The following is a 122145-nucleotide window of genomic DNA, read 5'->3' as shown; positions in this document are numbered from 1 at the left end:
TAATTTCCTTCAGATTTCACCTATAAAAACACACAATTGTATTTTACAGAGAAGCATTCGATGACCCATGCGGTATGTGAAAGAAAGAAGTTGCAGCTCACGTGGCTAGCTGGGCCCAGCTGGTTCCGGCAGGGTGGGGTCCTTCCAGGGAAGCTGAACTGCACTCCACCGTGCTCCATTTCGCTGGGCCAACTGTGGAAGCTAAGAGTTGTAAGTTCAGCATTTTTAAAAATTTTGCTGACCTGTAAGTTCAGCATTTTAAGAAGAAGGGATGCAATGGAAAGGTCACCATACTTTGGGATTCTAGAGCTTGACTAACAAGCTCCACGTGTAGAAAAATTCAGAATGAAATCTCAGGCATCTAGCAATGTTGGGTCTTCCCTGGAGCACTAGTATGATTCTGCTTTGCCTAAATTTTTTTGTCCTTTTTAAGTACAAGAGCTAATTAAAGGCAGAATGGTTGCATTTGTAAGGGAATCTCTGGAATTAATGAGCTGAAGAGATGCTGGTTAATGACCTCAACCATACACTGAACCTTTATAAATGAACCTTTATTAAAGACACTTCAATGCCATTTGTTAGACACTTCAATATTTTACATGGTTTTCAATGTACATTGTACCAAAATTTCTATAAATAAATAACTTTGTACATAAAAGTAATACTTCCTCTTTCACATTGCCTCTTAGAAGCAGCAAATTCACATATTTTGTGGAAGTAACAACCAGTTAACGGTTGAGAACACAATTCTAAATGTGTTTACCTTTTGGAGCAGTGATGACATCTGACAGTAAAATTTAACATAGATAACCATTTTGTCAATACCTCCCCCTTCAGCTTTTTGGCCAAAGGAATTTGCATTCTGAGATTTTTAAGGACCTTGTTTGTTTCAATGTAATTTTTACTACATCACACATTGGCACTCACAAGATGGTTAGCTATAGGTCTCAAAAGTGCAAATATACCTAGAACCCAGCTACAGGCTAAATTTTGTACAGTCCAAGCCCAGTTCCTTCTGTGTGAGGGACTGGCCTGTACAGACCTACACTGGATTCTCAGTAGAAATAAACTAGCCCTGGAAAGTAAGAACTTTTATCTTTTTTATCCCCCAAGGCCAATGTAATATTAATCACATTGGCAGAACTAAAACATCACTATTGAAAAAAATCCACAGGTACCAACACCAGCAGCCTTTACCTTAATAAAAAGCCTCAAACACAAATCAAAGGATACTGACAAGACCACATTTGCTAGTATTATAAAATGAGCTTCAAAGGAGGAAGAAAGGCAGTGCTTAATTGTTCTGACCAGTTGCTTGTGGTGGATTAATAACCCTCATTCTGCTCAAAGAACTTACACATAAAAGAAAAAGTCACTCCCTGCAAGGTTGAGTGGCGTCTGCACCTCTGGGCTCTGGGGAGGCTGCTGCACGAGTGTCCACGCACAGCAGTGCTGACGTGAAGTTGCTTCCAACACGTACTAAGTCTCAGGCTGCAGAGCAGCCTATGGGTCATCCTACGAAGTGGAACACCAACCCAGGGACTTCCCATCCTTCCCAATCCACCAACTCTGGGGAACAAATGTGGTTTTAGCCTCTATAAATTCCAGCCATGCATTAAGGCACCAGAACTATTCCCCACCCCCCTCCAAAATTAAACAGCAACCTGATATGAAAAATAATATTGTCAAAATTGTATAATTTTTGTCTGTTAACCATGCACTAAAGATTAAAATAGCCTCTGTAAAAGATATATAATATATATGAAATCTCTGAAAACTCTTATGTACAATGGTATCAAATACTTTTTCTGCCTTTTGTACACAAATAGCCTCTTGTATTTCTGTGCTTCAGATGCAAGTCCTCTGAACGACTGATACTCCACATGGAAGTGAAAACTATATACAGATCACTGACGCTTGAACCCAAGCTTCCTCACAGCCTCTCCTACCCCTCTCTCCCCTGTAGAGATTGGTATAACAAGAGCTGAGGTAGACAAAGCCTAGCTTTTTGATGCCAATAGTAACGGCACCTTCCGTTTCCCAGGGAGCTGTCCTGTTAATGTAGTGGACTCGGGATCAGAGTCAAATGCCTTGGGCAGGCGGCCATTGGAAACAAGCAAGTGCTGGGCTTCACTGGGGATGGCGGGAGAGCCCGAGGGGGCTTCCGTGAGCTCCGGGTTGCCTGAAGGTAACGAAGATGTAGGTTGTAGGTCTGTGGAGTCTGGTTCATACAACCTTGCCAAAGTCCAAGAAGGATCCCCTATGAGAAAAGAAAGGGTGTGTTAGACCCCCAAGCCTGGCCATTTAATGTAGCTCCCAAAGTCATGTGCTGATGATTCCTCAGAGGACAGGCGAATGTTACCTCTTCCATCTGGAGATGCCACTGGCTTTTTCTTCAAGGCTGTCTGCATTCTGTCATGGTTACTGGGGTACAGGGACCCTCTGTAGTCGGTGTAAGACCCATCACCAGTCTCACTGCTCTGATGATAGGGAGAATGTTCTTGGTCATTCTGACTGGACTCCTGGACACCGAGTGTACTTGGCTGTGTAGTGTCTCTGGACACAGGCTGGGCATAGAGGGCTTGTCCCTTGGAGTAACCATCCACATCCACGTTGCAGTCACCACACACAATTGGGCCGCTGGATTCTGAAGGACAGAGCCAAAGCCAGATGAGACGGGCACTGCCCCCACACCCTGCCCCACAGCAGGGTGAGATCCCTGTGTGCGTCAGCCAGAGAAATACCCCAAAGTACACTCATGGAGAAAGGCCTAGGCACACATCTAGCTCGATGGAAAACAGGGTCCCTTGTGTTTAAATGTTCCAGATTTACTTAGTTTCATACTCAGAATAGTCACACTACTTTGATCATAGGGAAAAAAATCTCACTTGAGTTTGGTATAATGCAGTGTTCAGAGTCTCCTGAACAGTTAGAAATTTAGCCTCAAAATAGCTTTGGTGAAAAGATTCTGACTAAAACTCTCCATTTGGTTTACAAGTCTAGGAAAACCATGGTCAGGCTCACCACACCACAGATTTACTTAGGGAGGCACTGTTCGGCAATTAACAGAGAACCAGGCCAGAGCTCCCTGTGTTGGGTCAACACTAAACTCGGAGGTAGCTGTAGACCAATAACGCTTCCCTCTGGAAGCAAGCATCTCATACCCGTCTTATGTGGAGCAGGTGTCCCGTCTGCCTTCTCTGTCACCTTCCATGGCTCTTTACTGTATCCAGCACAGAGCTTTGGCTGCCTGCATGGAATCCCAGGACCGTCGGCCTCTGGAAAGAGGCCTACATCTCTCGGACAGACACCTGTGGTGGATATTCTCACACGTTTAGAAACCCTGGTCTTAGCGTTTCACAGTAAGCCTTAACAGTGCAGTGGGGAACGGGTAAGGCTACTAGAACTCAGTCATTTTTTAAAAATATTCTTTAGAGTGATGGAGGTCCCAGAGGTCCTGCAAGCATGTTTCCTCCTGCTGCCTTCCCAGCAGGCAGGCCTCTCAGCAGTGGAGGCCACGTAAAGTAAGTTCTGGAGAGGAGAAAACTCTATGGCTCTAAGCAAGGGCTCAGAATCCCCCACTGCTGGCAAGGAGTGAAACCTGGCAAGAACGTTCTAATACGAGGCTGGAACACAGAGCCGACCCAGGCACTTACCCTGGAGCTGCTATTCCAGACAATCCTACCTTATCCAGACTGGGAGACACTAAGCCCAAGTCACTGACTTCTTGGGGATTGCAATTCTAAAACCCTGCAGAACTTATAGAAAACAATAGAAGCCCCTAGTCAAAAGCCTTTTACTTCACCCATCCCAACCCATCTAAGGCCAGGCACCTGCCCTAGGAAAAAGGTGGAGGCTACCTTCAGCACCTGGGGACACTTCTTTTATTTTTTTTTTTTTTGTAGAGACAGAGTCTCACTTTATGGCCCTCGGTAGAGTGCCGTGGCATCACACAGTTCACAGCAACACCTGGGGACACTTCTAACAGATGTCTGCTATGCTGTCACCAAAGCCTTACCATTGCTCTCAATGTGCCCATTGGCCTGATGGCCACCCTCAGTCCTGACCACAGTTTCCTGTCGGTCAGATAGGGTCCCCTGAGAAGAAAGGTAGCTTGGGACATCTGATGGCACAATAGTTTCATCTGTAAGGAAACAGGACGATAAAACAGAGTCATAGTGAAAAGAAATTGTCAGGCCCAGAAACAGATTTCCCTGGCAATGATCATCAAGGCTGTGCAGAGACCCGCCTTCCCTGGACCTGCTTAGCCTGACTGTCCGCCCAGGTGTGAAAGCATGGCAGTCAGACATGGACGTCCCCACAAGACTGAGGACAGGGTGCGGAGGGAGACGGGACTCATGGAAGCAAAGTACTGTGAGGTAACTTCCCACCACTCAGCAGCGAGGCGCACGCTTAGCATGCCTCTGTATTATCAAGGAGCAAGAGAACAGCAGAGGCTGCCATGCACTGGTGTTGGAGGCCATTCCTATTTAATAGGACCCCAGCTATCTAGAACAACTCCATATTCCCAAAGGTGCTTGAGTTCTAAATATACTGAAACTCTTGAAAAAGCCACTGAAGTCCAGTCCTGTTTCCAAACATGGCGCTTGCCCCCTCCTGAGGACACGGCTCTGCTGGGGGCGCCCACCTGTATTGGTGACGCTGTACTCCTCGCTCTTCCTGCGGGTCTGGTAGATGATGCACACCCACACCAGAGAGGTCAGGACGATACTGCACACCACGGCGATGGTGAAGATCCCCACGGTGGTCCCGTCCTTCCTGCAGCCGGGGGTGGGCAAGATGCTCAGCTGGCTGTGCGCGCGCTCGGTGCCCAAGGTGTTGGACATCTCGCAGGTGTACCGGCCCGCGTCCTCCGCCACCACATTCTGAACGACAAGCAGCTGGTTGCCAGGGGTGAAGTGGTGCCGCTCTGTGAGGCTCAGCGGATGGTCCCCCTTGAACCAGGTGATGCGGGGCAGGGGGCTGCCGGTCGCTTTGCACTGAAGGGCCACTGTTTCCCCCACAGATACCACACGGTCTTCCAAGGGCACTGCCAAGGACGGGGTCTCTGCAAGAAGTCAGTGGAGAGCTTAGTCACTCTCTGTGCCTCAGCCGCTAAGGCTCTGCCTTGTCTTCCAGACAAAGGGCCATCTGACACACCAATGAAATGCTGCCTGGGATCTTCTATCAGAGCAAGGTTTTCAGAAAACCGGACATAAGACTAAATACTCGTCACTCCTTGGGTGACTCCAACAAGGAAAATGAACTAATCTCTGGTCACAAAATCTCCTACTGTCCCCTAACTGTCCTGTGACAGGCCTGTGTCCCTAATTCTTGACCAGCGCCACACTCATCCTGCCCAAGTTCAGAGGGCAGTTGCCAAGAGTGTTTCATATCTAAGCCCTGTGAAGACTGTCTTAATTCAGTGGCTATCATTTTTTTTAAAGAGATACAGCTACTTGTTCAAGAAGAATTTTAGAGGGTGGCACTTGTGGCTCAAAGGAGTAGGGCACCAGCCCCATATACCAGAGGTGGTAGGTTCAAACCTGGCCCTGGCCAAAAACTGCCAAAAAAAAAAAAAAAGGTTTTGGAAAGTAGCCCAAATTTCAAATGATGTAGAAAGGGGCCTACTACACTTACCTGCCCTAGGCTCTGCAGAGCAGTTGAGAACTGTGCTGCTAAATATGGTATTTCAGAGTGCGTCCCCCCGGCCCCCACACAGTCTATCAGTGTGCGTACCTAACACAGTCAGGGTGGCATTGGCTGAAATGGAGCCAGCTGAGTTCTGGGCAGTACAGCTATAAACCCCCATGTCATCTATCTTCACATCAGTGATGAAAAACACATCATCGTCTGGCATGACATGCATGCGTCGCTCACGGGCAGCGGGGAAATCTGTGCCTCCATCCTTCTGCCAGGCAATCTGTGGGTTAGGGTGGCCGCTGGCAGCACATTCAAGGCGGGCCATCGTGCCAGTCCGGATGGCAATGTCATGGGGCATTTTGGTGAATGACGGCAACACTGGAAAACACATACAGGGCGGGTTACGGGACAGCCAGGTACAAAGCCAGGTAATCCTCTGGTAAACACTCCTCCCTGCCCCCTATGACTCAGTAGCCACCCACCCTTTCCCCTCCGTAGTGGAACATTTTCTAACTCTGGACCAGGTATGGTGCCTTGTGCCTGTAATCCTAGTACTTTGGGAGCCCAAAGTGGGTAGACTGCTTGAGCTCAGGAGTTTGAGACCAGCCTGAACAAAAACAAGACCCTGTCTCTACTAAAAATAGAAAAACCAGCTGAGTATGGTGGTAGATGCCTATAGTCCCAGCTATTTGGGAGGCTGAGGCAATAAGATCACTTGAGCCCAAGAGTTCGCGGTTGCTATGAACTGTGATGCCACCATGGCACTCTACCCAGGGCCACAGAGTAAGACTCTGTTTAAAAAAATGAAAAATAACTTTTTCTGACCCCAACCTTCTTCTTATATACCCTAGCCTGGCTATAAGCCTCTCGGAGGAAAGGCTTTTTTTTTTTTTTTTTTTTATTGTTGGGGATTCATTGAGGGTACAATAAGCCAGTTACCCTGATTGCAATTGTTAGGTAAAGTCCCTCTTGCAATCATGTCTTGAGGGAGGGGGGTGGGGCCTTAGTGTGAGGAAAGGCTTTTTATACACCATTTCCTTGTTGTACTTCATATGATAATCAGTCTATATAGGGGTCCCCTATGGGTGTTAGGTCTGAGCTTGCCTGCCTTAATTACCTACCAGGAGATAACTGCTCTATCAAGATGGAGTTACAGAAGGAAGGCAGGCACGCCTCCACCCTGGGGGAAGAAATGCATTTGGACAGGCAGTGTGGGGGCTGTGCTGCCACACACAGGCAGAGAGCACCCTGCTGGCCGGTTTCCTGTGCCTGGAAGCCATGTCCTGAGCGGGGAACATAACAGCCGTGTGTCAGGCCATTGCTTCCATTCCCATCCAGGTTACTCTGACAGTTCCCAAGTCTTTCCAGGACAACGAAAGGTACCGGCAGGATAAGCGAAAGTGTGGTGAAGAAGTGCCTCACTGCAGATCCAGCACTTTGGATGACCACCAGTCAACTCTTTTTAAGGCTTAATAATTGGGAAAATCTCATTAGGTTACTGGGGATGGAGCAGTTAACTACCCAGGCCATCTACCCAAACACCCTACAACAAACAGCCGAACTAAAGAGCACCAACCTGACAATCTCTGAGACTGAAAAAAGAACCCGTTAAAACCCCCAATGCCTTCTGCCCCAAACACAGCTGGCCTCTGGCTCCAGGTGTGCCATCTACTCAGAGAGCAGCAGCTTCTCCAAGGACATGGGACGCCTGAAATCTGAATACCAGGCATCTGGTTTATGGAGGATAATCAATGGGTAAAAATACAAGACTCAGCTCTACAACTTCATTGAACATAATTGGATTTTAAAAGTCACCAAAATAAAAAAATCCATTGAGAATAACCTTAAAATCTGAAAAATTTGCTCTGGACAAACCCACATAATGGCATAATTTAATAGAGTCCCATAGCAACATGCGTCACCTTTCACATGGAAAACTCAAAGAACAATCAGGAGTGTGGCTCAGCAGGGTCCTGCACTAGAACACAGTGGCACTTCCTTACCATTCACAGTGAGCCTGGCCTTATGTGAGTAGGTGGAGCCAAAGTGGTTGGTGATCACACACTGGTAGCGGCCCTCATGTCCAAAGGTGACCTGACGAAGGTGCAGGATGGTGGTATATTCCATCACCTCCCCATCCTGCGCACGCACGTGGGCAAAGTTCTCCATGTCAGCGTTGGTCAGGACTTCATTGTCCTTCTTCCAAGCGAAGGTCATGGGGGAACTGCTGCTACTGGCTGCCGAGCATGTGAACCGGATGTCCTTGCCCACCACAGCCACGGTGGTCTCTGGCTGGGTGATGATCTGTGGCTTTGGGAAGTCATCTGGAGAGAGAAGGGCCAACTGTAAAGGCATCTGGAGTCCTGGTATTCACAAGGACCAGCGCTGTTCGAACTAACAAGAAGTGGTCAGACACTGAGCAGGAAGCAAAGCTTTCCCAGTCCCTGTGCATCCTGAGACCCAGCAGATGCCTGGCTTCCTCCACTTGTCAGTCCATGAGTAGTAATCATGTCCGTAATCACACTGTGTGATTAGAAATAAACCTACCAGGCCTGCTTGCCCTGGCAACAGAAGCCTGTTCACTGTCTACAGTGAACGTATCTTGCTCTGTAACCCTGTATTTTAAATACAGGGTTTTAAATACAGAGTATACCTACCTTTCTCTTTTTCAATAAACTTTGTTTCATGCTTGCCTTAAAACAAAAAAGAAATTAACCCACCCTTACTCAATTATCAAACCAATCAGCCAACGGTTTCCTGGAGCAGACAACACTTGGCCCTATCTCCTTGCTTTTACATGAAAAAGTCACAACTGCACAGACCTTCCAAACTTTACTCCAAAAATCTGCCCCTCTGTTAAAACCATGAAAACACTGACAAATAGTCAAAATGTACTTTTTCAGAATTCTGGAAAACCAAAGGATTACAACAATCCATGCAGAGAACAATTGTATCTCAGCAATAAAAGCGAGCTCTGTGGTATTTTATCCTAATTTTCATTCCTCTCTCCCTGGCTCCATAGTAGGCTTGAAACTACCAGCCTAGCAACCACTGAGGGAGGCAGAATATGTTTGGAGTGCCCCCACAGCCCCATCCTTGGAGAACTCACTGTGCAACCTGTCTGGTAGCAATCTGCAACCTGGAAAACACCATTCACAATATTTGCATCTGTTTGCCCTGATGCAGTTTGCTCAGTAAGAGAACCTATCTCTCTTCTCCAGGGCACGTGACCAAAACAAAGCAGCCATTGTTGAGAAGCATAGCTGTCTGAGGGGACAGGACCAGGTGGGACAAGAGGTTGGCCAAAAAACTAAACAGAAAAAGCAGGTGAATGCAATATTGAGAGTGGGCACTGCAAAGTCCCCACACATTCCTGGGAATCTAGAAAGACAAACAGAGCTATATGAAAAACCAGGAAAGCCTTGGGGAAGGGAGTCCTCATTTCTCACCTGTGGCTGAGCATAAAAACCTATACACAGGCCCTGGGTAAAGGGTGGAAGAAAGGAGGAAAAATGAACAGAATCAACAGAGACCTGTGGGATACCATCAAACGTAACAGGAATAGTGGGGGGGTCCACGGAAAAGGAGGAAAAGAAACAGAGACTATTGAAAAAATAAAAGCCCTAAATTTGATGCATCCCCACATCTAGGAAGCATAATGAACTCCAAGATCCAGACCCAGACACATCATACCCAAGCTGTCAAATGCCAAAGAGAGAATCTTGAAAACAGCAGAAAGGAGCTACCATCACACAGGGGATCCTTGATAACATTAACAGCTGATTTCCCACCAGACACCAAGGAAATCAGAAGGCAGGAGGAAGACATATTTTAAGTACTGAAGAAAAGAATGTCCACGAAGAATTCTATGTTGAGCAAAAGTATCCCTCAAAGATGAAGGAGAAATTAAAACATTCCCAGATTAAAAGAAAAAAAATAGAATTCATCACTACCAAACCTATCCTACTAGAAATACAAAAGAGTATTTAGTATGACTAAATTGAAAGGACATTAGACAGTAATTCAAATCCATACAAAGAAATAAAACACCATTAAAAGTAACTACATAGGGTGGGGCCACATCTACAGTGCATCTTAGAATGGGTAAAGGCGATTGCACTAATGTACACAGCTATGATTTAACAATAAAAAAAAAAAAGGAAAAAAAAGTAACTACATAGGTAAGTACAAAAGACACTAATCCTTTTCTACTGATTTAAAAACCAACTATATAAAGGAATAATTATAAAAATATCTATGGGCTTATTATACTGTATTAAGACATAATATGTATGATAACACAAATGAGAATGGATCTTAATAGGAGCAAATTTTTTCCATACTGTTGCAGTCATTATTAATTGGAATTAGATCATTTTAAGATGCTGATTTTAATCCCCATAGCAAACACTATAAGAAAATAAACAAACATATGTAAAGTAAAAGAAACAACAGGGGAATTAAAACAGCATACCAGAACATCTATTCAATACAGAATGGTCAGCAATGAAGAAATAAATAAAAAGATAAAACACACAGAACAAATAGTAGAAGCAAACTCTACTTACCATATTAGTGACTACATTAAAAGTAAGTGGATTAAATACCTCTATTAAAGGCTTGGCTCCTATAGCTCAGCAGCTAGGGCGCCAGCTACATACACTGGAGCTGGCAGGTTCAAACCCAGCCTGGGCCTGCCAAACAACAATGACAACTACAACCAAAACATAGCCGGGCATTGTGGTGGATGCCTGTGGCCCCAGCTACTTGGGAGACTGAGGTAAGAGAATCATTTAAGCCCAAGAGTTTGAGGTTGCTGTGAGCTGTGCTGCCACAGCACTCAACCAAGAGCAACATAGTGAGGCTCTGTCTCAAAAAAAAACAACAAAAAAAGGATTACTATAATGGGAAAAAATCATGACCCAGATAAATGCTATCTAGACGAGACATAGTTTAGATGCAAATACTCACTAAAGGGAGGCCAGGCACAGTGGTTCATGCCTGTAATCCTAGCACTCTGAGAGGCTGAAATGGGAGGATTGCTTCAGCTCAGGAGTTTGAGAATAGCCTGAGCAAGAATGAGACCCTAACTCTATTAAAAATAGAAAAAATTAGCCAAGTGTTATGGCATATGCCTATAGTCCCAGCTACTCTGGAGGCTGGGATAGGTGGACTGCTTGAGCCCAGAAGTTTGAGGTTGCAGTGAGCTATAATGATGCCACTGTACTTTAGACAGGCCAACAGAGTGAGTCTCTATCTCAAAAAAAAAAAAATTATGCTAAGTGCAAAAGGCCAGTTTACACAAGAGCACATATTGTATAGTTCCATTTATATCAAATGTCCACAATAGGCAAAGCATTAGAGACGCAATGTAGACCAGTGCCTGCAGGGTCCTAGGCATAGGAGAGGTGTGGGATTTTTCAGGGGTGATGGAAATGTTCTAAAGTTAGATAGTAGTGATGCTTGATTACGTAAGTTTTGAATATTCTAAAAACCACTGAAATGAACATTCTAGGAGTGAATTTTTTATGCCATGCAAATTTTACCTTTTAAAAACAGCTTTGAGATATAGTTCATTTACAGCTCACCCTTATGAAATGTACAGTTCAATAACTTTTAGTTTATTCACAAATATATGCAAATTTTAAAACATTTTCATCACCTCAAAAAGAACCGTGAACTTTTTAGCTGTTACCACTTTACCCTCCATTCCTCCCCTGCCCAAGGCGATTACTGATCTACTTTCTACTTCTGCAGATGTCCCTATTCTGGACATTAAAGATGAATGGAACCACAGGATATGTGATCTTCTGTGACCAAGGTCTTCCACTTGGTATAAGATTCTCAAAGTTCACCCATGCTGTAGGATTTTTCATTCCTTTCATGGCCTCATGATATTCCACTATTCCTCAGCTGATGGGTATTTGGGTTGTTCCTCTTTTTGGCTATTCTGAATAACATTGCTGTGAATGTTCGTGTAGAAGTTTTTATGTAGACATGTACTGTCCTACATACCTAGAAATGGTATTGCTGGGTCATGTCGTAGCTCTGTGTTTAACTGAGAACTGCCAAGACCATTTTCCAAATATCTGTACCATTTTGTACTCCCTTGAGCAGTATGGGAGGGTTCAGACTTCTCCCTAACCTCACCAACACTTGTTACTGCCTGACTTTTGGACTCTAGCTATCCTACTTGGTGTGAAATGATGTTTCACTTCTTTAAAAAGGAGTGGGAGACTCCCACAGAGCTTCCACAGAGGAGTGGGAGAAGTGAAACAAACAACTGTTCAATCCAGAACATGCCACGGCCACCTGGCTCATCTAAAGGGAAAGACCACCCTATGGCAGGGAGGAGGGAGGAATGGGCAGGAAGCTTAATTTTAGGGAGCTCTGTAGATAATTTAATGGTCGAGGACTTGATGAACAATGGACTGCAGCCGTTTTGTGCCCAGAGTGGTGCGCTGTAGCCTTAGATTCCACTCAGAAGGCCTCATGAGACAGGTCAGTAAGAAAAGCTCACTTTGGAGGGCTGCTGCATGTTCACAGTACGTTCACGACTCCTCCTGGTCTAGGTCCAGTGGAGGAGGGAGGCTGACTATTACTGTGGCCAAAAAGTAGGATGGAGAAGTAACCCACAGGGATCCCCATACTGCTAGGTGAGCCCTGGTGAGGAGCATCACAGCAGAGATCCCAAGGCTCAGGGGAGAAAGGAGGGGCCCACACTGGCCCAGCTGCTCCAGTCAGGCCTGGAACTCCCACCCTCCCTCCTGTTAGAGCAAAACCAGGATCAATTCAAAACACAGCTCATTCTTTGACCACGAGTTAGCACAGGCATGTGTGTGTGTGTGTATTTGGCTGTTCAGCATTTTCTAAGTTCTTCCTGTGCAACTAAACTTGGATCCTGACCACCCCTGCTCAAAACGATGGCAAGAGCTATGTTCCAATAATCAGAACGAAGAAAGAATTTGACGTGGCAAGTGCAGATTTCAGTGGTCGGGAGAAACAGCAGGAGTGCACGAGAACATCAAGGGATTATTTTTTCTATAGCAACTGTTCTCCTGAGACTTGCTCTTCCTGCATTTAACCTTTCATTCTTGGGGTTGGAAAGAAACACACATTAAAACCCCAGCTTCACACACTGAGTTAAGTTCACAGCTAAACCCAGGCACCACAGCCCTTTTGAAACAGAACTGTCTTCCTGCAACTGATTTTTCTGATTTGTAACTGAACCAACTCATATTCCCTTCTGATTAAATGCATGTTCTGCAAGAACCACATAATGAGGCAACTGTACGGTGAGTATCATGTGTGGTTTCGGTGGGAAATAAATTACATCCAGCAGCTGATTTGTAACTATGGGCTGGGGTTTACTCTGATCACAGGGATTACTCTCATAATGAAGAGTTCCTCCTGGTCCGTGTGAGGAAAAGGAAAAGTCACAAAGTCGGTCTTACCACACACAAAACTCTCTGGCAACACTGAGAAGATGCTCTGGCCCTTCAGTGACTCTGGGTGGGCACAGGTGGCTGTCACGAAGGCTCGCAGCATCCTGCTTGATAACCACAGGGGCAGCCACTTCAGCTGGCAATCACACAGGAAGCTGTCACTGCTGATATGGCTGAAAGAAAAACAAAAACAGATGTTTTGGGCTGCAAAGGAGGGATATGCTCCCTAAATACCCTGAAGATTCAGTCACCTCCAGTCAGATTCTCATGTTAACAACAGTAAGCAGGGGCGGGCATGGAGGGTCATGCCTGGAATCCTAGCACTCTGGGAGACTGAGGCAGGTGGATTGCTTGTGTTCAGGAGTTTGAGACCAGCCTGAGCAAGAGCGAGACCCTGGGCTGAGGCAAGAGGATCGCTCAAGCCCAAGAGTTTGAGCTTGCTGTTAGCTATGATGCCAGGCACTCTACTCAGGGCAACATGGTAAGACTCTGTCTCAAAAGAAAAAATAAAGCAAGCTAGAAGATGGCAGCGTGGGGGGGGGGGGGCGGAAGGGGGCAGGGCGATGATCTTTTTCACAGTTTTTCAATGACCTGGTTATATGCACCCAGACCAATGCATATAACCATATAACCCACCTGGAGATTTTGATAAAATGCAGTTTCTCACTGAGTTCAGAACCCAAGATTTTTCATGTCTAACAAGCTGCCAGGTGGTGCTAGCACTCCAAGGACCGCATCTCGAGTAGCAGAAACCTGGAGTTTCCCCATGTTCTAAGACAGACACTTGTTCCTTCATGACTCGGAACCTTTAACCTTTCCTGGCCTCTGACACATCCAGCAGTGGTAAGCGGCCACTGTCCCATCCCTTCTCTGGTTTTTCCCACTTTCCCAATAAGCTACTTAGAGCTTCCAAACTCAGCTTGTATTTAACTTCTGTAACAAGTTCTGAAAAGGGCTCTTTTCCTATATAGCTGTTATATTTCAATTGGCAAAGCTGTATGTTTTCTTACTTCCAAATGTAAGCCTCACCAACAGGCTGCCCTCTTGCCTGTTGTGTTTATCTCGGCACCAGCCTTGTTCAGGAGGCCAGTAGAAGTCAGCTCTGCTCCCTAAATAGCGCTTGTTAGTTAATTGATACTGCCCAGGGAGCATGAGAATGTACAACTTTGGTTTTGTGAGGCTCCAACCAAAACAGACAATATTTTCTTTTTCATTTCTCAGCAACTGAGGATAAGCTTTTAAACAGAAATCCAAATCACCATCTCAGTGGACATTCCTTCCTGAGGAGTCACTTGAAGATAAGTCAACCAGAGTCTAGCTGCCCTGTTCCTGGAAGACCTCTAGGCTCTGAGCTGAAGAGTTATGGCCAGCACATGGTGAGGGAAGACCCCAAGACGACTAGGCTTCCCTGTAACAAAGTGTCTCTGATATGCAGCGACACAAAGAGGGTGCAGGTAAGCTTAGAAATGTGACAAACCATCACACATGGCGAGAGCCACCTCCTGCACTCACCACTGTCTTCAGACATCAACAAAGCCGTCCAATGGACTGACTTCTTGTTTTCTTCTATTTCACTCTGGCCTTTTAATGAGCAGAGAAGCTGTCAAACTAGTGAACAGCAAAGAAGAATGAAATTTAAGCCAGATAACCATGGCTGACTACATTAGGTAAAATCTCTTCCCTCCTGTTCCTCCTCTCCCTATTTCCAGATGATTCGAGCATCTTATTGAAATAATTTTGGAAAATGATTTTCCAAAGACTGAACTAACTTACTTCAAAACAGTTCTAACTGGAATGCTGACCTGTAATAGACCTTACAATGAGTATGAGATTTGTGTATTTTTATTTAATGGGCAGGTAGTGTTCTGCTGAGAGATATCTGGGGGGCTATCCTGTTGAGTTACCGCAGGTGGCAGAAGGGCCCTCATGGCTAATCAGGAGAAAAAAGCCAATTCCAATGCAACACACAGGGAGGGGAGCTTCCCAGGAAGGAGGTCTGTGAGGTGTCTGGGTAGGATGTCTCAGGCACCAGGGACTCATCAGCCTCCCACTGTCAGAGCATCTCCAGCTCCCTATCAAGAAGGTATTTCTGGCGTGGATGCGGAGAGAAGGGAACACTTCTACACTTTGGAAAGAAGGTTGGAGAATACTCAAGTAGACTTACCATTTGTTCCTGCAATTCCTCTACTAGATATATACCCAGATGATCAAAAATCATTTTACAACAAAGACATTTGCACCAGAATGTTTATGCAGCCCAATTCATATTTGCCGAGACATGGAAACAGCCCAAGTGCCCATCGACCCAGAAATGGATCAACAAATTGTGATATATGTACACCATGGAATACTATGCAACCATAAAAAAGATGGAGAGGTCACATCTTTTATGTTTACCTGGGTGGAGCTAGAACATACACTTCTTAGTAAAGTATCTCAAAAATGGAAAAAAAGTATCCAATATACTCAATACTATTATGAAATCAATATATAACCACCTACACATTCATATGAATGATAAAACATAACTAATAGTCCAGAAAGTAGAAGGGAAGAGGAAAGAGAAAGGGGGAGGTGGGAGGAGGGAGGGTATTTGGGGGCACCTCACCTAATGTACATGATGCAACAGTACATTTCCAAACTATTAAGAAAAGAGTATAACTGTCGTACCACAACAATTAAGTGAGATGATGGATGTGTTAATCAGTTCAATGTAAGCATTTCACATTGTATATCAAATCAGTACGCTGTACCCGATAAACGTATCAATGTATGCAGTTATGATTTAATAAAAAAATAAAATAAATTTAAAAAGTAAAAAAAAAAAAAAAAAGAGGATGGTTCCATGTTGTCAAACAAGACAAACTGGGGATTGTATGCAAACACTCAGACGAAGCTGCTGGCCACCACTGTGAGACTTCATGCACTTAACGTAGACCAGGCACATAATTTAAGCCACAGGAACAAACTGGAGAAAACCAATTTGACATTTATCCTTGATCAGATGTGTGTGGAAAGGGGTAAGCCTCATAGAGCACATTCAGTGGATTTGTTGGGCCTCACACCTTTGAGGATTTCTTGCCCCCTCCATGATGAAACCCACCTTACAGAGGTTACCAGACCTCAGAAAGATGGTGGGTACTTGGAGTGGAGAGAAAAGGACAGACAGGAGGGACTGGGGCCAGACAGCAGTGAAGGCACTGAGCTCTGACCATCCCCAGGGCACACACGTCATTACTACAGAGACAAAAGCCAGGTGGGCAGACTGGACAGCGGGGCTGTGGGCAGCCCCGGCCCTGCACACACTCCTGCTACTCTCCCGTCAATGCAAAAAGCACGGCCTTGTCAACAGCCGACAGGCGCTGCCCTCCATGGCTCGTGTCTCCAGCCATCCCAATCTTCGCTGGCTCACATGGTTATGTTTTCACAAGTCCAACTCAAAGTGTGTTTCTAATCATTGCCTGTGGAAAGTTACCCAGAGGATGACTAAGTGCACAGCACAACCTGCCTTGATCCGATGACGAGAAGAAAATGACCAAGTGGAATTAACCATTTCTCCCACCAGAGGACTGGGCCCAGGGCCAGCCCCAGCTGGGTACGCGCCAAGCCTGATGGGAAACCCAGGCAGGGAACTGAGGCTGAGCCTCCAGAACCATGCAGAGGCACACTGGGGGACGCCCAAGCTTCTGGACGTCCAGTTCTTCCTGAGTAGAAACAGTCTCATAAGAGGCCATAAGGAAAATCTTTCTCTCCCTCCATCCCTCAAAACACCCTCTTTCCCATTGAATCGGATAGTTTTTACTCCCAACATTGTATTTGAAAGTTTCAAAGTCAGAAAAGTTAAAAGAACTCTATGGGAACACCCACAAACCCACCACTTGTCTTTTGCAATTTATGTTTTACTCTATTTTATCATATATCAATCCCCTTATCTAGCCTTCTCAAGTGGTCTACCATTGTTTCCTCTCTTTCCTGAAAGGGCAGCAGTGGAATCCCTTCTTGTTAGTACATCTTACCCAGATAGACGAAAGCAGAACTGCTGGGCTAAAAGAGCTACAGGGACCGCACCCCATTTCCCCATTCCTACCCTCCCCGCCGAGGGTCGACCAGCACTGGCCTCAGCATGGGGATGAGGTCAGCAAGCAAAGACCATCCTCTGGCATCTGCCATTTTGTCAGCACCTCTAAAAACCTAGCTATACTGTCAGGAAACTGATAAAAGCTAAAACTTACTGGCTACAGAATCAGATTCTTGTCCAGGAAAAAGAAAGGAAACATGGGTGTTGCAACCTGTGCACCTCGACTAGCTCCTCTGCCAGGGACCAGCGGATTGGTAGGCTCTTCCAACCTTGTCACCCAAGAGCCCATGGTTAACGTCCAGGGTGATGCCATTACCTGTGACCCTTTCCAGGGGCCTTGCAGAGGTGTGGGCTGGGCACCCTCATGCCAATGAGCACCTGTTGATGTCTCTACCCTACTCACAGCCTGCCAGCTCTTCACCAATGGAGGGCCTTCACTTTAGGCAAAAACTTGTCCTTGACATAATTAAATGGGTGATTATCTACCTAGAACAGTAGTTGGCAAACTACCTGCTTTTGTCAATATCAACTATGGGCATGCAGCCCCACTCACTTGTTTATTATTTATGGTTGCTTCCTGCTACAGCAACACAGCTGAGTAGTCAAGACAGAGACCCTGGGCCCTACAAAGTCCAAAATGTTTACCGTGTGGGCCTTTAAGAAGATGTTTGCTAACTCCTGAACCAGAATAAGTCCCACTTATTGTAAGGACACTTTTGTAAGGACAACACTTATTGGTACTATAAATGATCACAGGCCTTACATAAAATGAGAATAAAGCAATTACAAGTGTTTCTTACTTAAAGTCTCCACTCATGTTAGAGCCACAGAAGCCAGGTACTTACAGCTCCTTAAGATTCTTCATCTTCACAAAGGCATCAAACTGGATAGACCTGATTGCATTCTCTCCAAGGTTCCTGAAACAGAGCATGTTACTCACACAATGAAAACCACAGGTCCAACCCTGGATGGCACTGCTTTCACAGATGACCCATGCTCCCTAGCCAGCCGTGGGTCCTAACTCCACTGCAGATGGCTGTTATTCATTCATACACAAGCCCAGGGACACCTCTGGAACCAAGCCAGCCTTAAAGGCAGCATCAAAGCAGGTTGAGGCCCACTCTGCACATCAACACACAAAACCTTCACAATAGAATTAAGGTCAAACTTGATCCAAAGAGGAAATAAAATTAGGAATCACGTACTAGAGGCATTTGCCCCAAAGGGCAACAGCATGTATGTCTCGGGGTGGCTTTGTCCCCTTCGTCCCAAGGTCTTAGGAACAACCACCCCAGAAGGAAAGCTCGTGCGGAGTCCACGTGTGTGTCATACTGTCTAGCTGCTTTTGTGAGGGTATTAGGCTTGGGCAGGATGAAGTGCCCCATAGAAGTGGCCAAGGCCCAGGGCCCCAGGAGGGAGCCAGTGCAGTGAGGAGGCTGCACGGTGGGAGGGTGGAAGGTATTTATACACATACCAGTTGTACTAATTGGGAACACACCAAGTGGCCATATGTTCTATAACTGTTCCTGGCATAGGCAAAATAAAGGCCAAAGTTGAAGCTGACTTATAATGAGAAGGAAGCAGCTGGCCTTTCCAAATAGCCTGTTTCTTGGTTTGCAAAGATGCGATTAAATTGCTAGCAGACTTCCCCGGCAGTCGCACTTGGCAGCCTGCATGTTAGGCAGGGTCTGGCAAGATACTCACAGGTGCTCCAGGCCTTCCAGCCCCGAGAATGCTCGCTTAGCCACGGACTTGATCTTATTTCCAAACAGATTCCTGCAGTATCCAAACATCCAGAAATTGGGGTTTGCAGGGGGGGAGGGGGAGGAGAGAGACAGACGAGGGAGGGTTGGGAGAAAGAGAGCACACAATTAGGGTACTGCTACCTGAGAAGGCTGTGCAGTGAGGGGCAGGTGGGAAGCTGATCTAGGCAGAGATTATAGATCTGAGATATGAGCCCTCCCCCTTTCTGAAATGAAACGCTTTTATCTTTACTAGAATTAATAGTGATGACAAGCTGGAATTGCATGTACCATTCGGCCTAAAAAAGGGACCTGCAGTGTGAAGTAGGAAGTCATCTTGTCCAGCCTGGGCTACCTCTCTTTAAGGACCACCCAAGGGGGTGTGGGGGTAAAGTTTTGTGATGGCCTCACAGGAGACAGGGGACTAGTTACTGATTCAGTGAGAGGAAGCTGAGTCAAAGAAGGTACTATGGAAAACTGCAAACTTAAAACTGCCACCTACTTCTGAAACCTACATTTTGGGGATAAAAGTTTCCCAAAGAGGTAAGAAGAAGACAGGAAAATGGGTACTCATCAAGATGGCTGTGTAGCAGTTGGGCAGCCAGCATGCAGGTACAATGAGCTGTGTCTCTGTCTGACCCGGCCTGGAGAAGGCCCCAGGGCTTTGGCCCCTTGAGCCAGATCCAGATTTTACATGATGTTAATGGGGCTGAGGCTCATCAAATACCACACAGACTGGTCCTCAAAAGACAACCTCCCTGGACTGCCTACCCATGAGGAGAGGCTCCTGCTTCCAGGCAGTTCCAATCCCAACTTTAGCAGTAACTATTAGAGTTTTCTCAGAAACTTAAGTCTGTCCCTTGTAATACACATGGAAGAACTGAGTACTTCTGTGGGGCTGTGTAATGTAGAGAGTTTTGTCCCTACATGGGGAGGCCCTAGAGTGTGCTGGCTGCTGGGAAGAAAGGGAATCAAGTTTTTCTCCTTGTGTTCGGTTCTCTGAGAACTCAAAGGCACTTCCTCTGGACTGGCTGGCACAGGAAGCTGCCTGCCAGGGAAGCACTCTCAGTGCTGCTGCTCAGTAGCTACAGGGACTCACCAACTTTAAGGTCTGTCAGGATTACCTAAAGGGCTCACCAACTTTAAGGTCTGTCAGGATTACCTCAAGGGCTAAGACACTGACTGCTAGGAGCCAACCCCTGGGATTCTCAGAGTCAACAGGTCTAGCACAGGACCTACTGGGCAGCAGGGTGCAGGTGGGCAGGGGAGAGGCTTCTGCAGAGAACCAGTCTGGGAATGCCTTGTCCAGGAGCCCATTGACAATCAGCCAGCTCTATCAACCTCATTAAGACTGGGACCCACAAAGGGAGACAAAAAGCACCAGCCCCTCCCTGAAAGGAAGAAAAGAAATGAAATGAAATATGAGCCCTGAAGAAAACCGAACATGGCAGGGCAGCCTGGGCCTCGCCCACCACACGCCTGAGCTTCATCCTAATTGCAGTGGGCTCAGGGGAGCTCCTGGGCAGGTGCAGGAGGCTGCCTCCCCAGACACATGTCGGCCCAGAGCCACGGAAGGAGACACCGGCTCGATCTGCTCCCAAGGGCCTGCCAGCCGTGTAGTACCCTGGGGGGCCACCTCACTGCTGGGGCTTCCTGACTCTGTTTCATCAGAAACAGACTCCTTCCTGGGGGCCTTCATTTAAGCGTACCCCCTCTGAGTTCAGCCTTTAGACAAAACCAGCTCTGTTTCCTGTCTCTGGAGGCTGAAGGGGCAAACAGGCCAAAGACCCTTCAGCCTTTTCTCTCTCTCAGAGGCAGCCTGCATGGATGTGCAAACAATTTCAGTCTGAAACGATTTTCTGCAACCTCTTTCCTACTGAAAACTTATTTTAAGACAAACAAACCAAACACACAGACAACCCAGTGGCCATGTGAACTTAGGCTCCTCAACCATAGAACTAGCCAGCAGATCACAGCTCATGGGGCACTAACCTCCGAGCGCTCCAGAGACCGCTGCCAACTTCTACACTTAATCAGATCCCCCAGGCCGAGGCACTACAGGCTCCAGGTCCCAATAAAAACGTATTGAACTGTTCAGTGAAATCTCCCATAAACTAGATCCAGGAAAAAGCTGTGCTTTATTTCATCCATTAAATATTAGTCACACTGACCTCTTTTACAACGAGGGCATGCTGTTATTTCTAATGGTGACAATAGCAATAAAACAAATTCTCAAATTCTCAATTACGCAGGGGCTAATCACCCTGTTGGTGGATTAAATTGGTCCTTACCCTCCCCAAACAGACATCTGGGGCTGGGGGAGGAGCTCAGGCCAGCAGTCGGGATGGCTCTAGTAAAGGCCTGCTGGGAAGAGAAAGGATAGCTGTGACTGTGGGCTGAGAGGGCACTCTTTCTGTCCCACAGCCGGGCTCCCTGGGAAGGGACAGCTGTCCTAGTCTCCTCAGCACCAACTTAGAGCAGGCAGCAAGCCAGGAGAGTCACCTGTCAGACCCTCCCATCCACCTCCCCAGCCCAGCCAAGGGCTCCCCAGGCTGCTCAGCGTGTGATGTGGTGATGGCAGGCACTGGGGCAGTGCTAAGGTGGGCACATGCAACCCCCCACAACAAATCCCACTCTGCAAATCCAGCTCCACCCAGGCTTTGCCTTCTCATCCAGTTCTGCACACTTCCCCCAACACAAACATGTCCCTCACACTGCCCTATGTGGGACTCCACCCCTCCCCAGGAAAGCCACCAGCGAGCGGTGGCAGCAGGGACAGCCAGGCAGACACCTACACACACACAAGTCACTTGCTGCTCCTCCTTTGCCTGTAATTTGAGCTCCAGAAATCCTCCCTTCCCCGTCACATACTGACTCTGTGCACCACGCAGGCCCCCAATGGAGAAACCCTATAACTATTTTGAAATGGGCCCCAGGGCAGAGAGGTATTAATATAAGAATCCTAGACAAACTAGAAGAAAGGCAGGAGCTGGAGACTAGGACATTCTCGCCCTGCTCAGAGGGTGCAGCCTACAGAACTCGCCCCCGTCAGTGTGTTCAGCAGGTAGAGCAGGCAGGTGGCACCTGCCCAGGCCTCTTGGAGCAGCCTCTACGTCTTCCTTCTCCCCTTCCCGGGATGCTGCAACTTAGGTCTGGCTTCTTACCTGGTGGAAAGGACCCCAAATCCTTGACTAAGTCAGTGAAGGCAAGAATCTCTCCCTTCTCAAGAGGCAGACCTCTGAGCACCGGCCCCTCAAGCTCGCCACAGAGAGGACACTGGCTGCCACCTCTGCAGGATGGATCAGGGCATCTGACATGGCAGCTCAGGGGCCAGCCCTTCTCATTGCTGACACATGCCCCACTTCTCAGTGGATCCCACAGACTTGACACTGGGCCACTGACGTGGGATAATACAGTGTTGTGGCTGCTTTTCCAGCCACGGCCGTGGCCCAGAGCTTTCCCAGCAATGTCCTGAGGAGACTGGGTGGGGAGAGGACCGAAGCAGCACTGGGTCCTCCCTTCCTCCTTCTCTCCCACACACCTAGGATATGCCAAACACAGTGGTTTATAACTAGGCCTATACATCCAGATCATGTGGAAGACATTTACTTTTTCTGTTCCCTTTTAATGCAGAAATTTTCACACAACATTGTAGAGAGACGGAAGAGTCTTATGAACCCCGTGTGCCCATCTCGCCAACTGTGCCAAACTTGTTCATCTCTGCCGCTACACACGGTTGTTCCCTAACACAGGTGGATTAGCTGAAAGCCAAACCATAGTCATCACATTATCTACTTTTGTATTCCAGAAGAAAAGGATTTTTTTCTTTTGCAATGTAACTGTGATGCCATCACACTTAAATAACTGACAGCACATATTTAATCAAATTAAGGAACTCTTGTTATTGTCCCAGTTTCTCCTGTGTGTCTCTCTCTTTTTAAAACACAAACAGAGTCTCCAGCCCTAAGGTTCTGATTCAGCTGGATGGGATGAGGCTTGAGACCCTGTATTTTAACAAGTTTCCAGGAATCTCTGGACCGGGTCAGGGTGGAGACACTACTTTAATGGAGGCCACGTCAACCAACATGTGAGGAAAATGGGTTTGGGCTAACTTCTTGGGGTTCAGACGGACTCACTGAACCTAGACCAGTAGATGGAAGTGGGCACAAACACCTGGGAGCAGAGAGCAGGCCCTCCTTCCTCTGGCAAGGAAGTCTCCTAAAAGCACAATACCTGAAAACAGCTCAGGCTCCACTGGGATGATATGCCCCACGAAGAACCTGGCTCTGCCCACCTTCACCCAGCAGTCACTCATGGCCAAGGTCAGGGGAGGCCTATGCCAAGGTGCTTCCACCCAGCAGCCACATCCCGAGCCTGAAGCTCAGCTTGCTAACAACTGTTTGCACCCCAGCTCTTGGCTGCTCCTAGCTCTTCCAAGCTTGCTGTGTCTGGGTTAAATGGGCCAGGAGGTTGAGGGAAGAGGTGCATTATTTTAGGGATGAGAAAGAGGAGAAATGCTGATAACCATTTCTGATGTGCCATCAGAGGACAGGCAGCTCAAGATGAAATGCAATCCTTAGACAGACAAAATAGGTTTTTCCTGATCAGTACACTCCTGGTATAAAAAGCGTGAAAAGCCACATTTCTGAAAAAACACATCAAAAGCATTTACTATACAAAAAGGCTCTCCCCACTGAGGGCTTTCCTAAATCACCCAGTTCTACTAGGACTCACAAAATATTACTTTGTATTTGCACTCCGCAGGACCCTGGCTGCCACCTCTGCAGGATGGATCAGGGCATCTGACATATCAGCGGGCATGGGCTGGGGAACTGAATGGTGGCAGACAGCTGTGTCCATCCTGTACTCCACCAATCAATGCCTCCAAAACAGTGATTACTCCAAACCCTCCCCCACCATACAGACATCTGTATGTTTCCTAGGTGGCATCTGCAAAAAGTGCTGGTGAGATGCAGAGAAAACAGGGCAGGCCAAGGGACAAAGAACATGGGCTCCAGAGCCAGACAGACAAATCTTGACCCTGTCCGCTTGCTAGCTAGGTAGTCTCAGTAAAAGTAAAAGTAAAAGCCTTATCATAAGTTCAGTAATTCTAGTTAATCTACCAAGAGAATGAAATTTGGTTTTATAAGGAATACAACAGCAATCTCCTATTTTGATGTCAATTTTTCAATAAAGTTTTGAAAAAAAAATAAAAGTAAAAATGCCTTTACTTTTCTTTCCTCAATGATAAAAAAAAAAAAAAAGGCTACACACAATCCCTGGAGATCATAAGATGTAATACACATGACATGCGCCCATAGGAATAAATGGCAAGTTCTAGGAGCTGGGGTCAAAAAGGCCCTAAACCTTAAATTCAGAATAGCTGTTACTATTACACTTTGTAGTGACTATTTCCATCTGAGATCATAATTGACAACAAAAACAGTGACAGGGCCTCAATACCATCAAGCCACTCAGCTTTACATAAGTCGTACAACTTCTAGAAATTGAGTAAGAGGGCAAGACTCCTTTGTACAAAGGACAACAACAAGTTTAACTGTTTTGACATCATTTGCAAACTGAGCCCAAGAGAAGCTCTACAAGGCCACTGAATGCCTGGTCTTCAGCCCCAAACGCCCCAACGCCCAGGGCAGCAAGCAAGGAGGCTCCTGGCAGCAAAGAGCTGGGATGTTCCCCGCTCTTGTCTTTAGCCTCTTCTTCCCAAACAAAACATCTACACGGTAGCAGTGGGGTAGGGGGGCAGGTAATGATTCACACAGAGCCAGCTCTGCTCTGTCTGGGCCTGGAACAGCGACGTGTGAGGGGCACTGTAGGAGCGTCCTCACACACCATGGAGCTACACACTGGGGATACTCACAGCTTACTGAGGCTGTCAAGCCCTGTGAAGGCACCATTCGTGTCCTCTATTGTGCCTGAAATCTCATTATGGTCCAGATCCCTGGGAAGAGAACAGAAAGCAAGCTCACTGTCCAGTGTGAGCATGAAAGGGGCACCAGGCACCCACCCAGCCTGCCCCGTAGAAGCTACAGTCAGCTAGAGGCAGCCTGGAGGCCCAACTGTAAACACAAGGGAGAGAAGTATGGCCCTGGAGGAAAGTCCTGTTCTGCACATGGTTCCAGGGTGGCCAGACTTGCTCCACTTTTCAACAAAGCTGACACATCCTCAAACATAAAGCTTCCAGCTTGGCGCCTGTAGCTCAGTGGTTAGGGCACCAGCCTCATACACCAGGGCTGGAGGGTTTGAACCCAGCCTGAGCCTGCTAAACAACGACGACAACAACAACAAAAAATAGTCGAGCGTTGTGGCGGGTGCCTATAGTCCCAGCTACTTGGGAGGCTGAGGCAAGTGCTAAGCTCAGGAGTTGAGGTTGCTGTAAGCTGTGATGCCACGGCACTCTACCAAGGATGACAAGTTAGACTCCATCTCAAAAAAAAAACAAACACAAAGCTTCCCCGGGCTCCATCTGCTGCTTCCTATCTGAGAAGTCCACGTTCTGGGGAAGGGAGGTAGCAGAGATAGGCTGGTTTGTATTCTGCCACCTGGGAGCATTCATCTGGTCCCTGGCACTGAGCGCCAGTCTGAAAAGTTCCTTAAGGTTCTCGACTGCTCTCATGCCAACCAGAATCCCTTCCCTGGACTTGAACAAGAAACTGTGGAAAGTGTATGGCGGAAAAAAGGAAAGAATGGTAAAGAACAAGGCCCCAGCACAGACCCTCTTGGGGCCCCTCTGCACTGGCCAGCAGTCTGGAGCCCAGAGTTCATCTCCTCCCCAGACCTGAAGAGCGCTGACTCGGAGCCAGTGAGGACATCTGGGTGCTGAGTCAGACTTGTGACCCACTCTCCAGGATTGGGGAGATGAGGCCAACTCCTCAGCCCAGGCCCCTGCAATAATGCAAATCCCAAGGCCAGTGAATCAGCAGCCTCCCTAGCTTCCAAGGGCGGGTCACTGTGCCCAGGCGAGACATCACACCTGGCGACCAGGGCCCCCATTCTAGCTGGTCCAAATTTCCACAAGGTTCTCGGTTCCTAAACTTTCCTGTCTCAAGCTCCTACAGACGGGGGGGCAGGAACAGAAAGAGATGCTGCTCTTAGCCCCTGTGAGAACCTTCAGAAAGACTCCATGCTGCCCGTGGGAAGGGAGGGGAGCTCTGACTGAAGAGGGAAATAAATGCTTGCTTTGACCTTTACTTTATAGCAGGAAGCCCAGAGCTAAGATTTTGCTTCTGGAAGGGAATTCTTTCAGTGGGTTCCTCCCTATTATCTTTCTACTGAAAAAACCAGGGACCCAGGGACCCAGGCCTGAGGCTTTGTGTGCCTGTCTCCCTGCTCCTAGTCCTGGCGGCCAAAGTTTTTCTCTTCTTTCTGGCCACTCAGTCTGAATGTTCCCAGCCTTGTTATTCAGGTCCTGAGAGGGTTCACAGGCTGACCCTGCTTGAATAGCTTGGCTTCCCACTCTCTCACGCTCCAAACAATGGCTCTGCATTAAAGCCGACTGCCAGGTGCAAGTGCAGAAGCCTTTCTCTCTGCCATATGCCTGGGAAGGTAGCCTCTGAGCCCACTGCCACTGTCTCTACTACCTCTTGGGGGGCTTTATGCTAATAGCTCCCTGGAAGTTCCCAGAGGCCAACAATGGAAGAGATTTATAGAAGTCCCAGAAAAGCATCCTGCAGCAACTTCTGTCACCCCCACCTCAGTAGAAATTTACAGGGAAATGGCATTATCACCTTGGCTTTGTTAAACAACCCCTAATGGGGGGTGTGAAGACTCTGATTCCCTAAGTACCCTCTTCTGGAACAAGGATGCAGGGCATGCTGAAGATCAAGTGCTGGGACCAAAAGAGGAACTGAAATGTTCACTCAGCTTGGAGAAAAAATATTTGAGACTTAAAAATGGAAGTCGCAACTGGAAGACTCCAGATTGGAAAAAATGACCCCACAGCTGCTGTCCCATGCTTCAGATACTCAGGGCAGGGAAGCTTTTCCTGACAACAGGGGTAGCATGGCGACCTGCTCGGCACAGTGTGGGAGTTAGCACTTGATAATAATTTATCTGGTACCACTCTGGGGGATAGAAGAGATTTTTCTGTTTAACCAGTTATTTTTCTCTTGATTATAAAGTTTGAGACTGCATATATAACAAGTCAGCTTTGGATCCAATTCTGACTCATAGCCAATGAGAATGGACTTCACCAAAGCAGCTGGTTTTCCCCACTGTGTTCTCCCTACCAGGGACCCTTTGTTCTGTCAAGAGTGAAAGACATACAAGACTCGCAGGTTCCTGAGTCCCTTGAAGGCGCCTTCTGCAATGTGGCTGATGGCATTGTGGCTGAGGCGCAGTACACTCAGGCTGTTCAGCTCCGCCAGGCTCTCCTCATCCAGCCGTGTCAGGTTGTTGAAGGACAATACCCTAGAGGGGGTGGGGAGGAGGTCGAAGAGGCAACGTCACCACCCGGCCACATCTGCCTGCTCTCCCCTCCTGAACGCTGAGCCATAGCCAGCCAGGTCTCAGTGGGAAAGGGATGTCCACACAAGCACAAACACATACATGCACGCACACTCCCACAGAAATGCCAAAGGAGTCAGTGGTCACATAGCTAGAAACTCATCAGGGCCCAACATCTATCTAGTCTGACTCCAGAGTGGTCATGGAGGTCACAGACACAAGGGTGTCCATTCATCTGTGAGGATTCCACATGCTTGTGTTCACGGCTGGTCTTGATCAACCCACAAAGACCTCCCATGGCAAAAGCCTGAGATTCTGGACTGTGGGTTCTGACAGCGAGCCAGGGAGCCCCCATTACTCTGGGCATTAGCCAGCAGAAGGCACCACTGGCCCCTGCCTGGGAAGCCACACTAACACCTCCCACTTTAGCTAGGACTGCAGGCTCCCCGGCCCAGGTGCCCTGTACCCCAGGTCACCTCTGAGCATGACCCTGCTGGAAACAGAAAAAATGACACATGTTGCCTGAGTGTCAGAATCCAACCTCCCTCCCAGTATTGCCACATTTGGGATAGCCCTGGGTTGGTCACTTGACATACTGGTCACCTATTATTGAAAACTGGGGAATCTGGGCTGGGGCAGGAAGAAGGAAAATAAATTCAGAGAAGATTAACTGAGTTTTTAAAGGTGATGAGGACCAACATTGTTTGTCTCCTAGACAAATACGTCATGGTGTCTGTCAGTCCCAAAGTCCTGGCAAGAGTACAAAATTACATCCTCACCGCAATTAAAGCATTTAGCTTACAGGAGGGGCAGGAAACACACACTGGAAGGCAATCCTAAATCTGGCTCCAAGGTCACCCGGATATGGGGCAACCGCTGAGACTGGCCAAGGCACCCTTCCATGACCTTTTCTACCCCCTCTAAAGGGCGCAGAAGACAATTTCGTGTTCCCCACCAGCCAGAGTGGGGAGCTCAAAGACCTGCTGCCTGGACACCAAGGTCTCACACACCCTCTGGCGGCCATAGCAAGCGGCTGCTCCTCACTGTGAGAAGTGGACTGGCTCAGGCTTGGGGGACTTAGAAGACCTCTCCTTCTTCCCCACAGCTCCCAGCCCTGGCCACACCAGGGGTCCTTGGAACTCACTGGTGGGTTCCCAGCCTGAGGACACAGCTTCTCTGAAGCCACCCAACACCACGTGAAATGCACAGCTGCAGTGCCCTGCAGATGACCCCAAAAGGTTAACCCCAACACACACAAAACCCAAGGGCAGTGAGCCCAGGGACAGAGTCAGAGCTACTGTTGTTTTGCACCAGATAATGATGGATTCATGGACTATAACCTCTAGGCCCGTGTGGGCTCCATATGTGTATATGTGAGAAAGAAAGAGGAGGAGGAGGGAAGGAGGGGGGGGGGACACAGAAAACCAATAAACACACTGTAAGGCTTCACATTCAGCTCAAACGCTCCCTTGAGTTTGCCTGGTGAGGCCATGAGAGGACAGACTGAGGTGAAGCTTGGTACCCCCCCCCTCACTTTAGCACGTGAATTTTTTCCTACAGCCAAGCCTAGGAAAAAAAAAAAAAGAGAGAGAGAGAGAGCAAAAACCCACCCCAAATTATCTTGAAAAATAAAAACACCTTACTGGACTAAATTAGAATATATCAAACTAAAAGAACCGGTGAAAATCTTTTTTTTTTTCCTTCCCAAAAAAACCTGGTCTTTAGAACATGGGACAGAATCAGAGGACTGTGTGTTCACTGTGCCCCTGGAATGCTGTGATAACCCTGCCGTGGCCAGAGGGATGGCCAAGGCCACGCACTCCCTCCCTCCCTCAAGAGTCTCTCACCAGGATCTCAGGACCCTGGGTACTGCCAGCCCAGGAGTTCTCTGGCCCAACCTGGATGCCCCCTTTGGAAACGTCTAAAAGGAGCAAAGGGGTCACGCTTTCTGAGGGAAGTATGAGCATCACCCAGAACCGCTGGGGAGCCTCCACGGCCAGGCTACTGAGTGCAAACTGAGGGCTGGGCAGGTGGTGCCAAGGGCCTGGGCAGCTTTTCTCCAGGAAGGAAGTGGAAACTCTGAGGACACATAATTTGCCACTGTCACTGTGTGATCCTCTCTCTATTTCAAACCCACCAAATAACTCCTTTCTCTAAAGAAGGGCATGCTATTTGGTGTGGCCATTAGCACAGTCACTCTCAAAAATAGCTACAGTGTGGACACTTCTTTTAGCCATCCTTCCCCAAGACAGCCCTCTACCTCAGTCACTTTCTCCAAACCCAAGAAGGCCTGGCCGGAGGGGCAGAGGTCCCCTGCAGGGGCCTGGGTGCTGCTCCTGTAACCCCTACTAATCCGAAAGCAAAGGGAGCAGAGAGGAGATGAGGAAGGGGCTCACGGCTCAAATTGCTGAGGGTCCTGCTCTGGGCATAATTTGGGGATCCATGCTCTGTCCAGCATAGGGCTACTGGCATGCTTTCCTCTGAGCTCTCTTCCCACCCAAACCCACCCCCCTGCCACTGCTGTGGAATGAGCAGGACTAGAGCTTTCTGGGCTTGGGAGAATTCTGACCTACAGGCAGCGACTCGAAACCAGTCCAGGAACTTACAACTCATGCAGCTTCTGGCAGAAGCTCCAGCCATCACGGTGAATACGGGAGATGGAGTTGTTGCTGAGGTGAAGCTGGTGTAGGGCTGTGAGGCCATAGAGCGAGCCACTGTTCACTTCCAGCAGGCTATTGTACTCCAGGTGCCTGCAAGGACAGCCACACGCAGGATGAAGAGGGGACTTTCACTCACTCATGGAATAGACAGCAAATAAGTAGACACTCTCTATCAGATACTGCAGAGACCGTGATCAGCACCGAGGCTGTAAGAGTGCTGGAGAGTGTGTGTGTGCACACGCAGAAGTGAGAGAAGGCAGGCAAATCACAACAGATGACGGGAAGTGCCGAGGCAGACTAACAAGGCTCAGAGTGCAAGGGAAGCATCCTAGAAGCAACAGAGAACCAGGCAAACAAGCAGGCAGAAGCATTACAAGTAAGAGCAAAGCCTATTAAAGGGGCAGAAAGAAGAGAGCACAGGAGGCAACTCTGACTAGCACCTACATCCTAGAAAGATGGAACCAACAGCTGAGAGCAGCTGGATGAATGCTGTCTGAGACTCCACAGCTTTGCAAGTATAATACAGTAAAGATGCCAGAACAAATTCAAACCCAGCCCTGGCTAACAAGGCTGGACTCTGGACTGTTGTCCCAAAAGACCTGGCTTTGCCTCAGGGATCAGACAACTTGCATTAAATCCCTAGTTATGCCACTTTGCTGGCTAAATAAACCTGAACATCTGTAAAATGGAGATAACCAAGAATATTGACTTCATAGGGCCCCTGTGAGAAGGAAGCAATAAAGTGCATGTCAGGATTTTAGCACAGGGCTGAGGACTTAGTTCTCAGTTAAGTTTATGCAGTATGGTGTTACCCCACATCACTGCATAGCACATGCTCACCCACGAGAGCTCTATCCTAGATGATTATACTCTTTCATAAAGGTTACTAATTCAGATTGTGCTCCATGTTCAATATTATAAGGACTTTGAATAACTAATCTTTGGGTTTTTTTTTTTTTTTCTTTCTGCTATTGCTCAAAAACTAAGCACTTAATTTACAAATAATCTCTAGGGCAGTGGTTCTCAACCTTCCTAATGCCGCAACCCTTTAATACAGTTCCTCATGTTGTGGTGACCCCCAACCACAAAATTATTTTTGTTGCTACTTCATAACTGTAATTTTGCTACTGTTATAAATCATAACGTAAATATCTGATATGCAGGATGGTCTTAGGCAACCCCTGTGAAAGGGTTGTTCGACCCCCACAGGGGTCACGATCCACGGGTTGAGAACTGCTGCTCTAAGGCAACTCATCACTCCCAATTTGTACAGATTTCTTCAATATAAAAACCAAATGGATGCCAGGCACACTGGCTCACACTTATAATCCCAGCACTTTGGGAGGCTGGGGGATCACTTGAGGCCAGGAGTTAGAGGCTAGTCTTGGCAACACAGCAAGATACCATCTCTACCCAAAAAAAGAAAAATTAGCCAGGTATAGTGGCACACACCTGTAGTCCCAGCTACTTGGGAAGCTGAGATGGGAAGATTTCTTGAGCCCAGGAGTTCAAGGTTACAGTGAACTATGATGGTGCCCCTGTACTCTAGCCTGGGTGACAAAGTGAGACCCTTTCTCTTTTAAAAACAAAATCAAAAAACTAATGGCAGGTGCTAACTCCATTTTCTTCTGAGAATTCTCATCACATCCAGCACATGACCACCTGGATTTCAAAGTCCAAAATGATAGTTTTAAGGACGTCAAGTTAAACGTGTTTTGAATACATTAACAGCAGAGGTCCAGCCAAGGGCAGAGGAGGAGGACGGCAGGAAGCCCAGCAGCAGCAGGCTCACATCCTTGCTGTACAGTATGCCCGGGAAGGGTGGTCACCTAGAGACGCCTGACAGTGAGCACAGCACAACACCTAGGACTTACGAGATTCTCATTACAAAGATAATCAATAAAGGATATAATTTGCACAGGCTGGAGGGGACATGGGGGTGCTGTCCTGCTCAAGTTAAATCACTGACTCTAAAACAGGAAATCCTAAGTTGACAAGTAAAGATAGTGGTATAAGCATATGGACTTGGAAGTAACAACCAGTGAGATTAAAAACAGAAAAACCATTAAGGTTAGGGGGGTGGGGGGGAAGAGAAAAACAGAGAGAGGGAAGGAGGGAGAGGGTTGGGGCCTTGGTGTGTGCCACACCTTCTGGGAGCAAGACATGATTGCAAGAGGGACTTTACCTAACAAATGCAATCAGTGTAACCTGGCTTATTGTACCGTCAATGAATCCCCAACAATAAAAAAAAAAACAAAACAGAAAAACCAAAAAGGAAAATGCTCAGAAGTGAATGCCTCTTGGGAGAGCTGGGGTTAAGGGGGAATAGGGAGTAGGGACAAGCAGTGACGGCTTTTCTTTACTTTCTGATTTTATTTAACTACAAGGATGCATTACTTCTGATTAGAAATAAACAAATTTTAATGTTTAGAAAGAGAAGATTAGTAATTGCCTTTTTAGTATGCTTCTTTGTTATTGTTTTATGTTACACAGGCAGACAAGCACGTTCTGCTATTGTACACATCTGGTTTGAAGAGAATGCTCCCTTGATAAAAGTTGAACATCTGTACCCATAGTCCTGATTAGCTCACAAGACAGAAATAAATCTTCTAGGGTGAACTATACATTTTTGGCCCACCTGCACATCAAGAAAGACTGACAAACCCAAAATGGGGAAAGAAAGAACTTCCTGTGGTATGTAGGAGTGGAGAGGATGTGGGGAGGGGTCTGTTCTGCAGTTCACATTCACAGAGGAAAAGGGGAGGTGGTAGCCGTGGTAGGATCAGGGGGTAGGCCCAGCACAAGGGCTCCCTGCTCCACCTCCACCAACCAACTTACCTGACTTCATCCACTGAAACTTCCCCTAAGAGACTTCCTAATCTGCCAGCAAAGCATCTAAGATTTGACTCAGTCCCCAAGGACACCTAGGGGCCAGCTGAAGTCCCAAAGGATCCTTCAGAGCAGGGGCTGGGTGTCCTAACTCTCCACCCAGAGCTTAGCTGAATGAAAACACACACACATGGTGCACAGAAAAATCATGCCTGGGTCCTCCACTCCAGAGCAAAGCCAGGGCCTGGCCCCACACTTACAGCACATGCATCTTGGACAGCCCCCAGAAGGCCCCATCTGTCAGCTTGCTGATGTTGTTCCGCTGAAGCTTCAGGACCTCTAAACTATCGAGCCCCTGGAATGTGAGGCCCTCGATCAGTCGAATCCGATTCCGATTGAGATCCCTAAGGGGATGAAGTCATTGGGTTTAGAGCATTCCAGGCATACACCCCACCTACAACCATTCCCAGACAGTCCGGCTAGGTTTCCAAGCCAGATAGGAAATCCCAGTGAAGAGGTCCCTGGGGAGCCAGAATACACAAGGGGCACCCACTGTAAATCTGCCTGCCACTGAGGCACTGATGCTGCCAACCCACAACTAATGTGTGAAAGAGGGGCACGAGGACCCTCGCAGCCAGCTCAGAGGCCAGGCCTGCAGATCCCAGCACAGAACTTGTATGTGCTTTTGTTCCTCCCTGGTAGCACTATGCCATCCATGACTGTGCAGTGAGGACGTGGGTCTGACTCAGGAGATGGACATCTTAGGTGAGGTGTCTCTTAGCTCAGCAACAGAAATCCACACCAGATGTCTGGACCCAGGAAAAGCCTAACCACTGTGTATCAAATGGCAATAACATGTCCTACTTGGGGCCTTTCACACCATCTCTATGTATGGGGAGAAATTACTGCGTGTAGGGGTGGGGGAGAGACACCCAGAAAGCATACACATTCGGCTTCTAGCCCTGGCATGACAAAGCCTCAGTTAACCAGGAGATGTCATAAAACAGGGTGGGATGGGTCCTTAGCAACCCTGGGGAGGGCAGGGAGAACATAGGGCTAACCAGAAAGCCCCTGATTTTCCCCAAATATTTGGGCACTGTCTCATCCTGTTGTCAATGAGCCCATCTCCTCGGTCTAGAAAGAGCAGAGCCCAGGAGTCACCATCAGGAGGAGAAGACAGGCGGGAAAGGGCCGAGGTGCACCCCGTCTTGTTGCCATCCTCCATGATTGTTTTGCTCTGTTTTGATCAAATTTCCAATATTGGCTTATTTTCCTGAAATATGCTCTTCTGATAAAAAGAGGACACACACAATAAAACCCAAAAAAAAAAAACAGAAGAGGTAAAAAAAGAAAGACCTTCATCAAGTTCTGGTTAATAGAGCTTTTCTTGAATCCAAAGCTGTGTATGTCTAGGAGGGCACTCAGTCTTGATCATGAAAAAATTAAACAAATAAATCCTTTTTGAAAAAAATATATATCTTGGGAATGGCAGGATATAAGGCGGCCTAAGCACTAGCCACCATCAGCTGGTCAGCAGAAATCCTCATCTTATTTTGGAAAATGTCAAGGAAGACAAGCATATATAAAGTCGGTGCATCTTTTTCTGGGCAGCAATCTAAGTTAGCCCACGAACAGCCCAGAACAGCTTCTAATTTGCTTTTATTAGATGTTGCCATAGGGCTGTTAATGATAGTTTATACCGAGCTATACCAAGGCAGGGTGGGGGTGGGGGAGGTGGGGGGGAGGGGCGAGGAAGGGGTTGAGTTTGGTACAAGGTCCTTGGGGAAATCCGGCCTCCATAAAGTTTGGCTGGCCTTAATTAAGGTGCAGATTTCTGTACTCACAGTTGTGTCAGCCTGGGTAACTTGAATGCTTTTACAGGTAGCTGGGTGATCCTGTTTTTGCTCAGGCGAAGAGTTAGCAGAGACCGTGACAGACCATCAAATGCTCCTGACTCCAGGGTGCCAATCCGGTTGCTCGCCAGGTTGCTGGAATGGTTCAGGAAAGAAAATGTAGTGGTCCGTAGGAGGCCTTCCTAATTTCCTTACAGACACCAGACCCGGCTGGCTCTCGGTGGGACAACAAGGGAAGACACACCCAGAGGGAAGGCTTCCACAGGGGAAGCCGGAGCAGCGCAGGAGTCAGGACTGTGCAGTTCAGGCTGGGATGCCAGCTCCCTTCAGTATATTACACCTGCGGCTGCTGGGCCACCCCAACAGGCTGGGAGAGAACGCCAAACACCTCCCCCTAATCACCCCCACCCCAGCCCTGCCTCAGGAGCCACCTGCAGGAGTCCTTCCTCACCACTCTGCCAAAGGTTGATGAGGAGGGTCCTAGAAAGCAGGAAATCAATCGAGAGGCCAGGACAGAGTCTACCTAATAATTTGGGGAAACAGACTTTAATTTTGAAGTGGGTCTCACTGTATGAATTACATAATACATATGTATAACCAATCCATTTAAAATTTAATTAAGTTGGTGATGCCCGTAGCTCGGTGGGTAAGGCACTGGCCACATACACCGAGGCTGGCGGGTTTGAACCCACCCAGGGCCAGCTAAACAATGACAACTGCAATAAAAATATAGCTGGGCATTGTGGTGGGCGCCTAATAGTCCGAGCTACTTGGGAGGCTGAGATAAGAGAATCGCTTAAGCCCAAGAGTTTGACGTTCTGTGAGCCATGGCGGCACTCTACTGAGGGTGACAGAGTAAGACTCTGTCTCAAAAAATAAAAAATAAAAATGGAATGGAATGAAATGAAATGAAATGAAGTGAAAAATTTAATTAATTTATTTATTTTGAGACAGAGTCTCACTCTGTCACCCCAGGTAGAGTGCTGTGTCATCATCATAGCTCACAGCAACCTCCAACTCTTGGGCTCAAGTAATCCTGCCTCAGCCTCCCAAGTAGCTGGGACTACAGGCATCTGCCACAGCTGGTTTTTCTATTTTAGCAGAAATGAGGGTCTTACTCTTGCTCAGGCTGGTCTCAAACTCCTGAACTCAAGCAATCCATCTGTCCTGGCCTCCCAGGTGTGAGGCTCACACATTACAGGTGTGAGCCACCATGCCTGGCCCATTTAAAACATTTTAAATGCCTCAAAGACACACTCTAGTTAGAGACCTGTGGAGAATCCCTTTAGAAAACAAGCAACACTTCGTGTGCTTCCACTTATGGGGTGACAAATGTCAGGGCATCTGCTGCCACAGCACAGAAAGGCAGACCCTGTTCCTCAGAACACAGTGACGTGTACAGCTCAGATCTGTGCTTCTCTTTGCATGCAAATTATTACCAAGTAATAAAAACAAAAGGAACAATATGGTATTCCTAGGTGAAGTTACTTCTCCCCACAACACTTCTCCTTCTGCCTCACCCTTTTTGGGGGACGGGGCGGAGACTAAAAGGAAAGGAGAAAGACCAGGGACATTTTCTCCTACCGAGAGTAGAAAGGAACAAGGTACTTTTCGTCTCTACATTAGGCAATGACCCAGGACAGGGCACATGAGGATTCTTTGCACATCGGGCTGGACTGTTTGTTCTTAACACTCTGGATTAAAGAACAGCCTGAGTGATGAAGATATACCAGCCCATAGCTGCCAAAATAGAAAGTCCCTCCTGCTTTCATGCAGGGACAGAAGGTCCGTGCAATTCAGTTTAGCAGTTGTGGTTTCTCATCCTAAGCAGGCAGGTGGCAGCTGGGGACACCTTTCAAAAGACCCATTGGAGCTTCATTACAGCCAGGGCCTCCTATTCCCATTCTGGCATCACGATGCAGCCTAAGAAAGAAATCACTCCTCTCCTTGGGGTCCTTACTTGGAAATTCTGTATGCCAAGCTGATCTTTTCAGGGACCCCTGAATGAGCCTTGCAAATAATTTCCAAAATTGCTCTGTAGCAGTAGTAATGCAGGGACTGGAAAATGCCTCTTTAGCTTGAATTTTCAGTTCCTTTCCCAGTAGCAGTATTTTCGTACTAACAAGAAGTAGATTAAATAGGTTTTAACTTTTTTTCCTTCCTACCACCCATAGGAGGTATGTGAGATGTGGCATTAACACTGGGTAAAAGAGAAACAGACAAAAAATTCTAAAAGGTGCTAAAAGTCTACAGAATAGAGTAACTATCATCCCCCAAGAAACCCAATGACTTGTCTTAATAGTGCAAGACCAGAACTGACAAGGTAAGCCTTGTTAGAGTAGTCTCCCTCTAGGGTAGGGTCTTCTGTCTACCCCCTAATCTTCTCTGGAAGCTTTCCTGGGAGGCAGTCTAGGGAACAGGAAAGAAAACAGGCTTTGTGGGCAGGATAGATCTGTATTTAAGTCCTAGACCCTCTTCTTCTAGCAGTGAGTCCCCTGGACAGGCTAATTAACCTCCCCCGCCTCATCTTCCTCATCAGTCTGTAATCAGAATAATGCTGCAGGATCTATAAATGCTCCATAAATAGCACACAGAAGAAAATGGGCCGTGCGGCCCTGCCCTTTGCACTGCTGAGGGAAGCAGGTCTGCACCACACTGGCCCGGCCAAGTCACAGGTAAGAAGAGAAGGAAACATCTACTCTGCATCCAGACAGCAAGCCGGCAGAACAGTGGTACTTACAGCTCCTTTAGCAGCAGTCCATGTGGAAAGCAGGAACTCCGGACTTCTGTGATGTTGTTTGAACTCAGATCCAACACTTCCAAGGAAAGGTAAGCTTTCAGCTGACTCCCCTCCACACTGCGAATCTTATTGTGTTGTCTGAAAGATACCGAGAGAGGTAACTCTGAGCATTTATTTTTGCAAAGAAACCACAAGAAACATCAGTTCTTTTAGACACTTTTCTCCTAGTTGTTTTGCACTTTCATAAAACTGCAAGTATAGTGATACTTTTAAAATGCTATCTCCTATTCATCTGCCTATCAAGTTGTTACTGGCTGGCTGGGTGCTAGATAGAATAATGGTTTTTCTTGAGTGGAACAGGTTTGTCTGTCAAAGTTCTATGCCTAGGCTGCTCTTCTCAATGGCAAGAACATAGTGGTGATATGCAAGACCAGCATGATGTGACCAGAACCCAATGAAGTATGTGCCATAAGGGACATGCCCAGCACAGTCGGACAGCTCCAAACCCATGCTCATCTAGAAACTTCTGCCTCAAGCCACCCCATAACTTGAAAGAGTGTAGGCATCTAAGCCCAAATTAATCCAACTTAACACCTCATTTCACACATTTTATCGGCACCTACCATGTACCAGGCACAGAGACACAAAGGATAAAAAAAAAAAAAAAAAAAAGATGCTAAAATCCTAACAATTTTAAAAGGCAAAGAGCTTACTGCTGGGTTTAATTGGAATTGAATTTGCTGAACCTTCTAACTCTTTGCGCTGAAAAGCTTCATGCGCCTTGGTTTCCTCATCTGGGAAATGGGGGCCACAACCCTCAATTTCAGGGGCCTGGACAGTCCAACCTGAAACTGCACTGAAGCATCTGGCAATTGTTAAGGTAAGTGGAGTGTTTACCATCCCCCAAGAAAGGTGTATGCTACCACAATTTATTTGCTTAATCCTTGTTCTGTCAAACCCATAACCCACCAACCGATAGTTATGAACCAGGAGAAAGACAACAAATGCCGGCCAAGGCTGGAAGCACCCAACCACCCTGTCGTGGGTTTTGCTCTGCCTGGCAGATTCAAACCACCGCAGCCCTGACTCCATTCTTAGACAGCTAAGAATCTGCTGGGTGGTGGCGCTAGTCCTCTGGGTCTCAGGCACTCATACTCTGACCAGTTCTGCGCCAACAGTGTCAGCATCTCCGGCCAATCAAAGCATTCTTGAATGCAACACAAGTAAGCCAGGCGTCGCTTACCAAGTGGCATCTCCTTTAAACAAACACTTGACCAAATCAGTTCCAACAGGCATAAACAAGGACCTCTTTCCCAGAAGCTCTGGGGCTTCTCCTCGACTCTTTTGTTTTTGTTTTTTTCACAAGTCTCCCAGGCCCTGAACTCAAAAATCCATTTACAAGGGCACAGCTCTGCACAGAGAGAAATCCCTAGAATGAAAGGACCCTGTTCCCTTCACCTCTTCTTCCCACCCCCAAAGCCACTTCCTTTAAGTTCTTTATTAAGTTCTTTACTGAAGATAGTCTCTTCAAGTTTTCTGACTCCAAAAGAAAAAGAAAGGAAAAAAGAAAAGAAAACCTTTATTATGTAAAGCATGGGAAGAAAAAGGACAAAAAACAAAGGAGACAGAGCTGAGCCTTATCCGGGAACTCTGAATACAGTACCAGGGAGCCAGGAAAAGAGGGTCTGCAGACAGAAGAAATGGGGCGCCGCTGGCCCAAGCAGCACAAAGAGGGCTCTGCAGTGGCAAGGCCTTCCCTATGAGCCACGGGACAGCTGTGAGCCCCACACTTCTCCCACCGCCAGTCTCCCTCCTCTCCCCCACCTCCCTCCTGTCTCCTTGGTCTCTTTTCTCTTTGTTCTTATTTATACCTTTTGCTTCTTTCTTGTCAGTCTATTTATTCACTGAATCAAACACATTCTAGGCCCCCAGCTCTGGATACAGGACACTGCGGAAGACAAGTCTCTCTTACAGGCTGAAAAAAGTTCCCACTTGGCCCAAGTGGCAGCCATGGAGATAGGAAACAAGGGTGCATAGGAGTGAGAGCCCCAGGGGCCAGGCCAGAGAGGAGCACAGGGGCATTCAATCTGGCCTGGGAAATGCTAGGGCAAGTGTCTGAATGAAGGTGGGATGCTGAGGCTGGGAGGAGAGAGGTGGGGACAGGCCAGGAGCTTGGATCAGACTACAGAGCTGGTGGGGCAGGCAGGACCACATCAGGAAATGCCTTCCCAGGAAGTGGGAAGGAACATCACAGTGGGCTGGGTAAGAGAGGGTGGCAATACGGACACAGGCACAAGAGAATAGTAAGGGGACGATAGCCCACAAGAGCTGGAGAGGACAGCTGGGGGGCATCAGTAATGATCTAAGATTTTCTAGTTTAGAAAGGGGAGATAACCAGGTTAGTGGGCTACTGGCTACACCTTCCACCTTTTCCCACTTGCTGTCTATTCCTAACCTGAGCCAGAGACATCCTGCTGAAAAGAGGCCAGCTCAAGGCTCCCACTGAATCATGTATGTGATAAAGGGCTAACATCTTGAATGCGTGAAGAACCCCTACAACTCAACAACAGAAAACAAAATCCAATTTAGAAAATGAGCCAAGAATTTGAACAGACATTTCTCTAAGAAAAACATACAAATGGCCAAGCACATGAAAAGATGCACAGCATCACTGCTCGGGAAATGCAAAGCCAAACACGAGGAGATGTCACCTCACACATCAGGATGGCTACTGTGAAAGAGAAAAAAGACGACGAAGGAACAAATGTCGGTGAGATGCAGACTGCTAGTGGGAATGTAAAAAGGTGTAGCTACTAAAGAAGACAGTATGATGATTCCTCAAAAAATTAAACACAGAATCCCCACATGAGCCAACAAATCCATTTGTGGGGTACATTGACAGTACAGCTTGAGTCTTCATCTGTATAATCATATTCCTAGATACATTATTCACAATAGTCAAAAGGTAAAGCAACCCTTTTCATCAACAGCTGAATAACCAAAATGTAGTATATACACATACAATGGAATATTATTCAGCCCTAAAACAGAAAAGAGACTTTGACACTTGTTGCTGCATGGATGAGCTTTGAAGACACACATATTATGCTAAGTGACATACACCAGTCACAAAAGATAATTACTGTATGATTCCACCGAAAACAGGTATCTAGAGTACTCAGATCCACAGAGACAGTATGAACAGAATTGTAATTGCCAGGGACCAGGGGAAGGGTAAAATGAAGCTTTGTTGTTTAGTGGGTACGGACTTTTAGTTTTGGGAGACAAAAAAAGTTCCAGAGATCAGATGTGCACAATGTGAACATGCTGAACACTGTTGAACTCTACACTTTAAAATATGATTAAGATAGCAAATTTTAAGTTATGTGTGTTTTACAATTATGTTTTACAATTTTCTGTTATGTGTATTTTACAATTTAAAAATAAAACACATGTCAGTTCAGACTCTTGTGCCTGCATCCCAGATGACGACTCTGACATCTCAGCCAGGTGGCCCAGCTTTCACACCAACGTCCCAGAGTGAGTGCTACGTGAGCAGCAAATACGCATGGGGCTTTGTGTGACCAATGCTCAGCAGAGAAGGCAGATGAAACTAAAGTTCTTACTCTGGAGGTTCTGGATGGGAAGAACAGTTTCTTTGAGATTGTCACAGACCAGCATTAGAGCGGAGAATGAGTGTCTTTATTCTTAGGGAAGGTAAAGCTGCAAAGGGATCCATTTAAGTTTATCAAAATGGGTGAGGGTGGTACACAGTAAGAGGAGAGTTCTGCTAGGAATAGTTCTTATTGGCCTCATAAAAGGAACAGTCCAGCTTCTCTCTGCAAGGGAACAAAACTAGTGATTCTACAGTTACAGGGACTGGGGAAGTGTATGGTGGCCAGGGCACATGGCATTCGTTCGTGTCAGTTTACCCCTTGGGCTGCCCTCTGGAGCGAGGAGAACTTAATACAGCAAAAGTCTATTAAACCAGCACCTGTTAAAGGCTTCAAAAATAAAATCACTCTTCAAAGGCAGACAGCATTCGGCAAGATAAGCTCTCCCCACTTGGCTACATTTTCAGAACCAATGTTAAATGAGACAGTAAAGCAGATGGAGGCATCTGAAACCAACATTTAAAACTTTTTATCATAAGTGATCGTTCCACTACAGTTCTGTGAAAGCCTGGTTTACATGGTATTCTCGTTAGTGCTGGAAAAGATCTCATGTCACAGATAAGAGCCAGGAAAAGGGGGCAAGGAGATCAAAGGCACAGGGCCAAGGTGGGTCAAGTGGGTAATTTCTGGTGCTGAAATTAGGCACCTTTCGTCTATACCAGGGTCAGCAAACTTATTCTGTAACAGGCTGGATGGTAAATATTTTAGATTTTGTGGGTCATACAATCTCTGTCATTACCATTCCACCCTATTGTTGTAGGGTAAAAGCAGCCACAGACAATATGTAAATGAACAAGTGTGTCTTTGTTCCAATGAGCTTTACTCATAAACGTAAGTAGTGGGCCCAGATTTGGCCCCCTGGCTGTAGTTTGCTGACCCTGTCAACACTATGGCAGATTTCCGGGGCAAGGGATCCAGATTCTAATTCCAGCTCTGATTCAACTTTGGAACTGTCTGTAAATCACTCTTTCTCTAATCTGGTTTAGCCACCTACAGAATGAGACTGACTACCTCTCATTCTCCTCCAGGGCCCATGCCACACACATCACTAATCATAATCTTTCCTGCCAATGTCTTTCTTATTTTTTCTGAAAATGAAATGGAACGTGAGTCTACTCCATTATCGTGTTGCTAAAAAGATGAACCAGGTTCCTTGCTGGAGTCAGTGAAAACAGGGTCACTTACAGAAAGCACAGATCCACAACACAGATCCTTCCTCCCTCCATTTCTTCCAGTTACTCTGGAGCACACTGGAGCTGGCTCACTCACCACTCTTAAGTCTAAGCAAGTGTGTGCCCTTGGCTCTTCCAGACTCCTACGGGGACTCAAGAAGTGCACACTGTCAACTCCTTGAGGTGGGACACCCACCAGAAATAGCAAATCTTCCATAATTTTACTTTAAGATTAAACTTTTAATGTACCTTACTTACCAAATCAGCAAAATTCAATTATAGCCCTTTGCTTTCCCTGAACCTCAGGCTCAAAGACAGTTTCAAGGTCAGGTATGGTGGCTCACGCCTATAATCCTAGCACTCTGGGAGGCTGAGGCAGGTGGATTGCCTGAGCTCAGGAGTTTGAGACCAGCCTGAGCAAGAGTGAGACCTCATTTCTACTAAAAGCAGAAAAACTAGGCATTGTGATGGGTGCCTGTAGTCCCAGCTACTTGGGAGGCTGAGGCAACAGGATCACTCAAGCCCAAGAGTTTGAGGTTGTTGTGAGCTGTGACACCTTGGCATTCTACTGAGGGTGGCAAAGTGAGATTCTGTCTCAAAAAAAATAGTTTCATACAATCAAACCCTGGAATCAAAAGAATCTGTAACACGGGACTCCCAACTCCACACCCTATGGCCTCTGAGCACTCACAGCACTTTGCCCACCACGGTGCCACTCTGGAATTGCTATGACAGCTCTGCACTGTACACCCAGTTGTTCTGCCCACACAGCAGGCACTGACAAGGTCTGATCGTGACGAACAAAGATAAGCACACATCTCTGTGCACCGTCTGAGACTGTGGTGTAACTTAACATGCCACACGTGGAATCCATACAACACGAGATGGCATGCACCCCTCCTGTTATTGATTAGGAAACTCAGTGCGGGGCAGAGCAGCACTGCAGGAGGTATTCCTGTATTACTGCATAAGCAAAAAAATGCTGACCACTTCAAAAACACCTAATGAAGATGATGATTTGATGCTTTCTCCTTTGTCAAAAAAACACAGCCCTATCAGAAACATCATATAGCCAAGTACTGGCAGTTGTTTCGTTTGTAAACATTTTTATTGAAATGTAACAGTTATACTGAGAAGTGCATAAATTGTGAGTGTTGAACTCAATACATTTTTACAAAACATATGCACCCATGTAACCACCTCTCAGATCAAAATAACAGAACATTTTCAGCACCCCAGAAGCCCCTGATCGCCTATTGTTTTCTTAGCTGCTATTCTCCCCAAAGGAGACCAGTAATTTTTGCCCCTCAGAGTTTTGTCTATTTTTACTCTATAAATATTCCTCCATAACTGGCTACTTTCATTCAACATTATGTTTATAAATTGCACCCAGGTTGTTCCATTAGTAATGGTCAATTCTTTTATTTTTTCTTTTAAGCTCTATTGGACTTGAAGTAGTTAATTCTTTGCTATCACTGTATAATATGCATCTATTGAAGGAATTCAGCAATTTATTTTTCATTTTATTATTGATGGGCATTGAGTTATTTCCAGTCCAGCCTATTGCAGAAATCACAGCTCTGGACAGGGACATGCCCCCTGCATGTGCCTTCCAGGTATCTGCATGCATTTCTGGCAGCTGCACAACGTCCAGGCATGAGATTGCCACACAGGTCATCAAGTACATGTATGGCCAGCCTTAGCAGATACCGGTAGCTTTCTTTTAAACAAAATCCCCAGGGCTGAAATTAATCTGAAAACCGACTGATCCAAGTGGACCATGTTCTCAGATGCTACTGCCCTTGCAGGTCCCTCTTCCTGGACCCCTCCCCATAAAATGCAGTAGGTATACAGCCTGGGGGCCAAGGCTCAACCTGATCTTGTTCTGAAATCAAACAGAATTATTATTTTTTTTAATAAGTGAGGATCTAACAAGCACCAAAAGACAAACAAAAAGAATAATTCTAAGTCCCTAATTGGCAAGAAGTAACAAGAACACACGGGATGCCAGGACCAATGCCCACGTGCAACTTGAAAACAAGGATGAGATTTTCAAGGAACAAGGAGTGTAGAAGAGCTTTCCTAGGCCAACTTGAAGAAAAATCTCTCTTCTCAGAAGGAGTCCAAAGTATTGCCCTCTCACCAGCTTGCTTACATCTATCTTCTTAAAGAGCAAAACCAAAATCATCTGTTCTATTGCATAAATTGATCATTAGCTTGAAGAAATTGCTATCTTATAAGAAATGACCCAGCCTGGGTTGTTTGCTGGACAGGAAATGAGAATCAGAATAAGCAGGTCTCTTTCTCTCTCGCTCACTCCCTCTCTTTCCCCTGCTGTTGGTGAATCACCAGTTCCCTGGGGAATTTTGGCAGATTCTCAGCCTGGCTGCAGATGACGTTCCGGATCTGTTTATTCAGGTGGAGATGGGATAAAAAACAAGAGCAGCCCAGTGGCGGGATAAACAGCCTCAGCCGGGCAGGGTCAACCCCTCTGAAGGCAGGACTAGGCTGTGTCAACCAACCTCCCAACCCGTTCACTTCCTTTAGGGTCACTCTTCCCTTGAGGTTGTCAATGAACCATTTTCATTAACTCCTTTCAAAGAAGACCTAATGTCCTGTCCCCACAACACTACACTGCACGGCCCCAGAGACCTTGCTGAAGACCATCCCTCTTGGTCCTCTTACCCGTCAGCTGTGCCCGCTGAGCTGGAAGCTCCCGGTCTAAAATGAAGAGATCTAGGGACCATCAAGAGCCAGTCACCACTACTCTGTGGAGTGAACCAACCCATCCCTGACTGTTAAAAAAAACAGTAACAATGAAAAACCTCCTAGGGAAATACACATTGTTGAGTGAAAGGCAGCCATCCAAAGAGACAACCTACTGTATGATTCCAAATGTACGACAGATCTATGAAGCCAACAGAAAGATCAGTGGCTGCCAGGGGGAAGAAGGGAGGGAAGGGTGAGCAGGTGGAGCATGGTGAAATTTTACGGCAGTAACACTACTGTCTGTACAATACTGTAATGGTGAGTGTATGTCACCAGACATTTGTCAAAACCCACGGAATACACAACACCAAAAGTGAATGCTGATGTAAACTATGGATCTCAGTGAGTAATAATGTGTCAATACTGACTCATCAATTGTAACAAATGTACCCCACTGAAGACAATATATTATAATAATAATAGGAGACGGGGGGTGGGGTGGGGGGTAGCGGGTGGAGAGGATATTGGGAACTCTCTGTACTTTCCACTTAACTTTTCTGTAAACTCAAAATTGCTTCAAAAGTCTACTAATTAAAAACAAAACAAAACCTCCTAAAATATTAAGTGGTCCTGAAGTCTTGACATGGGTAGAATGGAGGCTGCACACGGGCTAGAATTTTTTATCTGTCTTATTTACTGTTATGTCCTTAGCACCAATCATGCTTAGAACATTAAAGGTACTCAAATTAACATCTGTTGAATAAACAAATGAACTAGGACTTTAGTTCAATCTTCTACATTCACCACAACAAAGTTAAAGCAGGAATGTTATTCAGTAAAAAAAAAAAAATCTGAGATAAGATCAACCACCCAATTAAAAATTTTTGAAAGGAAAAAATTAAAGGTATAATGTATAGTTAAGTTTATTTTTCTAGGCAGAAAAGCTGACAGACTTATTTTAAATGTCAAGCAGAATGGACTTTCAAACAAAGGATTTTGGAGTGACTTATGCATTTCCCATGTTCAATGTAACCCCATTCACTGGCATTCACTAACTCAGGTTGGCAATGGCGAGACAACAGTCCTTATCCTAAGCTGGCTAACGACCTCTCCCTTGCCCCACCCCGGCTGCAGCTCTGCCAGAGAGCAGGACGAGGAGCAGCCTGAGGCCCTGGTCTGCACACACCCTCCACACGCTTCCCCTGAGAGCTCCAACCAGACACCGCTGACCCGACAAAGCCACATCTGGACTGCCATCCCCAGAGAGAAAGGCTGTGCCATCCTAACACCGGTAGCGACCTCCAAGGACTTGAAAAGTCAGTTCCATGTCTATAAGGAGATAATCTGTCCTGGCAACAGGCAGAGCAAGTGGCACCAAGCTGGGCCAGGAGAGGAAAAGCCAGGGACAAAGAGCCACTTCCCCCAGAGTTCCTACCCACTTATGGGTCCTCTGGGTCATAAAACCCAACACAGCCACCTGATTGATTACCTCTCTTGGCTTTATTTTCCCCTAAATGTATCAGCACAACCCTTTCTTTTTCCCCCTTTGGTTCCCCTTTCCCTGCCATCCCCTGGGGGTGTTCTCTCCATAGCTCTCAGCCTTCATAGAGGATGGGCCCAGGCCTGGAAGTTAACAGAGCACAGGCTCCAAGCTGTGTCATGTGGAGCCACCAACCCACCCAGGGTGCTGCCCAGCTGCACTGGACTCCTCTGATTTCTCCTGAGAACAGGCTAGGTGTATTCTCATTCCAAGTGACAAGGTGGGTATGTCCCTGCCTGTTCAGCTCTGCCCCTTGAGGGGAGGAGGAAAGAAAGCCAGGGTGCAGAACAATGAGTGAGTAGCACAGATTCGCCCAGACCTGAGGGGCTGAGCTACTGTTTCTGGCCAAGAAAACTGGAAAAGGTGGAGAAATGGCAATAATCTTAGGGATGAGAGTAACCCTTAAGGCTACAGGTGAACCCCAGAAATTTTTCTTTTCTTTTTGAGACAGAGTCTCATTCTGTCCCCTGGGTAGAAGGCTGTGGTGTTGTTGCTCACAGCAACCTCAAATTCTTGGGCTCAAGCTTCCAAGTAGTTGGGACTACAGGTGCCCACCACAATGCCTGGCTAGTTTTTCTATTTTTAGTAGAGATGGGGTCTTGCTCTTGCTCAGGGTGGTTTCCATCTGAGCTCAAACAATCCACCTGACTCAGCCTCCGAAAATGCTAGTATTACAGGTCTGAGCCACACCATGCCCAGCAAACTCCAGAAATTTTTAACAAGAGTGTCCATAGACTTCTCTTGGAGGGTGTGAAGAAGCTGCCATGAGTGGTTTTCCTCCAAAGAAGGTACCATACCAGACAGGGTTGGGTGGGAAGGCCCCAGACCAGATAGGGTTAAGTGGGAAGGCCCCATACAAGATATGGTTAGGTAGGAAGGCCCCATACCAGATACGGTTAGGTATGAAGGCCCCATACCAGATAGGGTTAGGTAGGAAGGCCCCACCCCCAGGAGTGTGAAATTATAGTGCTACTGTGTGTCACTGAGCAAGGCCTTCTCCACACCAGATTCCCTACTTCCCTTTAGCAGCTGGGGCAGGGTCACCCAGGAGTCCAGGACCAATGGGCTCCGTCACTAGCTCTTGTAGTCTCTGTTTCTCTGACTTCACCAAGCAGGACCTGAATAAACAAAACCACCGAGAAGACACAAGAGGGTGACCTCACTCAAAATTCTCCAAGGGAACATTATTTCTCTTTGGTGGATGCCTTTCCATTTCAGCCTTAGGTGTGAAGCAGTCTGCAATATTCTTACACCCAGAAGATTGTCCACACGAGCTAAACAAAAAAGCAGGGTACACAGCTCATTACTTCACCTGACTGCCATCTCTAAACACAAAGGTAGAAAAAAAGGGAAGAAATACTGTATGTTGCTTTCAGACCTAGTGTGATGAAAATGGAATATCCCCCTTCCTCTATTTTGTGTATTATTTTAAGCTGCTTGCTAATACCGTGAATATTTTATATTTGCAAAGCAGTTAATGCAAACTTAAGAGGCTGAACTTTGGAACCTAATCTTTAAGTGTAGAAAGACCTCAGTTGCATGGTGGAGAGCTTTCTGGGGGGGGGGGGACAGCTCAGGGGCAGCCAAGGCAATTCCATCACCCCTTCGCCACACACAAATGAGGCGAACAATCTTCTCGGCAGAGTCTTTGCTTGAATCCCCCTATACCCCAACACTCTCTCAGGACACAACCCTGCTCCAGGTGGTGAAAACTTTAGGGTCTTTGTAGCTGGAGCCTGGAATGGAGCCCTGGGGCTTCTGCACCTCCAGAAAATGGTTGCAGTGCTGGCTGTCAGCTATGCCAGGGCAGTGGGTCTTCCAGGGAGCTTCCCCTTGCGGCTCAGCCACGGAGGAGGCTCACGACACGTGCGTTTTCTTCCTCAGCAAAAAGGCAGCAGGAAGAGCAGCGACTATGATAGCAAGGATAGCGGTAACATCACATTCTGCCAGGGCTCCCCAACCACCAGGCTCTGGCTTAACTCTTCCCTCATTATTCCTCGTGACAACCCCAGTGGTGGCCAGTGTTACCATCCCCACTCCACATAAGGGGATGTCAGGCCAACTCACTTGCTGCAGGGTGCAGCAGGAAGCAGGCTATGACTGGAGCCCAGAACGTGAACCCACACCCCCACTCCCACTTGGGATGTGGAGCTGCCTCGTGACAAAAGCAGGCAGAGCAGCCCTAGAGAGGAGAGCTTCTCTGGACAGGACCCTCACCTGCCCCCACGTCTTCTCTGCATCTCCTGGGGAAGTGTCTCGGGTGCTTGGCCCTCTGTGATTAGAGCAGAGGCAAGAACTGACTCTGCACATGGAGAGGGACAGATCCTGACACAACCCACTGCACGTGCCCCTGCCACACTCACACGTGGGCCTCCCAAGCCCTCACAGCCCACACCCAGACTGCCTCTATTATATTTACGATGACCAGAGCAGTCCGCTTCCCCATCCCTACATAAGGGGTTGACAGTGGCTCTTGACTCCTCACGCAGTAAGTATAACAGGGCAGAACTGGGCGCTCTCTGAGGCTGGGAGAAACCTGTCCACCCTTGCTGTCTCCCACCCCAGAGAAGGCACCTCCTAACCCAGATTCACAGGGAATAAGATCCTGGTCTAAAGTCACCCAGCTAACTAGAATGGGACCCCAGGTATCCTGACTCCAGGCTGTGCAGCTCTCTGTGGCCTAGATGAGAGAGAGAACTGTGGGTGCTAGGACGCTGAAGTTCCCTCGGCGGCCACAGACGGGCCGCTCACCTCTGCCAGCCACTGGCACATTCCCTGAGATTCACATGCCAGCTTCCTCACAGCTCTGCATTTCTAAGCAAAGAAGGAAGCAGTTTCAGCACTTGGCTGTAGCCTCCAAGACAAAATCCTCCCCTCTCTGGGGATTGATACCACTGATGTGCCTTTAAAAATAAAACCAGGCCTGCTTCCTGCCCCATCCGAAAGACTTTGATCTCTCAATCATATGATTTAAGATATCTCTTACCACGCAATTTCCCAAGCCTTCAGCATATGATCTGACTGCACTTTGGGAGGGGTAAGGATGTGGATGGGTGGGATTAAGAAGTCGGCCTCTGCTGCAGCCTTTCTTATCCACCCCAAAGATGATAAGGCCTACTGCAACATCAAAGTGGCACCATCTCCAGCACCAGTGCTCTGGGCCCCACCACCACCCCTCCCCTCATCTTGTCTGTTCTAGGTTCCTAAACAGCCAATACTTGTCTCTTTCTTCTTTATTTCAGGCTTTTAAAAACATGTCCTCACAGACTTACACACAAAATGGAAAATTACAGAACTTCTAGGAAAAAAAATAAAGGAGAAAATGTTTGAGATGTAGGTCTAGGCAAAGTTTGTAGACCTTACATTAAAAGCAAAATCCATAAAAGGAAAGAGTCAGCACATTGGACTTTGTTAAAATTAAAAATGTTTGTCCTATGAAACTCCCGGCGAAGATGAAAACACAAGCTACAGACTGGGAGAAAATACTTTCAAACCACACGCCCAGCAAAGAACTAGTACTTAGAATGTACGAAGAACTCGCAAAATTCAAGAGGCGAAACAAAACACATCAAAAATACAATTGGAAAAAAGGCAAAAGGAATGAACAGATATTTTAACCAAGACATTGAAAGATGGCAAAAAGTACATGAAAAGATGCTCAACATCGCTGACCTGCAGGGAAAGGCAAATTAAAAGCATGAGGTATCACGACACATCAGAATGGCTACAATTTTAAGATACAATGTCAAACGCTGGTCAGAAAGGGAGAAACTGGATCACCTATACATTGCTGGAGGCATGTAAAATGCCATGGCCATCCTGGGAGAGTCTGGCAGCATTTTAAAAAACTGAACATGTAGCTACCGTACAACCTGTTAATCGCACTCCTGGATATTTATCCAAGACAAAGAAATGAAAATTTATGTTCACGTGAAAACCCACACATGAATGTTCATTTATAAGCTTCATTTATAACAGTCCCAAACAGGAAACACCCAGATGTCCTTTGTTGGGTGAGTGACATAAGCCGCAGCCTCCTAGATGAATCTCCAGAGAATTACGCTGAGGTTTTTTTTCCACACAAAAGGTGATACCATACTGTAGATTCCATTTATGTAATACTCCCTAACGGGAAAACACTGTAAACATGGAGAGATTAGAGGGAGTGAAGACTGGAAGGAAATGGGTGTGGTCGGTCATAAAAGGGCAACATGAGAGCTCTTCGTGGTGACACAAACGTTCTGTATCCTGATGGCATCGACATCAATCCTGGTTAGGACAAGTTCTGCAAAATGTCACTACTGCAGGAAACCGAGTTAAGGGTCTATGGGGGACTTCTCTGTATTAGTTTTTATTAACTACATACGAATCAACAATTATGCCAAAGTAAAATGCTTAACAGAAATGTCGTGACATTCACGGTGGAATCAGACCTGCCTGGCGGAGCTTAGGTACAATTGGCCTTCCTGCTACTCTGCTCAGTCTCCAGCCTTTCTTCAAACCAGCAGAAACTTGCACAGTGAGACTTGGTTCTCAGAGTCCACTACCACGGCCTGCTGAGCTCTGGCATTTCAGAAATCTAGGGATGTGTGGGAACTATTTAGGAAGGGGACAGAAGTGTTGCTGGAGACAAAAGTGTTGCTGATAAAGCTTAGCACAGCTAATGTTGCCTTGCCTGGCACCAGGGGTTGTCATCCAGCCCTGTGTCCTCTCCAGGAAGACCTGGCCAAGGAGGAGGGCTGGCTGGATGTCCACATCCAGGAAGTGGCAGACATAGACTGCCAGACACCAGATTCCCCAAGTGTCATCCTCAAATACCAGACTTGGGAGACGTAAAATGCAAAAGGGTTCCAGCCTCAACTAAGTTTGGAAACAGGTACAAATATCTCCCCACCATCTCTTGCAGACCCCTAGTCAGTCAGCAAGGAAAGGTGCTGAGAGCACACCAATAAAGATAACTTTCCTTCTGCTTGACTTAGCATTTTATTAAACTTACATGCTAAAAAAAATTCTTCTTTCATTAAACAACTGTTAATATCCCATAGAGTAAGTGCTCCAGATGACTTATGATGATATCACTTTCACCTCCTCATAAGAGGTCAAAAAACACACAACACAATGCCCAGGAGTCTGGTGCCAGCCTGCAGACAAAGCTGCATGGTGACAGATCTGCAAAGGAAGAACTGAGGGGAAGATGAAGAAATGCTTGACATGGTAAGAAAGTGTAAGATTCGCCCAGGAGCATTTAGGGAGGGAAGCAGTGCTCTTCCCCGCCAGGGCCGCGAGGAATACAGTTCATCCTTCTCTAGGTAAGCATCTCACACTCCCGAAATCTCCTCGCTGCCTCCGAAAGAAAATGAGGAACTGCGCTATGATAGAATGATCTCAGGAGAGCCGCCCTGCTTCTCCCCGGAGACTCAGAATGACTGCTAGGGCATGAAGGGCCCTGACACATCCTGTAGCCAAGAAAGGGGCTCGCCTTCATCTCTGGGTTTTCTGAGCTTCCTGACTTTTCCTCTCAATGCATCCACAGACATCTGCAGACCCCGAGTGAAATCTTTCACGCAGGCTGCTGCACTTCCCTGGTTTTCCTGTCTCTACGGGGCACTGCAGGACAAAGCGTGGTGTCTCCCAGCATAGACTGGGTGCCTGCAGGGATCCATCTTCACTTTGGAGACGGCCTTCCCCCAGACAACCTGCTGGCTCCTCAAACAAGTGAGCAGAGACTGGGAGAGCCATTTTCTAACACACCCTTATCGAGGTTAGAGCAATTTCTTACCTAAGCAAACTGAGGCTTGGAAAGCTGCAGAATTAGGACTCAAACCCAGACAAGACTCTAGGGCCTGCACAGTTTCCCTCTCCACCACACAGTCTCAAATGTGGCAGTTCCACTATTCTTTCCCTGAAACTACCTTATTGAAGAGCCTACCGGGAAAAAGGAAAGCATGTCCTACCTTCTGGCTGAAGAGTCATGCCCTGTGGGACCCCCAGCAGATTACTTCTGTTATCATCTACCCTGAGTTTGTCCCTTCTCCTTAAATAAATGTCTACATCCATCCAATATCTACCCCTTGTCCATGATAGCTTGCTCTTGAGACCACCCATTCACTTAGCCCCCACTGACTCACTCAGCCCACCCATGTATGTTATGTACAGCTGCTGCAAGGAAATGATGGGTGTGCCCTCCGCACCGTCAGCCCCTCACCCTACTCCACCTCCAGAGGAGATGGGAGAAAGAGATACAATGAGAGGACTGGCAGAGGGGAACAGGACAGAGTGAGAAGAGGCAGTCAGGTTACCAAGGTAACAAGATGAACAAGACACAGGAACCAAGATGTGGCCAGTATGGGCTTTATTACATACAGTTCTGCAGTGAGAGAATAGGAAGAAATGCTGAGGTCAGCTCTGAAAGAGCAAGGACTTTATCTGGTAGAGGAGGGGAAGCCCTGGAGCCCTTCATTTATGTCTCACTAAATACGGACTAAGGAGCAGCCTTAAGCCAGGCATTTCCCTGGGCAAAGTGGGGAGGGATGAGGCCCTCTAGGATGGGGGACTGAGAAGAGGGAGAGAAGGGCCAGATCTGGACACTGGAGACTGAGGTCTCGGGTTACCCCTTTAGAGATGGCTCCAACTGGTCACTGGACAAGAAGGGCTGGCTAGAACACTAACCCCTGCATCGTTCCAAGCAGACTTCTCAACACCAGAGAGCTGGACTCAGCTGTCCTTCTCCATGGAATTCACAAGCAAGTGAGCCTCTGCCAAAAACCTGGGGTCCCACTACTAGTAGGTCACCCACAACAGGAGTTCTCAACTAGAAATATGAGCTTGTTCCAAAGAACATATACCCCAGGCCTGAGAAGCAGCCTTGTGTATTCTTAATTCTAGTGGAGTGTGGCCAATATGCAACCAGTCACTTTTCTTACAGGTGAGGGAACAGCAGCCCAAAAAGAAGCATTTTGTGAAAGATACTATAATGGGGTCGCTGGCACAGTAAGGACGAGAAGCCAAGTGGTCAGACACTCATTCCTCTCTGACCACTACTGGTGCTGCTGGGGGACGAGGCTGTATGCTCTCCAGGAAGGGATGTATTCCCCCCACTGCAGAATGACCCACATACAAGACAGGAAACAGAGAGAGGGGCTCCTCCAACTGCCATCAGGAGACCGCATTCCAACACTCAGCTGGAGGTGAGCAAAGAACAGATCAGCATTCTCTACTAAATGGCCACAGAGGGGCAGGCCACAGAGCCTTTTGGCTTTCTCTTCCCAGATATGACCTATGAAGCCACCAAGGCAAGGAATTCACATCTAAATCCATTTCCTTTGATGATGTATTGAATCCCTCAGGAGCTAGAGCTCTTTCTCAGAGAATGGGAGAAAGTGAAGACAGGCGCTGGCCTGTTACTTGGAACCAAGTAATTGATACAGAAATCACCAAATCAGGGCTCTTGTTAACACACACTAGAGAAGACAGAGAGGGAGAGAGAGGCCAGCCTGGCCCACGAGGAAAGCCAGGTGGTGAAAGGGTTTCTCATGGCTGTCGGCAAGGCCATGGGAAAGACAGATCCCCTGGTCAGGCCATGCCAGGACCTCCCGCATCCCACAAAGTCCACGCTGGCTTTCTCAACTGGCCAGCCCTCACTCTGGCTGAAAAGAACCAAACCATAATTACCAGGCAGAAAAATTTTGCTATGCATACTGATAACCTGTGTTTTTCCACTTGTTAAAAAATATACTTGATTTGGAGAAAAAGTCACATTCTGAAACATCCAAGGGGAATTTTTTTCTCATTTCTAAAATTCTACTCTTTGCAACTTATCTAAGCATCTGACTCCAAACACAACCCTTACAAAATCCCATCACATAATTATCCATCTCAATCTTAGCACTAGAATTTTGTTGTACTACAAAGTACAGTTTTAGGGTGAGATCCCCTACTTTCTATATCATTTATTTACATATTCTTTTTTAAAAAACATAAGAGCCGAGTCTTACTTTTAGAATTATAAAGAAAATTGTGTTTAAAGAGCTTGGAATAATTAAGTTTTGCCTCTTGTCTTACTACAAACAAGGTCCTCCCCCCCCCCATTACAATTGGGAGTGTCTGACTTACAGGTACAATGAATGGACTGGCTATCAGGGTTAAGAAATGATTAGGGGGTTGGGCGGCACCTGTGGCTCAAGGAGTAGGGCGCCGGTCCCATATGCTGGAGGTGGCGGGTTCAAACCCAGCCCCGGCAAAAAAAAAAAAAAAAAAAGAAATGATTAGGGGGGAAATTAGGGGGAAAATTCACAACTTCTGTGACCCCTTAATGAGGTGACTGAGTTTAGTCCGACCACAGACCCTCCCCAAGTATGGTATACCACAAAAGCGATTCTCTATAGTTATTCTAAGTGGCTAACTGTACATCATCTTCAAATTAAATCAATGTTCAAAGAAGCAACTAAAACCTCTAATAGAGATCCCCAGAACCGTAAGTGCTAAATTGAAGGCCAGACTTAGTGTTTATGTCCCCTCTACCTCATAAGAAAAGGAGCGGGGGGATGCAGAGAGCAGGGAGAGCCTGGGTATTTCAAATGACAGGTATGAGAGGAGAGGAGAGACCAGGAGGAACAATAACTTTCACCTGCAATTACCCAGCTTATGACTTATACTTTTGGCTTCACATTGACATGATCTGCAGAGATTTAAAAAAAGAAGAAGAAGAAGAAAACCCACCACAATACCTGGGCCCAACATCCCACAGCCAACAACCCCCTAACTTAAGGTTTTGATTTAATAGCCCTGAGATGTAGACATCTAATTTTTTTTTAAAGTTCCCTAGCTCATTCTACTGCATGGCCAAGGATGAGAACCAATGCTCAAACACCAGCTTAGGGTTTTGTTGCTTGTTACACCTACCCCAAGTAGAGAAACGGGTGATGAGAAAGGAGGGAGAGTCAACTCTATTGCTGTCCTCAACAGCTCCCATAAGAGAATGGATATACTGAGAAAGCTAAGGACTTAGGCGCGCACACACACACACACACACACACACACGGGGATTTTCTACATACTTCAACTTGGTTCATGGGAGAGTCAGCTATAAAAGATATCAGCAAGTAAGATCCATTTTTAGGGGCTGTGAACAGACTCTATTTGAGTCTCCAGTGCCATGCCTCCTGGGTTCTATATAGAAAACACCAAAACCGTCAGAGCACTGCAGCCAAAGCAGGCCTGCCTCGCCCACAACCCCAAAAGTATTCAAAGTAGTCAGGGACCTCAGGAGCATCTAACACTTGGTGCACATTCAATGTGCCGGGCATTGTCCTGATGACACATACCGTTTAGTCAACCATAACCAGCACCATATTGGCAAATACTATTTTACAATGAGAAAACTGAGGCCTGAGAGTGCCAGGGTACCCAGCAAGAGTGAGAAAGACAGGACTCAGACGCAGACCCAGCCTACCAAAGCCTTCTCCCCAGCCCACCAAGACTGCCCCTCTTTAATAAAGCCACATGATGCTTGAACCAGCCTTAAGGCAAAGAGAACCATTTAGTACCTGCCTTTGTCTGACAGCTACTTGGAGAAGGACCCTGGTATTTACAAGCTGATTTCACACGGCTATCCCCAAGGATAAAGTGTTTCTGAGTCTCCTAAAAAGACTCCCCAACAGGACAGGTGAACAGAAGCTGGTGGCCCCTAGGGAGGACACCCACGAGTGCCATCGGTGGGGAACCTCTTCACAGCATGTGTTCCCTTCTCCTAGTTGAGAAGTTAGCAGGAAAAAACACAAATTGGCACCTTTATTTCAGCTGTTTGGGTTTGAAATGCATCCAGGAAGTGAGGAAACTGCAGAGGAATTCGCCTTGAAGTGATGTCTCCAAGGGCAGATAGCCACTATCCAAGAATCTGCTGGCACAATGGAACAACAAGTTTGGGCTCTGCCGAGACCTGACGACAATACTATTTTCCTTCCTTGGGCTTTTAACAGATGGCTGATCATAACCAGGTTGGAAGAACTGACTGGTGTGTGATTGGGGCAGACAGAGGGGACCGGTCAGCCTAATCTTCAGGGCATGAGAAGGACTTCTTGTTACTTTCTGTCAGTTAATGAAAATCATACCAAGGGCTGCTCAAAGTAAGTTCACCTGAAGCCATAAAGAGGCTTTTTAAAAAAGGGTGTTACAGAGGCCTATAGCACGACTCTGGGAGATGCCTGAGGCCTTCACCAGGGTAGGAGCCTCTCACTTCAGGCTCCAAAGGCTTCCCAGGCCTGACACAATTTGTGATGACAAGACTCTCCCAGGCTCTTGGACCACATACTTCCAGGTAGACAGTGAGGATAAGCCCAGAGATGTAGAGAAATGATACCAGGACCCACTTCCGATGCTTCCTAGCTCTGTGACTTCTCTCTCTGTGTGCCTCCCTCAGGTGCCCTACCTCTAAACTGTGCTTTTCATCAGACTCTGTGTGGACTGCAGAGGCTGACAGGACAGACGAGGCCTGGGAAGGCACACGGGGTGATGCCTGCCAACATCAGTGTACCACATACGCAGACTGTCTATTTTTCCATCTCAAAAGGCTGAATAAGATTGCCAGCATTTGATCATTATTGAACTACAAAAACTGCGATTTTGTAAAACTCAATAAGCTGAGTAAGCTATTCTATCTTTTTTTTTTTCCAGGAGAGATGACTCAGTTTATTATTCTCAACTTGACCCCACCTTTCCCACTTCAGGCTCCAACACTGTAGAGTTGGTACACCTATCCCCATAACATTTGTGACCCTGGAAGGTGACAGTGGTAAACTACAAAGTCAGAAACTAAGAAAAACCAAGGAAACAAACTACAAGAAGAGATCAGTGACTGTCAAAGTATGAAGTGGGCAATGTTCCCTTGACAGGGGCCAAATGCATAAGTCCCTGGCTTCTCTGGCTCAATCATCATCCAAGGTTAGTATGAAGGAACGATGCTCTGAGCAGGCTTTAATTTCTACAGGGGTGTGGGGCATCAACCACTATACGAAGCTCCTGCAGGGTGGCGTTGTGCAATGCTCATCCAGATGAGGGTCCTGATGCCCTTGCCAGAGCTCGGGCTCGGGCGGCTTTGGCCTCATCTTCTAGCTCATCTAGGAAATGCTCCTGGGACACCGAGTAGAAGGTATAACCATAAATAGCTAATACCAGGGCCCCGATGCCTAGGGTCACGATGTTCCGGGTTCGGCGCTGTGGCAGCATCTTCTGCCACTGGGCCATTTGCACCTGCCGCATGAATTGCAGTTGCGCTGGAGTCAGTTTCTCTCGAGTCGGGTCAACGCGCTGAGCGAATGGGGCCTTTCCACTCTTAGCATCGTCCACAGGGTCACCAGCTCCCGGCGCCGCCATGTTGCCGCTCCCAAGCTATTCTATCTTTAAAAACCCTTGCCTTTGAACAAGCAGGGTGAATCAAATATCCCCAACAATTACAGGCTGTATGAAAAACACAAGCACATTTCTTCCACTTGGGCTATAAAAGCTGAAAATGGTTCCCAGGTGTGAGCAGACACAATAGGCCCTGCCTTCTCTGCAAGGTCACCACACAGGTCAAAGTCAAGCCAGCCATTTTCGGATTAGGTGCACATGTACATGAGGCTTCCCCAGTGGTAACTGGATTACAGAAGCCACCTGCAGGAAGTGAGGGGGGAGGGGGCGGAGGAGGAAATGGTCCCACTTGGAATGAGACTGTTGATATGAGCCGGAGCCAGCCCCTTTCACTGGGGAGATTGTGCAATGACAGAGTACCCTCATTCCCCAGCTCCATTTCAGCACCCACTGCTGCATACTTCCCCACCACTACCAGGAACCGCTTCTCCGACATCAGGAGCAGACTGTGTCCCCACAGGACCTTGGGCTATATTTCAAGCTTATGCAGTCAGTCATCAGGAAAAGAGAGAAAGTCAAACACCAATCAAAAGTCAACTCTCAACAACAGAATTTAAGCTACTGAGTTTCAAAAAAAGCAGTAGGATCTCCAAGACTAAGTTTCTATTCCACCAGGCCTCCCTAGCCCCACGGCTGGTGTTCCCTTCACTTTCTCAGCAAATGACTAGCAGATGTACCTCTCATCTGGCTGGCTTACCACCCCCACCTCAAAGAAAGGGGTGGGGAGAGGAAAAGAAAAGGAAAATGACAAGTCATGACTGTGTAGAATTTGGCAGCCTTGCTGCAGAGGCCACAGAGGCTCCTTTCCCAGCGAAAGGCTCACTTAGACTGGGGGCAAGAGGCAGTCTGCACTACAGAATCCCTGGGAAGTTTCTGGGACAGAGAGCTGCTTTCTTTGGGAACTGGGTATTTAATTTTCTATTTTGAAGCTTATTGGTGGTGTTCAGCATCGGATAAGGCTGCAGTTCTATATACCAGGAATTTTACTCTGCCTTCCAACAGAAGCTTCCTGGCTTTTCATTAACAGCCTGCCTTTTGACAAAGAAAATGAGACGGGGGTGGGGTATACAAACTGACCTAAAAAAATGGAATCAGCCATGTCCACTTAGTATTCCTCTGAATACTCCTCCAAGTACCCAACATGTTGGCTGAACATTTAGGGTGTTCCATCTAACTGTAACTTAAACTCATTTCTGGGGGTGGAGGTGAAGGGGGGCCACCAACCGGAGAGCCTCAGCTAAAATGCTGCTTCATCTGGGAGCCTTCTCTGCCACGCACCTCCTCAGTGAGCAGCAGTGGATTCCCCTTGGACAGTCCTGAGCCCCTGTATGACAACATCTGCTCACGGAGGCTAAGAGCTCCCAAGCCTAGGGGACCCGGCCTGTTTGTTCATACTGGGCTTCAGGTGGGGCACATGCTGGCATACCGCACAGCAGCCTTGCAGATGAACCCACAGCTCCATGACGAAGCAGTGTGGGCTTCCGCGGCTTTCCTTTCATCTCTTTCACCCACTGAAAACTGGCAGCACAGCCTCCCACAGGGAGAAGACTGGGAAAATGGAAGTAACCCCATCATAAACAATGCAAGGCTGAGAAGCTGCAGTGAGGCAGGTGTGGACCCCACTAGGGCAGGGGAGAATTGCTTTCAGACACTCCTGTTACTGTCCACCTGGAACGAAGATGTACTGCTCTCAGCTGTAAGTCTTAGGCAAGGATATAGATTTGTCAGATCCCAGGGAATGACAACCACAGGAAGGTAAGTATGTTGGAGATGCATGGCGTGTGCAGAGCCACCAACCCGCACACTGAAACGGTAACAGGTCTCCTGCCAAGTAAGCTGCCCACTAAGTGCTGTCTCCACTTCTGTAGTGGCTGGTGAAGGTCTCTTGGGCAGACTAGAGTGGTCACCAACAAATAGTAAATTAAGCAGAAACAAATCTGTAATGGCAGGGGGCCTCAAACCCCAAACCTCAGCCAGCTCTGTTCTGGGCATGTCCTGGTGCTCACGCAGTGCCCACACCCCCTAGGGCCTTTCTCAGAAGTGATTACCAGGGCTGCTGAGCCCCACTTTCCCAAACGACGCCTGTCACCACACTGGTGACAGTAGGAATTGGTCTAAATAATTTATTGTTCACCAAAGCCTCAGCAGCTTGGGGCTCCCTACCAACCCTATACAAACCTAGGAAGTAGTTCTCAAAGACAATTTCCCAGGCCATCTGCAGCAGCAGGGAACTCACGAGCAGGGCAAATTCTCTTGTCTCACCCCAGACCTATGAAGTCACAGAAGAGGACTGGGACTCAATCATCTGTGTCTCAGCAAGCCCTATAGGTGGTTGGCCTTGAGGAAGGAGCCTCCATCTCTCAAGGGCACAGGTATGAGGTTTTACCCAGAAGAATGAATCAGTGCACACCAACAAAAATCTGAGCAAACAGGGCAGACAGTGAGACCATCTTTGAAGACTCAGAAGAGGAACTGCATTCGTGTATGCATATATCATATATACATGTATTTCCCCAGTGTCCTGTTTTTTTGACCAAGCCTTTATCTTCCCTTTGTCATCTGTGAACTGAAACAGCTTCGGACTCCTCAAGAAACAAATGACATTCACTTAAACTTGAGCTGGGCCTTTTTAAACACAACTTTGTCTGCAGTTTCTTCTTAATGTGGCTGGAACCACCCACCACTGACTCCACACTCTTAATGAGAGTGTATTTTATTGCCAGAGAGAATAAAACAGCCATAGCTCAGGTAATGTTTGCTTTCACACTGATGCCCACACGGCCTGGCCTTCATTTCAAGGTAAGGCTACATGGGGTGTGTACGTGGGGGAAGCCACTCCAAAGTAAAATGGGGCCACATCTACCTGTTCCCTTATTTTGTCACACACTCGATTAGGTCCACTCTTCATCTGATGATGGGTGGATGGTCCAGCAGATATCTCCTCCACAGGGAGGTCAGGGTGATTCCTAGGGAAAATGGCTGCATCCACCTCAAACATACATACACCTATGAAGCCACAGGTTCAGCTAGGCATAAGCACACCAAGAGCTCCACCATCTGAGATTACCGCTCAACTCTTGAAGACAAACTATTACTTTGCCTCCAGGGATAAACATCATGTGCAAAAGAAGATTTTCACATGAATTCTTTATCATGTTTACAAAGAATGACCTTGTTTCAGGTGATAGAGAAAGTTTCAAAGGCAAGTAGTAAAGAGAAAGGAAAGCGGGCTCCTCAGGCAGAGAACAAATTCCCCTCCCTCTCCCCAGTGCACACACAGAGTTTCGGGAAGGCAAGCCCACGGTTTGTTACTCAGTACCATATCACTTGTGCTTCAAGCTGCATTATTAACAGCCTTGCCTCAGGTCCTGAGTCCGAACCTCATTTTCTGAAGTTAAAGTCCAGGTCCCTTCCTCCCTTACTTCCAGCTCAGGCCCTCTGAGGGCCTCTTACTAATCTCTCCAACCCCAAGTGGCAGCATATCATGGCTGCCTCCCCTCTAAGGCTCACTCTTTAATTATGCTTTTATGTGAATGGATCTTTCCATTAATGAGCCTGTAAAGAAGATTGATTTCACCCCTCTTTTTTTGTAAAGGCTGTGCTAGGTACTCAGAGAGTTAAGTATTCCTATTGATTTTACTCCACCAGCAACTCCCGCCAGGGAGAGGGCTCAGGCCTCCACATCCTCTGGTCCCTCAAAGGTACCCAGGGCTTCTTCCACTCTGCCCTCACTCCGAGTGGGGTCACAGACCGGACACCGTGTTTTTCTCCTTCCAGGTTTTATTCTCTGGAACTTATGATAGAGAGAGATTTATTCACTTTTGCTTTAGGTAATCAGTTGCAGCAAAATACAGTAGTTAAAACCACCTTAGACATTTTCATTTAAAGTCATTCATGTTCTAAGTTTTCCAGGTACATTTGTTAACATGAGAGAAAAATACTTTCTTGGAAAAAAAAAAATTAGTTTTTAGGTAAGTGGTTGCCAGCGGCTGGTATGAGGGTATTATGAGAAAGGGACTGCTTAAAAGGTATGGTGTTTCTTTGGGGGATGATGGAAACGTTCTGGAATTATACAGCGGGGGTGGCTGTCTAACATTTATGTGTTAAAAGCAGCTGAACTGAACAATTTTAAATGGTGATGATTTTGCTTTATAGTATGTTAATTTTATCTTAAAAAAAACAGCTTCTAATTTCAAGATTACAAATAAATGTATTTTGATGTGTTTTTTTTGTGGGGGGGAGGGAGCAAACAACAAGGCATGGTGAAGGAGTGAGGTCTAAAGTAAAACATCTCACCAACTGGAAAAGAAATTAGGAGGACCAAGCCCAGGGCCTTGTGGGAGACAAGCTGCAGCCCATGTACAGGAGACAGACAGCTAAAGCCAATTCTATAGCCAGTGCTGTTACTTCTAGGGACTGAAAAATTCAACTGTCTCCACTGTAACCAATCTTCTCAATGACACAAGTGCAGTAATGCCACAGGAAAAGCGGAAATTTTTCTTCAACAGAAATGTCGCGTATGCATCAGACAAAATTACTGTTGCCGTGGGAATCGTAACTTGAGTTTCCTGGACTTCAAATTAAAGGAAGAAAATCTCTATGTAAAAATCTACTGGCAGGTTCTGCCTCTATTTAACAGAAGTCTGTTTCTTTTTCTGAGAACTATTTTATGAAATTAGTTCCCTCACTGCAACCCAATCTTATTAAAACCTAGATTTCCCCAAGTTTTAAGCTTTCTGTTATTAAGGACAAATGGCTTTGGCATTACCCTCAGAATGTGATGCAAATAAGTCTGTTCTTTGACAAGTACTTTAATTGAATTTGATTCCTTTAATCAGAAAGAATTAACCAGCTGAAATGTTGCTGCATGACTCCAGTTCCCAAAACTGTGGAACTCTTTTTTGAAGTCCTGATATGAAAGCCAGGCACAAAACAAAGCATCTTCCCACGATGCCCTCCTGACTGTGATGCCCAGTTAAGGAGGGCTCTGGAAGTCAGAGCACTCCTATGTAAGCAAAAGAAACAGAGATGAAGAGCCAGCTTCCAGAGGCCAAGTCCATAATCTCAGGGGTCTGAGCTGAACAGCACAAACCAGGTACTCCTGGTAACAGATATAAAGCAGCAGATATAAAGTGGTTACTGGGCAGAAGGGTAACTATGTCTTCCGGGACATTACTAGCATTGCTCTGGATTTCTGGGTTACAGAAGGAATATGAAAGATGCGAGGGTACTTTTACCATCTGTTTCAACAAACGAGGAAAAAACAACCAGGTCACAACTGCACCCAAAACAGAACACACACCTGGGCCCACTTTTCCAATGCACCTGCCTATAAATTTGTCTCAAGAAAGTTGTCCTGGTTCCTCTAAATCACATGGCCTCAGCAGATATCTTGCTCTATTATATTCCCTTTGCACATTTTTATCATTTTCCTGATTTTCGACCTGCCCTCAAAAGGGAAATAAGAATTTGGAGATTAAGGATTATAAGCATCTATTAACTACCACATTTTCAAAACAATGTGTTGGGCCTTCCACATGAAGGGGCACAGAAGGACTACTAAATACTTATGGAACACAAGACACCTTTTAGTCCAGTAGTTCTGGTAAAGGACAACCTCAGCAAAGCCTGGACAAGTGGAAGCCTGGCAATGATGGAGATGCTAAGTCCCCTGCTGTCCTCAGTCAGGATGGGAAATATGGCCCTTTGGCTGTAAAGTGACGCTCATCTGCTGCCTGCTCCATTATTTTCTCCCCTGTCCTTTGCACAATCCACTTGGGAAATACAGAAAGGGTGGCGTGAAGGATGACAGCAAAATTACTGCTAATCCTGCTATCTAGACATCACACTGATAACTTAACTTTTACTGGCACTAAATCCAGGCATCCCAGTTTAAGAAGAGAGTATAATATGGCCGCCTCAGAACAAAACAAGATAAAGACCCTTCAGTTTCTGTAGTTTCAGAGAAATCATTGACCGAGTCAGATGGAGACCAACTTCAGGCCCAAGAGGTGGCTGCCAAGGCTAACCTGCATTTTCCAACCTGAATCAAAACAGGGAAGGAGATTTTTTCTCTTGCCTTCCAGATTTCAACTCCATCTAATGGAATAGCAGGAACAAAGCCAAACAGCCCCACTTCTTTTGACACGTGGGCCAAGGAACAAAAATGTATTTTTAGTCAGCAGAGCAAGGCGAGATTTAAATTGCCACAGGCCCACGGGACAAGCTGGGGGCCCTGCCTGCCTCTGGCACAGCCTTGCTCAGTCACCTGCTGTGCTCCTGCTTGAGCGTGTGAGGTCGATAAAGGAGCCATGCATGGGCATTTGTGTCCAGTCTCGGTTTCTCCCTCTCACTTCTGCAACTTAGAAGACTTGGCGGGAACCTAGAGTTTCTTCTCTAGCAACATTAAGGTATTTTCTGTGGCTTTGGTTACCTCAGAAGGTGGGGAACAAGAGGAGTTAAATCAGCACTTCTCATACTTTAATACATGAACAAAAAGGCCAGGAACTTTGTTAAATGAATCTTCTGATCCAGTGGGGCAGGGGGAGGCCTGAGATTCTGCATTTCTAACTGGCTCAAAGCTGACATGACACCGCTAGTCCATGCAAGGAGTTACAGGCATCTTCAAGTGCTTTGCTCTATGAACATAAAAGGCGTTACCACATCCCTGACTAACCTCACATAGGCTGATTCATGCAACTTAGCCAACAATTAAACACATTCCAGATGCTGGGCACACGGGCCAAGTGGGTACCAAAAACAGTCAGACCTCTGCCCATCCATCAAAAGAAACAAAGGGCCAAACCTTTATTCTAGCACTTGATGGAAACAAGAACTGACTCATAAATCCTAGGGCCCCTAATGGTAAGTAAGGTCTTGCTAAGGCCCAAGGAGCTGTGTGACAACTAGTTACCAGCCAGAAGCAGCAGCTGCCATTCATCAAAAAATGTAGTAGGTGCCCCACATGACGCTAGGAACTTCATATACATTATGCTCCTCTCTGACCTTGGCCTTGCACTCGCTGTATAACAGGTCAAGAATGTATTTTGCATACACGGGAAATAAGGTTCAGAAAGATTGAGTCATCTGTGCAGGTCACAAACATAAGCCATATGTTTAACCCTTTAGGTTCCCCTGCAACCCTACAATACTGTGAAAAGGGTTAAACTTTACCATGTTCCACAGGGACATGGTAACCACAACCAGCAAAAATCTCAGATCTGTAAGCTACACCAGCCACATGATTGATAACCCTTCCTGTCAAGTCCCTCTGCTCAGCCTGCTGTGCCTTGGTGTTGAGAAAATACATATACGGGTGAGCAAATGAATTAGAAAACTCTCCAAAACAAAATAAGATTAAAATATGCAAGGCTGGAATGGAGACAGGAAATTCACCACAAATATCAGGGAAGATGCCAATAAAATCTGCTAAAGAAAATTACTAGACTCACAGCTGGTTTATCTGGAAAGACCTCTGAATGAGTTTAAAACAAGCATATACCTCCACCTGACTGCTGAAGAATCGGGGGGGAGGCCAGTGCTTGGTTCTCCAGCAAAGGCTTTTAACAGCCCCTATGGTTTCTGTCCTTTCCTTTATATCCTTTCTCATATAGTTGTGTGTTGTCTATTGATAGTAAACAGGCTGCAGTTTGTCTAACACTTGGACCAATTAATTCTTTACTTTCATGTTGATTTCAGAGAACTGGGGGCACTTTCTTTTTTTAAAACCATAAAAGTAAAACTAAGTCACATTATCAAACACAGTGGCACAAAGATGAGCTTGCTGCCTTATCATTCACACAGCTTCCTCTATCCCCGGTTATTCACCAATATTGTAGCTTAACCACTGGAAGCAAGGAATCTAGTCACATGTATCTCCAGGCATTAAAAAAGAGCTATTTCCTCCCAAATTAGGGATGAGGCAAAACGTCTAGCTTTTAATCCTGCAAACCCCTAAACAGCAAGCAAGGCATTTGTCATGATCACTAGGGCATAAGAAGAAAAGCCATTCTTCACCAGCGATCATGGGAACTCAAGTTCTGCCATCACCATGTGTCAGCAAGATACCAACCACAGCCTCCCCACACAGCCCAGAGTCACCCCAACATCATCACTTACAGAAAGAGAGAGACGACACGTGATGAGGCAGCACCCAGGGATGGGATGGCTGTCAATTCGTTATTACTGAGGTACCTGTAACAACAACAAGAGGAAATTAATCATTTAAGACACTTAAATTATTAGTCTGAAATTAGGCAGAGATAAGGAAAACCAAAAAACAGTGATTTAGTCATAATAAGACTATATTCCAAATCTGGATAAAAGATTAAGAAATTAGGAGTTTTTAAAGGGAGCTCAGTCAGGTCACAAAAAATAACCATTTATTACATTCAAAGTTACAAATAAACACTAAAGAGAAAAGTCTCCTGTCTTCCAGCAGCTCTCAGAAATCAACACTAACAGGTAGGGCGTGGTGGCTCATACCTGTAATCCTAGCACTCTGGGAGGCTAAGGCGGGTAGACTGCCTGAGCTCAGGAGTTTATGACCAGCCTGAACAAAGTGAGACCTTGTCTCTACTAAAAATAGAAAACACTAGCTGGGCATTGTGGCAGGTGCCTGTAGTCCCAGCTACCTGGAAGGCTGAGGTAACAGTATTGCTTGAGCCTAAGAGTTCTTGAGCCTAAGAGTTTGACATGAGCTACGATGACGCCACAGCACTCTACCCAGGGCAACAGAGTGAGACTCTGTCTCCAAAAAAAAAAAAAAAAGGAAGAAAGAAAGATGGCCAAGATACAGGTTCAAGACAAAAGTACCCCCAAGACCATGATAAGAACATTCCTGGTAGGCTGAAACCTGTCCCTGCCAGAGTGCAAAGTGCCTGGAAGGAGGACCAGAAACTCACTTCCTGGCTTGCATGGAGTTCTGAGGGGCTTGTGACACATGAGGTCAGTTATTTCAATGCCTGATCTTTGAAAAAACAAGAGAGCTAAACTCAGAGACTGTCATCCATTTGAGGTTACAGCTTCTTTGGGCTCTGATGAAGTCTCCGGTCTTGTCTTCTAACAAAATGAACACATATAAACTTTTGCATACAGACATTCTGAAAATCCTCTGCAGGTAAGATTTGCTCTCCAAGCTCCCTTCTTGCTCAAATATTCTAAATCTGTATTTCCATAGTTAATATCTCATAATGGAAGGCAAAGCCCATGAACCAAAACACCGCTTGCCGGGTATGTCCCCAGAGGATGTGCAATCTCCTCACATGGACATGCATTTCTAAATCTGGAAAAAGAATCCAAAATCAGACTTGCAAAGTGAGCCCAAAAATCTTTAAGAAAGCCAACACACGCTGTTCAAGCTTTCTGCCAGGTGATGGGCTAGAAAGTAAGTGTATCTGAAATGCAAAGTCAAAGGTATAAAACTGGGTTATCTTACTCTCAATTCTTTAAGGGAGGTATGTCTTAACACAGAGCATCTTGTTACTGTTTGAAGACAAGGCCACTGAAATGACAGCTGTATTCATATAAGCATATAGCTAGCATTTGCTTGAATAGAATAATCGGCTTGTCTGCCATCTTTTATAGAAATGAATAAGAGAAGGGGGCTGGTAAGGAAAGGTCTTGAATTATCCCATTTGCTTTCTTCAGTGCCAAAGCCAGTTAGGGAGGAAGCTTGGCAATTAGTGGGCTGTGGGACCCAGAATGCCTGTTTCAATAGCTTCATGACTGAAGCATCTGGCAGAGAGAAAGCAGATCCGTATCATGTGGCAAATCCTTTCTCCACTTAAAGGGCCCTTGTTTGTGTGTTGAAATAGACAATTAATTACGCTAACAGTCTCTTATCTGACTGCCCCCTAAATCAGATTGTTTCTGCTTCACCTTTTATCTCCTCCAACCCTGCTGTGATCCATTTCCCATCATGGTGCAGGGATACTGAAAACTCCCTATCAGCCTTAATCTCCACTAATAAATTTTCTTAGCACCCATCAATGTGCTTATGATTACAAGAGACTCAGGTTTTAACAGAGCAAGAACACTATGGTCAGGAGTCTGCTGCCAACAAGACAGCTTGCCTAAGAACCTTTTATTTCCTAGAGATTTAGATTTTTATTTCTTAGAGATTTAGATTTCTTCTAAAGTACAAGAAGGCAGTGGTAATAGTAAAAGCTGCAGGTAACTTAGTGAAGGCTTACTATGTGCCCGACATGGCTCTAAGAGCTTTTTAGCACATTAACTCATCTTTAGACCCTTGGGAATTAGGCCCCAGGAACATTTCCACTGCACTAATGAGGACATTGAAACACTGAGATGTTAAGCAATTTGACCAAGGTCACCAGCAGTAAGTGGCAGTGGCCCAGGGGTGTGTAGCCCCGGAAGTCTATGTTCTTCACCATTACCCTCTACCTCTTTATAATCCCCAAGAAAAACACTATATGCCTTATGTCATTTCACTACCACCACAGCTTTGAGTTAGGTACCAGGTTCCCTACATTACAGGCACGTTCTCTAAGCCAGTGTTAAGTAATTAGCCCAGGGTCACACTAGAGAGGACATGGCCAAGAGCCGAACAAAGAATGATGGCCAATCGGAGGACAGCAACAAGCTAAAAGACCAGTACGCTGAGGGCAAGCTGGAAAGCTGGTAATCCCTTAGGTAACATTGTAGTTGTTTTTCAGCCTGCTTACCATCTGACTTGATCTGAAAACCAAAACAAAGAATATCATGGACTTCTCTGGAGGAGAACTTTGGCTGACAAGCTTGGTTTCAGACCAGCCAATGACAAATTGTTCCACCCAATTTCACAGAAATAAATGAACAGGGAATAGGGACATAATACTATTTCAAGTCTCGACAGAACTGCTGGAAGTCGAGTATACAGGGGCAGTGGGCCAGTGAAGATTAACAGGGCATTATAAATCTAGATGAGCAGCCCCAAGTCAACAGGTTCAGTCAGAAATAGCAGGCTCTAATCTCACCTGGGCTGCCTGATTTATGAAGAGGACAGTTGGAGCCCAAAGGAGAGACGCTACCCAGTGAGCTTACTTCTAGATCATTCCTACTTAAAAAGAACCACTGGTTAAATGTAAGACTGTTCACTCCAACACCACTGGCTGCTTCTGTGTTCCCTCTCTCCCCTATTGAAAAGAGAATGCTGTCCTCTCTAGGCAGTGAGGCCCAACTCACTGGGAGATGGAGTGAACTTCTTGCCAGACTGCAAGAGAGACTGGCCAAAAATAGCACAGTGAGAGCTCTGAGGGAAAAGGCACTTGGGCGCGGTGGCTCACGCCTGTAATCCCAGCACTGTGGGAGGCTGAGGCGGGAGGATTGCTTGAGCTCAGGAGTTCGAGGCTTGTCTGAGCGAGAGTGAGACCCCAACTCATGAAAAAAATGGAAAAACCCAGCCGGGCGCAGCGGCGAGCGCCTGTAATCCCAGCGGCCCCGGAGGCTGAGGCAGCAGGGTGCCCACAGCCGGAGTCCGAGGTTGCGGTGAGCTCCGACGCCACTGCCCTCTGCTCAGGGCATAGGGTAGAACTCTGCCTCGACAAAAAAAAAAAAAAACAAGGGAAGTTTAGCAGAGTCTCCACGAACAAGGAAATTCTAGGAACTAAAGATTGTGTGTGATGAAATCTTTTGGTTATCCAGGGCTGTACAGTCTTCCACCTCTCACACCCTTCCCCTCACATCTCCCCAATTTACTTTCCTCTCATACCCCCCTCCAAAATTTACTCCCATCCAAGACCTTAAAAATCTTCCTGAAATGCTCGGCTTCTATAACTGAACCAACTTAAGGAGCAAGAAACGCCTCAGATGTGTCCCACCACGAATCACACCTGACTTTGAAGTTAGAGAAGGTGCAACTTCACCACTCCACAGGTGTATCCACTGCCTGACCCCAGGGCAGAATCTGGAGGCGAGACCTTTCCCAACTCAATCCATAAGGTCAGCCTGGACTTTCTAGTCCCTTAACTCTCTCCCAAAATGACCATTTACTTGGCTTGATTAAACGAAGATTTATATTAGCAAAATATTGAAAACAATATTTCACAGTGAATCACCACCACCACCATCATCTTAATCAAATTTGCCTTCAATAAACATTGTAAACCAACTCAAGGAGTTATTTTTGATGATAGCAGTCTTTCTTACCTTCTTGATTCATTTATTAAATAGTTGAAGTTAATACATAGTAAAAATTTCAAAACATTTCAAAAAAGAATACAGGAACATCAAGTGAAAACTAAAGCTTCCTTGTACTTCAGTCATCTGGTCTGCCTCCAAGGAGAAGCTCCTCCTACTAGCTAGCTACTAGAGATGTATATACGTTTTTCTTTTGCACAAAGGCATATGTATTATACAGATCGTTCTGTGTTACTCTAATGTCCCTTAGTAATATAACTTATAATTCTCTTAACCAGCCACGGAGTAGTCCTCCCCTGGTATAAACAAACCATAATTTATTTAGTCAATTCAATGTTGGTAGATATAGCAGTTATTTTTTTATTGCTTCTGAAGATAGTGCTGCGATTAAAAGTTGGACAGAGGCTTGGAACTTTGGTTGGTTTTGTTTCTTAAAAGGTAGAAAACCATCAGAAGCAGGCAAGAGCATAGATTTTGGTGTCTAGTATAACTTAATAACTTATTATGCTTTAGCTACTTGAGACTAATGCATAGTAAATAACCACTTTGGCAAGACTTTATGATATGTAATTTCTATACCGGATGGCCAAATAAAGTTATCTTAGTATAATGATATAAGATATAGTGAATTTAACAATTATAAACAATAATATAAATAATAAGGTTGAACATCTACTGTATGCCAAAGCCCTGTCCTAAATCCTTTATGTGCAATATCTCACTGAATGACATACCAACCCTTTGGAAGGCACTAAATCATCTATCTCTCCACCTTAAAAGAAGAAACTGAGGCACAGCTACTGAGCAGCAGAATAGGGATTATCCATACAGGATTTTAAAATTGGACAGACCTGAGTTCATGCAACCCCAATTCTACCTCTTACCAATCTAATGCTAAGCATGTCACTTAACCTTGCTGTGCCTTAGTTTCCTCCTCTGATAAATGTTAAATAATTTGAAGACCAGCTTTGTATAGGGATTATGGCAAGATCCAGAAGAAATAATTAAACCTAAGAGCTAAGGATATAGCCAGATGCATAGGACATGCTTAAGAGGTGGCAATAATTCACAGTCAAAAACCAGTGCCTTAAACAACAGCCCTTGTTATTACACCCTCTCCTTACACATACCCAACACACCCACAATACACACACACACAGGGGACCAGAGCCTGGCACAGAGCAGGGTGAGCCACAAATACCCGATTGCAGGGCATACTCAAGGCTTCTCATCACCTTGAGGAACATTTTAGGTCAGCGGCCCTGGCAAGTACACAGCAGCATCCACAGCAAGCACCAGTAGGCCAGGCGGCAGTAATGCGATCCAAGAACGGTTTCTGCAGTGCTGTATAAATAGCCCCTCTTACTAATAATAATAAAGGAGCCTTGCTGTGCAGAACTCAGGCTGGAGGCTCTTGCTGGTGGCTTTCCTCCAGGCTGTGGGCAGGGAAGACCATGTGGCTTGCCTTTGAAGTAGCTGCACAAATGTCCTTGGGTCCTCCAGAGGCCTCCAAATGGCTCCCCTTCCCACTCCAACTGGCCTATGATGTTAATGTGGTTCTGGGGCCTCCAAAATAAAACCACTGCTAAACCACTGTCCGCTGATCTACCAGCCTGTGGCTCCTGACTTATTGAGGACTCTAGACTCTGAAGGCCCTGCAAGGCTTGGAGAAATGACAGCCCTTGGCAAACACTTGAAGCAATGGTGTATAAACTAAAGTTTTTTCTCTTTAATGTCCTTCCCCAACCCTCACTCCTGACACCCTCTTTCTATCTCCATGACTTAACAGAATTCCCAAGGGAAAGGCCTAGATATTTATCAGTGAGAAGGTTCTGCTACTCTGGGCACCAGTAAATTCTTCCTATCCATCCCATAGGACTGAGAGTGACACCAGAGACAGGAGATGGTCACAGTGGTTAAGAGGTTCAACCTGTCAGCTCTCAAGTATTTGTTTCTAAACAATGCATTCAGCTTGGGGGATGGAGGGCACTATGAGGGTCTAAAAGTATCAGAAGATAAGGGAAATTACATTCAATGAGCCCTTCTCACATGCAAAGCCCTATACATCACCTTCAATGAATAACTCTCACAATGCTGATAATGTGTTATGATGTCAATATTATAGAAAAGGGAAAAGAAACACCAATAAGTACCTTGTCCAGGAGCACATACCCAGTAAGAGGCAGAACCAGAAATCAAATTCAGGTCTGTTTGTTACCAAAATGAGTGCTTTCCCCACTACACACATTGAGTCTGTAAGATAAGATCTCTGTCTTTATACTGCCCACACACAGGAAGGTAGTGCTGCCACACCCCATGCCTTGCTGCCTTCCACTCTCTGAAGGTGGAAGTGAAAATAAGGACTAGAGCACTTATCACAATGGCTAGCTTATGACCAATCTTCATGAGTGCACTGGTGGAAGGAGGGAAAGAATTCACACACCAAAGAGAAAGAGCACATGACAAGCCTAGGAGCATCATCCCACCAAAAAATGCAACCCAAGTTCAGAGGAAGAAGGAAAACCAAGTTGTGAGAGGAGAAGAGGGCGCCAGGCATGAAGGACAGTGTGGGTTTGGTTGAGACAAGACTCGGGATGCACAAAGCGAAGACTGGTTTGGCAACAGTGTACAGGGAGATAGATGCAGGGTCCCTCTGTCTTTTTTGCGTTTTTTTAACATTTCAGATCAATGTGAGGGTACAAACGATTAGATTACAATGTTCGCACTTGTTAGGAAAGGTCCCCGTTGTAGCTGTGTCCGGCACCCAGGAGGTGTGCCATATACTCTCATGTTGTGCCCACTGGACATGCTCCTCTTTTCTCTCCTCTCCCCCTATCCTCCCAACTTGAGTTAAGTTTTTCTCTTGTGTGGGCATGTATTTGTTTGTCTACTGGCTTCTTATTAGTGTTGAGTACATTGGATTCTTGCTTTTCTATTCTTGTGATACTAAGAATGTGTTTCAACTCCATCCAGGTTAATACGAAAATGTAAAGTCTTCATCTTTTTACGGCTGAATAGTATTCCACGGTACACATACACCACAGCTTATTTTCATTTTCAGTTAACTGTTGGGATTAAAATAAAAAATGGGAATTTAAAGTAATGTAGCCTCAGAGTTAAATACACAGGTTTTGACAAGGATTTGAGTTCAATTCTCAGCTTTACCAACCATGTGACCCTATGCAAGTTTCTTTGACTTCACATTTCCATTTCCTTCTCTGTAAATGAGGAAAATTCTTATAAAGAAAATCTTTTATGAAATCCTCAGAAAGGAAATAGCAGAGGATATTAACAAATGGAAGAACATACCATGCTCATGGATGGGAAGAATCAACATTGTTAAAATGTCTATACTTCCCAAAGCAATCTACCTATTCAATGCCATTCCTATCAAAATACCAACACCGTACTTTCAAGATTTGGAAAAAATGATTCTGCATTTTCTATGGAACTGGAAAAAACCCCGTATAGCTAAGGCAGTTCTCTGTAACAAAAATAAAGCTGGGGGCATCAGCATACCAGATTTTAGTCTGTACTACAAAGCCATAGTGCTCAAGACAGCATGGTACTGGCACAAAAACAGAGACATAGACACTTGGAATCGAATTGAAAACCAAGAAATGAAACTAACATTTTACAACCACCTAATCTTTGATAAACCAAACAAGAACATACCTTGGGGGAAAGACTCCCTATTCAATAAATGGTGTTGGGAGAACTGGATGTCTACATGTAAAAGACTGAAACTGGACCCACACCTTTCCCCACTCACAAAAATTGATTCAAGATGGATAAAGGACTTAAATTTAAGGCATGAAACAATAAAAATTCTCCAAGAAAGCATAGGAAAAACACTGGAAGATATTGGCCTGGGGAAAGACTTCATGAAGAAGACTGCCACGGCAATTGGAACAACAACAAAAATAAACAAATGGGACTTCATTAAACTGAAAAGCTTCTGTACAGCTAAGGAGACAATAACCAAAGCAAAGAGACAACCTACACAATGAGAAAGGATATTTGCATATTTTCAATCAGACAAAAGCTTGATAACTAGGATCTATAGAGAACTCAAATTAATCCACATGAAAAAAGCCAACAATCCCTTATATCAATATGCAAGAGACATGAATAGAACTTTCTCTAAAGACGACAGACGAATGGCTAACAAACACATGAAAAAATGTTCATCATCTCTATATATTAGAGAAATGCAAATCAAAACAACCCTGAGATATCACCTAACCCCAGTGAGAATGGCCCACATCACAAAATCTCAAAACTGCAGATGCTGGCGTGGATGTGGAGAGAAGGGAACACTTTTACGCTGCTGGTGGGACTGCAAACTAGTACCACCTTTCTGGAAGGAAGTATGGAGAAACCTCAAAGCACTCAAGCTAGACCTCCCATTTGATCCTGCAATCCCATTACTGGGCATCTACCCAGAAGGAAAGAAATCCTTTTATCATAAGGACACTTGTACTAGACTGTTTATTGCAGCTCAATTTACAATCGCCAAAATGTGGAAACAGCCTAAATGCCCACCAACCCAGGAATGGATTAACAAGCTGTGGTATATGTATACCATGGAATACTATTCAGCCATTAAAAAAAATGGAGACTTTACATCCTTCGTATTAACCTGGATGGACGTGGAACACATTATTCTTAGTAAAGCATCACAAGAATGGAGAAGCATGAATCCTATGTACTCAATTTTGATATGAGGACAATTAATGACAATTATGGTTATGGGGGGGGAACAGAAAGAGGGAAGGAGGGAGGTGGGTGGAGCCTTGGTGTGTGTCACACTTTATGGGGGCAAGACATGATTGCAAGAGGGACATTACCTAACAATTGCAATCAGTGTAACCTGGCTTATTGTACCCTCAATGAATCCCCCAACAATAAAAAAAAAAAAAAAAAAAGAAAATCTTTTATATCATAGAGTTGGTGTGAGGGTTAGGTGAGGTTGTAGTCCTCAAAAGTTTATTAGCACAGGGGTGCTATTATTATTGTAACTGTTGGTAAGCAAGAAATATATGTTTAAGATTCATACCAGGACAGGTGACAGTGAGATGTTCTTAGTTCTAGATCTGGGTAGAGCACACACTCTAAAAAGCACTGAGTACAGGCTGGAGGTCAAGGGAACCAAACCAAATAAAAGATGACAGCCAGTCTGGGTGAAGAGTAAGTGAAACAAGACCTAGACCAGGGGTTCTCAACCTATGGGTCATGAACCCTTTGGACTGTATTAAAAGCTCACGGCATTAGGAAGGTTAAGAACCACTCGGTTAGACAGAACAACATTGAAAAAGCTTGACGGGGATCAGTGAGGGTTGAACCTATAATTTACGGTGGCCACCAGGGCCCTGAAGGATCCAGGCCCCAGCCGCACACCCTCAGCCTGTTCCTTCCTTGAGGCCCTGTACCTGCAGTCCACCTTTGTCCTTGTCATTCATGCCTCCTCAATTATTACTTTCCTGACCTCCTGAATCCCATTTACTATGCCTCCAAAATTTAAAAAAGAAAGAAAGAAAAAACACAACTCTCATTATTACCCTGTTCTACTTCCCCCATACCACTTATCACCAGTAAGTCTTGCTGGTTTCCTTTTTCATGTTAACATAAGCTCTGTGAAAGAAGAATGTTCTCTGCAGGGTCAAAATTGGGTGAAAGGGGGCACAAAATTTAAGGGGCTGCCAAAGTACTCAGTAACCAGGAAAGAACGGGTGTTAATGCAGTATTTTAAAAATACCACAACAAATGCAAAACAAAATCCATGATCAATAAAATATCAAAAGTTTAAAGCAAGATAAGATCAACAACAGTGCCATGTTGTGCTATCCCATGGCAAAGGGGAAAGAATAAGTAATACTAATCCTTCCTTGATTTAACTTTTTATATTGTGCTTATTATTGTGAACGTGTTTTTGTATTCACTTTTGTTTTTATTTAATATTGCATCAAAATATCCTTTATTTGATTGCTGAGATTTTTGGCCCCTCCCTAAATTCTGTACCTGAGGTGGGTACCCGAGTCCCTCCCCAGTCCCAGCCCCATCTGTGTGTCACATTCACTCCTGTACCCCCAGCACACAGAGCAGAGCCTAGCACAGAGCAGGAGCACAAATAAAAGTTAAATGAAAGCCTGAATGAAGCCAGAGGAAATACTAATTTTAATTTTATCCAATTCTTTTAAAAAGTCACCACGCTTTGAGACTTAATGTACAGAATTTGAATATTTTCTACTTGTAAGAATTAAAGACAACTTGGATCTGGGGAAAGCACTGGTTATGAACCCAACAGGCTCCAGGATGGACTGGATTGATCACCCTGGGTGACTATAATGGGCTGAACTGCATTTCCCCCAAAGTTGTTATGTTAACGCTCTAACCACTGGTATCTTGGAATGTGACTGTATTTGGAGATAGAGGTGATTAAAAGAGGTGATTAAAGTTAAATGGGATCATACTGATGGCCCCTAATCCCATGGTGTTTATAAGAAAAGAAAATTTGGACACACAAAGGAGACACCAGGGATGCGTGCCCACAGAGGACAGACTGTGTGAGGAGGTCTGCAGTCGAGGAGAAAGGTCTTAGGAGAAACCAATCCTGCCTGCACCTTCATCTTGGACTTCCAGCCCCTAAAGTTGTGAGAAAATCAATTTCTGTTGTTGAAGCTAGCAAGCCTGTGGCATTCATCATGGCACCATTAGCAAACCACCACAGCGACCCACTCAAACTTCCTTCCCTCACCACTGGCTTATTGACCCTATAGGAAAATGAGGGATCAACTCTGATGTTTAAGTTTATAAGTCTAAATCTTTTAAAAATGAAATCGCAAATGATAATTTGGAGAATCTAGATGGGGTAGGAAATGCAAGTATTTTGCAAATTGCATTAGATGAAATTTTCTTTAGGTAAGACATCAATCAATAATGGAATTGAAGAATAAACAGAGTTTTATCAGTTACTCATAGCAAAAATGTGTAAAGATCTTACCTAATGTCTATGAAAAATAATAATGCAAGCAGTGGGTAAAGATTTATGTAATATACATGTATATAGTAGTTTTACAGAAAAATTAAAATAGGACATTCAAAAATTGTAACTTACATGATAAAGTATTTACAGTGTAAGGATAAGTAGGAAAGACAGATATAAAATCGTAGCATACAGTTTGATCCTAAAAATGATAATGTGTGCAGTTATATATCACTAAGCATTATAATGGTCACGCCTAGGTGTTAATACTGATAATTTTCATTCTTTACACATTCCTATAGTTGCCAATTCTTTTATAATATATATGCATTGCTTTCATGAATATTTGTAGTAAATTCACTATGGAGTTAAACCGGTTCCTGATAATCCTGATATCCATGTCAAAAGCCATCTTCTTCACGTTAAAAAAGAAAAGAGCAAGCATTCCATGTACTCAATACCAATTTGAAGCTAGCAGACGTACAACAGGCCCACACAAGAGAAATACACAATAAAACTCAGTGGGGGGGGGCGGCAGCTCAGCAGGCTCCTACCTATGGGAGCAAGGTAGGGGTATAGGGTATATCTCTTGGGTGAAGGACTCAACTACAGCTAGGACTATACCTTAAAACTCAGACCACACAGCCTAATCAGATGTATCCTTATGTTAATCCAAAATAAATAAATTTTTAAAAAATAAAAAGAAGAAGCAATTGCAGCGTGTTTTAAAGGGCACTGAAAGAGGCAGCAAGCCTAGAGGCCCAAAGGCAGTAAAGCCTAGCTGTCTGTGGAGGGGAAAGGCAAGCCTCTACCGTCTACCCTTCCATGTTTTTGTTTGCTGGGAAAGAGAAGGGGGGTTAGCATCATATGCCACTGTTGAGTGGGTTGTTCCACCATCCTGGGAACTGTGATAAAGTGTCAGCTCAGCTGTGTTACCCTGGGACTCAGCTATACACCTACCATGTACCCATAATGTCCAAGAACTCTATGCCTACTGGATCATAACACACCCTTCAGGGGTTGTCGAAGAAGAGAGGAGCAGCAATGATGAGGAGTTAAGTAGCACAATTTATCAGCAGGTAAAAACCTGTCTATAAATGATCTTTCCCACAAGTTTAGACTGCTGATCCGGAGGAGCGAGCAATGTGACAATATGAGAGGACTCTCCTGAAAGCACGCCAGCCTCCACCTCCCCAACCCCAAGGTCTGGGGGAAACACTCACACTTCCTGTAGATTCGGTAAATCCTCAAAACCAGCAGGATCAATCTCAGAGAATTTGTTGTAGCTCAGGTTTCTGGTAAAGGGAGGAAAAAAACAAAGACAGAATCAGCACTTGGCATCACACCCAAGATCCAGGAATCTTCTTCTCCACTGCCCCACCAACAAAATCTAAACCCACTTCCCCTTGTAACTGCCCATCTCATGCATTATTTTAAGTAACCTATTGTTACTGGGATTCACAATGTACCTCCTTCCCATCTGCATCCATAAACAAGGCACTCCCAGCAATCTTGTGAAGATCCACATCTCCAGAGGTTGGCAAAACCCAAATGGATTTGAACCAATACTATTTTACTACTTAACCACTTTTAGAAAAACTGTAAAGTAAGCCAGTCCTCAATCTACATTAAAGGGTCCTGGTCCAAATGCTTTGACCTTATCAAGCCCAAGGTTATTTTATTTATGTATGTATTTATTTAGTTATTTATTACGTCAAGGTCATTTTAAATTAATGTTTTGCTCAAGCATCAACATTGAGCAGTAGTAAAATTAAAGGGGAAAGGGAAGAGGTGACCCTCATCATCTAACCAGTTCTCAATCAGCGATTATTCTGCCTTACAGGCGACATTTGACAATGCCTAGAGATATCTTTGGTTGTCATGACTGAAGGCAAGGGGTGTTACTGGTATCTGGTGGGTCAGAGCCAAGGATTTTGTTGAACATCTTACAATGCAGCCCCCCACAACAGAGAATTACAGTCTTCGATATCAATATGAGTATGGGCAGTCCCCAGGTTATGAACAAGATAGGTTCTGCAGGTTTGTTCTTAAAATGAATTTGTATTTAAGTTGGAACAGGTACATTTACCTATTGTCTGTAACAGTCTCCGTTCCTAAGTGCAGTTGTACATATGTAAGTTGGATGTTTGTGACTCAAGAACTGCCTGTGTTCAGAAATAGAGAAACCCTGCTCTAAACAGGAATTTAAAACTAAAAATTGCTCAAATATACAGTCAAAGCTCAAATGACTATTTAGAAAGTCAGCACTCCAAGATACTCAATCATAAAGCTATTTATGAACACAATATCCCTACCACCAATGAATAAATTGGGAGTAAGAGTCACACGAGAGAAAGGAACCAGTTGTTGGAAATACACATTGGTGTTAACCGCAGGTAGGGAAAGCCTCTAGTGAACAGTCTCCCAAGATGATAGCATCTCCTACATCACCACCAAGCCACGTCCTTAAAAGCAAAGAGCAAGCTGGGCAATATTTGGTCAGCTCTTTGACCAATCTCAACCTAGACCAGCCTAATCTTTCAGGAGGAGTAGACACAAAGATGTAATCCAAATGGGCCCTAACTTACTTTGCACTGTAATCTTGCTCCCTGCCACCAATGCCCACCCAGCCTTGCGTATGTTAAAAAGGCTAACATGCTCCAGCTGTTAAGTCCACTGACATTACTGCCAATTAACAGTACTACTAATCATAGTTTAAAGTCTGTCTCATAAAGTGCCACATAAGTGGCAACTATCTTTTAAGTTTTCTCCAGAGACATTTCAATCAATACTAACCTAAGCTGATAGCCATTTCACTGTGAACTCAAAGACATTCATCTTAATAAAAGTCAAACTATGCTTGTGCTTAATGGTACAGCTGCGTTCATGGCAGAGCCTGATTAAAAGTAATTTGTCCAGAGATCATGTTACCATAAAGACTGAAGATAGTAATTTTTTAAAAACCACATACTGAAGTCAAGTGTGAACTTATGTATTGTCTATGCTTGGGGGTATTTATTTTAACAGGTACACAGAAATTCCAAGTTTAACTTGGAGAAGAAAATCCACAAATTTTGAGACAATTCTCCCACCTCAGAAAATAATTGGAAAGACTAAAATTTCCTTCTACGTTGGGGCAGGTTATCCTAAAAGGGAGAATGGAAATATGGTTTCTGAATATAAGGATACTAGGAGCCTGGAAGGGCAAGACAGCATGGCGGCTGGTGACTCTGGCTCAGGAGGAAGGAGGCCCAAACAGGGAAACAGGGCAGTGTTTGCCCGTCCACCTAAAAGGGGCGTTTGTTCCTCATCTCCCGGAACAAGGACCAGTACAGACCACTCTTCTCAGACCACTCAAGGGAGCTTAAAAATCTAAATTCTTTTTTTTTTTTTTAAGAGAGTCTCACTTTGTCACCCTCGGTAGAGTACCGTGATGTTACAGCTCACAGCAACCTCCAGCTCTTGGGCTTAGGTAATTCTGTTGCCTCAGCCTCCGGAGTAGCTGGGAGTAAAGGCGCCTGCCACAACGCCCAGCTATTTTTTTGTTGCAGTTTGGCTGGGGCCGGGTTCGAATCTGCCACCCTCGGTATATGGGACACCCTACTCACTGAGCCACAGGCACTGCCCAAAAATCTAAATTCTTATGTAAAATCTTTTCAATTCTTAAAAAAAACTAAAACAGTAACCAGAAATAGCCAAACAAAACATATCTGCAGGCCACATTTGGCCTGAGGACTGCCACTTTTCGCCTCTGATCTAGGCCACTGACTCTTGAGGCTATTAAGTTCAAAGGGAACAGCTTGTTTCTGGCTTACACATGTGGCCAGGGGTGGAACTAGGACTTACCGTGTCTTACGCAATTTGCTGATGGCTCTGTTTTCAACTATCTGAAATGAGGTAATTTCTTTTTTTTTTTGGCTGGGGCTGGGCTTGAACCTGCCGCCTCTGGCATATGGGGCTGGCACCCTACTCTTTTGAGCCACAGGCACCGCCCCAAGGTAATTTCTTTTTTTTTTTTTTGGCCGGGGCTGGGTTTGAACCCGCCACCTTTGGCATATGGGACCGGCACCCTACTCCTTGAGCCACAGGCACCGCCCAACTATCTGAAATGAGATCACTTCCTTCCATCCCCACCCAGCAAGTGTCTTCAGCAACTTCAAATAAAGCCATCTTAGGTCACAACACCTTTTGGGTTGTCTTTCCATTAAAAAGCAGACAAAATTTATTCATATGTCAGAAGTGTCACAAATTCTGCTTTTTTATCAGACTACTTGAAAAAAGGGTCTTCCATGGTTAGCTTCTACTGTCAAGAAGCAAAGTGGTATCTTAAAATTGGCAGGCCAAAAAGTAGCAACAAAGACAAAGCTTTCACTGGGTCAGACTGGATGCACTAACTTATGGAGTTTCATTGAGCTAGAAAAGCCACCCATCAACAAACAAGTGTCAGGGTAACTCTCCTTCCAGAGCACCTGTTGGCAATACAGAAAGAAAATAGCCATTGAAGCTCCCGTCCCTTGGAAGAGCTTCTACTGCAGACACAGAGCTGTTCTAGCTTTTAAGTCTGAAGCCCAGGACGACCTGCTGCTCATCAACTGCTTTATCAGAAAATGAGGAAAATATTTACTATATTCTCCCTGGTGAATACAGGATGAAATAAAATCCTCAGAGACATTTTTTTGTTGACTCATTTTAGGCAAACTCCATACTTTGCATGTGGTAAAAAATATACATAACATAAAAATTACTATTTTAACCATTTTTAAGCATAGTGTGTGGTGGCATTAAGTACATTCACATCATGACCCACTACTATCATCCATCTCCAGAACTTTCTCAGTATCCCAAACAATACTCAATCAACACTGGTTCCCTATTCCCCTCTGCCCCAGCCCCTGGCAACCACTATTCTATAGGGTGTCCCAAAAGTCATCCCCAAAGTCACCATACAGAGAGAAAATGGGAAATTGTAGCTAAACATACCTTTATTTATAAAATATTCATTTCAAAATTTTAAAAACTATTCTCTATATGTTGGCCACCTCTTTGCAAAATTACATTAAAGATTTTTTGTAAATAAAGGTACATACACTTGGCTACAATTTCCCATTTTCCCTATGTATGGCAACTTTGGGGGCACTTCGTACTTCTGCCTCTATGAATCTGGCTATTCTAGGTACACCTCACACAAGTAGAGGCATATAATATCTGTGCTTCTGGGGCTGGTTTAGTTCACTTAACATAATGTCTTCAAGTTTATCCACGCTGTCATGTATGTCAGAATTTTTTTTTTTTTTTGAGATGGAGTGTCACTCTGTCCCCCTGGGTAGAGTGCCATGGTGTCACAGCTCACAGCAACCTCCAGCTCTTCAGCTCAAGCAATCCTCTTACCTCAGCCTCCTGAGTAACTGGGACTATAGGCCATGTGCCACCATGCCTGGATAGTTTTTCTATTTTTGGTAGAGATGGGGTCTCGCTTTGGTCAGGCTGGGCTCGAATTCCTGAGCTCAGGCAATCCACCTGCCTCAGCTTCTCAGAGTGCTAGGATTACAGGCATGAGACACCATGCCTGCCCCAGAATTTCATTTCTTTTTAAAGTGAATAATGTTCCATTGTATGTGTAGACTACATTTTGTGTATACATTTATCTGTTGACAGACATTTGAATTGTTTCTATTTTGGGCTAGTGAATAATGCTGCTATGAACATTGGTGTATTTTTTTCCAAAATTTTAAAAAATGTTTAGAAAAAGTGGGTTTTCTGTTAACCCTTGCCTGCTATGCTTACTCACAACACTCATTTCTCAACTATTAAGGAAATACACTTAGTTGGCCCAAGTAAGGGGTGTGAATTCTCATCTCAGACCCCCAAAACAATCTAAGGGTTAATCAGCAAGAACTCTAATGAGGTCTTTCAGGTGGCAGCTGATGGGCACATACATCTAAAACATCTCACTTATTTCTATGAACACGATCGCCCCTTAGCAGGCCTGACATCTTCAGTTGAAGGTTTCAGATTCTCCTGTCAAAACAATTCATCTGTCAGCAGGACAGATGCTGTCAAAAGCATTTCTGTACCTTTCAGTAGCGAAGAAGAGAGGAAAGAAACCTCAGGGAATTTAGTTACTACCAATTGCAGCTTTCATTAAACATTTTGTCAGCCATTGTCATAACACAAATTTTCCCTGTTCTTGCACAAAGGGTGCGCAGATCTTGGAACAATTGAGCCCAGCCATAGTTATTCTTTTAGCTAATCTGCTGAAAGATGACCGTGCAGCCCACTGTTTGCAGAACACACAAGAGGCACCTCTGAAGAGAACAGCTCAAGTTTTATCCAGGCGTGTCTGGAAAGCAAACTCTTTAACAGTATGAGACAACAGTCTGCTTGCCAGTGGAGCATGTTTTCTGACAAGATCTCCTACCTGGGACCCAAAGAATATAGAAAGCTAAAGTCTTTCAATAGCTGAGAAATCCCCACCAACTGTGTTGTCCAATTTTGTTGCTACTAGCCGTGTGGCACTTGACAATTACATTGAAACTAAATTAAAATTACATAAAATTAAGAATGCAGTCTCTTGGTCATGCTACCTTATTTTGAGAGTTCAGCAGTCATGTGGGGCTAAGTGGCTACCAAAGTGCACAAGGCAGACAGAGGGCATTTCCATTAAGTGATCAACAAATATGTGCAGATAATGAAATAATCCACAAATATTTCAAGTGAAATGGCATCTACAGAAGAAACATGGATTTTAAAAACAAATCTGAGTTTCCTAACAATTTACGAACTTTGTTGAAAAATGTGGTGGGGGTTGGATACTGATATTAACCCAAGTCCTTTAGGCACACGCAGTTCTGAACTATCCCAACAGGGAAAAGGGACAGGGCTTCTGCAAACCAAAGTCACCAGGAAGGCACTCTTCATAAAAACTGCCCTCTGAGTATAATTGCATAGGCTTTCCATAATCTGACCAGCACCTTCCTGGATTACCACCAGAACCACATATTACAGACTTTGGCACATGCTGTTCAAAGCTGGCGAACAATAATTCATTGACTCCCTGGAAGTTGAGGGATAAAAACATTCCATTTACTTTTGAGTAAGCTGTGATGCGGAAATAACCCCACTTCGTTAGATAATGTAATTAGCACTTCATCCCCAAAAGCAAGCACTGCTCATAGACCACTGACCATAACCTCTCGCTGTGAAAAGTGGCACAGCACATGGCTCTGTTTTTCAACATTAATAGAATAATAATTTAAAGTGGAAGGAATTGGTCCTGAATCTGTGACAAGCATTCCCTGAGGAATGAGTTTTCATATTTAGTTTGGTTTGCAGGCTAGCCTATTTCCCATTACTCAACACTGTCTGGACTCCTGAACGTCACAGTATTTTGCATATTTTAAGCTTTCAGATATTTGCTAAACTGAATAACACTTCTGGAAAGAACTGCATGAGGCAATCCAAGGACCCAACTCCTAAGCACCAGTGGGTGCCTAGACCTGGCCTGGGAACTGTGGGCTGGAAGGAGTCATCAATCTCCTCCTCAGCCTCAGAACTTGTACTATTTGCCGTTTGGGAAGGGAATTGTCTGCTTAGGACTAACTGGGAAAAAGTGATTAGCTCTTTCAAGATTTCAAGAGGTGCGAGTGAGGAAGAACATTCAATGTGTTAAAATTATTTAATCCTTTAAGCCTTTAAGGCTATTTCTGCTGCATTTTTACTTTCTGAGGGATTACATGTAGTACACATCAAGTTCCAATGAAATCACCACATTGTGTTCCCATGTTGTTTTATGAAAATAAGAGATTTCTTAAAAATCCTAGAATATCAGATATTCTTATCTTTTTTCCTCTGTGGCGTTTTCTCCTGTTAACCGGAACCCACACCTGAACAATCTGATAATATACATTAAAGGCTTAAATCAAGAATGCTAAAATTGCATCATGAACTAAAATCATTCCTCTGGTGTCCTAACCAAGGAGTCTCACTCAAGAGAAGATTCTATGGTGCCATCCTTCTTCAGTAAGCTAAACAGTCATGTATTCCTTAAAATGAGACTAGGCAAAGAAACACTTTCTGCAAATTATCAAATGAAAAAGCACTCGAAAATATACAAGTTCATTTCATAAACTCTTGGTCAGTGTATTTCACGAGGTCAATAACGAGTCACAGTTATTTCAATTTTTGAGAATGTTGGTTAGACCATCATCTACACAAATGAGGTAGCTCAAAAAAAGAGATAATATACACGTAATACTTATACACATAAGCCTAGGAGGAACCAAAGTCAGTGCCTATTTTTACTCCTCAAAATTGACTATACTCAGGAGCAGGGGCCACTGCACTCTGATGCTTACGATGCTGAAAAGAGTCATTCTGCCCGGCCCCGTTCCCGACCTTACTAATTCACACATCTTACTTCAACCTGTGATTAATCTGAGTACAGGTTTATGTCTTTCTCCTCTAGTACTCAACAAATGTCAAATTCAACAAATGTCTATTGGGTATTCGTCTGCAATGCATACTGCATTGTGATAAATTCTGATAACAAATTAGGATAAGATCTACTCTGTGACCTGAAGAAGTCACGTAAGATTCCTGACCTTGGCCAGGCACACAGCAGGGGCAGTGGCTTGTGACTATAATCCTAGTACTCTGGGAAGCCGAGGTGGGTGGATTGCTTGAGCTCAGAAGACCAGCCTGAGCAAGAGCAAGACCCTGTCTCTACTAAAAACAAAAAAATTAGCTAGGCATTGTGGCATGTGCCTGGAGGCCCGGCTTCTCAGGAGGCTAAAGCAGGAAGATCACAGGAGTCCAGAAGTTTGAGGTTGCTGTGAACTATGATGATGCCACTGCACTTTACCTGGGTGACAGAGTAAGACTCTATTTAAAAAAAAAAAAGACTCCTGACCAAATAACCACAGCCTAAAGCTCTCACATCATAAGCATCCTGCTATGGTAGACCAGTAGTTGGCAACTGATAGTTCTTGGGCCAAAGCTGGGTTGTAGAGAAACTTACTGGTGTCTTAAGAGTGTTTGCAGAAACTTGAATGTTTCACCAAAAATATAAGTTTTAGCTATAATTACTGGTCCAGTATTTCTTTTTTTTTGGCCGGGGCTGGGTTTGAACCCGCCATCTCTGGCGCCCTACTCCTTTGAGCCACAGGTGCCGCCCACTGGTCCAGTATTTCTGACAGCAACAATCAGCTATAAGCAACTTCGCAAGTGCTTACCACTCCTTACGGTCTCACCCAGGCCTCTGTACTCATGGGCAGTATGGGCCTGGCCCCCATGAGCATCTGGGTCTGTCATCCTTGTACAGATAACATGGAGCCCAGATGGCATCTGCAGCAGGAAAGATCGGTTGTGATGAGAAAGGTTTATCAGAAAATTCAAGACCTCAGCTAAACCTGGAAGAAGAGAAGAAAAAGAGCACATTTTTGTAGAAAGAGTCCTAGGAAGTGAGGCCAGAAAAGTACAATAAGGCAGGGCAGATGCGGAGTAAAACAAACAAAACGCCAAGAAGTCAGACCTCCTAGAAAGGAAAGTGGCAATAAAAACAGTTTCAGGCCAAAGTCCTAAAATGTAGCCCCGTGCTGCCAGACCCATAGCCCACGAAGCAGTGAAGTCAAGGGTTATATAAATCTTAGCAAACCCTAGTGCCAGGCCCCTCACGAACATTAATCTATAGAGCCATTAAAGTTGATCTCCTAGGAACAGAATATCTCTCTGCTCATCTACTTCAAATTCTGAACCAAATAATGAAGAGTGCCATAATCAGTATTGAAATTTAAAATAAATAAATAACCAAGAGGCCCAAAATGCTTTCTACCATCACTAAAAGCAGTCACCATTTGTTTCCTATGCCACTCTATACAACAGGAGATTCAAGGATCTGTTTTTCCACCTTAGTTTGGCCAAAGAGAGGCAAAATAATTAGGTATAACATGTGTATATTTAATTTTTTTTTTTTTTTTAAATTTAAGCAGCCTCATGCTTGATGGAGGTTAGTACTGGGGATAAGCCCACAAATTTCCCATAATAGTCTCTCATTATTATAGTCTGTGCATCATTAACCTCTAAAGACTACTTAATTTAATTAAGAAGAGGCACTCCAGCACATCAGCTCTGCAGTTGGTGGGGCGTTGACAAGCAAAAGGAATTTGAGTAGGGAATAGCTGCTGCCACAGGCCTGACCCTCCTGCAGACCTGCCACAAAGAGAACATCACCATGACCACCCCAGCAGGGGAGAGGTGCCTGTGGTCACCATTTGGTTTGACTACTAGAGAAGTGCTTTGCAGAGACTTGGAAATGGGGAGGGCAGGGTAGGGGTCAGAAGTCTGGTCACTCAGCATTGGCTGTTCTCTACTTCATCATCTCCCATAAGGAATCACAAATTCACCCTTTCCAAGAGTCCTGAGACTCACCAGGACTTTCCAAACTCATCATCTGCACAATAGGCCCCGTCACCCTTGCCCACCACACAGTAACACAACTTAATCTTTGCCTTCCAGAGACCAGTCATTCTGCAGAACAGAGGATGGCTGGGACCTCAGAGCCAAAGGGCACCCCCAGCCTGAGACCCAGGCTGCTCCAGAGAGGACAGGGGATATAGCAAGAAGGCGTGCTCATCTAGGCCACGCCCCGAGAGCAGAGGCTCTCCCAGTAAAATGAGGGGAAGTCTTCTAAATGAAAACCAAGCTCTACTGAGGCAGGAAACTGAAACTTTTGCTTCTGGAGCAGTGAAAACAAGTCAGGCAAAAGGGACAGGAAGTGAGAGATGGGTGAGGCTGAGAAAAAGAACACATTAATCTAGCAGATAAATTTGGAATCCTAGGTTTGCCAAGTGCTTGGTAAAGTCCACCGATGCCCCTCTGGTCACACATCATTATTTTCCTTTCCTGACACCTTTATCTTTACTCCTTTGCCCCCACAAATGTCCACTTTCAGGAGATTAGCTTCCTGCAGAACCAGGAGTGCAAAACACAGGGTGCTTCTTAAAATGTGCTGTGGCTTTAAAATTCAGTAATTTGGGGTGTCCACAGGAAACACACGAACTAACAACACCTTATGAACACTCCTTTGACTGTGTGTGGCATACAACAGAGTTTGAGTGTGCAAAATTTGGCACAATCACCATCTACAAGTGAGGCGATGATCAGTTTCTTTTTCTAACACACTGAAATGCTAATTGATTGGGCAGCACCCATAGCTCAGTGGCTAGGGCCCCGGCCACATACACTGAGGCTGGAGGATTCAAACCTGGCCTGGACCTGCTAAACAACAACACAACAACAACAAAAAAATAACAGAGCGTTTGTGGCAGGTGCCTATAGTCCTAGCTACTTGGGAGGCTGTGGCAAGAGAATCACTTAAGCCCATGAGTGTGAAGTTGCTGTGAGCTGTGATGCTACAGCACTCAACCCAAGGCAACAACTTGAGACTCTGTCTCCAAAAAAAAAAAAAAAAAGTGCTAACTGATTTCACACATCTAAGGGCCCTGAGAAGAACATTGCTATCAAAAAGGAAAATAACTGTTTTAACACAGCCCAAAAAAAGTCCTCCTGGTCACAAAAACAGAGTGGCCAAATTTATTTCACTGGGATAAAGGGATAAGGAAATTCTATACCAACGACTCTTAATTCAAGAATGAAACGTCCAATAATGTATTACTTCCTCTAACTGCAAGACACGGATTAAAATATCAAAACAAACAAGTAAAAAAAGGAAAAAATCCTTTCTTCTATTTGAGCCATTACTCACCATTTTAAATCTTCTTATCTAGAACTTTCCTAGAACTAGGAAAGGAATAAGCCGTTTTGTGCCTTTTTAACCCTTATTTTTAACAATTTGCTCTATATCATCATCAAATCAATAAAAACCTAGCAGAAGCACCTCATGTTACAGAAATGCATGCCAAAAGATAAAAAATAAAACTCAATGGTGACTCATTTCTGGGCATGTAATGATCAGGGGGGGTTGTATTTGTTAAAAAGTATTCAGAAGGGCAACTTTAGACAAATACTCTTCTGATACAATACAAAGGAGCAATGTACAATAAGTTGCCTATTTGTCCCCCCAACAAGGAGGAAGAAGGAAATGAAAGTGGTTTATTTTAAACAAATACATCTGTACAAACAATGGCGTACCTCAGTGTTATCAGGATCTCTTTCCTCCCTTACCCATACACAAAAAAATTTAAGGGAAAAAATGACATAAATGGGTGTAGCTATCTTCCTAGCCTCAAGCTATGTATAAGGAAAACCTTTCCTGGGAAGCTAGAAGTTCCTGGGGGTATGCACTTGCATCTTCTATAAGCTTCCACAGGAACTTACATGTCCTTTATTTTTCAACAGCTATCACACCCACAGCTCACTTATGACCGACTCTGTGATGTCTCTTTGTGCCTATGCAAAGCCCAAGCATCCAAAATCTATAAAGCTAACATAAAAATCCATGAGTACTTTTCATTTCCACGACGCTTTGATTTTAAACGGATTATGTGCAAGGTTTCTTCAAATATTATTTTCTAGGTTTATCCTCCCTTCCTGTCCTGGCTACCTCAAAACTTAAAAATATAAAGATCACTCATATGCAGACAGCAGATCCCTGGTATTAAATCAGCCAAATTAGAAAACTGAAATTATAACCAAGAATACATCCCGCCGTATTACAGGGAGGCACGCGAGTATTTCTAGCTAAGTAGTTTAAAGAAAACACACAATTTTAAAAGGTCAGCTGCCTGGCCAACAGCTAAGTTGCTGACTTTCAACTCGGGATCTTGTTCCATCCATCTTTCCATTGGGCTTTTTAAAGTTTATGTGTGTCATGAAACGCTTAGCTGAAGCCAAAAGACAAAGTTTTTCTTTCAATAATACTAAGACGTCATGAAACACTCTAAACTTAAAAGACCATCTACTTCATCATTTTCCCTGCTTTAGAGGCACCCAGGCAGTAATGATTTCTCTGATTCTGGTTGTTGAAATGACTGAGAAAATCTAAAGTCAAGGTTCAACAACCACAGAGCTCTTTAGCAAGCAGTGTACACAGACTACTTTGTGCTGTTACAGCGTGGAACTTGCTTTTCACTGAAATTGTAAGCACAGAGGAACAGATGATGCATTTTACCCTCATTCTTCAATATATTAAAATTTTACTGTATCAGGCCAGGCACCGTGGCTCATGCCTACAATCCTAGTGCTCTGAGAGACCGAGGCTGTAAGATCCCTTGAGCTCAGGAGTTTGAGACCAGCCTGAACAAGAGTGAGACCCCGTATTTACTAAAAAATACAAAAACTAGCCAGGCGTGGTGGTGCACACCTGTAGTCCAACTACTGGGAGCTGAGGCAAGAGGACTGTTTGAACCCAGGAGTTTGAGGTTGCTGTGAGCTATGACACTACAGCACTCTAGCCTGGGAAAACAGAATGAGACTCTGTCTCGAAAAATAAATAAATAAAATTTTACTACATCAAATGAAAAACTGGCTGTGAAATGACTGAGCCATAACACACTTTTGTTGCTTCATTTTTTTAATCCTTTGCTAATACTTCTAAAAAAAAAAAAAGATGCCTCTCCTCTTCTACATGGTCCATCCACACTCTGTGAAGCCCAGGGCATCACCCTCCACCACTAGCCCCACCAAGTCTGCACTTCCAGGTCATTTACTCACAAAGGATGTACTTAAAGGATGGATCATAGTAGTAAATTCAACTCACTAAGCTATACCTCAACCAAATAATGAATACTGGTACATACATTTTTAAAGCACATCACCGGCAAAGGTGATTAAAAGCCCAACCAAATGTCAATCACAGGTGACTCTTTTTGGAGTCTCAATTATAGGCACTAGAGAGAGAGATAAGAATCCTCAAACCACAGGGCATCTTCACATCTGAGCAGGAAACCCAAGCCCACTGGTCACACCAAATCCAGACCTCTCCAAGATCAGCTACACTGAGGCAGCCACCCCATAAACAGCTGGGACTGTTCTGCCTAACACTTTGCTATGTGATGAACACAACACCTCCCAGGCTCTCCCAGTCACTCCTCTATAAAGATGTGATCAAACCCAAGTCTGCTAAAGTCTCTGCTCAGCGTGGCCTACATCAAGTGACTCCATCATGTCTCCTCTCCAACAGGCAAACACCTAGCAGGAGGCGAAACAAGAGAGACTAAATTGCTTCTGCATACTTCACACTAACAAAATTAGGCTGGTTCTGTTGCATGCCCGGAGTCACAGAAGACCCGACAAGGTGTGCCTGGGGCAGTTTGCTGGAAAAGGGAGGCACTCAGCCATCAGGCTCAACCTGTACTTCAGCCAACACCCCCCAAAAGGCTCTCCTTTCTCCCCCACACTCAGTCCTGAAATACTGTCAAAGTAAATACAAGGTGCTCTAATTAACCAGGTCCAGTTCACATGGCCACACAAGCATGACTCTGCAAAACCGTGCTGGCAACTACATTTACTTGCAGCAAAGTCAACTGTGATCAATAAACCAGAGCAGGTTTAGATTCTGTTAGGTTTAAGCTTGCACAAGCACAATGAGAAAACCACCCTCTCTCAAATCTGAAGAACTAGTGCAGAGAGCACCTGCACAAACTCGTCAGGATGGTTTATAAGGTCACCAGCGCCTGAGAAAAGATCTTTTATTCCTAGGGGCATGAGATAAATGGTAGGTCTGTCACACTGCTGGTGTCAATATTTATCTAAGGCCTGGGTATTCATGATGGTATAAACCAGGCACCTTTCCAATTCACACATTCACATAATTTGCCATTACAAAGTCCCAAAACAGAGATTCGTTTACAGCTTGAATTTCTTTTCTTCCATTTCTATACACAGGAGGCTGGCTTCAGTACTCACGGTCTATGTCAGCAATAATCCCAGCAGCCTGAGAATAAAGCATCCTATGTGTTTCAGCACTGCCCATATCAAATGGCATTGCACCTGAGGACAATGAAGAGGTGGGGAAGGGAGACCAGCACCTGCCTCCTTCCCTCCCATGGCATGTATGTTTTCTGCACTGGAAATGAGCAAAGCTTAGACCTTGCAGTAACATAATAGAGCCCCAAGAATCACGCCCAGGCATTTCAGAGTGTGACTTATTCACACTGCAGGATCAAGCCAGCAACCAATACCCAAAGGTATGTGAAACTCAAAGGAAGACCTACACAAGTTTGGCCAGTTTCAATTCCCCCAAACTCCTTCCTCTTTCCACCCTTTCTTCCTTAGCCTCTCCCTACCCTCCAAACAGGGACCTAATCACGATTCTCCTTCACAGGCAAGTCAGAATACCAACTTTAAGAGGTCCTTGGGACCTCTGAAAATCGCTGTGTTAGGTATACCAAGTTCACAAATGGATTTCTCCAAGCCTCTCATCATCACTCAAACTCCTAAATTTAATCCCTTTCCCCAACAGATGCCACACCATAGCTCCCTCAGTGGAATCTACTAGCTTCCTCCAGGGAAATACACTGCTGTGGAAATGGAAGCACCAGAGAAAGATGACAAATTAAAGAAAGAACCTGCCTCAAAACCCTATTACAAAGTTGCCAGGCAAGTGACAGACTCAAGACATCTCATGCCAGCTTCCTATGATTCACCTAACCTCGTTTTCTGATCCATATACAAAATTCTTCCCAAACCTCTAACTAGGATTCTGGACACTTGATGCAGCCTGATGAGGATCATCATACTATGTATCCCAGCAGGCTGAAAAACACTTCCATTCCCTTCCAAGCAAAGTTGCAACAGCAAGTGATGAGCTACAATACAGGGTGCACGATGAGGTCTGCGAGAAGCCAACACACCCACCTTGGCCTTAAATGTGCCTGCTGAGTGAAAGCAGGCAATCCCTGAACCCCAAATGGGAGCAGCTGAAGGTGTGGTCAGTTTTATTTTTTCTTACATAAAAATATACTTAAGCAACCAGTATTTCCTCACACACACTGTAGTTAATAATTCACAAACCAAGTAACGTTCATCAAGAATAAGAAAATGTAAAGGCTGTCTGTGCAAAAACTCCTGTTCTTGCTCCTAACAGCTGGTTTATTTAACTGATGGCTCCTATTGCTACTGGGGATTGGGGGCAGGTAGCACTTCAAAATATTATTTGTTGAGTCAGGCATACCACTAGCTGGGGTGTTTGGCCTTTGGATTCTGCAGTATCCAAACTCCTATGTTTACCTTGCATCTCAGATGGAACAGTTAGATAATTCTAGTAAGGCAAAAACGCAAGACAAAAATGATCCTAGTTTGTGATGGATTTTGCTACCCCACTTCTAATCTAGCCCTTCCAAATGGACAATCCTCAAGATGCCAAAGCATAAAGCAGCAGCACTTACGGTTGAAATAACCCACATCCAAGAGGCAAGCTGCCTGGACCTCAGACCACAATGTCTTGTTGGGTTTTTTTGTTTGTTTGTTTGTTTGAGACAGAGCCTCAAGCTGTCGCCCTGGGTAGATGCCATCGTGTCACAGCTCACAGCAACCTCAAACTCTTGGGCTTAAGCAATTCTCTTGCCTCAGCCTCCCAAGTAGCTGGACTACAGGCGCCTGCCACAATGCCTGGCTATTTTTGTTGTTGTTGTTGCAGTTGTCATTGTTGTTTTAGCCGGCCCGGGCCCGGTTTGAACCCGCAAGCCTCAGTATATGTGGCTGGTGCCCTACCCACTGAGCTACAGGCACTGCACCACAATGTCTTACTATATGAGAAGAAATATATCTACAGCTCAGTCACCCCCCAAAAAGGAGGGCCCAGTTCCCTCTCCCTTCAAACCTTATTTTCTCCACCTTTCTTTCTCAATCTTACTTAGCTTCACAATCTCTCATTAAGGAGACACTGCAACCACAAGAAGCCTCCAATCATGCATAGGTGTGCTAGGGACAGGAGAAGGGAGGGGTCATCTCATAAAGCCTTCTCTAGCCACTATTTGAGTCTCCAACCTGCTGTAGGATAGGAGGATTACCAAGTTGTTGGTTGTTGTTTCAACCACAGGAAATTAAACCTTGGGGATATGAGTTAGCTGCAAAGCCCTGGACTTACTACAAACACCTGATATGCAGTGTGGGTTTATGAATCCATAATAGAGGCAAGGCCACATAAACGTCCACATAAGCCTTGTTAAAGAGGTTACACATTAACTACTGCATGTCTCAAGGAAGATCCTATCACCTCCGCCATCTCCACACCTTTTATAACCCACCTTCAAAAGGACTTTCTGGAAGTTGCTAATGTGGAGTTTGGAATAAATGAAGATGAGTCCAATTTTTGGTTTTGTCTTTAAGATACAACTAATTTCAGGTTGGCACAGGTGGTCCTGAAAAGGCAACTAGTTAACCACAGTTAACCCCTTTGTTAATCCAAAAGGGCAGATGTGTAGGATGGCCAACCTGTGGTTATTTCAACAGGTGTGTGTAGGCAGGAGTTACAGGGATATGAAAAGGCAGCGCCCCACATCCTTTAGAGGCTGAAAAGCCAATGGTCACCCATGGCTGGACATGAACACACACACACTCAAATGTTTATGCTGGACTCCAGGACCACACAGGTGCAGAGCAGGCTCTGCCCTTGGGGAGTATGCAATCAGGAAGGGAAGAAAAGACTGAGCAAGAAAGTGGCTTTCCAGGAACATGACAGCAGCCACCCTCGCCGTGGTGTCCCAGGAAATCCCTCTGAAAGGACCTGAAGAAGCATTATAAGGCATATCAAGAGGAGCACAAGCAAAGCCCAAGGAAGAACAAGGTTTGGTTGCTGAAGGAACTATATAGTCCCTTGAGGCCAGAGCCCAGAAAGTCCCTGGTATCAAGAAGGCCAGGTGGGGGGTGCAGGGGTGGGGGAGCAGCGATATAAGGACTCAAAACCACAAGGACTTGTCGCTGAGCCTGGGCAAGCCCACAATCTTTGGCAGGAGCCCTCACAGTTAAGACTCCAATGTAATGTCTCCCAAAGCAGCTTCAAATGCAGATTCCCAAGCTCTGACCCCATAAATTCTGACTAGAGGATTAACAGAAGCTACCATGTAATAATTAACATCTCTCATTTGTCTGGAGAGCTTAGCCCACCAACCTGGTGGGTATCCAAGGGTGGTGCTGTCCGTGCAGCAAGTCCCTGTAGGTGTTCTCTCAGGCTCACTAACACCACCCAGCATCCCCCACTATACACTTGGTTCATCTAGACCACTGGTTCCCAACCTTCCTAATGCCTCCTAATGCCATGACCTTTTAATAGTTTCTCATGTTGTGGCGACCCCCAACCATAAAATTACTTTTGTTGCTACTTCATAACTGTAATTTTGCTACCGTTATGAATCTTAATATAAATATCTGATATGCAGGATGTATTGTCATTGTTACAAAAGGGTCACGACCTACAGGTTGAGAACCACTGATCTAGACTGAGACTAACAAGTAGGAAATTAAAAACAAAATCAGAGCCTCTGAATCTCTACACAATGCCAAAGGTTCTATCTAAATGCTTGCAGAAATTCAGTTCTAACCCCTTGAGTAACTCAACAAGCCACTTTCCCTTTGGGTTTCTTGCTTTAAAAGGGAAATGTTTCAAGGCCTCAGCTCCCTTACCCATTAAAAGCCACCAGGGCCATAGTTTTCAATTAGCTTTGTCAGCCTACCACCCTGCAGCTGCCCAAGTTCAATACCTCCTCCTTTCCCCCAGCTTCTGGTCTCCACCAAGTACTTCACACCTCCCAATTATAAACCTGTCCAGAGCAATTACTCTGCCAGAGTTTGGACAGCCCCAGTACTGCACTTCTGTCTAATTTATAGTTGCACAGATCCGTGGGCAAAGGCAGGCTTGCCCTGGAGCAGAGGAAATGCAGAGAAAACAGCCCTGCAATAAATGCACAGCACAACAAATTTCCTTAAGTTACAAGAGAGCAAATTTTACCAATTCTCCTGGGACAAAAGCTGCGTGATACTCTCTCCCAGGGAGTCAAATCTGGATTTACTATGAGAAATTTACTACTACTGCTACTACTATTTTCTGCCACATATTCTCCTTTCCTTGGAATTATTAAGAGGAGAAGGAAAAAAAAAAGTCCCCCTTCCTTATTAGCCAAGCAAGAACTGTCCATTATGTTTCTGTCTGAAGATCTGAAAAGTCTTAAAAGTAAAAACTTTCCACCTGAGGAAGATAAAACCAGAATACCCTACCTGGAAGGATACCCCAAACTGAAAATGGTACTACTTGTCTCTTTCTAAAAACATGCTCTGTTGGCCGGGCACGGTGGCTCACACCTGTAATCCCAGCACTCTGGGAGGCTGAGGTGGGTGGATTGCCTGAGCTCAGGAGTTTGAGACCAGCCTGAGCAACAGCGAGACCACATCTCTGAAAAAATAGCTGGGCACTGTGGTAGGTGCCCGTAGTCCCAGCTACTTGGGAGGCTGAGGCAAGGGGATCATTTGAGTCCGAGAGTTTGAGGTTTCCGTGAGCGAATATGCCATGGCACTCTACCAAGGGCGACAAAATAAGACTCTGTCTCAAATAATAATAATAAATAAAAAATAAAAACATGTTCTGCTTACAACTCAACAATAAAAAGACAAAGGACTCAATTAAAATATAGGCCAAGAATCTGAATAGATATTTCTCCAGCAAAGATACACGAATGACCAATAAGCACAAGAAAAGATGCTCCTGGTTCATTAGGGAGCATTAGGGAGATGCAAATCAAAATCACAATGAGATACGACTACACCCTCAAAATTTAAAAGACAGATAATAACAAGTATTGGCAAGGTTGTGCAGAAACAGAAATCTTCATCCACTGCTGGTTAAAATGCCAAAGGGTAAACAAAGAGTGATTCCCAAGGAAGCCTCTTTAGGAATCAGTCTAGCAGTTTCTCAAAAAGTTAAACATGAGAGTTACCATAGGACCCAGGAATTCTACTGCTAGGTATATAAGCAAGAGAAGTGAAAACATACTTTCACACAAAAACATATACACAAACATTCATAGCAGCGTTATTCCTAACAGCCAAAAGGTGGAAACAACCCACATGTCTGTCAACTGATAAATAAACAAAATGTGGTCTATCCACATGACGGAGTATTATTCAGCCATAAAAGTGAAATTCTGATACACACTACACCACAGGGGAACATTATGCTATGGAAAAGAAGCCAGACACATGAAGCCACACACTGCGTCATTCTGTTTACATGACATGTCCAGAGGCGGCAAATCCAGGAGACAAAAGTAGATGTTGTCAGGAGATGGGAGGAAGAATGGGGACGGGCTGCTAATGGGTACACAGCTTTGTTCTGTGGTGATGTAAATGTTCTAGAATTAGTGGTAATGGTTGCACAATTCTATGAACATACTAAAACCCAGAATCCCATACTTTAAAAGGATGGCTTTGTGGTATTTGAATTATATCTCAATAAAGCTGTTATTAAAAAAAAAAAATGTCCCAATGCCTTAGCAGCTGGTCAACATTCCAGATGGAAAATGCCACCTAGCGGCTTGGCGCCTATAGCTCCAGCAGCTAGGGTGATAACCACATACACCGGAGCTGGTGGTTCGAATCCAGCCCCAGCCCACCAAACAACAGTGACAACTACAACCAAAAGTAGCCGGGCATTGTGGCAGGTGCCTGTAGTCCCAGCTACTTGGGAGGCTGAGGCAAGAGAATCGCTTAAGCCCAAGAGTTGGAGGTTGCTGTGAGCTGTGATGCCAGGCACTCTACCAGGGCAACAGCTTGAGACTCTGTCAAAGAAAGAAAGAAAGAGAGAGAGAGAGAGAGAGGGAGGGAGGGAGGAAGGGGAGGGGAGGGAAGGAAGGGAAAGAAAGGAAAGAAAGAAAATGCCACCCAGCTACTTCTATACCACAAAAACGCAGAAATTACTGTTCCTCAAAATGCCAGAAGATACATGGAAGAGGGACCAGGGAAGATACCCAAGTTTAGAATGTTAAAGCCCCTTCAAACATCCCTCCCACCCAAGAAGTTCCTTTCTGCTTCCCAAATGGTACTGCCCTCACTATGACCCTCTGCCCACCTGTGTATCAGATGTAGGAAAACCTCAGCTGGAGTTCATCCTCTGATAGAAAACAAAGTCTCGACATTTCCAAAGAGCAATTTTTTCCTTCCATTTCTTCTTATTAATGATTTAATAAGGCTGAGGAAAGCAAGCTTCCCAATGGCCCACCATTCAAAAATTAAGCACAAGCCAGAAGGCAAGAGGAAATGTCACTGCAATGGGGAGAAAATAAATTAGTTAGATTAAGATTAAGATCTCACCCCTTTCTGTGGTTAGGTTGAGCAGATTTTAGAATAATGCTAGTTCTAGAAAAGTCTCTCCAGAGGAAAAGTTGGGAGGGTGGGGTTGTGAGACTATGCATTTCAGTGTTGTCTTAAAATTTGTTGAAGTTGCTTAAAAACAAATATGAATGGCTCACCCTGCACAGGAATACTTTGCTGTCCTATGTGGTCAAGAACAAGTCTCTCTATGCCTCAGGGACCACGCCACAGTGCTGCCCTTGCCAGCAAAGATGCAGTTAACTGGGAAGGCCCAAAGTCTAATGGGGCCAGGATGCTAACCAACATCAAAGAGATTCCAGTTGCTCCCCTTGTGCAATAAACTCCTTTCACCCAACATCATTCACACTTTCAGAGTGCAAAGTTCACTCTGATATTGGTGGCTTTCTCACTTTGTAGCTTTTTTGGCAAGTGCCCCTTGGCCTAGTTGTTCATTAATATATAATCAGAACATTAAAAGCACTGTTCCGCCTTTTAGGGAAACTGTGGTCAATTTAATAAAGCCGACATTGTCCTTAAGGTGAGGGAACCACTTTCAAACTGGCAGAGAATTCAAAGATGCACAAACTGTAGCGTGCATACACACACATATATACGCACGATTAAGTATTTCACAAGATGTTTTTGATATTCCCCATGGCAAAAGGGCAAAATTAAAATGTTTATCTCACCAAAAAAATTGACCTGGCATTTCTTTCCCTTAATCCTTTTAACACCAAATCACTCCTTACCTTTAACACCAAATCACCCCTTACCAGTCAGTAGTGATCTTTGTGGAAGGAAGACAAATGAACAAGAAGGCCTGTCTGAAACTCTATCAAAACTGTCCTTAAGATGTCAGTGCACTACTTTTACTTTTCAAATCACAGGCACACAATGACAACTCACTTTCGAGACCATGTTTACTTTGCTGAAAGCCACATTCTAAACATGGGCTCGTTTGTAGAAGGGAAGCAGCTAACAGTCCAACCTTGTTTATGCTCCAAGTAGGTCTGACAGAAAAACCACATCAATTTGTTTTAAAATAATTTCCATTTGCTGGAAGCTGTTGCTGAAGGGTTCTCGGCCATGCTAATCTGCTCTGATTCCTACCAGCTGTAGGTACCAGGCGCGCTGGCCCCAGACAGGGCAGCCTGGGCACAGGCAGACTGGCTCTGCAGAGGACTACAGCAGTGTGGGACCCACAGGGCCACTGCAACACTTCCTTCCAAAACACACAGTCAACATCGGTTTTAAGAACCCAAAAGCATGTCCTGGTTCGGAGTCGAACTTGGAACACACCTGCTTAGAGCACCGTTTTCTATGCAATTACACCTGCACTCTCACAGAAACATAATCATCTTTAGTGCCAGAGATTATGTACTTGTACTCAAGCCCGAAGTACATAGTGGAGGACACCAAGAGGATTTTTTATTGGGCTGAGAATCAAAAAAGGAAGGAAACTCAATAAGGAAATGGCTATGAGTAACTTGTGGAAAGTCTTCAGCCTCATTGTCCAAAGAAATGAAGATTAAATAATCCCAGGCAATTTTCATGTATTAAACTGACAGATTACACAACAAACAGCAGCCATCTATTCTAATGCTTGTAAGGGTGGGGGAAAAGGAGCACAAGCTCACACAAAAACTGGCAGCTTCTTTCTTAGGGAGAGTGGTACAAAAAGTCTTGAGAATTTGCCTATTCTAGTGCAATTTGGATTTGGTGATTCATCCCAAGGAAATAAATAGTTAAAATGTTTATGCATAAGTATGTCTGCCAAGGTTTAGGAAAAAAAAAAAAGTAACTGTCTAATGTGAGGGAAAGTTTAATTATGAGTTTTATAGTAAGTTTTATAATAATCTGTTATAAAACATTAGACTTTTTTATTTAAAGTCAGGGAAAATATTCATGATATTGAGTCTTTAAAATATAACTCAAAGTAGTAGGTACTTAGCCTCAGGCATTACTGGAAATGTATGCACCAAAGTGATATCACAGGATAATGAGATCAATTATTCTTTTGTCTTTTATAGTTTCTTCTTTATTCAACAAAAGCCTAACATTTGTTACCAGGAAATTAAAAGTAATTAAAGACATCGTAACTAGGCTATGAATCAATAGCATACACACACACCAGCCCTCCCCCATCCAGTTCACTGGGGATAAAAAGCTTCCCCACAGTATCACAGCCCTAGACCTCAGTGGCCATAAAAACAAACATGTGAGGCCAAGCTCACTTGCAGAACACAGCCTCCCCTTGCCTCTCACTATTATCTCTGGTGTCAGCAAGGTCCTATGCCGTGACAGAGATCCTATGTGTCTGAGGATGGGGTGGGAGCCGAGACCTCACACCTGAGGGCTGCACTAACAGGGGCCAGATTCAGGAGTCTATCTGCCCAAAGCCTCCTGCCTCGACGCTTATCTATCTATGTTGTTACTTTGGCTCAGTCCACTGAGGGCATGGTAATCCGCCCTTAGTGTTCTTACAACTCCCTCTGGTCAAGGAAAGCAGTCTTTCCCTCTGCCAGCAGCAAACAGAGAGAATGGTCATCTTTTTTATCAAAGCACAGGTATCAGCAAAGTAATTAAGGGCCCAAGCAACCCAAGCCAGCTGCCTGGTGAGGGCTCAGCATAAATTGAGCAGGATAACCACAAGGGAAAGGGTGTCTAGACAGCCTCGGTCCATGTAAGAAGCCACTCTCCCCTGAAGTGTCAACTCTGGAAAAACAGACTCCAAAGCTCAGCTGCAGCAAAAGAGCAGATGAGAGGCCATGTCAACAGTTGGGTAAGGCACCATGGGCTCCCTCGCCAAATGCATCACAGAGGACGGCCACCGAGATCCAGCAGGGACATGGCGCCCAGGGACCCCACGTGGGAGACAGTTGACTGTGGTGCTTAAACTAAAAAGCAGTTTCAGTGACAATACTTGCCTGGCACATGAAATTTAAAAGCGACCTTCCCCAAACTCAGAAGGACTAAAAAGATTGCCATTTCTTAATGTGGTAGGTAAACACCCTGCAGGTCATCTTCTCAATTTTGGGTCTATTAGTTTCTTCTTCTTTCCATTGCTCTTTTTTTCTCAACACTAATATTTTGGTGGAGTATGGAGAAAACTAAATATACCAAACAGGCAAAGTATATTTAAGAAATGTACAGACAGATAAGCCCTGGGAAGTCTAAGTTATTCTACTTGTCTGGCAAAGGTATTTCTGTAGGACTTACAAGACTATAAAGAATGAATGCTGGCCGGGCGCAGTGGCTCATTCCTATAATCCCAGCACTCTGGGAGGCCAAGGCAGGTGAATCACTTGAGCTCAGAAGTTTCAGACCCAGACTGAGTAAGAGCAAGACCCCGTCACTACTAAAAATAGTACAAACTAACCAAGTGTCAGGGCAGAGGCCTGTAGTCCCAGCAACCTGGGAGGCTGAGGCAAGAGGATCACTTGAGCCCAAGAGTTTGAGGTTGCTATGAGCTATGACACCAGGGCACTCTACCCAGGGCAACAGAGTGAGATTCTGTCTCAAAAAAAAAGGATGAACATCTATGTCTATTGATATCTGTATTGAGAATTTAATATGTTTCGGGCTTCATGCTAGATTCTAGGAATACAATGGTGGATCAGAAACAGAGCCAGTCTGTGTTTTCAGGGACCTTACAGACAAATGAGGGAGTTGGATATTCACCAAATACTCAAATGAAACTTCTATATAAAGTATTACAGAATCTTCAAGGTGGGAATCTTATTTAAGGGATGTCAGCTATGGTTTCTAGCGAAGAAACATTTAAGATAGATGGATGAATAAGAGTCTGCACGGCAAAGAGGGAGGAACCTTTCTCCCAGCAGAGGGAACAGCAGGTGAGGGCCATAGTGCATTGGCAGTAACCAGAGTTTGGAGAAAGCACCAAGCGGTGGCCTAAGGAGATGGAGCCAGACAGAAAGGCACAATGAAGCTGGAGAGGTAGGTGCTTTAAGCAACACGATTAATGTGGTCCAATCAGTGACTCTGCAAAGACCCCTAAAACTGGTGGCAGAAAACAGATGTGAGAAAAAAACCTTTCTACTCCCGCCAAAGTCTGCATGACACAGTGAAATATTACGAAAGTTTAACATAAAATTGGTTATACAAAATCATGGACAAATCCCACCTTCCTCTCTCCCTTCTCTCTGTTGCATTTTGTTTTCCTATATGAAGTGTGTGGCAATGAGTCAGTGGTGGCCAGGGCAGTCTCCACAGGACCACGTACATCTCAGTGCCACAAACTGCTGGCAATCCAAGGCATGCCAAAGGTTTCGGGCCGAACATGAGCTCCACCAGCAGGCTAAATTGTTTATGTGTTCTTGAGTTAAAAATAGACCACTCAGGCCAGCACTGACACCAGGGCTTTATCACCAAGGCTGGACTGTGACTTGTCCATCTCTTAGACGTGCCTCAATCTGCCAACTGTCTAACAATACATCTGTGAGATTATAATAAAGCCATCAAATATACACGCATTTGAGAAAAACACTTTCCAAACCCAAGGATACTTTACTGTTTATAAATAGTTTACTTTTTTTGATCCCTGAGCATACAATATTCGCAGTTGCTCTAGAAACCAAAGAAACATGGAACGGGAACACAAACCACAGCCTAAGAGAAACAATAAACAACAGATGGCAAGACATATGTACATGGTACCACCCCTCTCACCAAAGAGGCAAACCAAAAACGGATTCTGACACAAGCCTACCAATGAATGAAGAAGCACGCTCTTCATCACATTCAACGCGCCATTTATAGAGCATCAGCTGTGTGGCCAGAACTGTGCCAGGTGCTTCAAGCCACCAAAGAGCTAAAGGACCAACCACTGGCCTTAAGGAATTCACAGACATGAAAGGAAGGAAAGAAAGTAGGCAGTACTGGCCACACTGTTCTAGACACGAGCATAGAAATAGAGGTGGGTTTGGGTTCTAAATGGGGCAACGGGTAGACCCAGGGCAAGTCATTCAACCACTCTGGTATAAAACCACTCAAGAGGCTAAATACCTCATAGAAGATGATGATTAGTTAACAACGATGTATCCTGCTGCCAAAAATGTAAACTGCTATTACTGCTATAGCTACAGAACAAAATATCTAACCTCCCTCAAACCTCTGCTATGTGTTGGGCCCCATTCTAAAATTGTTAAGTTATTTCATTTTTGTTCTCATAACAAGCTGAGTGGGATGGACATGACAATTATCCTTATTTTACAGGAGATGAAAGTGAGGCAGAGTAAAATGCCAAGGTGACCCAGGCAGCCAGAGCCGCCTCTTATCACGGAGCCACCAAAGAACAAGGCTGCTCTGTCCTCATGACCGCCACCCCTCACAGCCAGAAAGGAGGAATAAAGGACTTTACCGAAGACCCTGAAACACTACATTGCTCTAAGCTTTCCAATGCTGAGCAGGGCCTGAACTTATTCAAAGCACTCAAGACAAAGTTCAAACAAATTCTGATGCTCAGTCATATTTGCATTAACTAATAATTCTGATTGATGTTTATGACATTTTTAAAAAATGTCATCTGCCTCAAAATAAAAGAGAAGGGTCCCACTATGTAAGTGTGGCTATCATATTGCTTTCCATATATGGATATGTCTATTTTAGTATCACAGCCTCATGTCCAATCACTCTGCCAATTTCACCTCAATGCTAATATTTTAAAACTCTGACTAGAATTTTCCAACTACACTGTAACTTTAAGCTTTTGTGTTTCTTCTACATTTAAAAAGAATGCCATTTCCCAATATATAACTCCCAGATGTAGAATTCACAGATGATTCATCTCACAGAACAAGTGTTCTGAGACATCAGCTCCAAATAGAGGAAAAACTTAGAATTCCCTTCCTCCTCACAAAGTAAGAACTCGCCTAGGTCTGCTTTGCTCAACAAAGTTTGTTTTCAATTACATTTCCAAATTCTTTTTAACAATAACTGCACGGCGTCTGGCACCAACACATCTGATTCTTTGAAGTGGTTCTCAAGCAGAAAGTAGAAAATAAAGAGAAATAGCAGAGAAGGGAGGGCTATCCATAATTTTTGTTTTAGGTCAAATATTCTCTCCAAAATTTCTGACATACAAAATCAGGCAAACCACAAGCTACAACTTCTTCTTTTTTTTTATTAATATTAAATCATAGCTGTGTACATTAATGCAATCATGGGGCACCATACACTGGTTTTATAAACAGTTTGACACATTTTCATCACACTGGTTAACATAGCCTTCCTGGCATTTTCTTAGTTATTGTGTTAAGACAATTATATTCTACATTTACTAAGTTTCACATGTACCCTTGTAAGATGCACCGCAGGTGTAATCCCACCAATCACCCTCCCTCCACTCATCCTCCCCCTCCCTCCCCTCCCTCTCCCCTTTCCCCATATTCTTAGGCTATAGCTTTCATATGAAAGCCATAAATTAGTTTCATAGTAGGGCTGAGTACATTGGATACTTTTTCTTCCATTCTTGAGATACTTTACTAAGAAGAATATGTTCCAGCTCCATCCATGTAAACATGAAACAAGCTATGACTTCTTACTGAGGGTCCACATTGCAAGAAGCAATTGAAGAGAGTCCCTGAATTTACCCCTTTACCTCAGCCCCTCTTAAAGGGAGGGAAATCAGATCCCCAGCACAAAGCAAATGGCCTTTACTTCTTAACTCTAAATTCTAAGACACCTCTGTTAAGTCCTCCATACAGGCCAATTAGGAATAATCATACTTGAAGGGTAAACCTCAGAACTCCTTTGAGAAACAATGAAATCTTGAGATCCTTTCTGCCCTGAAAGAATATACCAAGTTCCATGAAAGAAAGTCATAAGCCGATAAGCAAATAATCAAGGGATTCCTAGGTACATGAAACTGGACGATCCTTGCTGCTTTCAAGTCTAAGCAGAGAAAAAAAAAAGACAAGTCACGGGTGTATGAGAAGTTACCTAATTAGACAGAATCAGAGAATCCCCTGGGAGAGGACAAGATATAAATTATAAATTCACCAGAACGAGATCAAGTGAGTAACAAAGTGAATGTTTGAAACTGACATAAGAGGCTTGCGGAAGGGTGGGAAGATTATTTGGCCTATACAGATTTCAGAGAGCACAATGGAAAAAGGTCATCTTTGGGTCTTAAAGGGAGAATGTTGTTTTAAAAAGTCTAGTTTTTGAACTACTTCCTTTAGCCTTAAAGTAGACCCTAATTCTTACTAAAATTCTGTCAAGAAGTTCCAAACCACTAATTGTGCCTCTGGCTTCATTGCACTTTTAGCTGTATCCCCAAAGCTCCAAATTCCAATAATTTGTTTCAAAGGAAAAAAAAAAAAGAAAGGTTTTATCCTTTGAAAACTTACATGCTAGGAATGAATTGAAGGATGAGAAAAGCCCAAGAATTTTGACTGAAGGGACTAACAAATTCCATGTGAAAGAAAGATGGATATTCAGAACATGGGAAATAAAAGATTCTAGATGCTGCACGGTAAATAACATCTTACAAGGAGTCCAATTAGTATCATAATCGCCAAGATTTTCAAAAGCAGTATTTAGTGAAGAGGAACCAAATACAAACCTATGTAGTTGGGTAAAACTGTTACAAGCCTGACCAAAAACAGAGCTTCAAAATTGGAGAAAGCGATCACTCAGCTGTACATATTAGGCTGCTAAGTTTTTAAGTTTTTACCTTGAAGGGTACGCAAGGATCTCCTGGTAAAAGGATGGCAAGCTAGCTCAAAATGGCAGACAATGCGATGGTAGCTGCCCTTCCAATGGTTGTTGCTACTCAATGAGACAGGCCATCTAGTGTTTAGGGCAGCTTATCAGTATTGCCTACCACTTCACTCATCCCAACTACCCACTGAGCCTGCTTGAGAGAGAAGTTGCCTTTGGTGGCCCTAAGAAAGGCTCTAAGCAATGGCCCTTTAAATTAGTTGCCTTTTTAAAAAATTAACATGAAGTTATTTTATTTATTTATTTTTTTTTTTTTAATTTTTTACTGAGACAAAGTCTCATTTTGTGGCCCTCAGTAGAGTGCTGTGACATCATAGCTCACAGCAACCTCCAACTCTTAGGCTTAAGCGATTTTCTTCCCTCAGCCTCCCAAGTAGCTGGGACTACAGTGGCCTGCCACAATGCCTGGCTTTTTCTTTTACTTTTTCTTTTTTTGTAGAGATGGGGGTCTCACTCTAGCTCAGGCTGGTCTCGAACCTCTGAGCTCAGAGCAATCCAGCCATTTGGCCTCCCATAGTGCTAGGATTACAGGCGTGAGCCATTAAGTTCTTTAAAACCTAAGTCAAAGATCTAAAGTGGATGTGCACCAGCTTCCATGCTTTTCTTTGAGCTAGAGAGGAAAGGGAGGCAGTAATGAAAGAAAGTATGACTTTGTGGCATATTTACTCCTCAATAGTACCTGAGACCCACAAATGGGGCCCTCATTGAGACCCCCCCATGCACAAACTTTTTCTTTTTCCCTTGCGGCTCACAGTACCCATCTGAGGATTTCATTCGGAAGTACCAAACATTCAAAGAGTACTTTTAAGTAAGTAGTCTAGACACAGATCAATTTATTCATTCTTACTGTCCAATGAGTTGTAAAGTTTATTCCCTCTTTGCTTCAATCAGAATGGAATCATAAACCTGAAAATGAGTACTCTTAGAAGTTATACATTCCTTTACAGACAGGAAATCAAGTGACTAGCCTAAGGTCATACTGCCAATCAGTGGCGGGGGAGGGACAAAACCCCAAGGCCGCTTGAGGCCCAAGCATGGGCTAGTTTCCCATTCTACCTCATTCCTAGCTTCATAACTTCAAAAAAAAAAAACTAATCTTTCCCGTTTATTTAGGTCAATAGTTTTTAAATCCCTCTTTAGTCAAGACCCTTTTACGAAGCCTAATGAAAATAGGGGGTCTGTTCTGCCCAGAAAGATGTTCTGAGCACCAAGATTTCACATACAACAATAAAGTTTCTTAGACTCCCAAGTAAATAATAATGGCTGTCAGTCTTTATTTTAGGACAGTCCAGAACTGAATATAACGTAAATGATTTCAAATGAACTTATGAAGGAATCTAAAAATCTCCACAAAGGTATTCCTGATTTTTCTATTGATGAAGCATAGCCTTGAATGAGGCCAAACCGCCCATGGCTAAGAGTCCTACACAGGCCACAACAAAGCTGAGAAACTGAGGAGTTTGGGATGAGGCAGACCTCAACAGCGACACAACATGTCAGTTCGCTTTCTGGACCTCCTCACCTCCAAAATGGAAAGGAAACAGGTTCCATGCGAGCTGCAGCTTCTGCATTCATCACTCCATTGCATCAACAACTCACTTCCTGGAAGCAACAAGCTCTTAAGGCTGTTTATAAGTTTTGCAAGCACTGGGAGCTTGTGTGCCAGAAAACTCACACCAGCCCAGGTGGAAGGAAGAAATCAGAGACACACACGCATTCTTTTTAATTAAAAATAAAATAAAAACTAAGATGTTGGCATGATGCTGGATCAAGGTACCATACTGCTGAAATCAAATGAAAGAAGTTCTCCCAAATTGCAAAACAGAACTTAAATATGTGGTCAGAATCTTTCACTTGTAAGTTTTTCTCCCCCATAAGCTTTTCTTAAACACTTTTGGAGTGCGCGTCCAGGTTTTTAAACAAAAAACCCACCATAATTGTATCTAATCAAGTATCATATGAATTTAATTAAGCTTCATAGATCCACAAATTTAACCTGACCATGCTGGACATCTTTTAAGACCATTGAATATTCATAATCTACCTGGAATTAGATTTTCACAGGCAGAACATGGAAATCGTTCCATAAACTATGATAAAGTGAATGAAATTTTGAGGACTAGCAACTCCCATTCAGATTCCTAATTTAAGCTCCAGCAAGGGCAAATTCTATTCTAATGGAATCCCCTAACCAACAAAGTAACTAGGGAAATTAAACTATGGACTTCTACAAACAAAACAAACCATTCAGCAGCTACTAGGAGAAAGCATTATTAAATGTGTGTGAAGTTTAAATCAAGCACAGAGGGTTCCAGGAACCTATTTCTTTTGCTTTTTGAGGATTTTCTTACAGGGTGCCTCTAACACTATTTAAAGCAGCCCCAAGTAGCCACAGCTGGAAGGGTCAGACTTTGCAAAGTAAACAATAGTTAACTCAATTCAGACTCATGACTTAACTACAACTAATGGCTAATTATCCCTCTATTAAATAATAATAACTAAAATATCACTTTTTAAATGATCCATTCCATTCATAATTATGTATGTTCACAAATGGATTCTAATCAACAATTAACAGGTTGGTAGAAATTTCTCAATTTAAGAGTTATGTGGAGAGAAAAGTTAATCATAAGTACACATTCTTCCAAAGAACTTTAGGACAAAATAACTTCCTGGGCACGTCCCACAAAAGGAAAAAAAAAAACAAACCTGTATTTTGAGAACATACTATGTATAAATCAGAGTGTACACAGTATGTGCCCAATAAACATTCTTTAAGTATATAGCTTACTGAATTTCCCTTAAAATAAATGTCAAGTTTTTTCTAAATTTTTTTCAAATACTTTTTTTTTTTTTGAGACAGAGTCTCATTCTGTCACCCTGGGTAGAGTGCTGTAGTCATCACAGCTCACAGCAACCTCAGACTCTTGGGCTTCAGTGATCCTCTTGCCTCAGCCTCCCAAGTAGCTGGGACTACAGGTGCCCACCAATATGCCTGGCTAGTTTTTCGATTTTCAGTTGAGACAGGGTCTCACTCTTGCTCAGGCTGATCTTGAACTCCTGAACTAAAGCAGTCTACTGGCCTCAGCCCTCCAGAGTGCTAGGATAACATGCATGAGCCACCACACTGGTCCTACATACGTATTTCTTAAAACTATGCTACCGTGCATAGTGGAGTGTGTAAATGATATCTCAATAAAGCCGTTAATTAAAAAAAAACCCTATACATTTACAGATGAAATAATATGCCTTGGACTTCCAAAAATACTTGTTAATGTATTGGGTAGATGAAACAATACAGGCTATGAGCTGATCACTGCTGAAGGTAAGCGACAGGGACATGGAATTCTTACGTTATTCTGTCTACTTGTGCAGATGTTTGCCTATCTCCATAATAAAAAGGTTAAAAAAAAAAAAACACTCGGGTGGCGCCTGTGGCTCAAAGGGGTAGTGTGCCAGTCCCATATGCCAGAGGTGGCAGGTTCAAGCCCAGCCCTGGCCAAAAACCACAAAAAAAAAAAAAACACTCCATACCAACAGAAGGGAGTCAGCTTATTTAAAGAACCTGACTGCATATCACTCTTCCCTTAATTCAAATTTTTTTTTTTTTTTTTGTAGAGACAGAGTCTCACTTTATGGCCCTCGGTAGAGTGCTGTGGCATCACACAGCTCACAGCAACCTCCAACTCCTGGGCTGAAGTGATTCTCTTGCCTCAGCCTCCCAAGTAGCTGGGACTACAGGCGCCCGCCACAATGCCCAGCTATTTTTTGGTTTGCAGTTCAGCCGGGGCCGGGTTTGAACCCACCACCCTCGGTATATGGGGCTGGCGCCTTACCGACTGAGCCACAGGCGCCGCCCTTAATTCAAAATTTTTTAAAAACTCATATCTCACAAGATTAGTATCTGCAACAGCCTACTTTCCAATCACTTGGCAGTTTCCACTAAGTAGAGCCCAAGCCTGACAATTCCTTGTTATCCAGCCCTTGCTACTGCCTGAGATACAAATGCTTTCAAACAAAGAGCCCTGGAAATACAGGATTTGGAACTAGAGCAAGAATATCTATCCTTCTCGTATCTAAAAGCTATCATCAAGTAGATAATCCAGGAGATAGAATTTATCAGTGCAATGTATGTTCTGACCACGATAAGTGGTAAACTATAAATTGGTGGAAAGAGCAAAAGACAGGAAGCTGGTGGGGAGAACATTTGCTAAATGCTGCATAAAGGAGTATTAGAAGATAAAGGGGGAGGGGGGCAGTATCAGCTAAAAAGAGAAAAAAAATCTCTGTTCTCTCTACTTTGTTTCTAACATCCAGTTAATTCTGCTGGGGGTGGGGGAGAGATCCGCACTCATTCATTCATTTTCTTCCTAATAATGTGAGACCTTGAGAAAGGAAAACACCTGCAGATCATAAAAGATTAGAGACCTGTGCACTACAAAAGTTCAAGGAATAATAAATGCAAAGCACTTAAAAAGAGACAGGGCATGCTTTCTTTAAACCCTCTGAATGCCACCTTTTGCCAAAACAAACTGAACAAGTAGTGGTTGGAACCCGCATCCTGGTTCATAAGGAAACCAAGATGTATTAGGACTTGCAGAGGTGAACGGATTGGATGTTCACACAATGGGCCTTACCGGTTTTGCTAGATTAAATAGTAATAAAGATGCAAACAATCTTAGCCGTTCATGTGGGCAAGGCAGGGAATCATGGCCTTTTACTGGGGAAGGAATTCAGGGACAGGTGCACAAGGAGCAACAGCAAATGGTAAACGGCTTTTCAGGTGGCATCCTTGCCTGATTTCTCAAATGACCCTGTGTTCACTGCCCGTGTCCTCTGCAAAGTTACCATATGACTGTAAATAGATCAAAACAAACAAAAAATTTTCTCTGCATACAACTCAACTATTGTCTCCCCTCCCTTCACATCCTCCCTCAAGTCCTTCCAAAGAGAAATGAGTACAGTGAGGATTCAGTCACCCCGAACTCTGTAACCTAACCCTGTTTGGAACAGAGCACCTGCATTTTTCCAAGCTATTGACTGAGAGGCACTACCTGCATTTTGGTAGGGCTCAGTTTCAATGAAATCCTGGGAAATAATAGGATAAAATGATTAACTTAAGGGCCTCTCATTCCCCTGCCTCCTTCTCATACCCCTCCACCTCCCGAAAGGATAATGCTTACTAGACAGAAGTATTTGCACAACTGGAATAGATTTATAAACTACCTCAATAATTTCTGCTAATTACATAATTCGTTGCAACTGTTCATGGCTTCCCACTTGTTGGTCTGAGATTTCCAAAGGCACGTGAAATTTGTGTGTTGGACACTTCATACATGTTATGAAAACTCTTACAGGAAAAGGCTGTCCTGCCATCCTCCCACCCCAAAAGACTCCTTCAGATCACAAATGTAATCTCTTCCCAGGAAAAGTCCTTGTCACCAGGAAATCTGACTTGGAGAAACTGACTGTGAAGAGAGGATGCAAAATTTGAACTACTGAGGCCTTAACTTTCCAACCTTTCTCTAGAACTGTCAGCGAGTTGATGAATCCACATTGAGGAACCTGGCTAAACACATGAATTATCCAACTTTGTTCCCACATGCATAGTCGGTAAAGGTGCCAGGGATGGACCACACAAATAACTTTCAGCCCTTTCACCACATCAATGGTGTGGGCTGGGTGTGACCAACCAGGAATGAGGGCCCCTGCATACTTCACAGAGTAAAAGTAAAGAAAGCTTCATCCCCACCTACCCTTTCCCTCATCAATAACCCAAACAGAGAACAGAGGACAGCTGGGTTACAAATGCCCAGTTAAGAGGTTATAAAGAACTAAAACCAGGAAATAAAGAATATAAACCTCATGGAAATGGAAAAACAACTTCTAAAAAAAATGGAATGACTTTTTTTGAGATCAGAGTTTTGCTATGTTGTCCAGGCTGGAGTGCAGTGACTACCACAGGCACGATCACAGACTTGAACTCCTGGCTTCAAGCCATTTTCCTGCCTCAGACTCCCAAGTAGCTGGGATAGTGCACAACACCATGCCCAGTTTTTAATAAATTTATAAGCAGACTGATGTTGTAACTTGTGTTTTAGAAGATTATCCAGGGCGGCACCTGTGGCTCAGTGAGCAGGGCACTGGCCCCACATACCCAGCTCCGGCCAAACTGCAACAAAAAAATAGCCGGGCGCCTGTAGTCCCAACTACTTGGGAGGCTGAGGCAGGAGAATCGCCTAAGCCCAGGAGTTGGAGGTTGCTGTGAGCTGTGTGACGCCATGGCACTCTACAGAGGGCAATAAAGTAAAACTCTGTCTCTACAAAAAAAAAGAAGATTATCCATAAAATATCTGGATAAAAACACAGATACGATATTAAATTATATAAAATATAAAAGTAAAGAAGCATAACGCATTTATAAAGCCTTTGGCTAAGAAAAGTTCACAAGCATACTTGCCCCATGGCAACTTCCAATTAGACCATCAACAAACTGCAATTTTCATGTTTTTCTGCAAACTACTTTGTTCCGTCCATTCATTTTGCTTAATAACAACAATGGCTATGCATCAAGTTCTTCAGCAGAAAATTTCTCAGTCCCAGCATAATTGACCAATTAATTAGTCAAGTCTGGACTGCTATTTTAAACTCTGCAACTATATAAAATTCTTTTGAGAAAAAAAAATTCAGGTTCCAATGGATAAACCATAGCAAAAATTTTAACCTCAAAGTCCTCTATTTCTTTGCAGAGGAGATAAAAACAGATCTGAGTTTCTTATTGATTGCCCCACTTTAACTTGAAACAAAAGCAGAAGATAAGCACATTTTTGACATACAAGAGCTGAAGCCACAAGGCAGATGGAATGAACCTCACTGGCTCAACGTCATGCTTAAGTGATGAAAAATAACACTAACGGTCTCTAAATTTCCCAAAGGCCGGTGAACATTCAAGATTTTTAGATATTTCCCCTCCTCTGCCTGGGAATTTTTCTTCCACCCCTCCTCCCTCCTGTCTCAAGACAATGCTTTCAGCCTTTGAAACTGCATCCATTGTAAACAGCTCTGAATATTAACACAACCCAGAGTCCCGTTCGCTTTTAAAAGACCCCCAGGGTTTCAAATTGCAGTCACAGAGGAGGGAAGGTTCCCAGTGAGTAAATGTCACCAAGCTTATTCAGAAATAGTTGAAAGTTGGGCTTGCTCAAGGAAACTTAAAGTCCTTCTACCTATGGGGTGAGTCAGAGGAATCCCTTTTATGTTTTAAACAAATGAGGAAAAGGAGGGGGGAAAAGACCCTGGCATTACTGCTTATAGAAACTTTCAATTCAATGAACCCCTTCTCTGGATTGCCCTCTCCTGTGGATGTCACTTTTAAAATAACCATAGGCTATTTTTAACAACCTCCATCCAGCACTCCTATCTAACAAAACTTCAGGGCTTCAGCAGGTGCACAAGGGGCCAGGTGCATTGTTAAGTCACACAAAACCCTAGTTCTCTCTCCCACATTGCTGTCCACCCTAAAAGAGAAGATGCTGAAAAGACTCTGCACCAAGGAGACACCTCTGCAGAATGCGGGGAGAGGCCCTCTTATTGTGAGCTGGGGTGGGGGGGAGAGGTCAGCCAGAGGCCTTCCCAACATTGCTTGGAGAAGCTGCATGGGGAATCCTGGCAAAGTAATTAACACTGGAGAGAGGGAAATCTTTAGCTTACAGTGAAGTTGGGGAGCTGGGACACAGCGACATTCACCAGGAACCAGCAATCATCGCAATACACTGAATCACTGAATTTTCTTCATATTTTTGAAGACATTTCCAAGAATTCCCACCGATTATACATTCAAAAGTCCAAACTTTGTGAAATCTACTAACCAAATGTAATTAAGGAAAGAGATAAAAACACTACTTTTTAAAACAGTCCTTTGAAAAGGAGGACAGGAACAGGTCTGACATATCCCAAATGCAAGAGGGACACTGGGTGACAATACAGAATTAATTTATATTAGGCCCTGAGGGGTCTCTGGACACACACTGTAATTTTCACAGTACTCAAAATTTAGATTTTATGGCCATAATCTCATATCAGCAAGACTTAAGACAGTGTGCCTTTCTCTCCAGGCAACCAGTACTATTTGCCAGAAACTTCCCCTTACTCAAATAAGATGTCAACTAGCAACAAACAAGCTATCCTCCATCAAGAAGGGAGGCCAGCCTCCTAACATTTGTTGCAAAGTAAAGGACTCTGAGCTCAAGCTAAAGCTCCCTAAAACTCTGAGAGCACTTGTACTTTCCAGATTTTTTTTTGGCCATTACTGTATGTTTAAACTGCTCCCTATTCCAAACAATCCCTTGCTGGTCCCACAAATCATATGTTCAAGGTCTGTTGAGTTCTTCTTAAGTGATAGGGTGACAAAGAAGAAAATGGGCAGAAAGGAATATTTCAGGACCATCCATACAACGATCTAACAATTTACTTCTTTAAAAAAAAAAAGAATCTCAGATTAAGTTCTGGAACAATCTAGTTATCTGCACTTTAAATCTAATTTGCATAAACAGGATGGGAAGTATTTTCCAAATCCTTAATTCACAACACCCTGAACACCTGGGCCTTCGAGCACAGCTGTAAAATTTGAAAGACAAAGGCCCCTTTGCTTCACAACTACAATGGCAACCAGAGTTTGTGTTTATTTTCTAATGTAATTATAAGCATCACTTCTGTGCCCAAACCGGCAAGGTTAGATTAAATCTACCTTGCAAACATATAGTACAAAGAGACTCAAATCAATAAACTCATCTGAATGTGAGTTGGGATAACCACATTTGGTGTCCTGTGAATGTTCTTGCTTTTCAGAGGCCTGTCATCTTCCCTCCACCCTGAGAACAAAAAAGTCGAGGCTCGTTCTTCCTCCCTTTCTAATCTCAATCAGCTATCATTCATCTATCAGACGGTCTAAATTGCAGTATTTTGTGACCAAATACTGCTCAAATGTACGCCACAGGTAAGAATCTAAGGCAATTTCTATTTAATACTTCTTAGCTTCTGAAGCCATGTTCTCAAAAATAATTTCAAAGAAAGCAAACATCTGAGTTCAACTTTGTCTAAAGTTCTGGGAAGTTGGAATAAGGCTTGGCAGTGGATTGGTACTATTTATGAATGTGCTGCTTGGCCTGTGCCAATCTCACCTACGTAATGGGATGGGAGACTAAGTTATGGCTTGACTACTACTAATATAAGTTATTGTGCTGAATAAGTTATCGTCAGGCCCCAGGAATGAAACTATTATTCCATCAGCTCCATTCTGTTTCTTCTATTTACAGTGCATTTAATTCACTCCCTAAAAGTTTTACTTTCCTCATGCTAGGCCCAGTAGCAACTCCCAAATTAGATGCACCATTTGTTTAATGGGTAAAAAAAAAAAAAAAAGCCAGGCATGGTGGCTCACACCTCTAATCCCAGTATTTCTTTGGGGAAGCCGAGGTGGGAGGACTGCTTGAGGTCTGAAGGAGTTTGAGAGCTATAGTCCCAGCTACTGGGGAGGCTGAAGCAAGAGGATGTTTGAGGCCAGGAGTCTGAGGCTGCTGTAAGCTGTAATGATGTCACTGCACTCTACCCAGGGTGACAAAGCAAGACTCTGACTCAAAAAAAAAAAGTCCGTCCCATAAAGCCACAAGTCCTCTGCTATCTCAAACCCACAGCCTGAACTGTTTGAACTAGTTGCAGTAAATCTAGTTCATGGGATTATAAACTAGCTCAAAGCATTTTCTAGACACAATGGACTTAGAGAGTTTTTGTAAACTTGGTGAAACTGCAAGATATTTTATTGTATTATATAGAATTTTTCCCCTAAAGTCTTGCTGAATCTTAAGCAAGAATGTAAGCAGTATAAACATCCTTATGGAAATTTCAGATTAGGACTAATAGTTTAAATGGAGAAATCTTAAATCTGGTGGGGAGAACCACATTTGCTTGATTTTTCCTTAATCAGAAATAGCTTAACAAATGCTTTTCAAAGGATGGCTACTTTGTACTGTATACTATGTTACCATATACTAACCAGAAATCACACTGCTCACATTTTAAAATCTAATCAGTTGACATAATCAGTATCATTAACTCTACTGAGGCTCAAAATACCCAGTTTGGTACTTTGTAATCATCAAATGTGTGAGTAAAAGAGAGATTGCAAGTTTTAAGGTATTTGCCCCACATGAAATGTCACTCCTAGGCAACAGAAAGTCTAAAAAAAAAAAAGACCAGTATGTTTTACTCCAAAAATTAAAGGGCAAGGCAAAGTAAATCTTGTGACCACAGGCAAGTGCAAATAAGAGGACACCCTGTCCTCTCTCGGAAGTTACTGCTTCAAAACTAAGTGCTTTACCCACAAAGCCACTGACACATGGCATTGGGAGTCACTCTTCCAACAGGTGAACACTTAAGAAGTTAATCTGATTCTGCCCACATGATTCTATTTTAAAAAAAAAAAAACTACCTTAAATATGTAAAGAAAAAAAAAATCACAAAGCCCCAGACTACCACAGCTAAATAAAACACTCCCTAATGGCAACACAGGGCTCTATCTCCCAGTACTCACCACAACTGCCGCCTGTGTTAAAACCTACCCTATAACCCCTGATTTTCACTAAGTCAGTGAATGCCACAGAAGCAGCAGACATTGAAGAGAAAACCCAACAGTGATCAAAAGGTCCTGGCCAGCTTTCCAACTCCGGAGTACTTGCTCATGGAGCAGTGTGTCTCTTGGGCCACATAAAAGATTCATGCCCCGGTGGTGCCTGTAGCTCAAAGGACTGAGGCGCCAGCCCCATATGCCAGAGGTGGCAGGTTCAAACCCAGCCCCAGCCAAAAACTGGAAAAAGAAAAAAAAAAGATTCATGCCCCATTTTGAGAGGTACAGGATCTTCCAATTGGAAAGAAATTAACGTCTCTTCTTCTCCTCTTGGCAGTCAGATTATCAGACCACATTTTTTGATCAAGCAGGTATTGGTTAAAACTTATGTCACCAGTTTCTCTTTTTTAAATTGCCAATGTCATGCCTGAGGTTACTGCTATACTTCTTCTATGTTCTAGCAAAGATGTCCAATTATTCAACTGTAAAATGCACTATTCAAGCTAGGCCTTTTCTAGAAGGTACTAATAGTTCTACAGAGATGCTAATTACTGATAACTCCACAGGCTTTGACTCATGGACCAGAATTTTCAGAAGCAGAAGAAAGCTATTCTATTCTACCATGTTTACAGAAGTCTAATGTCTTTTTTTCCTGCCAAATATCCTGTAAGAAGTGTCCCATTAAGTACTAATAGGCCAAAATCCTGACAACACTGAAGAGTCTCTTTCGGTGAAACAAACTCTGCTTAAATCAGCCAAACCTCTGGCACCTTCTCTTGAAGCAGGCTACTTCAAAACTAATTTGCACCATTTATGGAGGAGAAACTCTAGACGGTGGGCCCCACCCCAATGGATCATCAAGCCCAATAGGGCCCTAGGGAATCGACAGGAAGGGTCTGGAACACAGTTCCCTAAAATGCCAACCATGTGGGAAAGGACACACTCCCGGTACTCGCGGAGCTGTCAAAGCTCTCTAACTTGGGGGTCCCCAGGGAAGCCTGCTTTCTGCCCTAGCCAGAGCCAAGTCAGGCCACTAAGGTCCTTGAGGATCAAGAGGCGACTACACGCACACACTCACTAATAAATAATGTAAATGGAAGACTGGAGCCAAGAATCACCTTCATTCATTACCCACCGGAAGACCAAGGGACTCAGACACCAAAGAGTTGGATTACAGAAGGGGAAAAAGGAAACATACCCACGGACCTCCAAAGCGACTTTCTACACTCTGCCCCAGACGCTTCCCACACACCAACTTCTCACCTCCAGACTCCCACTCACTAAGCTCTCAGATCGCCCTCGGGATCCCCAAACCTTCACGACCCACGCTCGCTCACCTCCAACTCCGAGGTTACACACTTTCCCCCCGCGGAATCTCACGCACGCCCTCTCCCGCCCGAGCCCCACGCACGGTGCCACCTCCGCCACCCCACGCTGGCGATCTTCCGGCCCAGACAACTCCACACACACAACCCATTCTGCAACCTCCGCCGGGTAAGAACCCCCGCCGCCCGGTCCCCCAAATGACAGCGCAGGGAGGGCGGAAAGGGTGGTAGGTACTCACAGGCTCCGCGTCCAGGAGGGCAGGTCCCCAGGCAGCGCCACCAGCCCGCGCCCGCCACAGTCCAGGGAGTCCCCAGTGCAAGTGCAGGCGGCCGCGCAAGGCGCCCGCGGGCGGGCCACAGCCGTCGCTGGCTCCAGCCAAAGCAGCAGCAGCAGCAGCAGCAGCAGCCACAGGAGAAGGCCAGGAGAGCAGCGCGGGGCTCCGAGCGCTCCCGGGACCGGCCGCGCCATCTTGTCTGGAGCGTGCTGCGAACTCCGGGCGCGGGGACTCTGGGGTCCCGGACGGCTCCGCTCCGCACTAGGCTGCGCGCCGGGGCATGGCCGCCGGCAAGAGTTCCCTCTGCGGCCGCGGCTTCGGCGCTCAACGGGCCCCGGGTGCCCGGGCCGCTCCACAGCACCCGGCCGGGGCCGCGAACTCCATGCCCATCCGGGCCGACTAGCCCGCGTTCGCTGCTACTCCCACCGATCGGGGCCGGGGGTGCTCAGCCGGAGTTGTTCGTCCTCTCGCCACGCTATGGGCAGACTTGGTTGCTCCCGCGCACGCCAAGTTCCGCCGCCGACGCCGGCCGAGGGCAGTGCTGCTGCCGCCGCTGCCGCTGCCGAAGGAAGACGTTCAGCCTCTCAGCCCAACCCCGGCGCCGGCGGGCATCCTCCTCTCGGCTCCGGGGGCGGCACCGCCAGCCCAGCGCTCGTAGGGCCCGGTGCGCCTCGCTGTCCCAGCGCCGCGGGCAGAGCGCGCGGACGCGCAGTCTCGGGTGCCGCGGGGCTTCTCCACCCAGCCAGAGCCCAGCCGACCACGGAGCCGAACAATCAGTCGCTTGCCACAAGCCTCCCGGCGGCCCAGTCCCGGCCAGTCCCCCAGGCCCCGCCCCCGGCCGCGCGCCCTCACACACCCCCTCGGCTCCGCGCCCCAGGGCCGCCTGCCTGCCCACGTTGGACGCTTTGCAACAGCGCCCCGCCACGCCCCCCACCTGCTGCTCATTGGCTGCTGGAGTCCAGCCTTGGGGACCATTGGTGTGCTCGCCAGGATCCCGCCCCTCCCTCCTAGAGGGCCACCCCGCCCCCACACTCTTTTCCCACCCGAGGTGTGAAGGGCGGGGGACTGGGAGGAGAAAGAGAGGGACGGCCCCCGCCTCTTAAAGGAGACTTACAGGTTGTTGCGGGAGAATTGAAGACTCCGGCTGGTAAAGGAGACGTAAACGATATGCCCTCGCTGTCTAGAATAGGAGAGAAAGTTGGCTAAGAGGGTAACGCCCCGCTTTGGCACGATCTCGCCCTAAAGTTTCTTTCCTCCTCCCCAGGCGGCAAGCAGGACCCCAGATTTAAAGTAAATCCGGACCCACTTTCCAGGTGTCTTCCAGGAGCAAAGACACAAGTTTAAAACTTCACACTTTTCCTCCTGATTGGGGCATTCTTAGTTATTTCATTAGGGGAGGACTCCTCTCTCCTTGAGCAGCCTGGTGCTCATTTTTGCTCCTTACTAGTTCTTGACGTCTTAAATCCATCAATATGTCCTTAACTATCAAAATGAATGTGAAAATGCAGAAACCAAGTCTCAAAGGTGCACCTCCCTCTCCTGCTCTTTAGTTGAAAGGTATTTCTGGAAATGCTCCAGCTTTCCACAAAGGGGTTTCCTTGTTATTATTGTTGTTCCTTTGTTCTGTTTGTTTGTTTTTAAATCAGAGCCTTTTAAAGTCGGTTTCAAGAAGCCATAGTTAGAGTGCTCCTAAAAGAATAAAAGAAGAAACAACAGTTACTGCTGACTTTGGCTCTAACAGATCAGAATATAGCAGCCATGTGTTGTGACAGTGTGCGGAAACAGTAAGGCTCACACACACTTTATGCAAAAAAGAAGATTAGCCCTGTAATATATAGCTGCCCCTCTGGGCGTTTTGGTTTGCCGGTGTCTCATATCCCTTCCCAAAAGTATGTAACTTTCTAACAAAACTGTACACATTGTCAGGAAAATTAAGCAGGTCAAATCTGTTGAAAAACATTTGCTCCAGCACATTAAATCAGAGTTGTGTTTTATGGAAATGAGGGGCAGGAGATGTTCCTCAGGAAAAAAAGCAAAAAAAATAAAAAATAAAAAAATCTAAGGTTTTATTCGACTATTGGTACATTCTACAGGGTTTGCTTTAATTAAGATGCAATAAATGTGTTACACTCCACTGTAAGATCACCTCTTTAATTTTTTTTTTTTTTTTTTTTTTGTAGAGACAGAGTTTCACTTTATTGCCCTCAGTAGAGTGCCATGGCGTCACACAGCTCACAGCAACCTCCAACTCCTGGGCTTAGGCGATTCTCCTGCCTCAGCCTCCCTAGTAGCTGGGACTACAGGCGCCCGCCACAACGCCCGGCTATTTTTTTGTTGCAGTTTGGCTGGGACTGGGTTTGAACCCGCCACCCTAGGTATATGGGGCCGGCGCCCTACTCACTGAGCCACAGGCGCTGCCCAAGATCACCTCTTTAATTAAAATTTGGTCTGGGCTTGGTAGTCAGCTGGTTACCCTTTGCCTTTCTTCTCCTTTTCTTCCCTTTTTCCTCTTTCTCCTTCTGATTCATCGTACTCTGGTGCTTCATTTTTTCCTTATCTCTCTTCTTTTTCTTGCATGATCTCAGCAGTGATGCTGAAAGCAGTGCTCAAATATGTGTATAAATTAATTAAAACTGGATACCAAGAAATGTTATTGGAAAAATTCAGCACCTGACCCATTCTACCCAAGACCTTAACCAGATTTTACATTTCATTTGTAATCCATGTAAACATACACCTTCCATCTGGATGAGAAGAAATAGGTTTCTTTGTTTTCATGCCTTTTGAGAAAGACAACAATAAGAGGAATGGAGTTTAAAGGAACTCAAATTTATTAATACTCTATGTCAAGTTTAAATTTTTCAAGACCAAAAAGTATAAAACAGTAATTTAATGGGGAGAATATCCATGTCCATTTTTTTTTAAACAAAATTGTTGAATCATCCAGCCTCCCCCACCCCCCCAATAAAGTAGCATACGCAGCAAAGGTAAATTGAGCTGGCCAGACATGGTGGCTCACAACTGCTATCCTAACACTCTGGGAACCTGAGCTGGGAGGATTGCTTGAGCTCAGGAGTTTGAGACTAGCCTGAACAAGACTGAGACCCCTTCTCTACTAAAAAAAAAAACAAAAAGAAAACAAAACAAAAGAAAAATTAGCCAGGTGTTGTGGCATGTGCCTGTAGTTCCAGTTACTTGGGAAGCTGAGGCAAGAGGATCATTTGAGCCCAAGAGTTTGAGGTTGCCGTGAGCTATGATGCCATGGCACTCTACCCAGGGTGACAAAGACAAAGGGAGACTCTGTCTCAAAATAATAAAATAAATAAAATCAATTGAGCTGATGGAACCTCTTATCTTTCAGGTCTATCCCATTATTAGTATTATAAAATCCCATTATTAGTGTTGTAAAATGTTTTTCAGATGTTTATGGGTTTACCTGTGAGATGTTCTTTTGGGATCCCAGAATTCTGGATGATAGGATTTGAGAATATGCAAAGTAGGGGTGTACCCGCAAATCTAAAACATCCCCTGTGCTCTGGTTACCACACAGCCAGGGAAAAGGGTTTCAAAGCTGAGGAACACTGGGGAGACAGGGCACCTGAGCCTTGGCAGTTCCTTTTGTCTACAGCGGAGCATGACGTCATGTCTACTTCCATACCGTGTGTAGAAGTTTGCCCATGTACTAGCAACCTGTCTGCAATTGCAATGAGAGTGTGGGCCTGGAAAGCAGTGATATCCAGCTCAGGGGAGAATGCATCTGTGGCTGAAACCTATGATTAGGGAGACCTTAACAACAACAATGGCAAGTTTCTAAGGCAATCCTTGTCCCCGCTGATTTAAAAAAAA

At 44.9% G+C, this 122145-nt stretch overlaps 2 protein-coding genes across 3 annotated transcripts; both read right to left on the bottom strand.

Annotated features, from left to right (window-relative positions):
• Positions 1–533: 533 nt before the first annotated feature.
• LRIG1 (leucine rich repeats and immunoglobulin like domains 1) lies at positions 534–118493 on the bottom strand. 2 transcript variants are annotated; one of them, XM_053598513.1, is made up of 19 exons: positions 118264–118493; positions 78301–78372; positions 66073–66147; positions 37454–37591; positions 34705–34848; positions 33121–33264; positions 29978–30121; positions 27192–27335; positions 24787–24867; positions 18871–18942; positions 18012–18083; positions 13098–13261; positions 7647–7967; positions 5740–6021; positions 4649–5068; positions 4019–4144; positions 3165–3311; positions 2363–2647; positions 534–2260 (listed from the first exon to the last, which is right to left on the bottom strand). In XM_053598513.1, the coding sequence occupies exons 1-19, from the start codon at positions 118491–118493 to the stop codon at positions 2001–2003; spliced, it is 3321 nt and encodes a 1106-aa protein (XP_053454488.1). In that variant the 3' UTR covers positions 534–2000. The 2 variants fall into 2 exon arrangements, with proteins under 2 accessions (XP_053454488.1, XP_053454489.1); XM_053598514.1 differs by lacking the exon at positions 3165–3311.
• On the bottom strand, positions 57220–57918 carry LOC128591166 (cytochrome c oxidase assembly factor 3 homolog, mitochondrial-like). Its single transcript, XM_053598522.1, has one exon. It carries the CDS (start codon positions 57916–57918, stop codon positions 57589–57591), a length of 330 nt encoding a protein of 109 aa, XP_053454497.1. The 3' UTR covers positions 57220–57588.
• Positions 118494–122145: the final 3652 nt, after the last annotated feature.

The sequence above is a fragment of the Nycticebus coucang genome, chromosome 8 (genome assembly GCF_027406575.1).
Source record: "Nycticebus coucang isolate mNycCou1 chromosome 8, mNycCou1.pri, whole genome shotgun sequence".
Classification (NCBI taxonomy): Eukaryota; Metazoa; Chordata; class Mammalia; order Primates; family Lorisidae; genus Nycticebus; species Nycticebus coucang.
Note: the sequence above shows the minus strand (reverse complement) of the source record. Positions and strands in the feature narration are given on the sequence as shown.

Excerpts from the sequence above, each read along its gene's own strand:
- LOC128591166 (XM_053598522.1), bottom strand. The coding sequence starts at position 57,918 with ATGGCGGCGCCGGGAGCTGGTGACCCTGTGGACGATGCTAAGAGTGGA.
- LRIG1 (XM_053598513.1), bottom strand. The coding sequence starts at position 118,493 with ATGGCGCGGCCGGTCCCGGGAGCGCTCGGAGCCCCGCGCTGCTCTCCT. Across the intron at positions 27,336-29,977 it reads TGCCAGAAGCTGCATGAGTT|GGTATTGTCCTTCAACAACC; the intron begins GTAAGTTCCTGG and ends CACCCCCTCTAG. Across the intron at positions 3,312-4,018 it reads TGGGCACATTGAGAGCAATG|GTGTCTGTCCGAGAGATGTA; the intron begins GTAAGGCTTTGG and ends TATCCACCACAG.